The 144,179-nt window shown below is 41.8% G+C and overlaps 3 protein-coding genes and 1 pseudogene across 5 annotated transcripts; 2 read left to right on the top strand and 2 right to left on the bottom strand.

The window, feature by feature from the left end:
- Positions 1-10,980: 10,980 nt before the first annotated feature.
- Positions 10,981-63,636, bottom strand: ASIC5 (acid sensing ion channel subunit family member 5). Its single transcript, XM_068543642.1, is given in 16 exon segments — positions 10,981-10,997; positions 11,090-11,245; positions 11,248-11,280; positions 12,638-12,729; positions 18,588-18,756; positions 21,082-21,138; positions 23,433-23,580; positions 24,819-24,968; positions 26,786-26,905; positions 27,531-27,768; positions 46,217-46,415; positions 46,418-46,471; positions 46,474-46,508; positions 56,202-56,305; positions 61,238-61,353; positions 63,453-63,636. Coding segments are annotated over 16 exon segments (1,872 nt in total).
- A 12,665-nt stretch (positions 63,637-76,301) lies between these two features.
- On the top strand, positions 76,302-97,524 carry TDO2 (tryptophan 2,3-dioxygenase). The gene is made up of 12 exons (XM_068542374.1): positions 76,302-76,386; positions 76,610-76,715; positions 78,045-78,135; positions 80,083-80,153; positions 81,179-81,306; positions 82,801-82,987; positions 84,222-84,329; positions 92,383-92,494; positions 93,098-93,155; positions 94,532-94,611; positions 95,158-95,248; positions 96,992-97,524. Exons 1-12 carry the CDS (start codon positions 76,352-76,354, stop codon positions 97,143-97,145), a joined length of 1,221 nt encoding a protein of 406 aa, XP_068398475.1. The 5' UTR covers positions 76,302-76,351; the 3' UTR covers positions 97,146-97,524.
- Positions 97,525-99,771: 2,247 nt separating this feature from the next.
- Positions 99,772-122,004, bottom strand: CTSO (cathepsin O). Of its 3 annotated transcripts, none has more exons than XM_068542376.1 (8): positions 121,695-122,004; positions 115,127-115,235; positions 114,417-114,556; positions 111,378-111,545; positions 109,811-109,932; positions 104,121-104,284; positions 103,448-103,540; positions 99,774-101,528 (listed from the first exon to the last, which is right to left on the bottom strand). In XM_068542376.1, the coding sequence occupies exons 1-8, from the start codon at positions 121,794-121,796 to the stop codon at positions 101,494-101,496; spliced, it is 933 nt and encodes a 310-aa protein (XP_068398477.1). In that variant the 5' UTR covers positions 121,797-122,004; the 3' UTR covers positions 99,774-101,493. The 3 variants fall into 3 exon arrangements, with proteins under 3 accessions (XP_068398478.1, XP_068398477.1, XP_068398476.1); XM_068542375.1 differs by lacking the exon at positions 121,695-122,004 and adding an exon at positions 116,036-117,754; XM_068542377.1 differs by lacking the exons at positions 111,378-111,545; positions 121,695-122,004 and adding an exon at positions 116,036-117,761 and having other exon boundaries at positions 99,772-101,528.
- Positions 122,005-123,606: 1,602 nt separating this feature from the next.
- On the top strand, positions 123,607-124,306 carry LOC137764453 (tektin bundle-interacting protein 1-like; annotated as a pseudogene).
- Positions 124,307-144,179: the final 19,873 nt, after the last annotated feature.

A 144,179-nucleotide genomic window follows, 5' to 3' on the forward strand; every position in this document is an offset into this window, starting at 1 on the left:
AAATGAGGGAGATAGGACAACTCTTCCTTATGGAGTAATTCCAATAGAAATAATTACAAATGAATCAGCTACTTGGGGATAAAAGGGAAAACTCTGGAGAGTCTGAGTAATAGATCTAAAATGAAATCAAATTAATTAATAGGTACCTGGAGCTAACCTATTCCATACTTTTGGCTAGGAGTTTCGCTTCACTGTAAAAAGTAGTTGGAGTACTTAAAAATAACTCACTGTGTTACACTCTACTTAGCATAATAGAAAATTTCATTTTTCTCAAAATATGTTCAGGGAACAACACTATACATGTATTTATAGTATATCCCCCTTTCCTATTTATATATTTTGTTGTATTAAAGATTACATGACGCTGTGTCTAGCACACCGTATATTCATTCGGGAGTCTTCCCAATTTGTCTTCTTGCATTACCAGATGTCAAGTCCCTGTTTTCTGTCCTCCATATTCTATATGCTTTGACAGATACTCGTTTGCCTTCTCATTAAGCCTTTGTATAATACAATTTCATATATTCTTTCACAAAATTTGAATATGTATACACCATTTAAGTCTTTCAGAATTTTCCCGTATCATTAAAAAAATGTCATTAATTCAATTTACCAAAATTTTAATATTAAGTTTATTTCCATTTTTTAACCATTACAAATAATGCTGCAATGAACCTCATAAATTTTTGTGCTTTTTTCTTATTATTTTCAGAGGATACATTCAAGAAGAGCAATTTCTTGATAATAATTAATGCTTCTTAATGTATTTCTAAATTACCCTTCAGACAGACAGTGAGTGCTTTAGGACAGTGTTCATTTTCCTGTTAACACAACAGAGTACCGTTAGTATTTTTATATTCATTAAATCTTTCAAGCCCTGAATTCTATCTCATTATTTTCTTGTATTTCTGTAATTATTTAGTGAGTTTTAGTATATGCATTATTTCCTGGTCATTCTCATCTCTCTCTTCCTGTGGGTATGGCATATTTGTATTCTTTGACCTCTTTATGGGTGGGATGTTTGTTTTTATGGACGCTTTGGAACACACTATGTAATAGAGATGTTAGTATTCTGTTAACATGCACAGTATTTTCCCCCTAATTTTCATTTCCTTTTGTAATGTTAGTTTTGGTTGAGCATAATATCCTGGTGGATTTCTCTTCCTTGTCTTGTAGACATTATGACAACCTCTGACCGTGTAGAGAGTCGTATATCTGTGTAGCAGAAGTATTTTATGTGGAGTTTTTTGTCTCTGGCATGCCCAGATCACAGAGACTGAATTCTTTTACAGTTACCTGCATCATTCTTATAAGACCAGGCATCCCTCAGTGCAGCAAAACTGTGTATCCTTTCCTTCCCTAAATCATGTTTAAAAATGAGTGCTGTAGACATCTTTAAAAGAATCATGCATGAGATGAGACTCATGCAGTTCCCATGTCGTAGGGGTAGGTACCTCCTTTCCTTTCCTTCCTTCCTTCCATCCTTCCTTCCTTCCCTTCTTCCTTCCCCTCATTCTCTCTATCTCTCTGGCTCTCACTCTCACTCATTGTCTCTCTCTCTCTCTCTCTCTCTCTCTCCCCCTCTCTCCCTCCTGCTCAAAACAAAAATAATATAGGGCTGTTTACTGTAAGAAAGCTCCTTTTTGGCCTCAAGAGGATACGGGAATAGCTCCAAGGTGATTTTGATTTGCTCTTAATAGAGATAGAAATTTGCCAGCGCTTTAGAAAGATGTACTAATTTATTCAGAACATCCGAATGGTCACTGACAGAAGTCACATTTAATTGGTGATATACTGTGGTTTGTTAGCATATGAAAAATTGAATGTCATTTAAAGTTGATACTTGAGTCATCTGAGCTACTCCTTCCTCTTTCCACAGGTATTTACTTATTGCAGATGTTAAGAACGTGGAATAATGGATTTGCATAAAAGCTGCCAGATATTATTGTGTGGATAATAACTGACCATAATGTAGAAATTGTTGAGCAACTTTTGCAGTAATTCATCTTCTTTCTTATTTTCTCAAAACCCCTAAATTTGGAAAAATCTGTGTCAATTGATTCTAAATTGGATTTGTAGATCGAAATCCCTTTTCATGTGACTTGTATTCCTGCCAGTCCCCATTCTTTATTCTGATTTTGGATATAGGCATTCCAATGAGATCATTTTTATTCTTGCTAAGCCCTAGAAGAAAACTTTCTATCACCTTAAATCTAAAAGTAATTACTCACATGCCAACATTCATTTTGCCTTCAGATGAAGAGTGATGCTACAATAGGCTTTCAGAATTTTAGTAATGAGATGATTTAACAAAATAAGTAACAGAGTCCCTACATTAGATATATTTTTTTCCAAAGTCAACCATTCATTTCTTGCTGAATAAATGAATTTATTTGTTTTCTGAATGATTTAAAATAACTGTTCTTACCCACAAGGACCTACCGTGTAGCACAGGGAACTATACTCAATATCTTGTAATAACCTATAATGGAAGTGAATATTAAAAAAGAAAAAAAAATATATGTATAACTGAATCATTTTGCCATACACCTGAAACTAACAACATGGTAAATCAACTATATTTCAAAGAAAATTAAAAAAAACAAATAAATAAAAGAAAAAATATTCACCATAAAAATGCTCATTAAAAAGTAAAACTAAAATGTATTATGGAGCTTAAAATAAATAAATAAAAAAATAAAGTAACTGTTCCTCTTTCTAAACATTGTTTCTCGTTTTTTAATTCATGACAAGGAAAATTGCAATAAATCTCGGGCGATGACTACTCGCAAAGGAATAGTCAGAACAGAATACATTGACCGGCAATTTTCGGGGGTAAACTCTCAGTCAGAAGAGTTTTTCTTCCAGTAACTACCACACTCACCCGGATCACTTGCCTTACATCACGCCAAAACAACCCGACAATTTGGCCGATGCCTATACTGATGTTAGCCTAAGAGCCGTGCAATACCTGCTCCCTCGTGTTAAAGGGGACAGAGATTACGCAGGACCCTCTGCCCGTCCCACTGACCCTCTGGGCATCACCGTCTCCCTAGCAGGTTACCATCCTCTGAATCCAATCGGAGCTACACAGATCGTGGTCATGGTTCTGCCGCAGCAGCTCCTTACTCTCCGGTAATTTCTTGTTCTCTAGAGAATCTCAACTTCCATCCTGCCTCTTAATGTCCACTGAATATTTACAGCAAAAATAAGATGCATACACATCAGAATGGACAAAAAGGACACTTAAAAGGCTCACATTATAATCTGATGGGAAACACAGTCTGTGTGAATTAAGACAGCAAAGTCAGAGACTGACGTGGCAGTAGACAAAGTGGAAAAGCACGTTCCAGAAAATCCCAGCAATTTCGCTTCTAATAACATAACCAAAAGGAAATGTACAGTTCCATTGCAAGATCTTTGCTATAGTAAAATACTGAAATTATGTAAATATGAATTAGTTAGGGAAAAGTCAGTAAATAAATCATGGTATATTTATTGATGCAATTTTGTGCAACAAATAAACTAGATCTTCATGTGTTAACATGAATACACAGTAAACATGTAAAATAAAAAAGTAGGTTTTAGACTGACGTATATAGCACTGACTCAATCCATGTAAAATCTGAGCGAGATAGGGCAAACTATAATATTAGTTAAATATGAATGGTAGGCACGTGGCTGTTTATTTTATTACTCTCTTAAAATTTTCAATTTTTCATTATATTTAATAATCACAAAAGTGTCAATTGCATATATCTCATTTTCTATGTTAATTTCTATATAAAGTGTTCAATTATCTTATTTAACTACCGATTTATTATAACCTTTAAGTAATTTTAAAATGAGTGCTGATTAAATGGCATACTGTATTTAGACAAAAAGGAACTAAGTAGAGATTGAAGAATCTGGGAGAACGTAAACAGCGAAGTCAGAACCTTGAAGAGTGCGGAAGATTTCAGAACTTCCATGAAAAGGAAGGATATTGCTGAAAAACGGGAGCAGATGAGGAGAGTTACTGAGGAACAAATCATCCTGGTGACCTTGTGGGACAGAGAAAGAGCTGCCCTGGGTTAGTGTGACCAGAAAGAAGTCAAAAACGATGCTGCCTACGTAAGATGGACAGCCTGCAAGGGGCGATGGGAAATTGGAAACTGTACAGTCATTTGGGATGAGAGAAGGCCACGATAAGAGAAACATAATACCTAAGACATGTTCTCATGTAGTACATCGTTGAGAGGGGGTGTTGAATTCTGGGAGACTATTTATCGTCCAGTTTCAGGAATGAAAGCCTGCGTTAGGATAGTGGCCACGGAGCATGAGAGAAAATGAGAAAGGAGAGAACGTGTCCCAGGAGAAAGGACAGGATTTTGTGATTAGACGTGGAACACACACTCTGCAGGAGCCGAGCATTGTCAACAATCCGGAAACAGCAAAATTAAAACCACCAGCTCAATACACAGTACTTAGGAAGAGTTTAGTGGGCACAGAACAGCTGGAGAAGTGGGAGCTTTGCAGTGGCTTCAGTGGTTTTGTCTGCTCTGGGAATCCTCAAGCTTGGTTTCTGTTTTGTACTGGATTTTCTTTTTTTAACATCTTTATTGGAGTATAACTGCTTTACAATGGTGTGTTAGTTTCTGCTTTATGACAAAGTGAATCAGCTCTACATATACATATATCCCCATATCTACTCATATATATACTACCAAATGTAAAATAGATAGCTAGTGGGAAGCAGCCGCATAGCACAGGGAGATCAGCTCAGTGCTTTGTGACCACCTAGAGGGGTGGGATAGGGAGGGTGGGAGGGAGGCTCAGTATGTATTGAATTTTAACCGAGTTCATGCTCACAGCATTGAAGAGGTCTCGTGACGGCAGGAAGAGCTTGCAGTGTGCCCCAGACACTATGCACTCGGGATGTGCACTGTCGTGCAAGACGGCACTGGGCCCTCAGCCCTGCGGTTCCTCCAGCTTTTACTTGTCACCGGTCGTGAGGGGGTTCTCGGGGTGTGTGGCAGCTCTTGGGTCCCGCGCAGCTCAATGAACAACCCCAAATGCAGGCGCAGCTGCTTCCCATGACCCTCAGTCCTCGGCCAAATGCTCAGTTATCGTGGATCTGAGCCAAGTTTACTTCCATAAACTCCATGAGTTTCAAGGTAATTCCTCCTCGTGGCTGGAGTGGAGGCCACAGAAGCAAGTCTTCCTCCTCAGCCCTGTCTCCCCAGGCACCGCCTCTAATTCTCACTGCAGCAGTTTCTACAATATTTGACCCATAGAGACAGACCCACTAAAACACCGACGACAATCAGGACTTGCAGCTTCTGGTGAAGTGTGGGAATTTCCTCTCCGAAACATGCTAACGATGACAAGTCTCACCAGTTTTCTGAGAGTCCTTAACTGCTTGGATGACTCAATTCCCTCCTTACTCCATTATTTTTTGCACCTTTTAGTAGAGTTTGATAGAGGAATTCAACTCCATATGTTACTTTTCCAAACTTAGATTTACTTTTTCCTCTGGCCAATCAATCCCATGAGTTATGACATCAACGGGGAGTTTTAGGTTAACTCCTGAAAACATACCTTTATCCTGAGATTATGGTTTACTCAAGTTTCATTTACATTTAGGTTTATAAGTAAAACTGTGAATCTTTCATTATGACATATAGCTGCTGTGGAGAGTATAAAAATATGCTTTACATAACACATCTCAGTTGATATTACTTCTCAAACTTTCCCCCAAAGATCTCTTTCTATGTGAAATGCACTGCGGGTTAGCACAGGACTCCCCGGAGGCCAGTGGTCACTCAACTTCAGGTCCATCTGGGCTGGTGGAACATCCCGTACCCTAACCTTTAAGAAACAAATTTGCGGGCTTCCCTGGTGGCGCAGTGGTTGAGAGCCTGCCTGCCAATGCAGGGGACACGGGTTCGAGCCCTGGTCTGGGAAGATCCCACGTGCCGCGGAGCAACTGGGCCCGTGAGCCACAACTACTGAGCCTGCGCGTCTGGAGCCTGTGCTCCGCAACGAGAGAGGCCGCGATAGTGAGAGGCCCGCGCACCGCGATGAAGAGTGGCCCCCGCTCGCTACAACTGGAGAGAGCCCTCGCACAGAAACGAAGACCCAACACAGCCAAAAATATAAATAAATAAAACAAAAAACCACTGCTTAAAAAAAAAAAGAAACAAATTTGCAGCGACACAGGATTCCGGGGATTATTTTGAAGCACGCACATTCTAGCTCCCGACCCTTTCGCTGTCCTGTGGGGAAAGTTCTTTGTTAATTCGTGGCACTCTGGCCAGAAAAGAACGATGATTCATAAGTGTTCTTATTTTACCAGAAACAGATTGTCGCATTTTAGCCTGTATGTAGTGTTCCTACAAATGTATCCCTCTATTCTGAGTCTTCCTCTGCCCTCACCACTGCCCTTTAAACAAAAAGAATTAATACACTTTATTTTGTCGAGCAGTTTTAGGTTGACAGAAAAACTGAGTGGAAACTACAGAACTCCCATATACCCCTTACCCCACCACCCCCTAGATTCCCCTATTATTGATGTTTTGCGTTAATACGCACGCGTTACAATTGATGTTCCAATATTGATATATTATAATTAGCTAAAGTCCATAGTTTACATTAGGGCTCACTCTCTGTTTCATACACTCTACGGATTTTGACGAATGTCTAATAGCATGTGTCCACCACTACAGTATTATGCAGAAAAATTTCACTGCTCCCCAAATCTCCTGCGTATTACCTACTTATCCTTCCCTTCCCTGAGTCCTGTAAACCACTGATTTTTCTTCTTTCTGTTTCTGTAGTTTTGCCTTTTTCCAGAATCCCACATAGTTAGAATCATACAATATGCTGTCTTTTCAGACTGGCTTCTTTCCCTTAGCAGCAGGCATTTAAGGTCCTGCCATGTCTTCTTCATGGCTTGATAGCTCCTTTCTTTGTATGCCATTGCACTTTTAACACAATAGATTTTATTACAATCAAGATATTAGTAAATCCGCCCTGATGGAAGATATAAACCCTTTTCCGGAATGGTTGGCAAGTCTGATGCCCCATTAGTTTGCAAATACAATAGTGCATCGTGTCTACACGTTACCCTTCCGGGAAGCCTCCAACAATGCCAGGACCACTTGGTTCAATGCCCCAAATCCCGTTTCCCAGGTACCGACTCTCTCAGGACATTGAGACCAATACTACTTAAGCCTAAGTGTGGTAGCCACTGTCTACTTGTTATATTTTATGCACGTTCATGAATAGTGTCCCCCAGAGATCATGAGTTCAAATATTCAGCTTCTGGGTGTGCCTCTTTCTGAAGATACTTTGGGTTCATCAGTAACATATGGGCATACAGAAGTATGAATATGATAAGCATAACTTGAGAAACAAAACCCAGTGATGAGTTCAACCTGCTCTTCGTTCAGGCAGGTCATCAAGGGATGCTGATTGATACCTTTTCTGCAATGACGTCAAGGAGTTACTTGGGTTAACTTTATAGTTTGGCTTCAGGTCACTTTTCCATCTTAGAGGAAAAGCCAATCCAGGGGTCTTCTCAGCGTGAATCATGACCTGCAGCCACTCCTGAGAGAATTAAGGGGATTCATTGTCTCATGACGAAGCCCTCTCTCAGGAGAAGCACGACCGCATCCTCTCCCGATGGTATCTGCATTCACGTGCCCCTCCCCTCCTTCCCCAGCCTCTCCCTGTCCACCGTTCACCTGTCTCCACTCAGACCCGGCCTTTCGGATTCAGCCATCCTACCCACTAACAGACAAGTAGCAGAAATCACCTTCCTGGAATGGCCCCGATTTTCCATTCCCGAGAAGAAGCACCTTCCAGAGGCAAAGGCTCTGGGACCATCGTGGCCATGGGCAGAGGCCAGCTCTTCCGGTCAGTCCTAGGTGAGCCACGTAATGGGCGACCTCACTCAGCCCATCTGTTCCCCTAGGAACATTTACACTTTCAGACGAACTGACGTCGTGGCGTCCATCATTCGCACGGTGAGTTTCCCCTCCTTTGGGACACACAGGTGCAACCCTCGACCTGGGACAACTAGATCCAGGAAAACAAGAAGCGTGGTTTGGGGAAGAGAAAGTCATTGTGTGATTGCAGCGCCCTCCGGCCTTCATTCCCATCCCCATCCCCTTTCTTCGGAAAGGACCCTTTTCAAAGACGTTCCTGCTCTACCATTCCTCAAGAGTCAGGTCAGCTCTTCATGACTCTATCACAGTCTCTCCATCTTTTAGGAGAAGCGTTCTGAGTCCAGCTCGAAGGTGGTAGGAGACATGCTAAGACCAGACAACATTAAACTGCTCACCATTTTGGTACATTGACAGCAGTGACCTGTCACCTTGGTCCATGAAATGTAGTTGGTAGAATCAAACAAACACAATCTGTTGCTTCAAGCCCTTAAAGGGACTGGATTCAGCCAAAGGGTAATAAAGCCCAGAGTAGAAATCATGCCTATTCCAGTCAGAACCACTTTGAAGCCACTGGGGTTACTGGCAAGGGTTCTAACAACCTACCTGCCGACCCTTGTTCTTGAGCACCTTACCCAAAGCCTTTTAAGACAGTCCCTTTTCTCTCAGCATTCACAACTGTGCCTGACCACGTGGGAAAGCCATACGCCATCTTTGCACCCATCATTACGAGGCTTGGACACCTCTATGCTCACTTACATTCATCTACTGAGTAGCCAGCTCTGGGGCCAGAATCAGCGAGCCTCAGCCTTTACATTCCAGGTTCCTTTTGAGTCAGTGGCAGGGTCTTCCAGGTGGGCATCTGATAACCCACTTTGATTCTCCTTCAGAATTCCAACGCAGGTTTCTAAAATCGCCTTCCCCGTAGAGAGATATTCCTAATCGTTCAATTAATGGGGGCCCGTTTGTTTGGCCATACATTAGTCTGTAAATAGCCAAGCATTATTCTGGGGGTGGGAATCCGAAGCCTCAGTTTCTCGATGAGCCTTCTATTTTGCCTATTGTGTGGACTTACCCTTGCCCTTCTGCAACCAAAGTTTTACTATCTACGGGGGAAGGGTGGCTGGTTTCCAAACTGACTTACACCTTTCAGTTAGGGATTTTCCATCAGTGCCTCAGGCAGCTCGCTTTGCTAGAGCAGAGAGGGAATCATGACGTTTCGGCTATTTAGCAGTAGGAGCTGGCCACTGGGGGATTTTGTCACTGGCTTTAAATGGACAGCTACAACCTGCCCTTGGGGACAGTGTTCTTCTCCTCCACCCCCTCCAGAGCTGCCATCAAATGTGCTCCCATGAGTACCATTTCCACTGCACCAGCGATTGCTGCTGAGTTGCTCTGTCTTTGCTGATAAGTCCCTCTGACCGTGCAGTTATTGAGGGACTGAGAGTGATGTGATATCTCAGTTTCAGGATCTGTCTTCACCAGAGGCTGGTAACACAGAAACAATTGACTCCTGAAAGAATTCTAGGTAGTTGCTGCATCTGGTGATGGACGGTCCTATATTTCCAGTATTTTATGCCAAGATGCAGTATTAGGTTTCTGCCAGAGACTCAAGTCTGCCTACATCCATTTGATGATACTTCCAAAACGATGTCCGCTTTAGTTAAATGAGAATAGTCACCGTGGGTGGAAACTGGGCAATTCTGGAGGTTCTCAAATGAAAGTGGAGTCAAAGGTGAAACCGACTTATTTAAGCTATAAGCCAATAATGGCGCACCCTCTGTCTCGTATAATAAATGCATCACAAGATGTCTCTTTCCTTCTTGCTCCCCGATCCGCAGTTTCATTCTAGTGCGTCCACTGCAGCAGCCTTGCCCTTTCGGCTTTAGGATACCGCCTGCCACAGCTTCAGGTTCCTGTGTGGCCTCATCCCTCCTCAAAAGGAGGTCTGTATTAGGGGCCCAAGCCTTCATCGGCAGACACCATCCCTTGCTTCCGCGTTGTGTCACTCCAGGGCGACCCATCACTGGCTGCCATGTCGCAAACCTAGGCGTGCTCATCCCTACGGTATATCAAAGGCTTCGGGAGGACTAGTCCATTTTTCTGCAGGTGACAGAGTTGCAATTTTGACTTTCAAAGCACGGACTCTCTGTGTTCCTACCTTTGTCAATCCTGAAAGAAGTAACACTCATACATCTGAAATTCTGGGGCAACCAACTGAAGGTGAACATTCATCCGGAGGAGTCTTCTCCATCCCGTGGTGTTTACCCACCCATTATCTGCGCTTGATCTTTTACGCAAAGAAAAGAAGAAAGCCAAGATTCACAGGCAGGAGATGATACTTTTCAGCCACGTGGTCCCTCCCTCCCCTGGCCTGCCTGTTACCACGTGCTGCTTCGATGGCATATTTAGTAATAGAGTCACAAGAGAAGAAGGCTGAAAGTAGACTGATTGCCCGAGGGGTAATGAGAACACTGCAAGTCTTGCATTTCCTCCTTAGATTAAAGAAGTATGTGGAGGTATTGGAGAAAATGGTAAACACTGTGTTCTCCCAACATACTACAAATTTAACTTTACTTTCAAACAGATTTATTTTAGGTCTCCACCTGTATAGGAAATAGATAGAGATCCTGTCCCTCCAAAAGTTAGTTATAAAATTGAACTCTCCAGATAAAAGAAAATAAATCATGTTGAATTTTCCTGAAAATGAAAATTTTCAGAATTTTGTAAAGAACAAATTATATGTATTATTTCCTGAATAAACAAGTATCTTCTCTCCTCAAATATAGTTTATTAGGTCTAATTTATATAGTTAGCCCTAAAGTATGTCTTTTTTCCATTACTCAAACTTTCATTCATTAAAAAATATTTCCGAAATGCTTTCTACGTAACCTCTACTGTTCTAGGTGCAGGGAATTCCATGGTGGAAAAAAAAAAACCCCCAAAACAAGACAGTGCCTGTTTCTTTTCTTATAAATAAATTAATATATATACTTCAATACAGACACAGAGATGAAGATATGTATAAAGAGATAGATATCTACAATGGATTTTACTGAATCCCCAGAACTATAACATAAAGTTACAAAGCAGTGAGTTAGTCATGAGTAAATCTGAAGGTATCATGAAGAGAAAAGCAAAAGCTTTTGTCCTAAGTGGACATGAGCATTCCTGTATGCTGTTTTTATTCCCCAGATGAATCTGAGGTGCAGTAGCCCCCTGGCTCATTTCAGAGATCTTCAGCAAGAACAAAATGCATATCCAGTAGAAACTGGTGAATATATACTCAGTGATTTCTATAATTGTAATCACGCTGGCCCACAAAATAGGCTCAGCAGACCTCCAAGATCTGCTGGAATAAAACCAATAAAGAAAGTGAATAAATCATGTTTTTTCATGAAAAGCAAATTAAACATTACTAATTTTTAAATTATTTGAAGCTAATTAGTTAATAGTAACTGATATTATATGAATATGAGTTAATGGTATCATATTGTTTGGTATAAATAATGCAACAGCAATTAATATGTCTTAATATTATCTCAGAAGGAAGAGAGAAAAGGCAAACATAAAATCCATTTCCAAAAATATAACTTAAAGACTTTGGAGGTTATTAAATCTCAGCAAATTCATAAAACCTCCTAGACAAGTACAAATTCATTTCTAAGTGCTGAATGGAGAACAGAAATTGGGCATTAGGGCAGCATTACTGCATAATGATGTTTTCCAGAAACAAATTGCCAAGCCATTTGTGACCTCAAGTGTCCGAACGATTTCTTTTTGCAGTATTTCGTTACACGACAATATATTAACACAGTACTGCCTTCTTTTTAAGAAGTTTTCAACATCTGTGTGTCTTTATTATTTGTGCTTTTTTGTGGTAAAATGGATATAACATAAAAGTTGCCATGTGGACCAATTTTAAGTGCACAGTTCTGCGGCATGAAGCACGTACCCATTCACCATCGTCTCCAGGACCTTCTCATCTTCCCCAGCGGAAAGTCCGTCCCCATGAAACACTAGCCCGTCGCCCCTCCCCCAGCCCCCTGTACCCACCACCTTCGTTTGTCCTTATGGATTTCACTGCTGTAGCACTGCCTCCTTAAATAGACACGTTATTAATCTTTTGCTCCTCGCCTGGGCCGTGCCTAGGACGATGCTGTTTTGTGAGCGCGGAGGAACTTGTGTGTTTCCTCCCTGTTCAGGGGCTCAGCTGCCAGGGCCTGACTGCGCTCACTTCGCCTGACTCTGATGCCCTCTTCTGTCTCCCCCACGGCCTCCTCCTCGCATAGGCGGTGAGATCTAGGAGATCAGCAGTTACGTCTGCCGAGGACGGAAGGGGCGGGAGCGGTGCTCCGCGCTTATCAATAGATTCAGGCTGGTTCAGGCTCCTTGCAGCCGGGTCTGGGTGGAGTTCCGTGCAGAGGTCTGCGTCGCTTCGACCTGGACGTGGGGTTGGGGTACATCTGAGGGGAAGAAGGTGCTGAGTGTGTCTAGGACATGACGAGCCCCGGCCTTTACTTGTGAGCACCCCTGTGACTTTGCTGCAGGCGAGTCAAGGGACTGGAAAGGTGTCAGATTTACGCGGCAGGCGAACGACAAGCCCTAGGGATTCCCTTCCTCCACTGATAGGCTAAACCTTCAGTACGAAAGGAAAAAAACACTGACATAAGTTTTTCTAAACTGAGGAACAACGAAATAACACTTACCAAGTAACTCAGACACACTCACTGCTTTTTGCTGCTGGGTTACTTTATAGTTTAAGTCACTATGATTTATTTCAATGTTCACAAGATTGTCCCTGGGAATACCAACAGAGTTAATTGAGCTCAAGATTCTCAGGCCTACTTTTAATTCCTAGTTGACAAAGGTAATATGTATTTTTGGTTCAGATGTTGTTTAGTGTTGAGTTAGACACGTCACTGTATTCAGTACTAATCACAATAGCTTTGCTTGGAAGGCATTCACATCTTGTTGGTATTTAGGGAAAAGAATTTTTCCGCTGACCCAATACTTTTTCTATGCTTTATTCCTGAGAAACTGGAAAAAGACATCAAATGTAAACCTCTGCTGAGTATATTATTTACAAACATCGGAGTGTGTGTCTAATTTTACTTCAAGTCTTGGTCCTGTCCCGTGTGACTGACATGGTCCTGGAGAAAGCGCACGGTTTTCCCGAGTCTTGGCGCTCCGTCTGTGGCTGGGCTTTTAGACTGGCAAGAAGCAATTAAATAACGTATGGAAAGAACTGGCACAGAACCTGCATATACTGGGTGTTTAATAAATGGTAGTCATTTACCTGACATTCTTAATATATTAGGGCAGAGACTCTGCTTTCTTAATACATTCTGGAAGTCGTTATATGTGACCAGAGTAGCTAAACAATATTTTAAAATAACTTATGAACCCTCACCATCTCCAGCTCAGATTCCACCTTGAACTTCATTAGTACCTTGAATTACCTCTTGTTATTTCTACTTGGATGTTCAATAGGTATTTCAAATATTCCAAGCCAAACTCTTGATATTTCCCCATTTTAATGCAATAACACTGCACAGCCAATTCATCAGTAAATATTTGTTTTACCTTCAAATATGCCCAGATTCCAGCCTCTCACCCACTCACTGCTACCACCTGTGCCTAAGCTGTCATCATCTCTCACCGGGAGTTTTCCAGTCGCTTTCTGGTTGGTCCTTCTGCTTCCGACTTCAGCGTACTCCATCTCAATATATACTCACTCTTTACTCTTCACAAGAGCCAGCATAATACTTGTGCAACTTGCAGATCCATCACTCTCCTGCTCAAAACTCCCCAGAGACTTCCCAGAATATGCCAAGGAAAACCCTCTGTGGCCCTGAGAGATTTCTGTCCACCAGTGACCCACACCCGGGCCATCCTTGGCCATCACCTACTCTGCCTGTTGACACATCTGGTTTCAAGCTATTCTACCCACACACGAGGCGTGCTGTTGGCCTAGGACCTTTCTCTGCATGTGGTTTTCCCTCCTGAAATGTCCTTTCCCCATTAATATCGAGGCCAACTCTTACATTGCCTCTAGGTCAGCAGTTTTCAAAGTGTGGTTGCAGACCGCTAGGGGTCCCCGTTATCTTTTAGGGAGGTTCACAAAGTCAAACTTATTTTCATAAAGTACTAACACGTTATTTGACATTTTCACTATGATTGTATTTCAAGAAAGCTGCAGCAGCCACTTTTGATGTGGAACATCATTTTCACTTGAAGGAACGACTGACGAACTACGGTTCTTCAGACTATGAAATTTGGGGGCCATTTTCACAGTAATGAACAAAATGAGCTGTTGCATCCAAAATATAACGGAGAAGACTTGCAGTCAATAATAAATTTGTAAGCTTAACTTTTACGCTAAAGTGAGAATTTTGGAAAATTTATGTCTGCTATGATGAGCTTGACAACTCAATTTTTAAAGACATTTATGGCAGGATAAGTAATGGTATTAAACTGAAATGTGCATTATATAATACAGTGGATCAATATTTGGAAAATCTGCATAGCCCAGAGAATTTTTCTCATGTCCAAATCATGCATGAGCAAAAGATCCAAAGTGCAAGATCAATGAATATAAACACAATTGAGTATGAAAAATTCACTGATACGTTTTGACATTTCAGTGATCACAGCTTTCAGATGCCACCCTGCCCTTTTCTTGTCCCCAAAGAGTTAAGCTGATGAGAAGGCCATGGGCTTCCTGCTTCAGCACCTGGGAAAGTTCAAACACGCAGACTCTGACCCTCATCTGGGATCGCTCGTCCACGTCCTACCTCAAAACCACAAGGACAGGTAAAGCCAGCTGCCTTTCCTTGTTCTCTCAAACCAGGAGAGGTTCTGCCTGGGAGTCTTCACTACTCTTCCCAGAAAGTGTCATTACGTGAGCAATAAGTACATTTGTCATACCTCTTGATGCACGTGTGGCAGCATAAACCCAGCAGCCTCATGAAATGTTGAGTGGAGAGTTGACCCCCGTCCTGTGGGGCAACCACAAGACTTGTACTACAGTTAGCATGCGAGGAGCTACTCTTGTTGAGTTTTGATGTGTAATCAAGGAAAAATATCACCATTATCCACAAAGGCTATTAAATACGCCTCTCTTTTCGAACAGTGCTTGTGTTCGACGCAAGGTTTTCTTTGTGTTCTCCAACCAGACGACATAAACCAACAGACTAAATGCAAAAATGAGAGTCCAGCTCTCCTTTCTTAAGCCAGACACTAAAGAAACCTACAACATCCTAAAATAACACCACTCCTCTTCCTAAATTTTTTTTTTTTGTTTTGGAAAATAGTCACTGTTTATAAAAAAAAAACTTTTCTTTACGTCACCGTATAGCACGTTCATTATTGTTGTTTCAAATGAATCAAAAAGTAAAAAAATTCACACCTTGCTTTTCTAATATGGCAAATATTGTTACTTAAAACTACATGAAGAAAAAGCTCATTGGACCCCTCAGTGATTTATGAGAATGCAAAGGGACCTTGACACTGAAAAGTCTGAGACCCACTGGCTTCGGTCTGCCCCGTTGTCACCTTCACAGGAGGATCTTACTTGATGGCAGTCCTCCAGGCTGAGGACAACCCTCCCCCCGACCCTACCCGGCTCCTGCAGCCCCTTCCTCTGCCCCTTTCCTCTCCGGCACTCAGCACCACTGACATGCCCTCACGGATTTACTGTCCATCTTCACTCCATGAGGGGTGAGTGCAGCAAGGCAGGGTTTTGTCTTTTGTGTGCGGAGGTATCTCTAGTTTTTCTAGCACCCTGGAATCCTGACACACACTAGGTACTCATGACCTATTTGTGAAATGGACAAATAAGGGAACAAATCAAAACTGAAAGCAATGAATGAATAGGTAAGTACATATTAACCTGTTTTATAAGCTGAGGTGGAAACTAACCACCTGATGATTTTCAGACACAACAATAATTCCATTAAGAATATATCCTGTTGTGTAATAACCTAAATGGGAAAAGAATTTGAAAAAGAATAGATATATGTATATGTATAATTGAATCACTTTGCTGTACACATGGAACTAACACAGCGTTGTAAATCAACTATATAGTCCAATATAGAATAAAAAGTTAAAAATAAAAGAATAGATCCCATTAGCAATGTTTCCTGGAATCATGTGGTGTCTTTAATATATCTAAGAAGCATGGCTATAAATCACTCTCCTTACGGTTTACTGTTTAGAAATCAGTATTCCCAAATATAATTAAGTCAAAATATACCATTAATATGTTTAATTAATTTCCATTAGTTTAACCCTGGGTAACAGGAGAATGTACTGTGTTTAAGTAGCTAATCAGGGGGCTATTGTAATATTTGCAAATAATAAACCAGTTGCCAAAGTGAAGGAAATAATAAAGTTGTTTTGGAAGTCCAGAAATTTTAGTAATATTGTAATCTTTCTGTGCTCCATTGTGCTCCTAATTTGCATGTAAACTGGTAATACTGTGTAATTTCCCAAGCACAAAACTCATAGCCATTTCCCAGCATTATCCATTTGTGTTTTTGCGAGAAGATAAATTCATCCCCTACAAAAATATCCCGAGGTTTACTCAGCTCCTCTCCGGTGTGTGACTTGCCCAGGAATTTGGGTCTCATTGAATCTACACCTCATGGTGATGGCGAAATTTTTCAGGACTTAAGTCCAGGAATATTTGTTTATGTCAGGAGAGGCACAATTATGAAATAAAATCTGGATTTTAATGAGGCTAAGAAGATCAAAGAAAAAACAGAGTGTTTATTGCATTTACAAAACACTAAAACAATGCTTTCACGTGCTTGAGTCTGAGTGCTGGATTAAGGGGAATAAATTTGTTTTGCATAAAGCAAACCACTTTATACACATTTTACTTGAAAATGTGTTCAATTAAAACAAAAAATATTGTTTTGCTAATGAAATTGGCCTAAATTCAGCCACAATTCACTTCCCCATCGCCTGCTTCGGTCAGGCTAAGCTTCTTATCACCTTCGTAATAGAGTCCAGCAATTAGCACATGGGGCTCTGGACTGGTCAGAGTCTGGGGTTGGTTTGTGCCCCAAGAAAAAACATACAGGCTTCGTAATGAAATTAGGGGTGTTTTAAATCCTACTGATGCTAAGATTCTATACCTGCTTTCCTGACAAACTGTACGTGCGTTTTCTGATTTACTGCTCTGATTTCCGGTCCCTGTGCACAAACCAGTCTTTTAATTATATGTGTGATTCCTAACCCTGGCTCTGTCTCGGATTTGGGCGCCCCTGAGTCCAGCTGTACTTGTTCAGGCCCTTGCCTTAGCCTTCCTGGTACTGGCCTCTGCTGGTCACAAGCATGCAAGGTCCCTACGTGTCAGTTACGTGATAAGGTTGATTGCATAACTACTGACAATAATACAAGGTTTAGGAGAAAAAAACCAGCAATGTTTGGTAAGGTTGCCTTGTATAACAAGGGGTTTCTTTTCTGGTTCACCAATATGTCTCCAAAATGGTGCCTACATTCTCTGCAGGCCAAATAGGAAACCTGGAAGATCCCTTCCAGCCAAAATGTCACACAAAGTGCTCTTCTCGGGCACATTTAAGTATAATAGGAATAACACTATAAGTACATCAGTTTCCCATATTAAAATGAAATACAGAGACATCTATATTGGAGACAGAAGTGCTCACAGAGATATAGCTGCAAATTTTCCAGCTTTCCATCTTTTTATCTGCCAAGTGTTTGAAGTGATATCCTATCCACCCTGTCTTAAAGAAAAGACTTTTTCTTCCTGATTTGAAAGATGGCTTTATTGTCTAGGCATTTACACCGGGAGCATGTTTTTTTGTTTGTTTCATTAAAATAAACACCAGGTTAAAACTGGAATCAAAACATTCTTTCAAAGTTAGATACTTGGCTGTCCAGAAGTAAGTCAGCTTTTATTTAGTTAATTTACTTTATTATAATAGATATAAGTACAAACACCAAATGTACTATATTGTTATTTCAGGCCCTCAGCTTAAAAGTGTAAATAAGATACAAAGAGAAATGCTACATCTGCTCCCCGATTTTAAAAAAAGAGCTTTTTATGAAGTTTGATTTGTAATTTCTGATGGGTAGTGTGATGTAGCAGAAAGACACCTAATATAATCTTCAGTTCATCAAAATTGTAGAGATATGTCTCTGTGGATAATATACGGAGACCAGAGTCATAGGTTTGGGGCATAAATTCTTTGTGTGCCACTAAGGACTTTCACAGGACAGTAACTTGAAATGCCGTGACTTCAGTTCCCTCATCTGTAAAATGAGACTAATTTGTATTCCCCCTAATACAGTTATTAGAAGACTCAAACTATATAATATACAGGTAAGGAACTTCACGTTTTCACACACTAAGTGATATTAGTCAGCATTATTCCCCAGTTGGGCCAAAAATGTAAGGTCATAAGCAAATTACTCGGACAGACCTCATTTTACTTCTCACTAAATTAAATTAAGGGATCGAAAGACACCATCTTTTCTATGTTTCAAATTCTAAGCTTTCATTGACAATTCACTGCTGTAAGCTGTTGCTTCCTGTGATTGATCAGAATTTCATTTCCTGAGTCTTTGAAAGTAAAGAAAATATGTATGTTAATTACAAATAATTTACAAGACTAAAACGATTACCTGATATATTGATGGCTTTGATTCAACTTCCTGGAAAGATGTTTCAAAGCTTTTTGACTCGGAAAAGTAGAATAAGAAATGGCAGCAGGGTATTCTGTTTCTTCACGAGGAACAGGGCAGCTGGAATTATGTGTTCCCATTGTTCATAATCCCTTAACTTCAGTGTGGTCTGAAATGAAAATTAGGACAGGATATTCAGACAAGAGGATTACTTCACAGTGGGGAGGACAGAGCTTTTTAAAATTTTATCATTTCACTTTCAATGTTTAAAACAGTGGTTAACAAGTTCAATCACTGCCCCCTTAACAAGTGGTATTTATATTTCATTTACATTTTAGTATAAATACATCAGAGGAGACAATATAAAACAAAGGCGTTCCCCTTGAATTCATGGAGTCACTGGATCCAGATCTTTGTTAGAAATAAGAAATTCTTTCCAGAAAGTCTCTGGGCTTATTTTCATAAGATATCAGACATTTGGATAAAAGATGGCAAGTTTGTGTGACCTTGTGTCACCTTGAGAGGAACTTACAAACCTCATCCTGAAAGCCAGTGACTCAGGTGTAAACCAAACCTGTCCTGGGCTTTTCTCAGTAATACTGGTGTGAAATGTGCTGGAGGCGTCAGCGGCCCTCAGGTCTGGGGAGCAGTGACCTTCTCACTCAGCTGAGGTTCCCTGTCCTCTGTCCTCTCCTGGCCTTGGACAGCATCCGGGCCACCCATGCGGGTGTGTCCAGGCAGGGGAGTGGCGGTCGGCCGCAGCTTCCCTCTGGACAAGCACCCGGGCCCGTCTCACTGCTCTTCCCTTTCGGTAGATGTTCCTGTTCTTGTTTTCCTTGTGGGTTGGTTACTGAAACACTTTCCGGCGAACTCTTTGTTCACCAACACCGTCTGATTAATGACCAAATCTGGGCTTATTTTCTAGATTCTATTAGTGATACTCCTTTGGGGAATGACTTTTGCAGGCATCCTCTGGTTCTGGAAGATGACTGGGAACAACCCCCTCACTTTTCCAACACACACACACATACACGCACACACATGCAGGCACACACATGCACATGCACACACACGCGCACGCACACGCACACAACCCCCACACACAAACACGCACGCATGCACAGGCACGCACACGCACAATACACAAACACACATGCACGTGCAGATACGCACACACAGTGCAACACACACGCACACACGCACACACACATGCATACGCACAAACACGCACACACACAACACACATGCACACACATGCACAGACACACACATGCACAGGCACACATGCACACGCACACACATGCACACACACACGCACACACACGCACAAACCACGCACTCGCACAGACACACACGCATAAACACACACGCACAAACACACATGCATATGCACGCACACACACGCTTACACACACACAAACACAAACACAGACGCACACGCGCGTACACACACACACACGCACACACTCTTCTGACCCCATTATCCCATCAAACGCCCATCAAAATCCCTGCATGCATGATTTGTTTTCCCCAAATTCTCCCTTCCTCCCCCTTCAGGGATAGGAAGTTACAAGACATTTGACAGTATAACTTTAACTCCTCGGTCAGTAATACGACTTCTTCATTTTCAGCTTATAAGCCATTAAAAAATATCAGATCTTTTCTACCTATGCCCATTCCATGAAATATTTTACACCCATTAAAAAGAGACTGTTAAAGCTACTCCTGTTGACCTGGAGGTATTTCCACAGTGGGTTAGGTAAGCAAGTTTCATAGCAAGGTATATAATATGATTCCCTTTTAATAAAAGAACCAATGACTTAAAGTCATAAATATGAAGCTATATTTGCAGAGAAAGTGACGGTAGAATATACTGGAGTGTTAACGTTGGTTGAGGGTTAAGATAAAAGATATATAAGCAAAAATTGCTGTTTAAGAGGACGTTTTCCCCAGTGAAGGTGGCATGGGAGATTGTGATTTCATTTATGTAAAAATTATCTATGTGCATTTATATATAAGGTACATATAATGAAATGAATGAATGAAAGGATGGTCACCTAAATTTTGACAGTAATTTTCAAAGTCATGCTACTTCTATTGATTTCCACGTGATTCTTTTCTATTCTGTAATGTTTGAACTAGTCACAGCAAGGATGCTTTATTTATGTAATAAGAAAAATTAACAAAGCTATTTTAATTATAAAAATGTTTACAATTTAAAAAAATTTTAGAAATAAAAACCAGAACTCTCTTGCTGTCACTTTGTCACTTCATATGTTTGATTCAGATGAATCTTGAAATCAGAAGGGCTTTTCGTTTTGTTTTACTGCCTATGTAAGCTATTGTTATTAAATTTAAGAACGTTGAAAAACTACCTCTTATAGTCTCTCTTGTTTCATTTCTGAACTTTGTATAGTATGATTTAAAGTCTTGTATGATTCTGAGCAACTTTCATATAAACCCTAAAAATAAAGAAATAAATTAAGCCACTTACCGAGTATAGGAGACACACAGATGTAAAACTTTTGTAGGTCACACTCTACACCATTTCCTTAAAAATAATAAGTGTAAATATAGAGACTTTACATTTTATGTAAATACCTTTCTTCCATCCATCCATCCATCTGTCCATCCTTCCATCCATTTATTCTTTTTCAAAAAATAGAATGAAAACATAATACCCAATGAAAATGCACATTGAGAGGAAGAAAATAATGTTTTTGTTTACTTCCATGTTTCTTTCCCTTTGTCCGTATCATTCTAAAATCTTTTAAGCAGGAATATTAATTTTAAACTGTTCAGATCTTTGAAATTTACACTTGCTTTCACATTTATCACCTCATTTTTTTTCTACTGTAATCCTACGATGTGGAAATCATCATTTTAGAAATGAAGAAACCAAGGTTCGGAAAGTGACTCTTGCCCAAGCACGTGGGGTCCTAGGCTCATTCTCTTCACCTTCTATTCCGCTCTCTCTAGCCATTGATTTAAATATATGTGCGTTCACACACCTGGTGGGCTGCCTACCTAGCGGTGGGCTGGGGCAGGTAAGTACCACTATCCGTTAAGCATCTGCTGCGGACCTTGAGACAACATCAATATGTATCAGAGCCAGGTTTCATCCCAGGCTGATTTGCACCTTAATACAGCATTTGTCTCTTGCCATACCCATGTATCTCTGGGGTGAGGCTCAATGTTTAGTCAACGGCCCTGAAAACAACCAGAAGAGATTGTCACTTAGAATCTGTGGAGAAGTTCAACCGACTAGCAGGCAGTGTGCTCTGTGAAGAAGTGAAAAGCTTCTCTTACTTAAGGATTCTCTTACTTCTTGAATGATATTTCTTCCATTACGAAGAACAAGGAAATTTTGGAAATGACCCTTATCTGAAAGGCTGATTTTGAGGTTTGCCTCTACAGTTTGTTAATGGGGATACTTTAGCTAGTTCATTTAATGTGTGTAAATCTCAGTTTCCTCATCTGTAAGTAGACTTAGAGGGATAGCTAAGCATCAAACCAAATAAGATATCTTTCTGTAAGCACTTGATACACCCTAAAGTTTGTGCAAATGTCGTGCTTTGTGTTTTACATTTCATTTTGCTGAGTTTCTGATTCCTATTATTCAGTTTTTGTTGTGTCAGAAATGATACATTTTAAAATTAGAACATTATTTTTCATCTATCAATTCAGACTTTTCCCTGTAACTTTGGAAAGATAATTAGGAAGGAGAAATCAGAGCCAGAGCTAGCAGTTTTATAGAATGGCAGTTTTGAAGGAGCCAGAGACCAATAAAAAGTATTCTAGAAAGAAGGAAGTGATGAGTCTAGAAATTCCTAAGCAGCAGTTTGCCAAGTCAAGACTCTGGTGATAGGGGCAGAGGCAGCCTTAGTATATCCGAGTGTGTGTGTGTGTGTGTGTGTGTGTGTGTGTGTGTGTGTGTGGTGTCAGAGGGATCATCACGTGGGGAACTGGCAAACTTGCAGGACCAGACTGGTTTTGCCCCTTAATTCACTCTTCACTTCTTTATAAACACGCTGGAGAAGCGGGGGTGAAGGAAATCTGAATAAAACTATCCAGCTCTTACACAGTCTGTTCTGTGTCAGGCAGTTTTGAGACCACTTGCATACTCGCTTCATCCCTGTTAGGACCTGTAAGATCGCTCAGGTTGGGCCCCGTGCTCCTTATTTTACAGGAGCTGCAGAGGTTACGTGCAAGGCCGTGTAGATGAGAAACTGTGGAGCTGAGCTGAGGGGCCCGGGTTGGAGCCCAGGTCCTTCCACCCCGCTTGTCCCGGGCTTGCCTTGGACACCCATGGCCCTGAAAGCATTTCAACTGGATGCAAAGGGAGACCAGAGATTCTTTTCTGACAGCAGCAACGACGACTTCTCAACAGGGAAGCATTCAGCGTCTGTAACATTTATATAGAGGATCTCAGTTTTCTTCCAAATTGAGGAGCAGCTTTAGATGAACAGCTTTAGATGCTTGATGAACAGCTTTAGATCCTTGATGAACAGCTTTAGATGCTTGATGAACAGCTTTAGGTGCTTGAGAACACCCAATTTAAGATGTTGAAATAAGATTTGGGGACCGGCTCAGACAACACAGGGTTATTTTCGTTTCCAGAAATCTCCGCTATGAGCCCACGATTTACAATCTGTTGGTTGAGGTTTATTTGTCAGGTGGATGATTTTCCATCATAGAATTTTGTAAGAATGGAAAACAGCTTCAGGATATGTTTATCCTAATGTTTCAGAAATTCAGATTCAGAAATAAACATGTATGTTTATTTCCATGTTTCAGATTAAGTAAATGTAATTAAAGAGAGGGACAGGGCCATTCCCTATTTACCAGGAAGCAGAAAAGACAGACATCCACACTGCTTCTCTATGTGCCAAGCTTTGCGTTCCTGCAAACAGCCAGAGGTGCTGTAGGTCCTGAGATTCTGCAGCTTCATGTGAGCGTTGCATTCTCCCCAAGGGTATTCTTGCTGGGCTGTCTTAAGACAAAATAAACACCTGGGTCAGGAGATCTGTCTGAGTCAATTCACTCCTTTCCTCCCCAAGAAGAGAGGCTGATACACATTTTTCCTTTTCTCTCAGAGGTCTCTGAAATTTTTTTAGTTGACAACATTTGCTTATTTTGCCTACTCTGTTAACCTGAAAATCCCTGAAGGTAAGTCTAATGTTTGTCCTTTAATATCTATCCCCAATACTCTGTACCTGTAGTGAATCAATAAAATCAGACAGAGTGCTCTAAAAATTAACTCATACAAGGAAAAATAGTATCATTCCTGGAAATGATATTTTAGCATATTAATCAACCCACTCACAAAACAGTCACCAAAATCACGCACAAAAAAAGATCCTTTAAAGCAGACTCACACACATGAGAACAAACTTGTGGTTGCCAAGGGGGAGGGTGGGGGAGGGATGGAGTGGGAGTTTGCGATTAGCAGATACAAACGAATATACATAGGACGGATAAACGGCAAGGTCCTAGCGTATAGCACAGGGAACTATATCCAATCTCCTGGGATAAAGCATGATGGAAAGGAACATAAAAAAGAATGTATATGTATATATATATGTATAACTGAATCGCTTTGCTGTACAGCAGAAATTAACACAACATTCTAAATCAACTAAATTTCAATTTAAAAAAAAAAGATCCTTTATTGAGTACCTATTATGTGCCAGGCAACCCGGTAAGTGCTTTCTTTATGTTATTTCACTTAAACTTCTTTATAACTGTGAAAGGACACATTACCCCGGCCCCCAGTGTGCAGAGAGGAGATGGAAGTTCAGGAAGCTAAACTAGGAAATTACAGAGCAAGGGGCTGGCAAATGGAAACCTGCCAGACTCGTCGGATTCCAAGAGTACTGCTCTGCCCGCTGACCTCCTTCTCAGAATGTCCCGTTGAGAGAACGCACAGTTCAGCCACGTGGGCATTGCTCTTACTGTCTGTTTCCAGATCGACTGAAATTCAAAGTTAACTTGGGTTTGATGGGCTTCCCAGCATTCACTTACATTGTATATGTGAATTCGCTGTTTTTCCTAAATATGAGCCTCCCAGTAAAGGAAAAGTAAGTATCTGACCTGAAACTCAGGAATTTCTGGTGGTGTTTGAACCGCAGATGCAGGAGAAAGGAATTTCTGGCGAAAGGTGTTATTTACGTACTTATGGGTTCGCTACCCCCTGAGTTCCATCAGACTGTATTTTGCGATTGTATTTACCTGCACCTGGCGGAGGGTCACCGGAGCATGCATTCCCACAGGTGATGGCAAGCCTAACCCATCAAACTGCGGCACCTTCGTCCGTGAGTGGATAATAAAGATGATCCCAGCGTCGACAAAGCCAAGGGTTGAGTCATCAGTAAACTCCTCCTGAAACAAACATGTGCTTCTTCCCAAATTGCAGATTGATGGCAATTCTGTACAAGTTTAAGACTGGGTTTTATCATCTCATGACCGCATCTGAATTACTTAAAATCAAATGTTTCATAGCAGTACGCAATCTCTTTTGACATAAAAGCTGTGAAAATTAAACACCTAAGACCTACTCTTCATGGCTGAATCACACTTGAAGGCCTGGACAGTTTTCCCTGGATCACCTCTTGCCTGAGGTGATATCACGTCCGTATCATGACTGTCAACCACCTGAGTCCCCTGGCCCTCTCTTCACCCTGCTTGCCTTTAGTTGTTTCCTCCTTGGCTGTTCTCTTTGCTTATTTGCTTTAGAAAATCCTTTGGCCCTTTGCTTCTCTTTGCAATTAAAATATCTGGCCTGAATTAAAATTCAAATTCATTTTCCCCTGAAAGTGAAGACTTGCGCTACTTTGTTAGCACTAGTGCTTTTCTTCTAGAAATCTTATGTCAGATGAAGAAATTTAAGGCTAAACTTCTGGTGACTTTGTTATTAGTTGTAATTCAGGCTATAAGGAGAGGGAATAGGCCTTGATGAGGGGATAGGATGATTTTTCTTCTGAATGGGTCAAATACACATGCAATGGCGTTTAATACATATGCTCAGCCTTCCATCTGAAACTCAGGACCCTATTTCTCCTGGTCCTGTTATGACTCTAAGGAACACTTAACCAGCTGGTCTGGAGGAATATCTCAACTCCATTAACTTATGGAACTTTGCGTTGAATTTGCAGAGTCTAACTGCATTCTAAAAATATGTGGGCAATTCTAGCTTGTAAAAGTCATTATATAATATTCGAAGTGAACGTACGGCTAATATTTAAAGGACTTGAAAATTTTGATGAACTAGATGTGTGAGCACGGCTGCATGCGCTGCAGTGTGCAGCACTGTGTCTGAACATAAGCAAAAGCATCGTGAATGGGGCACAGGAGGTGGCTGAGAAGCGTGGATTAGGAGAAATTCTTTGCAGGTAACCAGTGGCTTCGTTCACTTGGTTTGGGCGGTGGGTGGTTTGATGGGATTCAGGGAGGCTAGTTTTATTTCTCATCTCTGCCATTAATTGTGTGACTTTGGATACCTGATTCAACAGCATTTCAGAATCTTCATTTACAAAACCATAATACTGGAGTAGAATACCTCTAAGTTTGTAACACCAGAAATGATTGTGCAAGACAGAAGGTGAGGGTCAGCCTTGGGTGAGAGCTCTACCAGCTACTCTCGAAGGTAATACCACTGCATTTCTTAGGTGTCTGGACACCTCCTAGGCCTAAGCACTTAGAACTTCTTAGATCAATTACAAATTTACAGAACTAGGCTTAGGCAAAGTCCATCTGTATGATATTTTTGCAGAGCAATTATTTTTTCATCACCTCTTCAGACTAGAGATTCTATGGTTTGTCAAAGGTCTGTGTAGGGCTTCTTTCTAAAACATATTGCCTATTTTCATGAAAATCTAAAAGTTGTTTTAAAAGTGCATTGGGTCGTTTTAAATTAACTGTATACCTTGCGATTTGGAAATCTCTAGTTTCCTTATTTGGTGGCATGAACGTTTCCAGAGTCGTAACAAGGATAGTAACTGATATAGCTAAAAATATCCAGGTTATGCCTCTAAATTGGGCCTTTTTAATCTCTAAGTCAGTAGTTTCATCCATGGAAGTCTTGGCTAAATTAATAAAAAACGAATTTGTGGGAACAATTTGACAAGGCACGGTGTTCTGAGACTCTGGTGCATTCTTGTTTGTCTTGAACCCTGGCAAAGTTTAAGGAAATTCAATACCCAATTGACATTGAAGAGCAAGCTTAAGCAAGCTTCTTCCAGAAACACCTTTTCCTTTGCTTGGATATTTTCACCATGATTCAAACAATTTCCATATTCAGTGAATACATGTGCAAAATCCTCCAGTATGAAAATAAACCAAAGAAAACACAATCAGTTGGGTATTTTGGTCACTTCTGAGGTTTAAATTGCTATAACTTTCTTTTCTTGATAACAGTGCCTAAGTGAGAATGCAGACATAGCAGGGAGAATAGGCAATCTGGTGATTTTTGTCTGTATTCAACAACAGTTTTCCTTTTTTGTAATATGCATTTGTCAATTTGTATATGATTATATAATTGAGACATTTTCATACACAGTTAACTCTTGAACAACAGGGGTTCAAACTGCATGGACCCATTTTTTTCAATAAATATGTGCTACAGTACTACAAGGTCTGTGGTTGGTTGAATCCTCGGCTGGGATTTGGAATCACGGATAGGGTTTTCCTTTTAAAAGGACTGTCCTGCAAGAAAGATCACCAAAGACTTCCGTTCTCTATCTTTTCTTATCTAACTATATGAAAAAGGAAGCATGTCTCATGTGTATTCACACCGCCTGATGTCATAAGGCTGAGCTAATGACATCTGATCTTTGAGCAAATTTAGATTGATTCCCCACAGGAGTAAACTTTACCTCAATGCAAAATGATACAATGAAGTAGCTTATTATATTGATAAAATTTGAAGAAATATTGAATCATTACCTCTGGGCCCCATGGCTTTCCAAAAAAGTCATATTCTAACAAAGTGCTACTGTTCAGATAAAAACCATTTGTCTTGACAAACTACGTAATGCTGAAGTTTTGCTCGCTTGCAAGAAAATCAATAGCCTCTTTAGAGCCAGTGGAATTGGTACTGATTTCCTGAGGATGAAGGACTTTGGATACGATATTCCGTAAGAAAAAAATAACGCCGAATGTGGCTGCAGCTTCTGTTTGGAACCTATTAGCAGGGATAAAGGCAATATTTAGAATAATAAACACTTATTATCTAGAAGACAATATCTGAACCCTAGCACCTTCTCCATCTTATCTCCTACATTTCCCCTCATTCATGCTACATTCAAGCAAAACTGGATTCCCAAGACGTCTTTGTCACCTCCTGCAATCTACCTTGTGTTTCTGCATATAGTTTCGTTTACCTAGACTACCTCCCAGACTTTGCTCTGGATACATCCAAACGATCTCCACACCTCAGCATCGAGAGAGAGGTGGGTGGGTAATTGTTAGCAACATAGTTTAGGATTCAGACTTCCTGGATTCACATCCAAGCTCCACTATTCTCTGTGCCGAGTCCGTGTGACGACCCTGCAACTCTCATTTCTAAACCTTTCCCTCTTGTCTGCATCTGGTTAGAACCTGCCGTTCACTGCAGGGCAGGAGCTTTGGTTGCTCACGTACACTGTGTGTGTGGATCTGCGACCCCAGCTTGTCTGCAGGGGACAGCAGCCAGCCTGCACTCCCCCAGCCCTGTCCGACCCCCGCCTACAGCTTCTTCAGATCCGGCGTCAAGCCAGGGTGCAACCTGGAGCAGGTGCCCACTTACCTTGCAGGTCACCGGTACCACCAGGATCGGAGGTGAAACACACATTCCCAGCTCGTGTTTGTTTCCCTCACTTCAAATCTGTCTTCCTTTCTAATTGTTGATTAGAAGCAGCAATTAGAAAGGAGAGGCAGCAGACCTGCAGAGTCTACTTGCCCTGTGACTTAGTGGGCTGAATCCCTAGAATAAACCCCTTATTCTCTGTCAGTCGTAGAGGTTCTGCTCCTCTGGTCGAGCCCTGATTGTCACAGCAACTTCATGGTATGACTTAGCACATTTTTTCATCTGACTGTGATTCCGTTTCCCCCCTTATACAACTGGTGTATGTTAATAAGTGATACAGGTTAATATATAGATATATTTTGATACAACCCACCTCAAGCTGTCATTTGTATGATTACGTTATTTGTCCTAAAACATTTAGAAGAGTGCCTGGAATTCAGTGAGTGTAAGGTATATATTTATTGAATGAATGTCTCATTATTGTCAAAGTGATTTTCTGTCAATCATAGCAGAAGTAATCTGTTTGCCCTAATAAGTACCTTGTAATTCTTTTATTTTATTAAGCAATTTTTGCTTTGCATTATGTATGGTTCTTATATATTCATACCCTAACTTCTTTCAAAATGTGATTGGTATTTTCATATTTTGGATATTATATTATACAATATTATATTATTATACATCTTGAAACTGAACAAACTTCCTCTCTTCAAATTGGTTGCCTGGCAGCATAGAATAAAATACGTACCCGCTCTTGGTGAGCGTACAGGACGTGCGGTGCAGGGTTTGTGTGTGATTTTGCTCTTGGTCTCCCTTTATGTCCCAGATTCTATATTTTGTTTTCACTTTCCTTTTGTCTTTAATGTAATTTTTCTCTCTCATGACAGCCACATTAAACCCTTTTTCGGTCAAGGTGGGGCATACACAAAACCAAAAGTAGGGGAAAAAAATCCCAAACCAATATCATATAATTTTAGAGATGAGAAACTGCTTTTTTGACCAGCTCTTAATAGAATACCTTAAGTAACCAGCTCTGAGCCTGCTAAGGCCTGTCTTAAAACCACCAGCCCAGGTCCCAGAACCCTATAAATATTCTCTTTGACTCCCCCTTTCTTTAGAGATCCTGTTCAGCCCCCCATCATCGTGGCTTTCTACCTAACTACAGTACATCTAACAACCTTGATTTTCTGGGGCAAAAGTGTTTTTTAGTGATCTTTTGGGGAGTTAAAAACCTACATTAGCAACAGATTCCGGGGGGAAGAACAGTGTTAGCTCTAAACTGGGGGATGGAGCTTTAGCCTACTTCAGGTTTCTAACTCTCTGACCGACAGGCACCAAGGATCTGCTCCAGAGCCCCGTGACTTTGGATCTTGCACAGGCTCAGCTAGTACTGACCCATACAACGTTCACTGGGTTCTTTTCAAAATGGTTATGCAGAGAAATGAAGAAACTCTCACAGGTGTAGGAGGTATGAATACAATAAATTAAAAGGTTAAAGAGGAGAGCCTTTTAGAACATTGCTGTAGAAGCTTTTTTATTATACTAATAATAGTTGAGATCATGGGGGTAATTTAGGTGTGTGAATTAAACTTAATAAAGTCTAACAATATTTGGAACAAAGGAATCGATAAATTTTGTGAGATATATTGTTCAGCATAAAATCAAAGGGTTTTGCTCCGAGTTTATTTTCACCTGTAATGCAAACCCCAAAACCCTTCCAAATATATTCTTTCAGAAACCTTGCTTAGTTATAATCTGTGTTACTCCTTCATTTAACGTATGCTGATAAAAGGCTAGTAAAAGAAAGCAAAGAAAATACATCGATTTGTTAAAACAATTTAACAGCTGATCACCAATTCCCAAGCCTGTCCTTCTTAGCTGTATTAATACCTCTAACTACACTTGCCCAGATTATGACCCAAACAAGTAAGTTTCATCTCAAGTCCACGTCGATGCCTGACTCAGCTCTGCACTGAGTCCCACCGAAACAGACCCAAGTGCACTGTAAATTGGAATCAATTTCCAGACCTCCACTCTAACTCATAGGTTAGGAAGAGGCTGCATTCACAGTGGCTCTTCTCCAATTTAGGAAAGAGTTCTTACCTGTCAGTCATCACAAATCTCAGCATTTAATGCGCCCTGGTGTGTAACAATCTCAGGGCCCCTGACAAAGGCAAACATCAGTGGAAGACCCCTCTAGGAATTAAGCACAGCTCCTTAAACTTTGTCTTGGCCTGATATGCACATGTTTCTGGTTAGGGCGAAGCATGGCATTAAACATAGGGTATCTGAGCCCTTACTGGGATCCTCTGAATTGACAAAAGCTGATGTAATATGGTGGAATTTGTTATTTTAAATGTAACTGGATTATTATTTGCTACTTGCAGATTATTGTGATAGTCAAAGTCCACAGATTAAAAATTTCTGTATTTATATCAATAAAGTAATTAAAACTTTATGAAATCATATGAAATATTTATTCCTATTACAGTCAATCCTTATCGTATCTTATCTCATAACATTTATTTTTGATCTTCTAAAACTAAGAAGTAAAGTTATTTCAAGCTATGGTTAAAATTTTAGATGCCAATTTAAAATATGCAAGTGAAATACATAGTTTTTTTAAAGTTCCTTTCTATGGCACATGAGCTAAAATATTTGAAGACAATAGGCTTTGAGAACCAGACAATAGACAACTTAAGTTCTTTTCCTGATCTGTCAATCATTTGCTAAACAATGTTGGTGAGATGCTGGTGAACTGATATTCAAAGTGTCTATTCGTAAAATTAGACTTTGGGCGTTGAAAAAGTCTCTAACCACCACTGTACTCATGAAGTCTAAGTTATCTGTCACCTATAAGTAATTCTCTCATAGTTAAGAATTTTCATCTTCTGCAATTTTAGTTTCTAGACTACTGAATCTCAGTTTTCGTCTGGGTATTAACTGTGTCTAACTGAAGGATACACTATCGGTTTTCTTAACATGCCACCATCTAACACCAGAGTCTAAATCATTGATTTGAGATTTGAGCTATGCAAAATAAATTAAATTTTATACAAGTTAAGATTTCATTAGAAACATGGAAGTGCTAAAATCCTAGAGTATTAAATATTTTCTTTGAGATCTTTCTTCATTTTGAATCCAGGTGTTGACAGCCATGCATTTCCCCGTCCGCAAGGCTTCATCTCAGAGTGCTGTCTAATGCCATGCGATTTTTTTCTTTCACTTTCACTGGTTATTTAGGTGTGTGCTGTTTAATATCCATATGTTTGTGAATATCTCAAATTTCTTCCTTCTAATTGCACTCTCCTGTATTGATAGTTGCTGAACATTCTCTGAATGATTTCAAATCTTCTAAAAGTACTGAAGCTTGTTCCACGGTCTTGCTACAACCTACCCGAGAGAGCATTCCACGTGCGCGCGAGAAGAGCGTGCATTCTGCAGTTGCTGGGTAGTGATCTATAGATGTCTCTTGCGTCTTGTCAGCTTAGATGGATTTTCAAGTCTTCAAAGTCTTCTATTTCCTTGTAGATTCTCTCCCTAGCTGTTCTACTAAGACTGCAGTACTGAAGTATCCAAATATATTCGGTGAATTATATCTTCCTGATAGATTGCCCCTTTATCATTACAAAATGACCCTCTTTATCTCTAGTAACACATTGTTTTAAATTTTGTCTGACAGTAAGATAGCCACTCCTTATGAGAGTTGCTCTTTGCATATGTCTTTTTCCATCTTTTCCTTTATTCTATCTGCATCTTTGAATATACAATATGTCTTGTTTCTTTAATACAGTCTGACAACTTCTGACTTTTGATTGTATTGCTTAATCCACTCAAATTTAACTTTCTTATTGATATATTAGATTTACATCTGCCACTCTGTTTGTTTTATATGTCTCATATCTTTTGTTCCTATAATCTGTCTCTACTGATTATTTTTTGCATTAAATTTTCATTTTTTTTACTTTAAAATTGAAATCCTTTTATTAATTTTAAAGTATGTTATTTATTTATTTATTATTAAATAATAATACCTATTCCCATATAGCTTATTTTCTCTTCCCACTTTTTTTGTTATTAATGTTGTACATGTTATATAGATATTTTTATATAATTTTGTATCTTTTAAAGAAGATGAAAGAAGAAAATAAATCAAGTAAATATCTATAGATCATGTCATATTAACCTTTTTATTTACCATTTCTGGTTGTCTTCATTTGTTCCTGCGGATTTAAGTTACCGTCTGGTGTCATTTCTTTACTCCAATACTGCCTTGCTTCCACCTTTTATGCTGTTATTGTAAAAAAATATGTTATAGCCTAAGTATTATACACTTGCATTTTAAATCAAGTAAGAGGGATGCCCTGCTAGCTCAGTTGGTAGAGCATGAGACTCAAATCAAGTAAGAGAAGAAATACACATTTATAATGTCTTTTAAAATTGCAAAAATACACTTACTGGTCTTTTTGGTTTTTCTTTTTCATATGGATTTGAATTACTCTCTGAGTTTACTTGTTGTCAGCCTGAAGAACTTCCTTTTAGTATTTCTTGTATGATGGGTCTGCTAGCAATGAATTCTCTCAGCTTTTGTTTCTCTCTGAAGGTCTTTATTTTACCTTCATTTTTAAAATATATTTTTGCTAGATATAAGATATTTGGTTGGCACATTTTTCTTTCAGTACTTTGAAAATCTCATCCCACAACTGCCTGGCCTCTATTGTTTATAATGAGAAGTTAGTTGTCAGCCTTATTGGATCCCCTTTTACGTAATGAGTTGGGTTTTTTTGGCTGCTTTCAAGATTTTTTTTTTTCTTGTTCTTTGGCTGCCATTGTTTCCATTATGATGTGTCTGGCTGTTAATCTCTTTGCATTTATCCTTCTTAAAGTTTGTTGAACTTTTTGGATATGTAGACTATTGCTTTTGTGCAAATTTGGGGAGTTTTGACACATATTTTAAAAGTATTTTTCTGCTCCATTCTCTCTTCTTCTGGTACTCCCGTTTTGCATATATTTTTATGCTTTTTTGGTATCCCCCATTTCTCTGAGGCTCTATTCATTTTCCTGTGTTAGTTTTTTTCTGTATGTTCCTCAGATCACATACTTTGTCAATTTATCTTCAAGTTCACTGATTATTTCTTCAGCCAGTTCAAATTTATTGCTGAGAACCTCATGGATCTAGTGAATTTTTCATATCAATTATTGTACTTTTCAACACCACAATGTCCATTTGGTCCTTTGTATAATTTCTGTGTCCTTATTGATATTCTTTGTTTGATGAGACATTGCCATTATAGCTTCCTTTATGTCTTTAATCACGGTTTCTTCAGTCCTTTAAATATATTTATAATAGCTGCTTTGATGCCTTCATCTGCTAAGTCTGATATCTAAGCTGGGCAGTTTCTGCTGACTTTCATTTTTCTGTGTATGGGTTCATAATTTCCTTTTACTTTGCTTTTTTTTTTTTGATGTTGAAAACTTAACATTTCAGATAATACACAGTAGCAAATCTTGCTACCAATCTTATTAGTTTACTAGGGCTACCATAACAAGTTATCACAAACTTGGCACCTTAAAAAAAAACAGAAGTTCATTCTCTCATTGTTCAGCAGGTCAGAATTCTGGAATCGATGTGTCAGTGGGGCTATGCTCCCTGTAAAGGCTCTGGGGAACCCTTCCTTGCTTTACCCAGGTTATAACAGCCTCACATATTTCTTGGCTCCTGGAAGCATGATGCCAGTTTCTGCTTTTTCCCTCAATATCTCTGTGTCTTTTTCTGTCCTTTTAACGACAGCAGTCGTTGGATCTGGGGATCACCCTAACGCAGTATAATCTCATCTTAGCCAATTACACCTGCAATGACCCTATTTTCATATGAATATATGAAAATATTTAATATTTTCTGAGGTTCTGGGTAGATATGAATTTTTGGGGAGGCACTACTTCACCACTGTAATAATCCTTCCTCCCCCAGGAATTGCTGTTGTTTGCCTTTTTTAAAAATTATTTTTTGCTTAGTGATGGATGGGCTATTCTGATGTCACTCCTAGAGGGCACAGCCTTAGGCAGTGGTAGAGTCATCTTTTGATGGCAGTTGCTTTAACTGGCTCATCTGATCATCTCTTCCCCTAATTTCCCTGTTAAGCCATCTGCCTCTACTGGTATCACATCCAGGAGCTAGGCTCCAGTAATTGCTGGCTCAATTTTTTTTTCGTAGACTTCATTTTTAAAAGAAGTTTCAGGTTCACAGCAATTTTTTAAAAAAATTTATTTATATTTATTTTTGGCTGTGTTGGGTCTTTGTTTCTGTGCGAGGGCTTCCTCTAGTTGCGGCGAGCGGGGGCCACTCTTCATCGCGGTGTGCGGGCCTCTCACTATCGCGGCCTCTCTCGTTGCGGAGCACAGGCTCCAGACGCGCAGGCTCAGTAGTTGTGGCTCACGGGCCCAGTTGCTCCGCGGCGTGTGGGATCTTCCCAGACCAGGGCTCGAACCCGTGTCCTCTGCATTGGCAGGCAGATTCTCAACCACTGCGCCACCAGGGAAGCCCAGGTTCACAGCAATTTGAGAAGAAGGTACAGAGAGCTCCCCATATACTGCTTGCTCCCAGCTACCACAGCCTCCCCCCATTATCAACATCCCCACCAGATGGCACGTTTGTCACAGTTGATGGACCTACATGGGCACATCATCATCATCCAAAGACAGAGTTTATACCAGGATTCACTCTTGGTGTCGTACATTCTGTGGGTTTGGCCAGTACACAATGTCATGTCTCCACCATTATCGCATCACACAGAGTATGAAAACTGCCCTAAAAGTCCTCCGTGCTTTGCCTACTCATCCCTCCCTCTCCTTTGATCCCTGGAAACCACTGATCTTTTTACTGTCTCCACAGCTTTGCCTTTTCCAGAGCGTCATATGGTTGGAATTATACACTAAGTATCCTTTTAGATTCAAATTTTTTTTTAAACTTAGGAATATGCATTTAAGTGTCCTCATCTTTTCATGGCTTAATAGCTCATATTTTTTTTAACCACTAAATAATGTTCCGTTGTCTGGATGTACCACAGTTTATTTATCCATTCACTTACTTAAGAACATCTTGGTTGCTTCCAAATTTTTGAATTACGAATAAAGCTGTTGTGAACATTCATGTTCAGGTTTATGTGTGGTCAGAATTTTCCCACTTTTTGGGCTAAATATCAAGGACCAAAATTGCTGGATCATATGGTAAGAGTATGTTTAGTTTTGTAAAAAAGCATGTCAAACTGCCTTCCAAAGTGGCTGTACCATTTTGCATTCCTCCCAGGGATGAATGAGTATTCCTTTTGCTCCACATCTCCACCAAGATTTGATGTTGTCAGTGTTCTGGATTTTGGCCATTCTAATAGGTGTGCCATTCTAATAGGTATCTCATTGTTGTATTAATTTGCATTTTCCTGATGATATGATGTAGAGCATCTTTTTATATGCTAATTGCCATCTGTATGTTTTCTTTGATGAGGTATCTGTTAAGGTTTTTCGCTCATATTTAAATCAAGTTTTTTTCTTATTTTTTTAAGTTTGAATGGTTCTTTGTATATTTTGGATAAGAGTCCTTCATCAGATATGTCTTTTGCAAAAATTTCTATCATTCTGTGGCTTGTGTTTTAGTTCTCTTATGCTGTATTGTTTTTAACAATATCCTGGGTCATAAATTTCTCCAGAGTCTAATCAAATTAAATTTGGGCCCTTTTACAGAAGAGTTTGACGCCAGTGTTTGAGAGTTCTTCTGACCCCAGGAGGACTCTTCTTGTGTGCCTCTTTCCTGGATTCTCATTGGAAAACCACTGGCCTGTGGTTTAGCTTGTTTTTATAGACCCACTAGCCTCCTCTTAACTGCTTTACCACCAGAATATATGGTGTTTTTGCGAGCACCCTTAGGCTTGAACTTCACCACACTCTGTTCAAAACAGAGCTCCTCTGGGGAGAGCTTCAGAATTCATTTTTCTTATGGCCTTCCTTTTCCACCCAGCAAAATATTTACAAGGAGGATTCTGGGCAGGGAAGAGGTATCCGGTTTTCTGACTTTGTCACTCTCAAGGTGGAGCCTCCATCCTTGGGCAGGCTGGATGAGGGTGATTATCTCAACCTACCAGGCCTTAGACAGAGCTTCGACCCTGTAAGTGGGGGTCACATAAAGAAGGGAGCCCTCAGCCTCTTAACTGTGGTCGTCTGGAATTTAGCCTTTGTGACTTGAGCCGGGTTGAATGATGAATGTTGACCACGTGTGTTTCCCAGGGCACAGTGTAGCCCTTGACTAGAAGCTGGGAGGAGAAAGGCCCTGTCTTCTTGGTCAAACCCAGCTGGAGCGGACCTCCTGTCATGCTGGGACAGAAAGGGGGAAGGAGGGAGTGTTTGTGGCTCAGGTTCTGTGGACTCTCCCTGTTCTGGTTGAGATTTAGTGGATTTTCTTGAATAAGTATGTCTTCATTTGTTATATTCCCTGAGGACAACTTCCAGATACTTTAAATGGCTGTTTTTATATATAAATATTTAGGTGCATTTTATTATATCCTAATTATTGTAGTAGATTCAATGATTTTCTCTTTTTTTTGCAAAATTTTAAAACATGCTATTTTATGTGATAGGAATACTTCCCATGAGATCTGCCCTTCTAACAAATGAAAGTGTGGGATGCAGGATGGTTGACTCTAGGTGCAAGTCTGTACAGCAAGTCTCTGGAGTTCATTTATCCTAACTACCTGAAACTTTATGCCTGTTGACTAGTAGCTCCCTATTTCTATACCCCGCCCCCTGCCAGACCCTGGCAACTACCATTGCAACCTTTGATTCTATGAGTTTGACTATTTCAGACACCTCACATAAGTGGAATCATGCAGTATTTGCATTTCTGTGACTTACTTAACTTAGCATAACATCCTGAAGGTTTAGCCACATTCTCTCCTATTGCAGAATTTCCTTCTTTTTCACAGATGAATAATATTCTGTTGTATGCATATACTACATTTTCTTTGTCCATTTGTCAGTCAATGTGCATTTAGTTTATTTCTAGATCTTAGGCAATGCATATGGGTGTGGTAATATCTCTTTGAGACCCTGATTTAAATTATTTTGTATAAAAATTTAAGACTGAGATTGCTAGATCATGTGGTATCTCTATTTTTAGTTTTCTGAGGAACCTCCATGTGGTTTTCCATAGCAGATGCACCATTTTGCATTCCCACCAACTGTGTACAAGGGTTCCAAATTCTTCACATCCTTACCAACATTTCTTGTCTTTTGTTTTTTGTAATGGCCATCCTGACAGGTCTGAGGTGATATCTAATTGTTGTATTGATTTGCATTTCTCTGATGCTTAGTGATATTGAGCATTTTTTCATATTCTGTTGGCCATTTGTATGCCTTCTTGGAAGCAATGTCTATTCAAGTTCTCAGTACATTTTAAATTGGGTTCTTAGGGTTTTTTGTTTTTGTTTTTTGCTGCTGAGTTGTAGGAGTTTGTTAAATTCTAAATGGTTAATTTTTTAAATACAGTTTACCGGTTATGGTTGTTTCTCTGGGGAAAAGATCTGTGAGGGTCCTCACACTGCTGTTCTCAAGATGATAAATACATTTTCTTTTAATAAAGGATATCGTCAACCAATCTTTGCTTTCGTTAGATCACATACCATTTAAAATAGTACAGAGCAAAAGTATTGAAAATGTTTGGGGGCATTTGATTTACTTCTACTTTTTGGGACCTTGATACATATATTGATATATATCTAAAAATCACAGGAACATGCTATAATACCTACTGTATATTGAGCACCTGTCCAAACAACACCCCAGGGATGAGACAAAATGGTGTATATATTACCTGATCTAATGACACAGCAAGCATGTGAGGTAGATGATATTACATCATTTTGTACGCACACATATTGAAGCTTAAAAAGGTGAAGTGACTTGTCCATGGTAAAAGAGCTGATCAGTGGTGGATCTGAAGGAAGCCACCTCCACCTCCCCCAGGTGAAAATCTTATGTGCAGCCGTTCTTGCTTGACCACAGACAGTGACAAGTCTTTTCATGGACGGCCTCGTGGGGAAGCTGCCCTCCCCATGGGAGACCTGGGGCACAGCCAGGGACATGCAGTTCTTTGCAGGGAGCTGTGGTCAAGGGCTCAACAACAGCAGAGCAGTAAACCAAGGGTGAGCACAGGTCACACGCCCATGGAGCTGGGCGCGTTTCTATTACAATAAACGTCTCACCCTAAACACGTTGAAGCATTTCACATCTCCATACTTTAGCACAGTGCTTCTCTGTATCTTCAAGTTATTCGTCATCTCCCCCTACAAACTGCCTGGACATCCTTTGACACTCACACTCCGTGACACCCAGAAGGGACTGTCACATGTCATCTGTGCTCTCAGAGCCCCTGCACACACGTTTAATGTAATCTATAGTCGCCTCACATACTGCATTGTGATTGCTAATGTTTCTCTCTCTTTTGTAAATTAACAATTTTTTTAAATGCAAGGATAAATACTTGTACATCTATTTAACCACAGGGCTTGTTGCTTAGCCCAACATATAATTGTGGAGGGAAAGAAGGAAGAAAAGAAGGAAAATGGAGAAGAAATCAATAAGCTTCTTAGCCCCTTACATTTCAGTATTTCAGTACAATTTAAGACCTTCAGTGGTTTTGTGTATACTAAATAGCAAACAATAAACTATTTCAGTCATCCAAGAAAGGTTATACTAGCAAAGTTATAGAGACTTGTTATTATTATTTTTTTCATCTTTATTGTAGTATAATTGCTTTACAATGTTGTGTTAGTTTCTGCTGTATAACAAAGTGAATCAGCTATACGTATACTTATATCACCATATCCCCTCCCTGCTGCTTCTCCCTCCCACCCTCCCTATCCCACCCCTCTAGGTGGTCACAAAGCACCGAGCTGATCTCCCTGTGCTATGCGGCTGCTTCCCACTAGCTATCTATTTTACATTTGGTAGTGTATATATGTCCATGACACTCTCTCACTTTGTCCCAGCTTACCATTCTCCCCACCCTGTGTCCTCAAGTACATTCTCTATGTCTGCATCTTTATTTCTGTCCTGCCACTAGGTTCATCAGTATGGTTTTTTTAGATTCCATATATATGCATTAGCATACAGTATTTGTTTTTCTCTTTCTGACTTACTTCACTCTGTATGACAGACTCTGGGTCCATCTACTTCACTACAAATAACTCAATTTCATTTCTTTTTATGGCTGAGTAATATTCCATTGTATATATGTGCCACATCTTCTTTATCCATTCATCTGTTGATGGACACTTAAGTTGCTTCTATGTCTTGGATATTGTAAATAGAGCTGCAATGAACATTGTGGTGCATGACTCTATTTGAATTATGGTTTTCTCAGGGTATATGCCCAGTAGTGGGATTGCTGGTTGTATGGTGGTTCTATTTTTAGTTTTTTAAGGAACCTCCATACTGTTCTCCATAGTGGCTGTATCAATTTACATTCCCACCAACAGTGCAAGAGTGTTCCCTTTTCCCCACACCCTCTCCAGCATTTATTGTTTCTAGATTTTTTGATGATGGCCATTCTGACTGGTGTGAGGTGATACCTCATTGTAATTTTGATTTGCATTTCTCTGATGATTAATGATGTTGAGAATCCTTTCATGTGTTTGTTGGCAATCTGTATATCTACTTTAGAGGAATGTCTATTTAGGTCTTCTGCTCGTTTTTGGATTGGGTTGGTTGTTTTTTTGATATTGAGCTTCATGAGTTGCTTGTATATTCTGGAGATTAATCTTTTGTCAGTTGCTTCATTTGCAAATATATTCTCCCATTCTGAGGGTTGCTTTTTGTCTTGTTTATGGTTTCTTTGGCTTTGCAAAAGTTTTAAGTTTCATGAGGTCCCATTTGTTTATTTTTCTTTTTATTTCCATTTCTCTAGGAGGTGGGTCAAAAAGGATCTTGCTGTAATTTATGTCATAGAGTGTTCTGCCTATGTTTTCCTCTAAGAGTTTTATAGTGTTTGGCCTTACATTTAGGTCTGTAATCCATTTTGAGTTTATTTTTGAGTATGTTTTTAGGGAGTGTTCTAATTTCATTCTTTTACATGTAGCTGTCCAGTTTTCCCAACACCACTTATTGAAGAGGCTGTCTTTTCTCCATTGTATCTTCTTGCCTCCTTTATCAAAAATAAGGTGACCATATGTGCGTGGGTTTATCTCTGGGCTTTCTATCTGGTTCCATTGATCTCTATTTCTGTTTTTGTGCCAGTACCATATTGTCTTGATTACTGTAGCTTTGTAGTATAGTCTGAAGTCAGGAAGCCTGATTCCTCCAGCTCCATTTTTCTTTCTCAAGATTGCTTTGGCTATTTGGGGTCTTTTGTGTTTCCATCCAAATTGTGAAATTTTTCATTCTAGTTCTGTGAAAAATGCCATTGGTAGTTTGACAGGGATTGCATTCAATCTGTAGATCACTTTGGGTAGTATAGTCATTTTCACAATGTTGGTTCTTCCAATCCAAGAACATGGTATATCTCTCCATCTGTTTGTATCATCTTTAATTTCTTTCATCAGTGTCTTATAGTTTCCTGGAGATAGGTCTTTTGTCTCCTTAGGTAGGTTTATTCCTAGGTATTTTATTCTTTTTGTTGCAATGGTAAATGGGAATGTTTCCTTAATTTCTCTTTCAGATTTTTCATCATTAGTGTATAGGAATGCAAGAGATTTCTGTGCATTAATTTTGTGTCCTGCTACTTTACCAAATTTATTGATTAGCTCTAGTAGTTTTCTGGTAGCATCTTCAGGATTCTCTATGTATAGTATCGTGTCATCTACAAACAGTGACAGTTTTACTTCTTTTCTGATTTGGATTCCTTCTACTTCTTTTTCTTCTCTGATTGTTGTGGCTAAAACTTCAAAAACTATGTTGAATAATAGTGGTGAGAGTGGGCAACCTTGTCTTCTTCCTGATCTTAGTGGAAATAGTTTCAGTTTTTCACCATTGAGAACGATATTGGCTGTGGCTTTGTCATATATGGCTTTTATTATGTTGAGGTACATTCCCTCTATGCCTACATTCTGGAGGGATTTTATCATAATTGGGTGTTGAATTTTTTTGAAAGCTTTTTCTGCATCTATTGAGATGATCATATGGTTTTTCTCCATCAATTTGTTAATATGGTTTATCACATTGATTGATTTGCATATATTGAAGAATCCTTGCATTCCTGGGATAAACCCAACTTGATCATGGTGTATGATTCTTTTAATGTGCTGTTGGATTCTGTTTGTTAGTATTTCGTTGAGGATTTTTGCATCTATGTTCATCAGGGATATTAGCCTGTAGTTTTCTTTCTTTGTGACAGCTTTCTCTGGTTTTGCTATCAGGGTGATGGTGGCCTTGTAGAATGAGTTTGGGAGTGTTCTTCCCTCTGATATATTTTGGAAGAGTTTGAGGAGGATAGGTGTTAGCTCTTCTCTAAATGTTTGATAGAATTTGCCTGTGAAGCCACCTCGTCCTGGGCTTTTGTTTGTTGGAAGATTTTTAATCACAGTTTCAATTTCATTGCTTGTGATTCATCTGTTTATATTTTCTATTTCTTCCTGGTTCAGTTTTGGAAGGTTGTGCTTTTCTAAGAATTTGTCCATTTCTTCCAGGTTGTCCATTTTAGTGGCATAGAGTTGCTTGTAGTAATCTCTCATGATCTTTTGTATTTCTTCAGTGTCATTTGTTACTTCTCCTTTTTCATTTCTAATTCTGTTCATTTGAGTCTTCTTTTTTTTTTTTAATGAGTCTGGCTAATGGTTTATCAACTTGTTTATCTTCTCAACGAATCAACTTTTAGTTTTATTGATCTTTGCTATTTTTCCTTCATTTCTTTTTCATTTATTTCTGATCTGATCTTTATGATTTCTTTCCTTCTGCTAACTTAGGGTTTTTTTTTGTTCTTCTTTGTCTGATTGCTTTAGGTGTAAGGTTAGGTTGTTTATTTGAGATGTTTCTTGTTTCTTGACGTAGGACTGTATTGCTATAAACTTCCATCTTGGAACTGCTTTTGCTGCATCCCACAGGTTTTGGGTTGTCGTGTTTTCATTGTCATTTGTTTCTAGGTATTTTTTTATTTCCTCTTTGATTTCTTCAGTGATCTCTTGGTTATTTAGTAGTGTATTGTTTGGCCTCCATGAGTTTGTATTTTTTACAGTTTTTTTCCCTGTAATTGATATATAGTCTCATAGCATTGTGGTTGGAAAAGATACTTGATATGATTTCAATTTTCTTAAATTTACCATGGCTTGATTTGTGGCCCAACATATGATCTATCCTGGAGAATGTTCCATGAGCACTTGAGAAGAAAGTGTATTCTGTTGTTTTTGGATGGAATGTCCTACAAGTATCAATTAAGTGCCTGTTGTTTAATGTATAATTTAAAGCTTGTGTTTCCTTAATTATTTTCATTTTGGATGATCTGTCCATTGGTGAAAGTGGGGTGTTAAAGTTTTCCCCTTTTATGGCTGTTAGCATTTGCCTTATGTATTGAGGTGCTCTTATGTTGGGTGCATAAATATTTACAATTGTTCTATCTTCTTCTTGGATTGATCCCTTGATCATTATGTAGTGTCCTTCTTTGTCTCTTGTAACTGTCTTTATTTTAAAGTCTATTTTGTCTGATATGAGAATTGCTACTCCAGCTTTCTTTTGATTTCCATTTGCATGGAATATCTTTTTCCATCCCCTCACTTTCAGTCTCTATGTGCCCCTAGGTCTGAAGTGGGTCTCTTGTAGACAGCATATATATGGGTCTTGTTTTTGTATCCATTCAGCCAGTCTGTATCTTTTGGTTGGAGCATTTAATCCATTTACATTTAAGGTAATTATCGATATGTATGTTCCTATTACCATTTTCTTAATTGTTTTGGGTTTGTTCTTGTAGGTGTTTTCCTTCTCTTGTGTTTCCTGCCTAGAGAAATTCCTTTAGCATTTGTTGTAAAGCTGGTTTGGTGGTGCTGAATTTTCTTAGCTTTTGCTTGTCTGTAAAGGTTTTAATTTCTCCATTGAATCTGAATGAGATCCTTGCTGGGTAGAGTAATTTTGGCTGTAGGTTTTTCCCTTTCATCACTTTAAATATGTCCTGCCACTCCTTTTGGCTTGCAGAGTTTCGGCTGAACGATTAACTTAACCTTATGGGGATTCCCTTGTATGTTATTTGTTGCTTTTCCTTAATGCTTTTAATATTTTTTCTTTGTACTTAATATTTGATAGTTTGATTAATATTTGTCTTGGCATGTTTCTCCTTGGATTTATCCTGTATGGGACTCTCTGTGCTTCCTGGACTTTATTAAGTATTTCCTTTCCCATATTAGGGAAGTTTTCAGCTGTAATCTCTTCAAATATTTTCTCAGTCCCTTTCTTTTTCTCTTCTTCTTCTGGGACCCCTATAATTCGAATATTGGTCCTATTAATGTTGTCCCAGAAGTCTCTGAGACGGTCCTGAATTTTTTTCATTCTTTTTTCTTTATTCTGCTCTGTGGTAGTTATTTCCACTATTTTATCTTCCAAGTCACATCTCCATTGTTCTGCTTCAGTTATTCTTCTATTGTTTCCTTGTAGAGAATTTTAAATTTCATTTATTGTGTTGTTCATCATTGTTTGTTTGCTCTTTAGTTCTCATAGGTCCTTGTTAAACGTTTCTTGTATTTTCTCCATTCTGTTTCCAAGATTTTGGATCATCTTTACTATCATTACTCTGAATTCTTTTTCACGTAGACTGCCTATTTCCTTTCATTTGTTTGGTGTGGTGCGTTTTTACCTTGCTCCTTCATCTGCTGTGTATTTCTCTGTCTTCTCATTTTGCTTAACTTACCGTGTTTGGGGTCTCCTTTTCACAGGCTGCAGGTTCGTAGTTCCTGTTGTTTTTGGTGTCTGCCCCCTGTGGGTGAGGTTGGTTCAGTGGGTTGTGTAGGCTTCCTGGTGGAGGGAACTAGTGCCTGAGTTCTGGTGGATGAGGCTGGATCTTGTCTTTCTGATGGACAGGTCCACGTCTGGTGGTGTGTTTTGGGGTGTCTGTGGCCTTATTATGATTTTAGGCAGCCTCTCTGCTAATGGATGGGGCTGTGTTCCTGTCTTGCTAGTCGTTTGGCATGGGGTGCCCAGCACTGTAGCTTGCTGGTCGTTGAGTGGAGTTGGGTCTTAGCATTGAGATGGAGATCTCTGGGAGAGCTCTTGCTGTTTGATACTTCGTGGGGCCTGGAGGTCTCTGGTGGTCCAATGTCCTGAACTTGGCTCCCCCACCTCAGAGGCTCAGGCCTGATACCCAGCTGAAGCACCAAGACCCTGTCAGCTACATGGCTCAGAAGAAAATGGAGGAAAAAAAGAGAGAAAGAATAAAATAAAATAAAGTTATTAAAATAAAAAATATATAAATATTATTTAAAATAATTTAAAAATTTAGAAAGTAAAAGAAAGGAAGAGAGCAAGCAAATCAATAAACAAATCTATCAGTGATAATAAACTCTAAACACTAAACTAAGATAAACATAAAACCAGAGACAAATTAGATGCAGACAGCAAACCCCAAGTCTACAGTTGCTCCCAAAGCCCACCACCTCGATTTTGGGATGATTCGTTGTCTATTCAGGTGTTCCACAGATGCAGGCACATCATGTTGACTGTGGAGCTTTAATCCGCTGCTCCTGAGGCTGCTGGGAGAGGTTTCCCTTTCTCTTCTTTGTTCGCACAGCTCCCGGGGTTCAGCTTTGGATGTGGACCCGCCTCTGCGTGTAGGTCGCCTGAGGGCGTCTGTTCCCCGCTCACACAGGACGGGGTTAAAGGAGCAGCTGCTTCGGGGGCTCCGGCTCACTCAGGCGGGGGGAGGGAGCGGTACGGAGGAGGCGGGGCGAGCCTGCGGCGTCAGAGGCGTCGTGACGTTGCAGCAGCGTGAGGCGTGCCGTGCGTTCTCCCGGGGAAGTTGTCCCCGGACCACGGGAGCCTGGCAGTGGCGGGCTGCACCGGCTCCCGGGAGGGGCGGTGTGGAGAGTGAGCTGTGCTTGCACACAGGCTTCTTGGTGGCGGCAGCAGCAGCCTTAGCGTCTCAGGCCCGTCTCTGGGGTCCGCGCTGAGGCCGCGGCTCGCGCCCGTCTCTGGAGCTCGTTTAGGCGGCGCTCTGAATCCCCTCTCCTCACGCACCAGGAAACAAAGAGGTAAGAAAAAGTCTCTTGCCTCTTCGGCAGCTGCAGACTTTTCCCAGACTCCCTCCCGGCTCGCCGTGGCGCACTAGCCCCTTCAGGCTGTGTTCACGCCGCCAACCCCAGTCCTCTCCCTGCGATCCGACCGCAGCCCGAGCCTCAGCTCCCAGCCCCGCCCGCCCCGGCGGGGGAGCAGACAAGCCTCTCGGGTTGGTGAGCGCTGCTCGGCGCCGAGCCTTCGTGCGGGAATCTCTCCGCTTTGCCCTCCGCACCCCTGTGGCTGCGCTCTCCTCCGTGGCTCCGAAGCTCCCCCCTCCGCCACCCCCAGTCTCCGCCCGCGAAGGGGCTCCTAGTGTGTGGACACCTTTCCTCCTTCACGGCTCCCTCCCACTGGTGCAGGTCCCGTCCCTATTCTTTTGTCTCTGTTGTTTCTGTTTTCTTTTGCCCTCCCCAGGTACGTGGGGAGTTTCTTGCCTTTTGGGAGGTCTGAGGTCTTCTGCCAGCGTTCAGTGGGTGTTCTGTAGGGGTTGTTCCTCATGTAGATGTGTTTCTGATGTATTTGTGGGGAGGAAGGTGATCTCCGTGTCTTACTCCTCCGCTGTCTCGAAGGTCCTTTTGAGATTTGTTATTATTAAAAAAGTAATTTTTACCTGTTTAAATTACAGAAGGTCACGGCTGGGAACTCTGTTTTCTCCACATATTGCACCTCTGTAGATGTCATGGGGGGTGGTCACCTGAAGTAGTTGGCCAGACGGCTATAGATGTGCCAGACCATGAGCCCCATGGAACCTGGGACCACCTTGCGAATTCTACTGTGGTTCCAGACAATGTCGTGGACCCCATGGAAGGAGTGGAGATGGCAAAGTCATGGTCAAACTCCTTGCAGTCAGTGCGAGGTGGTAGATTTTCTTTGAAAGGCAGAGCTTTATCTTTTCTAAGAGTCTTTAAGTTTAATCAAATAATTCAACAGACAAACAAAACAAGGAATTAGTTAGGGAACCTTAATGCTGTATGTGAAAAACACAACCCACTTAGGTTTAAACATGTTCCCCTTTTATGGGTACACATGAGGACTCAGAATCCATCTTGACCACAGGCAATGACAAGGCTGTTCATGGACGGCCCCATGGGGCACGGATTGTTTTAAGAGTCAGGAAGTGTGGACCACCGAGGTCTGATGAGAACGTGGGGCTGTTCCGAGGGGGCCTCTTGTTCATGCAACCCTATTCATGCCGCCCCATTAATGTTGCATTTTCAATAGCAACCCACCCTGAAAGGGTTGCGTACAATAGCTCATGATCTTTAAAAAATTGCCTCTGGTCCAGGCTTTGTTCTGGGAAACTGTGGTACTTTAGCCAATGTCTTAATCTTTCTAATACATTGCTTCTCTCCTGGCAAACGGGCGCGACAATCTCTGCCTCATGAGTCTGTTGTAGTAAATAAAAGAACACCTGGGGATGGCTCGGTACCTTACCTGGACCGTGGTAAGTGCTCACTTCGCATTAGCTCCTTTTGTTATTCTGCTAATTCAGTGGCGATGTGGTAACTGGCAAAGGCTCCTGTCTAAGATTCTCATTTAAGACATGAGTCCATAATAGTCTCACAAATGCTCATAATTAGGTGAATTAACCTTTATATCCTTTGCTTCAATTCAGGAAGCATTCTTTCTGTCAACGAATCAGCATTGATTTACTTCCAAAAGGTCTCATTAAATCATTAGTTAATATTTCATAGGTTTCTAATCAATCAGCTAAGTAAGCTTAAGTCATGGGATATATAATGATATATAAGAGACTCCTATGAACATTTTCTAAGGGACTCCATTTCATCTGCAAAGTGTTAGGACACAATTCCAAATTATGATTATTTTACAGAGACTGTAAACTAAGCAAGAAACTGTGTATTAGTCTGATTAGCTTGACTTTGGACCAACATTTTATAATAGCTCCACAAACCACAAACTGTTTTTTTTGAAAATATTGAATTAGGATATATGTGTGTATATATTATATGTACACACACACACACACACACACACACACATATGTATTTAAAGTAACTGCACAGTCCCATAGCAAAAGCAGAAATGTCTGAAAAGCTATTATTACTGTTCATGAGCAAAATAAATTTAACAATGCTCTTTTACATATTATTTAGCCATTAGCAACAAACACATGTGGAGGATTTCCTCTGACAGAAGGACAACTCAGTCTCAAGGAATCTGGCACCCTTCCCACCACAGGGGAAGAGTGACCTAGTAATCAGTAACTGGCCAATCAAAGTATTGTTGGTTGCAAGCATTACCTTGAAAAATATGTTTCAAGTTGATCTGTCAAAAATCAGCTCACTTAGGGACTTCCCTGGTGGTCGGTCCAGTGGTTAAGACTTCGCCTTCCAATGCAGGGTTGCAGGTTCGATCCCTGGTCGGGGAGCTAAGATCCCACATGCCTCACTGCCAAAAAAACCAAAACATAAAACAGAAGGAATATTGTAACAAATTCAATAAGGACTTTAAAAATGGTCCACATCAAAAAAAAAAAAAATCTTTAAGAAACAAACAAACAAAAAAACCACACAGGGCTTCCCTGGTGGCGCAGTGGTTGAGAATCTGCCTGCCAACGCAGGGGACACGGGTTCGAGCCCTGGTCTGGGAAGATCCCATATGCCACGGAGCAACTAGGCCCGTGAGCCACAATTACTGAGCCTGCGCGTCTGGAGCCTGTGCTCCGCAACAAGAGAGGCCACGATAATGAGAGGCCCGCGCACCGCGATGAAGAGTGGCCCCCACTTGCCAAAACTAGAGAAAGCCCTTGCACAGAAACGAAGACCCAACACAGCCATGAATAATAAATAAATAAATTTAAAAACAAACAAACAAAAAAAAACCACACAAAAATCAGCTCGTTTAATATAAATCTACCCTTTGACAACTGCTTTGGCTTTCCTGGAGTGTTCTCTATCTTTTGCTAGGGTTTCAAAAGAGTTCTCAAAAATATTGTTTTAGATGAATGGTGAAGAAACAAGGGGATGTATTACTGTGAGGAAGGTTAGAATTGGTTTAATAAAGAGCCTACCAGCCTACTGGAAACTTCTTACTTTCCCAATAATACTTCTTATGTAATTATTACAAGTGGCCCTTGCATTGAATACTGATCTTTACAGAAGCATTTTGAGGAACATCGAACAAGTCTTGCTGTATTTTGAAATAAAAATTGTAGGCACATGATAAATAGGAATCAGACCAAACCAAACCAAACAAAATAAAACAAAAAACAGGTTCTAGCATATAGGTATATTTTAAAACTACATATATTCGACTTCCTCATATAAATGACTTTTTCCTAAGTAACAGAAGCTGTATGACTTATATCCAAGGAATATTGGAAATCAAATTTCCCCAATGAAAAATATAACCCCCTTTTCCTTTGCTAATTTCTCACTTATAGAGATGAAAATTGTAACTGTTCTGAGGATTCTACACCTTTCTCAGCCTGGGCTTTTGGTTTCTCAATCTGCTCCATCCCCAATTTCAGTAAGCAGGAGTCCTTGAGGTCTAACCAATTTTCATCAATAACCACACTCATTTTGTGGCCTTTGTATAAAATACAGCAGTTGAGGCTGTGAAACGTGGGGCAGTTTCAATGTTTGTGTTGCTATGTTTTGCCCCATAAAGCACATAATCTGCAAACCAAAAATGCTGGCAGAACCAGCTATGGGCATTTATGGACTCAGGAGAAGCTATTGTAGAGTGAAACCAAAAAACATAATTAAGGCAACCATTTTCTCAGAATTAGAGGGACAACCTCTACAAATACTTGTGGTTTTAGAATCACCTCTAATGGACCAGGCTAATTGAATCTCAGGAGACTCACCGGAGATCGTCTCCTTAGTTTTCAATTCTACCTCTCTTTACATCACTTTGAATCAAAATGCAGCTGGAGTGAAATCTGTGGGGACAAAGATGTCTTTTCCTTGTTGAAGTTTCTTTCTAAATCACAGATGAAACTCTTTTAAACAGAAATAGTAATCAAATGAAAATGATAAAATAAAGCACCAGAGAATATTTCCTCGAGAAGAAATGATTGCTGAAAGCATTCAAATTCAATAAAGCACAAAGGCTAATTATTGGTTCATATGAACACTTTTGAGAAATTATTAGAACTTTTATATTAAATAATAAACTGGAGAATATGCATTATTGCGTATAAATGGCACCATCTCCTGACAGAACTGAGGAATTGCGTGTATCTCAGAGCCTTTTAGAAGCGCCATGGTAACATTTTACAAGTATATAACCTCTAACCATCAACATGGTTAGATATGAGTCACAAGTATTTTCTTGGAAACTCAGGACTCGAAGTTGAAACTAGTCTTATATGGAAACAAACTAAGAAATTTCAAGAGATGTAAATGAAAGTCCCAGGGAGACTTCCCCAAGCATCCAATTAAAGATTTCAGGAAGAGGGTCAGTCTTACGACGACTATGCGTTTCTCCCTCCGAGAGCTCTCCTTGGGGTTAATCACAGCTTCAGTTACAGTCTGTCAAAATCCAGGTGCTCCTGACTTACCTGATCACCCTTCCTTCCCTTGCCGGCCGCCCTTCCTTTCTTCTCCTGGGCGTCTTTCCGCAGCATCCTGGAGGTTACATGTCAGTGTCCTGTCAGTTACTCACTGGTTGGACTTCTAGGGGCAGAGTCTTTGGCTGATTTCAGTTTGGGAACAGACTGCCTGCGGGGGCCAATAATGCACCTGGGCAGGGGGACATGGGTGCCCTGGGGGGAGAGCGCTGGAAGGAAACTCAAGAGAGAGAAAGAGGGCCTACAAAGCCGTATTTTACCTGCACCGTGATTTAACCAAGGCTCAGGCATAACCAGAAATTTTCTTGACGTTCCTTTCAGTTTCACTTCCTCTTCTCCCTTGCTCACAACCTTTAGTTGCTTCCGCATAGGGCCTCAGCGCAAAGGGAAAAAAGAGAGTGAAACACAGAAAGGAAAGAAGGCCAGCAAGATCTCTCCCGTCGTGCCTACCCTTTACTTGATAAAGAATACAATTTTAAAGAGCCTCATTTTTATTTGCTCACGTGTTCCTCTCTTCTGTGACATTTAAAAATGATGATTTCCCACAACACTGTAAACCAACTATACTTTAATAGAATGGTTTTGAAAAGTAAAAATAAAAATAAGATAGATAATTTTGGTTGCTCTCGCTTGCAGGGCTCTGATACCGCCTCATGGATGCCTCGTCTACTTTAGGATGAACATTGTTGCCTTTTCTTCCTCTCCGCTCGTTTAAAAAGTATTTCACCATCACCTCCCTCTACTCTGGTGACGTGTAGTAAATTTGCACTCCATCTTTGACTGGCGAGGAAATGCCTCCCCCCACCCCAGCGTTTGCCTTCATCGCCCCCGTTCGAAATCAAAGCCCAGCATCCTTCTCCCTCAACGACCTCTGCTTGCTTCTTTGTTATTAACTCTCTAAGTAGCTCAATAAAAACACAGACCCTTCCGCTTTCCTTCCTTCTGCTTCCCCTGCTCACGCCCTTGGTTTGCAGAGCAGATGCCTTTGGGCAAAGATCGATCCTCAGCTTTCTCCCATCACCACCCCTCAACACGCTCACAAACAAAAGAATGGGGAATTCAATGACAAAGCCAAATCCAGGGGGAATCTAGAGGGTTCTGAATTAGTGCTATCTACCACCCTTGCGCAAGTAACATCAGCAGCAGAAAACCACTCATTACCACGGAAGACCGCAAAGGATGAAATAACGAGAGTGGATAGGGGAGAAAGAAACCATTTTCTCTGACCTTGCATTTGAATCCAGAGCATAAACAACATCCAGAGTTTTATGCAGTGTCTAGAGAAGTATGCTCTGGCCCACCACCGGTTATACAGACACACTTTTATGGTGTTTTTCAAAAAATCTTATGTGTTTTTAATAAAATTTTTGATCTGATTGAATAGGCATACATCTAAAGGTATAAAAAAGTTATCTTTAGCTACTACTTTTAAATTTAGCTTTGAATTAAAACTTGTATTTTACTATCTCTTTGGGGCAATGCATAACCGTTAATTGTGATGCAATTTCTTTTTTAGATTTAGACAGATTTGATACGACTACAGGGTCTGCAAAGGAAGACAGTGTAAAGAATACCTTTTCTTTTATTGGAAGTAGATATTTTTCGCAATAATATTGGAAGGGAAAAACAAAGCAAACTCACAGCTTAGCATGTTCTTAAGAAATACTTTAATGCTGCCTTGCTTTGGGTTTGTATTAAGACAAAAACCAGAACTGCTATTTTCTTTATGCCCTGTATGTAAGCATTGTGGGTTAGTGTTTTTGTATTCATTACAATATTTTTTATAAAATACTAAACGGAAGAAATTAGCTACTCTATCGTACCTATTCAAAGCAAATAAATTCACAGACCTAAAACAATAGCATTTCGTGCAGAAAGGGACCTTATGTTGCCACCAAGGCCAACCCTCTATGTCACACTCCCACCCTCACTCATTCAACAGCGGAGAAAGCTCAGACCTGAAGAGGAAGAATGTAAATTCCACGAGGGCCGGGCTCTTTGGCTGTTTCGTTGTATTTTCTGTGGATCTACCCATCTGGTAGGTAGGAAGCAGTCGAGAAATATGTTGAATGAATAAAAAGTTTGCCCTAGCCTTGCACTGCTTTCATTACACACATGCCATCATGATATAAGAAAACGACTGTAATTTTTCCAACCTTTTATTTGGAAAAATGCAAACTTATAGCAAAGTTGCAAAAACTGCGCAGTGAATACCTATGTACTCTTTACTGTAATTCATTAATTTTAAACATTTTCCCACATTTGCTTTATCTTCCTCGTTAAGTGAAACTTCCTCTTCTTGCTTAAGAAAAGGGACATCCTCCTGTGTAAATAAGATATAAAAATCACATTCAGGAAACTTAACTTTGATACAGCACTCTTATTTAGTATACATCCCATACTGAACATTTCTAAATTCTTCCCCAATCAAACTTTGTAATGTTTTATTTCCCAATTTAACATCCCATCAAGGATTATGGATTTTATTTCCTTGTCATTTCTGTTTATTCACTTTTCATCCGGAACAGTTCCCTACCCATTAATTTATTTTTTGCTTTTTGCATTTTTTTTCTGTCTTCTCATCACATTGCTAATTTTGAAGAATCCACGTCAGATGTTTTGCCGAATGCTTCTCAGTTTGGGGTTGCACAGTTTCTTCTTCGTCATCAGGCTCAGGTCTAGTATTTAGGGTCATTGGAACCACACGGGGATGAGTGTCCTTCACAAAGCATCACATCAAGGAGCACATGACCTCAGACTCTCCTCCTATTGGTGACAATAAGCTCGATCTCTCGGTTAAGGTGTGTCAGTCAGATTTCTCCTTTGTAAACATACCTTTTCCCTTTGTAATTAATAAGTAATCTGTGGGAGATTAGCCTATCTCGTTCCCAACCTTTCACTCAGTGATTTTAGTATAAATCAGTGAGTCTCATCTTAATTAATTATTGCTATGGTGTTTACAAAATGATGATATTCTCTTTCTATCTTTCTTTCTATATTTTGTTGGCATTCTTCTCTAAAGTAGAGCTTTAACTTCTGATCTCCCCTATTTTAAAAAAAAATTAAAGAATTGCTTTATCATTCTGTACATTAAAACCTATTTCCATAGTTGCTATTTTAAAAAAACTGTTTAAAATGGCACCTTTTCTGGAAGAACTAATGGAAATAAATTTCGTGTATTTACTACTGTCTCATTTTCAATAATTATTAAAATTAGTAACTCAAAAATATATTTTAGAAGAAAAACATTGTTAATTTGAGAATACAAACTTGTGATGTTTTGTACTCAGATCAATCAATTTAAAGCACCAAAATACTTAGCTGTAGAAAGGAGATAGCGTTCACGATATTTTGGCTCTCAATTACTTGGGTGGTTATAAAAAGAGTGGTAAGGCAACATATAGACATGCTAACTTTTGGGTGTTCCTTGTAAATAACTCAGTTTCCTCTGTTATATTTATTTTATTCTTTTCTAGCAGATATACTAGAAACAGAACTTCTTGGGTCAACACAAAATCGAGTCGCAGACTCTGTTTCTTTATTCTGTTTTTTGATATTTAATAAGATGTTGAACTTGTTATCCAAACATAATTCTTCTGATTTGCATTTTTGTGCACTGATTAAATGAAATGCCCATCCTTCGATTTTTAAATATAGGAAGCAACTGTTTTGTAATGCACATAGGAGTAATACACACAGGAAAATGTTACAGATCTGTAACACCATCATTAACAATCATATATTAAATGTACCTCGGATATATCCTAATTATTTCTATGTTCAAAAAGCCCATCCCCGGCTGGTGTGTTCAACCTTCTGGAAATGAAAGGCTGCGGGGACTGCTGGTGAGTTTCTCACTTCAGCTCTGCCATACCTGCCATTGGTCCAGTCTGTGGGAGGTTTGTTTGTCACTCAGCTGCTGCCACGCCACCAGGGAAACAGCCTCTGTATAAGCACCTCTGGGGCTTTCTTCCAGCGTTGCAACTGTTCCGGAAATTGGTCAAGGTAGGGAGGGACTCTACTAACGCTTAACCTGCAGGCCCAGGAGGTTGCAAAATCATGTGTCACCGGGGTCAAGGCTACCCGAATAGCGTCAAATTATCCAAACATTGTACTGGCAATTGTATGTTCCTGTCTCTTTTCTCAACTCTGACCTCTTATCTCTTTGCACAGTAGAACATTTGGGAGAAATTTACCTACCATCCAACGACTTAGAACAAAAATATTGATTTCCCATAATTTTCATACCTTTGGGAACTATTCTAAAGAAGGGTTATAAGTTGTGTGCTTAGTGCATCTTCCAAAAAGAAAGCAAAACAGAAGAACTCAAAGATGGCAATTTTTTTAAAAAAATAAATTTATTTATTTATTTACTTTTGGCTGCGTTGGGTCTTCGTTGCGGTGCCTGGGCTTCTCATTGCGGTGGCCTCTCCCCGTTGCGGAGCACGGGCTCTAGGTGCGCGGGCTTCAGCAGTTGCGGCACACGGGCCCAGCTGCTCCACGGCATGTGGGGTCTTCCCAGACCAGGGCTTGAACCCGTGTCCCCTGCATTGGCGGGCGGACTCTCAACCACTGCGCCACCAGGGAAGTCCTAAAGATGGCAAATTTTAGGAACTGAACATTCATGAGGTGTAGATCATCGGGCATGATATAATAGAAACGATTTAATTTTTTCTCATGTGAATTTCACGCACTACAGTGGGGTTAAAAAAAAATTCACGTCCACCCGGAACCTCAATGTGACCTTATTTGGAGATAGAGTCTTTGTATGGATAGATGTGATCTGTTAAGGCTCTCAAGGTGAAATCATCCGGGTTCTGGATGCAGGGACACACAGGGCAGAGGCTGTGTGAGGACAGAGGCAGCGATTGGAATGATGCTGCCATCGGCCAAGGGTCTCCGGGGGCCCTCAGAAGCTGGACGAGGCAGGGAGAATTCCTTCCTGGAGCCTTGGTGGGAGCCTGGCCCGGGCAGCGCCTTGACTTAGAATGTTGGGAGAACTGTGAGAGAATAAGTTTCGGTTTTTTTAAGCCACCACATCTGTGGTAAATTGTTTTAGCAGTCCTAGAAAACCCGTGCACACATTGAAGAGAAATCAGCTGGATTTTAACTGAGGATTTGTAAAAAAGTTGTGAGGTTCCTTGGCAACTAAGCCTGACGATAAAGCCTGGTTTTCAAAAGTGAGCAGTGAGTTTATACACGAGATGAAACTCTTCTGCAGCTCTGTAGCAAAACAAACGTGACAATCCAGGTGAATGCCAGGAAAGATGTGGAAGATGGAGAGAAATACCTCATGACATCTATATCACAGCAAAAGGCCAAAATCTCTGTAATGCTTTCAGTCCGTCAAGAACAATGAGACGTAGTTTTACACTGTGCTTGGGTTTTGCATTAAATTCCCAGGGATAGTTGTCTTCATTCAACAAAGACAGGACACCTGATGTGGCCCAGGCGCTGCTCCCAGCTCTGCAGGATGCATCCATGAGCAAAACAGACATGACTAACCTTGTGGACCTGCTGGTTTAGCAGCAAGTGACAGTAAACCTAATCAGTGAGTAGGTTACCTAATGCGTTGGAGAAGGAAATGTGCTAGGGGTATAAAAGAAGTAAAACCTGGCAGGAGAAATCAAGGGTCCTCAGAATGAGGAGGCAGTGTGCATGAAGGTGACAAATGGGGAAGTCAGTGTGTAACAGGGAAGAACAACTCTGAGTCCATACTGTATCCGCTCCTTCTGCTTTAACCTTCATGTTCTAGGGGTAGGGGAGAGAGGAGAAGATGAAAATAATGTGAAGAGCCCACCTGAGGTTCATGCTTATGATTCTAAAGTGAACCCAGGAGCATGGCACTAGGACAAGACACATTTGTAATTTCAAATTTTCCTGTAGACATAAAAAAGGAGAAACAGGTGAAATTAATTTTAATCATGGTTCTTTTGTAACAAAATAATTAAAAAGTATTATTTGGACTTGTAATCAACATAAGAATTATTAAGGAGACATTTCCCCATTCTTCTTTTAGCCCTTGGTCTTCAAAATCTGGTGTATATTTTACACTCACATCTCTATTTGGACCAAGCACATTCCAAGTGTCCGTAGCCACGTGTGTTTAATGGCTACAGCGTTGGCGGTGCAGATGCAGGTGGTGACGGCGGAAGTGACTGGCTGAGAAAAAGTGAAGTTCAAGATCCTCAGAGGAGGACAGGGAACTGAAAGTCCAGGCTGCTCATAGGACCGTCTAGACGTGTATTGAAAGTTCCAAGAATAAACAAAGGAGAACCTCTGAAGAGAAAGCCAATGAGCAGGTAGGTAGAATCACCTGGACACATGAGAGGACAGTGCAGGATTCTGCCCATCATAGCAACAGTGAGGAGTGATGCAGTTTTTAGAGAGAAAGAAAGAAAGAAAAATAGTCTGAAAACAAGAATAAGAAGTGAGTAGACAGCCATAAAAAAGAATGAACTTCTGCCATTTGCAGCAACGTAGATGGACCTAGAGATTGTCATACTAAGCGAAGTAAGTCAGACAGAGAAAGACAAATATCATATGACATCACTTAAATGTAGAATCTAAAAAAAATGATACAAGTGAACTTATTTACAAAACCGAAACAGATTCACAGACATAGAAAACAAACCTGTGGTTACCAAAGGGGAAAGGTTGAGGGGGATACACTGGGAGATTGGGATGGACGTATGCACACTTTTATATTTAAAATAGATAACCAACATGGACCTGCTGTAGAGCACAGGGAACTCTATTTAATACTCTGTAATGACCTATATGGGAAAAGAACCTAAAAAAGAGTGGATATATGTATATGTATAACGGAATCACTTTGCTGTACACCTGACACTAACACAACATTGTAAATCAACTATATTCCAATATAAAATAAAAATTAAATTAAAAAAAAGGGGGTAGAGCTTCTATCTCTCCCCATGGTACGAGGCCTGGGGGGTTGTGGAGAGAAGAAGCAGCCATGTTGGAGAGGGCTTCTTTGGGGATGAATATCTTTAGGGGATGTTTTTCTCAGGAAAGTGAAATCAACCTGTTAATCAACAGACACTGGTTTGCTTACAGCTCTTAGGTGAGAGGGTCTTTGCTGGGGTTGAAAACTTGTGTAACACACACATATTTACATTTTTCAACATAAGAGAGATTTGACTAAGTTTATAATATTTAAAATAATTGTTTTTCTAGACATGGGAAAATTCGGGGAGTATTTGACTCTAGTTAATGATTAGTCATTTCTGGGAGGTGGAACCTGGTGACTTTCATTTTTGACTTGGTGCTCTTTTTGTATCAATATTGTCTTACAATGTGTACATTTTTGTCTGAATAAAGAAAAATTCAAATACCTATTCTTTCCTGGAGGTCCTTTAATTTGATATAACCTCTCTCCTGAAGAAAATACGGGATTTTCAGAAGAATTGTTAAGTGACTGAGATTGTTGTGTGTGTGTAATACCAAGTTAGATAACAGATACAAAGGACAACCAAAGTGACCAGTAATGAAGGAAAGGCCAGAATATATCACCTCAAATATGCTTCTTTGACATAAAAGTTATATGGAGGTGAAGGCAATTAAGAAGCAGTAAATGCAGGAAAAGTTCCCCACTTTCTGCCTAAAGGCAGGAAATAAATCCTCCTTTTACTCTTATCAGCCCAGAGAAGTCACCGGAGAAATCTGCAAACAAAACCTACTCCTCTCGCCCTTATATCTCAAGTTATTTCTTCACTATTTACTACCTCAAACCCCTTTGTCCTGTCAATTCTTCACAAACTTATTGTTTCTTGGTCTACAAAATAGAAAAGCTTCCTGCTCTGGTCCTTTCAGGGCTTCGTTCCCTTATGAAGGCTCCCGTGTACATGCACAAGTTCAACAACATTCGTAAACTTTCCTCCTGTTGATATGGCAGTTTGACTTTCAGACACAGCCAGGGACCCTCAAAGGGTCGAGGAGCACTCTTTGCTCCCCTTCTGTAACAATTCTGAGCATTCACTGTACACAAGCTAAAACCAGCCTTCACCGGGACAAATGTGTTTCTCAGACGACATACCAAAGCAGGTGGCTAAAGACAGCTGGGGGGACTTCCCTGGTGGTGCAGTGGATGGGACTCCACGCTCCCAATGTAGGGGTTTGATCCCTGGTCAGGGAACTAGATCCCATATGCATGCTGCAACTCAGAGTTTGCATGCCACAACTAAAGAGCTGGGGAGCTGCAACTAAGGAGCCCACCTGCTGCAACGAAGACCCGGTGCAACCAAATAAATAAATAAATATTAAAAAAAAATAAAGACAGCTGGAGTCTGTGGGTGCAAGTGTGTTTGCAGAGTCGCTGTTGATGTGCTGAACTGATCTGTCAGTTGAGGAGATAGCCATGGTTCTTTCCCTTCTCTGACATGAGGTCTGTCTTTGGCTGGTGCCAGCAGCTATGGTTTGCAGGCCCATGGCTCTTTTACAATGGCCTTTTTAGCTTGAGGTGACTGAAAACTTTTGCTTAAAATAAGCCACGACTCGCTCAAGTCCGAATGATAATTTGAGTTTAAAAAAAGTTTAAAGTTGCCATTATTTTTCTTTTTTATCAAGATAAATAATGTATTTTTTTCTTTTCCATGACGGTTGATTACAGGATATTGAATATAGTTCCCTGTGCTCTACAGTAGGAACTTGTTATTTATCCATCCTATATACAATAGTCTGTATCTGTTAATCCCAAACTCCCAATCCATCCCTCCCTCAGCCCCTCCCCCCTGGCAACCACAAGTCTGTTCTCTATGTCTCTGAGTCTCTTTCTGTTACGTAGATAAGTTCATTTGTGTCATATTTTAGATTCCACATATAAGCGGTATCCTATGGTATTTGTCTTTCTCTTTCTGACTGACTTCGCTTAGTATGATCATCTCTAGCTGCATCCATGTTGCTGCAAATGGCATTATTTCATCCTTTTTTATGGCTGAGTAATATTCCATTGTATACATGTACGACATCTTTATCCATTCCTCTGTCGCTGGACATTTAGGTTGTTTCCATGTCTTGGCTATTGTGAACAGTGCTGATATGAACATAGGATGTGCATGTATCTTTTTTGAATTATAGCTTTGTCCAGGTATATGCCCAGGAGTGGATCATATGCAAAGTTGCCATTATTTTTCTGTTTATTTTTTATAGAATTTCTTTCTCTTACATTTTGTGGTTCCCCTACTTGCAGTTATTATAGTTCATCAAGTGGGTTATACTTTGTCAATCAATTTGAGCAAATATCAAGACAATAATCTCTTTTAGGAGACAAAGTTAGTTTATTAAGAGAAGGCAGCTTAGCAGAGTAGAAAACGCATAGTGTTTGCAATGGCCTGACTCTGCCATTGACTGGCTGTGTAGCCAGGAAAGGTCACTCAGATTCTCCTTAGGATCAAGTACAATGGCTTCTCATAAAGTTGTCCATGAATTAAATGAGGTAATGTGTCTGCTCCATGGTGAGCTCAATACTTGTTAGCAATGACTGTTATAGATTAGCCCACATTGTCAAGTAGAAATGACTTGTACAAGTTTTTTTTTTGTTAGAAGAATCACAACAATTATAATTACAAGCAGATGTTTCCAATGTTTAGATAGAAAGATATTACAGCTATTTCAATCTTCAAAGTCATGTGCAGCCTATAGTCTTTTTTTTTTTAACATCTTTATTGGAGTATAATTGCTTTATGTTGTTGTGTTAGTTTCTGCTGTATAGCAAAGTGAGTCAGCTATATGTATACATATACCCCCATATCTCCTCCCTCTTGCATCTCCCTCTCACCCTCCTTATCCCACCCATCAGGTGGTCATAAAGCACTGAACTGACCTCCCTGTGCTATGCGGCTGCTTCCCATTAGCTATCTATTTTACATTTGGTAGTGTATATATGTCCATGCCACTCTCTCACTTCATCCCAGCTTACCCTTCCCCCTCACCGTGTCCTCAAGTCCATTCTCTATGTCTATGTCTTTATTCCTGTCCTGCCCCTAGGTTCATCAGAACTATTATTTTTAGATTCCATATATATGTGTTAGCATACGGTATTTGTTTTTCTCTTTCTGACTTACTTCACTCTGTATGACAGACTCTAGGTCCATCCACCTCACTACAAATAACGCAATTTCATTTTTTTATGGCTGAGTAATATTCCATTGTATATATGTGCCACATCTTCTTTATCCATTCATCTGTTGATGGACACTTATGTTGCTTCCATGTCCTGGCTATTGGAAATAGAGCTGCAATGAACATTTTGGTACATGACTCTTTTTGAATTACGGTTTTCTCAGGGTATACGCCCAGTAGTGGGATTGCTGGATCATATGGGAGTTCTATTTTTAGTTTTTTAAGGAACCTCCATACTGTTCTCCATAGTGGCTGTATCAATTTACATTCCCACCAACAGGGAAACTGCAATAGTTTTGCATTACAGTAAGTCCCCTACATATGAACAATTTCCATTCTGAGAGCATGTTCTAAGTCCAGTTTGTTCGTAAATCCAACAAAGTTAGCCTAGGTACCCAACAACATGATCGGCTATATACCACTGCTTTTACGCTTGCTTCCAGACACCCTGGGCTTGAAATGAAGATCCTATATTACTGTGCTCTATACAGTCCTGTACAGTAAAGTACACGAAAGCACAGCCCCCTGTGGAGGGTGCACACACATAACAACGTACGCCAGACACGTGAAATAACTTACGTGACTGGACGTGCGAACGCACGTTTGCGCCTTTGAAAGTTCACAGCTCGAAGGTTCGTATGTAGGGGACTTGCAGTATTTACTTTCAGAATGTCAGCTGATGGCAGCACGCATGCTCGTGGCAAGAATGTTCCACTGCAACAGGTGGGGCTCGTGAGGAGTCTTCCCGCCCCCCCAGCCTTGAGGTGCTTTCTGTGCAGGCAGACGAAGGCTCTGGTTCCATGCCACCTGTGATGCGGGCATGTGTGCACTTGTGTTTACATTCATGTCATCACCCACATCCCGTACTTCTGTCCTGGGCAGATGAGACAAGAATACGGGTGAGCTGGATAGGGGTCTGCCTGTTCACATCCGCCACAGCCTCGACGTCACCGCTCTGCTCTGCTGGGAAGGGTTTTCACAGTCGTAGGGACAGACAGCAGTGCTGGCAGGATGGAGGCATCGCTCGGCCCCGTCACTGTCAGCAAACAGCACTCGGGAAGGCCTGCCTTGAAACAAGCGTAAGCAGTCACGCCGGGGCCAAGCACGCACTTTCAGCAGACAGTAAGTTACACCTGTGACTTTAAATTTGCCGCATATACAATTTTATTGGTAAGTTTTTTTTTTTAAAGGAATTTCTTTATTTTTATTTATTTATTTATTTATTTTTGGCTGTGTTGGGTCTTCGTTTCTGTGCGAGGGCTTCCTCTAGTTGCGGCGAGCGGGGGCCACTCTTCATCGCGGTGCGCGGGCCTCTCACTGTCGCGGCCTCTCTCGTTGCGGAGCAGAGGCTCCAGACGCGCAGGCTCAGTAGTTGTGGCTCACGGGCCCAGTTGCTCCGCGGCGTGTGGGATCTTCCCAGACCAGGGCTCGAACCCGTGTCCCCTGCATTGGCAGGCAGATTCTCAACCACTGTGCCACCAGGGAAGCCCCTTATTGGTAAGTTTTTATACATTTGCTTTGGAGTTTAAATCCTTTACAGGAGTCAAGCTTCTGATATCATGTCTACCCAGATCTGGGCCTGGCTGATTCCCTCCTACCATTTGGGCTCGCTGGTGGCACCTCTCGGAGGGCCCGTTCCTTGTCAATCAAGCTTCCCAAGCCCTGCTACTCCCTGTCTCATGACCCTGTTTTATTTTATTCATTGTGATCTAAAATCATCGTCTTTTTTTCTTAGTTCATCTTAATTTTTATTGTCATTTTTCTCTTACTAAGAGCATTACCTTTATGGAAGAATGGATATTTTCTGTGCTGCTTGTCATTTGAACCCTTGAGCCTAGAACACTGCTTATACCTTAGCCATCGTGCTCAATATTCTGACTGAATGAATGTTTTTAGGGCAAATTTAAATAACCTTATAATAACATAGTTTAACACTTAAGATTATTTATATTTTGGTACAGTGTTTTAAAAGATTCTCCATTGTTGGACAGATGATGAACTAAGCGATTTTAACTTCTAAAACCCAGGCTGTATTTTAAATACCTAGGAGCTTATGAAATACAAATGCTATGTAGAAAATACTAAGCACTTTGTTTTTTACACCAGAGATATGAGTCTTTGGGTGTCCTATTGATATTTTATCCTATTAAGTTTGGATGCATCTCTTTTAATTTGGCTGTTTAAACAGATCCAAGCTTTGAAGCAAACTTGGAACTAGTGAGACTTATCCTTTCACAAATGCCTTACTTCCTGGAGAACTAATAAACCTGACTTACAGGTCAGATTCTGGTTATTGCAATTCTGTCACTTAAGCAAATAAAAGTTAAAATCAAAGTCAAATCAGCAAATCATTATCATAAAAATTGATTTCTTTGTTGTATAAGATGATTAAAGATATTCCTAGGTTTACAGAAATGCAAAACGTGGGACTTGACCCTTGATAAAGAGGAGAACGAGTAAAGGGCTGTAAAAAGAAAAAAAGCGTTTAACCTGTTGTGGCTCCTTTACTCTCACACGGAGCAGTTTACTTCTGGTCACCAGATGTGTGGAGGCTTTTCCCCCCATCAAGCAATTCTCTTTTCTTTTCCTTCGGAATTACTGATAACTGTTGTTACGCCAACGCAGACTTAGAAATCCCACTTGGACATGGGGCGAGAGTGGGGAGATGGTGGGCAGCAGATTAGCCAGTGGGGGGCATGGGGAGCCAGGGCCCGGGCTCATTGCCCCCAGATGAGGGCTGCTGGGGGTACAGCCCTCACAGGCGGGGTCTCTGCCCCAGAGCACAGGTGCTCTCGGTGCAGAGGCCACCAAGAGCTCCCCACAAAAGTCACGAGAGGGGGCAAGGACAAAACGCATCCAAAAGGAGGAAGGAGGAAGGCGGGACACCAGCAGGTGTCTGTCCTACGATTTCACTGGCTTCTAATGGTTTCTACCTGGAGATGGCGTCAGATCCCCCAGGTTAGGGGTCAGCCCCACAGGACCGCCTCTGACTGCCACTCAGATGCCAACTGCAGCAGTAGTTCCTCGGGTCACCCACAGCCTCCGTCCGATTTGGCTACAAACTGGAGGCTCCCCTGACCCCCTCCTCAGGTCCGATTACTTGCTAGGACGGCTTTCAGCGCTCAGAGAAACACTTCCTCGTGTTTACCAGTTTATTAAAGGGTACAGATGAACAGCCAGATGAAGAGGGCTGCAGGGCACGGTGTGCGGAGGGTTGCAGAGCCCTGCTGCCCGCTGAGTGCCGCCCTCCCACACCTTCCCCTGTGCACCCAGCGGGCCCTGCTGGAGGCCAGGCTCTTGGGATTGCGTGGAGGGTTAATCACACAGGCGTGATGGATCTGTAACCCCATTTTCCGCCCTTCTCCCTTCACAAGAGAAAGGGGCTGGGCCTGAAAATCCCGAGCTTCTGATGGTGGCTTAGCGTTTCCAGTGACTCGCCCTCGTCCAGGACCCCACCCAGAGGCACCTGCTTAGAACAAAAGACACTCCTATCCTCCAGCAAATGACAAGGGTTTCAGGAGCTGTGTCAGGAGTTGGGGTCAAAGGCCAAATATTAGAACAACAGATGCTCCCAGCACTCTTATCACTTGAGAAATTACGATGTTTCAAGAACTCTGTGCCAGGAACTGTAATCTCCCAGTGAGTTACTGAAGTCTACCAGCTGGGAATTACAAGGCAGCACGTCGGAATGAGAGTCTGGTTTACATTCGGCTCTGTTATCTCCCAACATTTGCAGCCTCGGTTCTCAGAGGACCAAAAAATGCATGAATCTGTGAAACAACCCTAATTCAGTGTCTGGCACGTAATAGGCATTACAAAAGTTACATACTTATTTTCTCTTTCACTTTTTTGAATTTTCTCCATCCATTTGTGCAAATCATTTCACACATATTGGCCAGTTATTTGGGAGTGATCAATTTAATCTTGGACTCATGAGAATTCAAAATGCACAGAAGATAGTGAACTGCACCGGAACGACTTTTATTGACAGGTACTCAGCACGTTGTTGACTTCCCCACCTGCCTGTGTGCAAATATTTGCTATAAATATACAATCCACAGTGCCTGAGATTCATAATTTTAAAGCAAAGCTCACTGACTTTCTTCAAAGGTTATCCATGTTTATTCCAATGTTTCTAAGTGCTATCGATAGGCTCCTTCTCTGTTAAGTAGCTGAGCGTTTAGATTGGTCCTTGACTCTGCTGAACAAGGGGTGATGGGAAGAGGAGATTCACCTTGGCAGAACATTCGCTGCCTCCTTGTTTACCTGGGTGGATGCTGCATGCCGAAGATGCAAGGGAGAGAACACATCGAGCTCACCTGGAGGAAACACAGCCCAGTGAGCAAATCAGGCAGAAAACCCCAGGTTAGCAATCAAACATAGTAAGTCTAAGAATTTAAGTACAGAGTCTTGTTGAACACTGGGGAGGGGAATACAGTGCTCTGCTGGGGTTATCACGGAAAGCGTGGAAACAAAGCGGAGGAAGTGCCATGTTAAAGAACCAGGAAGAGTTCAGTGGAAGAGTCACGGCGAGCGCGCTAAGGATGAAGGACTTAGGAAACTGCAGAACTTAGTCACTGGGCTTCAGATTTATTAAGAGATGTTTGGGTTGGAAGCGATGGGAAATAATATCTGAAAATTGCACAATCAGGGTGAAATCTTGGGTTCTCTGCTAATAAGTTATTACGCAGATTTTGCTGAATATTTAAAGATATGTTTAGCCTGGCAGCATCAGAATTGGCTTCCCTCTTCCTTTTCAAAGAATTGACTTGTCTATCTGAGCATTTCACAAATTTTCCTGACTCAAAACCCCCTTTAATAATATTTTTCAAAGTAAAGGAGCTGTTACAGTGGAGGATTACTGGACTGAATGTCAATATTATGACATAGTATGAGTGTGTTTCATGTTTGGTAATTGCAATCATTGTTGCTTTTGTTGCGGTCATCCACGTACAATGCTTGGTGTCAGTCTATTTATCTCTTGTAAAAATAAAATACAGTGTGTGTGAGAGAAAAAAAAAAAAAATTTTTATGTTTAGTACTAAGTATTACTTGAATAATAATAACATGAACCATATGAAGTTGCTGATATTCAGCTATTCTGACTTACAAAAGCAATAATTTCATTTGATTCAAACAATATATTATGGCTACATACCTAAACTTTTTCATTATTTTATCCATTTTATACAATTGATTATAAAATGTGTTCTTAGTACTCTTAAAAATTATATGATACATGAAGATTATATCATAAAATTTGTTTTTGTACAACTCATACTGTATAGACAATTTTGAATGATTTCTCATTGTATAAATAGTATAGTTATCTAAAAAATTATATTAATTTAATGAAAAGCATAATCTGGGGACATATTTTAATTGGCAAAATATCACGTTTGACCTAGGGAAAGAATGAATATTAAAATGTTGGTGGGAGTTTCATGACAAATCACACCAGCAATAGTGGACAAAAGCCATTTCTACCCAGTGGGCTAGAGCAGCCTTGCACAAACGCATGTCCCACGAGTGTTTCTTTTTTTTCCTTTTCCCTTGGAAACGAGTGTAGAAGGAAAATCATCATTGTGTCTGTACTGCTAAGAGAGCTCCTACGTGGAGCCCGGAGGCCACTGGGGAAATGTGACTTCAGGGCGTCTCAGCCCGGATGGAATCTGACCTTTGACCACTTATCGCTTATCGCCCTAGTGAAGGCGTCCAGAACATCTGCCAGAAACTCGAGACACTTTCCAGACCCTCACCCTAAAATAACTCGCCACAACCCATGTGCTTTTTGGACCCCTACCCGAAAACGACGCACGATTCCTCAGGGACAAGTATTTCCTGACCCACATCAAGAGTCCATCACCGTTCTCGCCAGGTAACTTTAACAACCTCGTGGCTTTTTGTCTTTACAAGCCCCTGACTCTTTCTCTTCCTTAGGACACTCTTGGTTTTACCCGAATCTGTGTCTTCCAAACGACAGTTCTTCAGACCACAAATAAATTCTTTTCTTAACTGCAGCCTCTGCATTGTTTGGGGGTCGACCTTTCACGGCATCCGATGAATAGGCTACACCCCCAGCTCTGGTGCAACCTCGGATGCGAGTGAAGCCCCTGCGGGAGTGCACGGCGCTCCAGCATCTCCTCCGCAGCCCTGGACTTGCTGGTGAGTGCTCTACTCAAGGCTCTCACCTTGGGAGAGGTTCTGATTTATTTGTCTGTCCTCTGTTGTTGACTTCTGTTTTCAAGATGTCGTTTTCTATTTGGTCCGGGGAGTAATTACTGTCGAATATGGAAAGTTCACTCTCTAAGGGTCAGTCTGCAGAGCAATCCCTCTGGATCTCCTGCTGGGTTTTCATATGAGAACTGTGGACCCCAGCCCTGCAAGTATTTGTTTTGCTGACTGTGATTACCTGGGACGATTAACAATTAAATTGACCTACTTGGGGCTCCCTTGAAATCCCTGAATTGGTTTACCTAATTTATCTATTCATTTATCTAATTTATTTGTTAGTCTATGTGTCCAGTCAGTTAGAAAAAAGGATGTAAGACAAAATAGGGAAGTACATTTCAACTGGTATTTTGAGGGCTCCAAACACACTAATGAATCCACTAATGCTTCCCTCAGAGAAACTAACTCACGATTACTTCAAAGGATTTCCAAATTGGAAAAACATCCTCTGAGGCTTCTGAAGGTCTCCCTCCTCCCCCCACCCCACCCCTGCCTCTTCCTGTTCCTCTGAATGTCCGCTGCAGTGTTCTCCCTGCTGCCCATCTCTCTCTGAACTTATTTCTTATAACACTAAGATTGATCCCCCACAGAAGGCAGCAATGCATGCAATGGCCTGGTGACATTGTCTATGATTATTATAATCATTGCGAAAAAACTGTTTTTTCAAAATTCTGACCTTAAAGGGAACAAAAGTCTTCCTAGGAGCAGCTTGCATTTCCCTCCCTGTGGCTTTGAAATGTAAATGTTCTACCAGTTCTTCAAGAACCCTTTTTTAGATCATCACCAATCCTAAGACTGAAGATTTATTTAAAAGACTGAGGAAAGGGGTCTTTTTAAACACAAACTACTAACAGGACTCTCTTGTCCAAACAGCCTTCTTAAAATTGCTTGTCAAGGACAAACACAAATCTTAAAAGTCTTCCCCACAAATTATAAAAGCCATCTAAGCAAGTTGATTTACTTTATTCCAACTGTAATTTATAAACTAGTGACTTTTGTGTTATAATTGATTTATGGCTAAAGTTTGCTTGTTTTTGGTGGTGCCACTTGGCCTGTGGGATCTTAGTTCCCTGACCAGGGATTGAACCCGGACCCCGGTAGTGAAAGCACTGAGTCCTAACCACTGGACCACCAGGGAATTCCCTGGCTAAAGTTTTGAAAAGAAAGCTATGAGATCTCTGTCTGCATCTAACACTTTGTATGTCTAGATATGTACACTTTAGATATGGTAATTTTTTCTACCTCTAGATGGTATAACCAAAATTAATTTGTAAAGAGTTCTATTTAATTGACTTAAAGAAAATTAAGTACTTATATAAATTCTCAGAAATATAATAGAAACTAGCCCAAATGAATTTCAGGTTCATGTGGTCTGGGAAATATTTGGTATTAAATTAACATTTGGTGTAAAACTTGTTTAAGTTTGCTGGTTTAATTAATACAGACATGTTGTTAGAGCTATCAGCATTAAGTATAATACTTTTATTGTACCTAGGTTTGCTAAAAGTCAAGTAATTTCACGTTATCTTTACAAAATTTGTCAGCAAGAAAAATAATTTGGAGTGATATTTTCAAAAGTAAGTAAATATAAATGGGAAAAGAGTTTTTAGATGAACTCTTTTAGAATAATTATGTTTTATGATATGTCTACATAACAATAGTTTCCCCAAAACATTTTGGTAATTTAAAACTTCAGAGTTTTGCTAAGTTTAGTTAAATGCTAGAATGTCTAGATCATTTCCAAATAAGATAAAATACTGAAACCTTTATTGCTAAACAAGTCTAAGTTTACCTACTTTTGACCTCTTTTTCAGATAGACTAAAACTTTTGGGTCTATAAGTAAATGTGTATATCTTGTGCCTTATTAAAAGATTGTGCTATAAAGTAGCATATCCTTTTTAAAATTATAAAATGTGTTTATAAGTATGCCAAGCCATGCAACATTAATACAATTCACAACTGTTTAGTTCTTTATTTTTACTAAAAAAAATTTAGGGTTTCAAAGTATTAAGAATTCTACTTAATATATGTAATTAAAACTCCTAAAATTATAAGGAAAGCATCTTTGAATGAAAGGAAACTTTTTTAAAAAGGTATAAAGAATGGAAAAGCATTTGTTAAGGGAAAAAAAGTGATTTTGTCCTAAAGCTGGTTATTTGTAAATGGGAAAGAAAACAAGGGGCAAATAAAATGGAATTAGAAGGTTGTAAAAGGTTTTTAAAAAGGAATCTATATATTTTTTCTACATTTATTTATTTATTTTTGGCTACGTTGGGTCTTCGTTGCTGCGTGCAGGCTTTCTCTAGTTGCGGTGAGCGGGGGCTACTCTTCATTGCGGTGCACAGGCTTCTTATTTCGGTGGCTTCTCTTGTTGTGGAGCATGGGCTCTAGGTGCACGGGCTTCAGTAGTTGTGGCATGTGGGCTCAGTAGTTCTGGCTGTCGGGCTCTAGAGTGCAGGCTCAGTAGTTGTGGCGCACAGGCTTAGTTGCTCCGTGGCATGTGGGATCTTCCTGGACCAGGGCTCGAACCCGTGTCCCCTGCATTGGCAGGTGGATTCTTAACCACCGTGCTACCAGGGAAACCCAAAAAAGGAACCTTTAGAAAGGAATTTTATGAGTGGCCAATCTGGATAAAATCGGAATAACTTTAATTTAGTAAATGAGTTTTAATAACAAAAGTAAGCTGGTGCAAAGTTAAAATTTGGTTTTTCTCTCTGTTAAAAGACAAAGTTTTCTTAGATTATTGGTCTGGTCTTAATGATAAATTGTAAACAAAGGTTTTCTTTACTTTTAATGCAATCTGTCTGGAAAAACAAAGATTTTTACAACTATATAACCATCTATATTTGCCTGTGAAATCTTCAATTGTTATCTTGGTTAAATGGATAACTAAGCATTGTTTCACAGTGACCCCTGATCCAATTTGACCAAGTGTTTTAAAATTTTTTGATATTTTTGACAAACTTCCCCAAATCAAATGCTGTTCTTTTTACTTAGAACTAACTTTGAGATATGTTTCAGAGGGCCCCTGAAATAGCTCAAAGATTTGTTCTCTCTCCTTATAAAAAAGGGTCGTTAATTAAGTTTATTTGATATGTTAAAGTACATGGGCAAGAAAGACTAAGACTTCTTTATAGGCATATAAGTGTTTCAGAAACTGTGAAGTTTCTAGAAATCTGATATTTCTGGTGAACGTTATCAGTCAATTCTATTTATTGTCTTAAAATGTTGTATACCACAAAGGAAATAACCTAATTTCCTTTGTCAATTGCACTGTAATCAGCTCTTTAACCATGTCATTTTAAGTTTTTTTGTCATTTCTAGACAGTTATTGTTTTACATTGATGCTTTTACAAACATGTTTCATATTCAGAGAGATACAAGTAGAGGACTCTGACACACTCTAGAGTACAGTTTTCTAATGAACTTTCAGATCATACCATTGAACTGGGAAAGAATTTATGAAACTCTAATGAAGAAACTGATGGCTTCATATAACTGCTAACAAAAGATAAAGACCAAGAATGTATTCCATGGGACTGAATGAACTGATGGGGATGATTACAATATTTTTGACTTTTTTCTTTTTTAAACCTTGCTGGTTCATTTATGTTTTGCTCTTCCAGGTTTAAAGAAGCCTCCTCTCTCAAGCTGTCTATGACTTGCAGTAATTTGATAAAGTATACCTTTGTAAACAAAGATGAAACATTTATCTTATTCTCCCTACCCGATCACTCTAGAATTCGGAAACTCTTAGTATTTTTATTTTTATTTCAACATAGTTATTTGCATAAGTTCAATAAGAATCTGTTCTCCTTATTACAGGACACTATTGGAAGTGTTATATTGCCAAGGCTTTGACTGGAGTGTCATAGTTGAGAGAAACAGACTCAGATGTGACCAGACAGCTTTAAGGAACTAAGATTGACTTTATAGAGCCAATAAGATTCTTGGAAATATGCACTTGGTACCTTGGTTACATGGTTCCCAGCAGCGTAACCAGCTTAGTAAGGAAGGTAACTTCCTGGAAGGTGCAGAAAACTCAAGACATTTTGCGGACCTCAAGAAGAGAAGAATTCACCCAAATCTGTAGGTACTGCGGGCAAAGTCTGATAGCCATCCTTTGCTTGTCTTTCCTTGCCTTGAGAGGTCTTTAAAAGTTCAATCTGGGATTCCCTGGTGGTGCAGTGGTTAGGACTTGGTGTTTTCACTGCTGTGGCCTGGGTTCCATCCCTGGTCAGGGAACTAAGATCCTGCAAGCCATGAGGCATGGTCAAAAAAAAAAAAAAAATTCAATCTGAGATTCCTTATGAAAAGTTCCAGCAAATCCTGTTTTAAAAAGCCTGTATAGTCAATCGTTATTGTTGTTACATGTATATAAATAATCAGATCAAGTTTTTTGAAACCAGACATTTTGCAAACAAGTTAGTCTTAATTAGACTATCTTTGGTAGAAATGAGGGTGTTTTGAGAGATAAAAATTATGTTTCAGTAATATACCTTTGTGGATATTAGGTTCCAGTACTCAGTTGTCTGTGAGGTTTTGCTATTTATCTGTAAACTGGACTAGATCCTGAATTCTTCTGGTTTCCTCCAATATCTGGCTATAATTCTCCAAACTAACATTTTCAGTTCTTCTCCCATTTTTTAAAAACTTGGAATCATTGAGAACTAAAACTGCTCTTTTTCCAAAGTCATGGGAACTAAAACTGGACAACTTGATATAAACCTCAGAGAAATCACCATAACATCATGTCTGTATAGACAATCTTTGTACCTTTTGTATCTGAGCCACTCAGAAAGTTTACCTAAACACCCAATGACAGCATCAGAGACATTGCAAAACATGCTTTGTACCTGACATCTAGAAATCAGCTGGCTCCACTCTGGACTCGGTGCCTTCTTGCGATTCGGATTACAACTAGTGATTCTAATTATGCTTCTGATTTGTTCTCTCTTTGCTGTTTTCAACAGTTTATGCTTTGTATCTTTTGCTGTTGTGCTATGATACCTTCCACAGGAATAATGGTAGCTTGAGGTCTTGAGATGATTAACCACTCCTATAAGACCCCTCCCGATGAAGATACATGCCTATTTTGAAGGTTCACTTCCTGGATGGCTTCGTGCTGCTCTTATGGGGCCATAAACTCTCAAAGGGCATACCTCTCACCCAGCCACCTCTTTACCCCTCAGTGGGACATGCTTTCTGAGAACGAGCCTTCCCGGAAGCAAGGGAGTTGATACTGATGCCAAATAACCAAATGGTTGACCATCAGTGCTTTCTAATGGAAGATCTCACTCAAAAGAAGGAAAATAAAAATGGAGTTGGTATTGTTAAGAGAGCTCTCCAAAATGGAGGCAGGAGGCCAGTAAGGAAGTGTGACCTGTGCACATTAGCCTGGATGGAATCTGACCTTTTGACCACTTATTGTCCAAAGAAGGCATCCAGAACATCTGCCAGAAACTCAAGATACTTATCAGACTGTTACCCTAAAATAACCCATGACAGCCTGTCTTCTTATCAGATCCCTACCCTAAAACAACTCATGCTCCTTAAAGACAAACATTTCCTGGCTCAAGCTGGAGTCCGTCACAGTTCTCACCAGGCAACTTTAACAACCTTCTGGCTTTTTGTCTTTATAAGGCCCTGAGTCTTTCTCTTCCCCAGAACACTTTTTTGGTTTTACCCGAATCTATGTCTCCCAAATTGTGATTCTTAAGGCCCCAAAAATCTCTTTTCTTAATTACTGCCTTCTGCATTGTTTTTTCGATGACTCTAGTCATCCTAAATCCACACAGAGGAAAGAAATAGTCCCTTAATTGAGCCATAATTCGCAACATGAGTACCCCTTCCCTTGAAATTCGTGTCCTAAGAGTTTCTTTTCTGTTTCTTATGGGTCTGCCATAATAGTTACAACTGAGCAAATATTACTTGTTGATGGCTGTTCCAGAGTTTTACCAAAAGACTTTGCAAAGCTCCTACTTGTATAACTAAGTTTAAATTCCAGGTAAAGTTTTTTTTTTTTTTTTTAATTTTTAAATTTTTAATTTTTTGGCCACACTGCACGGCATGTAGGATCTTAGCTCCCCGACCGGGGATTAAACCCACACCCCCTGCACTGGAAGTGCAGAGTCTTAACCACTAGACCACCAGGGAAGCCCCCAGGTAAGGGGTTTTAATTCTCTTGAGACACCCATCTATGGGAATAAAACAAAACATCAGCAACCACAAAGCAACAAAGAAAGGCTACTTCATACAACAAATGGCAATTCACCAAAGCAAATAAATGAATGAAAATGGATTGCTGAATGGCTGCTATGTTTACAGAACTTTCTTTGCTTGGAAAGGAAAAAGATTTTGAAGAACAAAGGTAACTATTTCCTTCCTAAATGATGAATAAGAGATCTGCATATTGCTTTGGTTTTCTCCAAAGCAGAGCCTGAGGCAAGGGCTTGAGCATAGGGGATTTCTTTGGGAACTGGTGTCAGGAGGAGGTGAGGTGATGAGACGGGCAGGGAGGGAGGAAAAGCCAAAATCAGGGTTCCTTATGGAGGTCAAGGCTGCAGACAAGTGGGGATCCCGTTCGGATGGTTCCAGAAGGGTGTGGGGTGTTTTCAGAATCATCTTCTGAAAAACAGGATGCTGGGGCATTTATCCATGAGAACTCCCCTCCCGGCTTTGTGCTTCCATGTCTGCCACCATCTTTAACTGTTGAGTAAGAAAAATGGGAACAGTTGGGTTGGGGCGTAGGGTGGGGATTGCGGCAGTTCTTAGATTTGAGGGTTATGTGAAAGAAGGAAATGGACCACTCCTCAGCAGATTACAGGTGGCCTTTTGCTTGAAACCAATGCTGTGTGGCTGAAGGAATAAAGTAAATTCCCCTCACTTTCTAAATTACGCCCAACACCAGCTCTTGCTAATTCTTCCCTTTGATCCATCTCATGGGCTCACTCTCTACCCCCTAATCTTAGACCAAGAAAAGGACCAGAGACATGGGTTTTTATTTTGACAGTCAAGTTATTTTTGATATTCCTTTGATATTCTTTTAGGACATATCTGAGAAAAAAGAGGTTATTTTGTCTCCCACATTTTCAGTATTTTTACTTCTACAGATTGGATGGTTTGGAGGGTTTCCTTCGGCCCAGGACTGGGCGTGATTCCTGCCTTCTAAGCATGGACATCAGGCAGCTTTGCCTCTAGCATTTTCTCTCCGTAACCCATGGGTACACAGAGTTATGTGCTTGAGGACCTGTGAAGAGTTTAGAAGAGATTACCACAAAGCATTGCCTGTAGCCATATGGTCTCCTCTTTTCACCTGCTCTAATGTCTGAGGTTCTCTCCGTGAGATTTCTTTGAGTTAAAGTATATTTCTAGAAGGTCTGTATAAAATATCCAGTACATAGCTATATTGGGAGCAGTAAGTACTATATTGGTTATAGAAGTTTTAAATCTGATCACGAAGAAAACATTTTCAGTATGGGGTAAGCATCAGGTTGACAAACTGGTTTTCAAGTGGCAACATTCAAGTGTTGGCAAGATGCTGACCAGAATATAACCAGTCCTAAATCTCATAATACTTTCTATTGCAAAAATGAATGAGGACTTCCCTGGTGGCACAGTGGTTAAGAATCTGCCTGCCAATGCAGGGGACACGGGTTCGAGTCCTGGTCCAGGAAGATCCCACATGCCGCAGAGCAACTAAGCCCGTGTGCCACAACTACTGAGCCCGCGTGCCACAACTACTGAAGCCCGTGAGCCTAGAGCCCGTGCTCTGAAACAAAGAGAAGCCACCTCAATGAGAAGCCTGTGCACCACAAGGAAGAGTAGCCCCCGCTCGCCGCAACCAGAGAAAGCCCACACGCACAGCAACGAAGACCCAACGCAGCCCCAAAAAAAAGAAAGAAAAAAATAAGAATACATGTGTTTGAGGGACCGTCATTGTAACTAATGTCCTGGCTGAAGTAAACAAGCTTTTCTTAGGTTAACTTAGGATATCTCTGATGCACTGAATTCAAATCTTTGAATAATCAGTTCTCGTGTTGCTCAGCTAAGCCACTGAATTGACACTGCTTAGAAGACCTAAGTGGAATGTTATTTAAAAAAAAAAAAAGACAGAACATTTTTTTGCTTCTAAAATATCTAATTTTTCTAATTTATAGTGAAAACAACATCATTTCCTTATTTCTTTCACTAGTATGGGGACCAGTAAGTGAAGATCACTTCTCAGCCGAAAGGCTTAAAGAGAGTAGAATAAATTATTTAGCTGTATTCTTTGTAGACACACACTTAGTTGAATAACCACGTGGAGAAAGAGGAGCTATTAAATATTTTCTGCTTCCAGACACTCTGGGCCAGCACACCAGGAACTATTGCTACCTCTTCTGCTGACAAACCTCTGTCCAGGGAATAAGCAAGGGCCTGAGGTATCTGTAAAAACCCCAGTGGAGTACAGGGATCTAGGATGTGGTTTAGGTGATTTCCCAGCTCTTATAACATTTTCATGCTGCTTATACTTCTGTAAAACTGCATTGATGTTACAATTTATTATAGTCATAAAATCCGAATTTTCAGGTGGATCAAGATCTTCGAAATTACCATCAATTTTAAACACCTTCATTTCTTTGGATGAAGAAGTTGATGTGTACAGACATTAAGTTAATTTTCCCATATCGCAAATTAGTCAGCCAAGACTAGAAATGAAGCTTCTGACTTCTGATGACATAAATCGATCACTTCAGACAGTGAGAGAAATAGGAAAACTGTCTCTCTGTGCGGTTCTTTGTGCCTCTCAGCGGTGGGTGGGGAGGGGCATGGAGCTTCTGCCCTGGCTCCAGGGGCCTCAAGGCAACGGTTTAGAAGTTAGTCCAATAAATAATGTTTTCTAGAAAGAATACTTTCTCACAGACATTGTTTGGAACCCTGGGCACATTATTATCGTTTAAAAATTTTCTGCACTGCATTATAACAGGTGATTTAGCAACATTAGAGTTTGGATGCTGCAGTGCTAACTTTGTGCTCTCAAAGCAATGTCACTGTCACCATTTTATTAAACATGTACATCCACCTAACCAAGCTCATTACATATTGTATCCTGGAAAAAAAAAGAAAAAAGAAATAAAAATAAAAACTGTCTGCAGACAAAGTGGGATGACTGCCACTGCCTGGTAATCAGGGTGCGACAGGTGACCAGTAAATTAATAATGTGCATTTAAGTTCAAATTCAATACAGCAGCCTAACTGCTGCTAATCATTAGATGAGATTCAGGCCAGCAGAACTATGAAGAGGGGATGGAAACGGGGTTTAAGCATGAATCCTGCGTCTGTTACATAACGAATTTCTTTCCCCAGAGCCATTCAAGGTCCATTTGCGGCTGAGGAGTTGTAAGAACATCCAGATCTGAGACTGAGAGGATAAATATTTGTTCTTCTCATACAGTGTACAAGGTCATCCTCTTACACACTGTAACACCATGCAAATGTGCTCTTGGAACAGAATAGTTAAATCTCTGGGTTGTTCCCTTTGCCTCTTACCGAGCTATTTGCTGCTTGCTACTGTGGATATGAAAGCAGAAGTTGACAAGTCCAATATTGTTAGGCAGAACACTCACACTTCTAGCAAACAAACTGTCCCAAACACAAATCCACTCTAACGTTTACCAAAGTTCAGCTTCTGTTCCAGCTGAAACAAGAGCCTTGGTAAGAGATACAGAGGGGCTGATTGGCTGGGCAGGGTGGGCAGGGTCCATAAAAGGCAGCTGTGGAACATCTGGGGGGCAAAGACATCACCCGGCCAGAGGCAAAGCTCAGGGCTCCTCTGACAGCACGTCTTCACCATGAGTGGGTGCCCATTTTTAGGAAGCAGCTTTGGGTGAGTATTTACCTCTATCCTAAGTATGGGTAAGCTCTTAGGAATGTCAAGTATGAACGCTAATTTCGGAATTTCAAAAGCAAGGGTGAACGCTGTCACCCTTCTTCCCTTGTTTAATAATCTGCTTTGAAAACTTAGCAGTAAGAGAATTCTCGTCACCCCTATTATTACTTACTGTTCTTTCTCAAGCTCTGTTTTTTTCTTCTCACTTTTTCATCTGCAGATATGCTTTTAAAAATCTCTCTGTACAAGGCAGTGAAGAAGACAAATCACAAATGGGTGTGAATAGAGCCAGTAAAGGGGGACTTATCTATGGGAACTACCTGCAAGTAAGTGGCAGAGTCCTTACAAGGAGTAGCTTTCATTGCTAGGTGCTAGGTGACATTTTCATGTTTGGGTTTTTGTTTGTTTGTTTGTTTTCTCAGTCGCCAAATAATTTTCTGGACCTAAAGATATCTCTTTTCATACACATGTATGCTTTTTCAAGTTTTGTTAGAACAATTCAGGAGACTCGTATGTGAAGATTCACCTGCCTGACAGAAGTACAATAAAAGCAGAGAATGCAGAATCCAGCCGAGGAGCACATGGGATAAGATAAAGCGCAGATAACTGGCAATCATTGCACAACTTGTATACCTGAGACCTGGTTACCAAATCCCAGCCTAGATAATTGCAAATGTCGCCAGAAAATTTCCTCTTTTAAATTCTTTATCGTAAACTAGAAATGTTGAAGGCGTATGTTTAGATGAAAGAAAGATGTTACAAAGAGGTATTTGGAGATGATTTTTATCTCTTTTTTTTTTTTTTGGCCATGCCACACAACATGTGGGATCTTAGTTCCCCGACCAGGGATTGAACCCATGCCCCCGAGGTGGAAGCGTGGACTCTTAACCGCTGGACTGCCAAGGAAGTCCCTGGAGATTATTTTTAAGACGTGAAGTGATTAGAGCCCTTGATGCCCTTGTTGGTGGGTTTCTAAGGATGAGCTGACAGGCAATGTTAAGATCTTCTTAGAATCGACTCTTTAGGAGAATAGAAGAGTAGCAGACACACAGTAGGCTAAGCAAGCTATGAAGCTTTTATGGCACTTTCTCCAAGAGACGGAAGGGACATGATTTCTCAGTGAGGGTAACAGCATTTGTTGTGATAGATTCCTACCAAATATACTTTCTTCTGAAAAGAATAAAACTCATAAATTCAACTCACTCTTTATGAAGAGACAGTAATTGTTTAAAAGAAAGTAGATTGGCTCCTGAGCATTTGGGATTTGGGGGACTTTTTTCAGTATTGCATTCTATTTATTAAAGTTGGTAAAAATCTAGTTTTGCAATTTCAAAATCAGTCTTTCTTTTTGTAATCTTTTTTCCAGCTTTATCAAGTTATAATTGACATATAACATTGCATAAGTTTAAGGTGCACGCACGTTGATTTGATACACTTATATATGGCCAAGTGATTACCACCAGAGCATTAACTAACACCTGCATCATGTCACATCACAGCCATTTCTTTTTTTTGCGGTGAGAACACTTAATATCTAGTATGTAATGCATTGCCATTAACCATAATCACTAAGCTATACGTTAGATCCACATAACTTATTCATCTTGTAACTGGAAGTTTCTACAAAATCAGTTTTTCTATTTTTTTGCTTAAAGTTGGAAAAAGTTTTGAATGCGCAGGAACTTCAAAGTGAAATAAAAGGAAATAAAATCCATGATGAGCATCTTTTCATCATAACTCATCAAGGTAAGTTGCACACAAGGTTGGATGGTAACTATTCATAGTAATTTTCCATCAGTGACGAGGAAAGATACCACACTTTGACCTGTAACTCGGCGGAGGACTAAGGGATCACCTTTGTTAGGATGCTTGAGAATACTTTGCTGTCAGATAAATTATCATAGGACCTCCTTCTGCAATTTATAGCAGTCTTCTTTCTGCTACCTCGGTGCTTGCTGGATCAGTTAGGACTCTGTCCTAAACCCAAAGGGGCTTTCTATCTCTTGGAATTCACAAAGAATTTGCAAGCTAAGATGTCACTATTTTTCAACTTGGAACGTTAGAAGACATTTTCAAGAAACAAATCCCTCACATTTACTGTAACTTTACATACCCTACAGAGAGCTGGTACTAAACAGGAATGTGAATTTTGTCTAAAATGTGTGTTCCTACTCTCCATACTTCTGACTTCTGGGTAGTGGTTTTTAACATAGAGTCCTTGACTTTGGAAGTTTAGGAAGTCCCTGAACTCTTTGAAATTTTGTGCAAAATTTCACAAACGTGTCTTTCAGAGGTCTGTGACCCCCAAACCTTTAGATTTCCTCTAAGATTGTTGGTGTCATAATACTGCCCTCTGGCTGACCAGGACCCAGTGACTCATGTAGCTCAGTGCTGCATTTCTAGATGTTTCCTTGTCCTATCAATTCTTTGTGCCTTTTCCTCAAATGATTGTTTTCTTCACGGACTGGCTAATATGATCGTCTCCTTTGAGTTAAAAAAAATTAAAAATGGAAAATAATGGGGCTAATGTGTTACTTCTCCTGTTTTTTATGTTGACATTTTTATCAGTGGCTCGAAGTCAAAATCAGCAGGGGAGGAATCAACGCAGGGCAGCACACGTTGGGAATCAGAAATTTGTTTCGAATCCCATCTCTACCATTAAAGATGGCGTAACCTCGGTCAGGTTTCTTGACCAGTATTTCTCGCCATTTCCCCACCTATACAATGGAAAGAATGATTGTTTCTTCTCATGCATAGAGTTGTTGTGAGGACGACATGAGTAACGTGCACTACACGCTGAGCTCAAGGTAGAGCACGCAGTCAGCACACAACCAATGGTAGCACCTATCGTCTGTTGGGGAGACTTTCCTTCCATCAGAACACGTGGTCAGTGGGTCATGGGACCAGCTACACAAAGTTAAACCTGAAAACGTGACTCACAGACTGATCCAAAAATATCTGGTTTGCTCTTTTTGTCCAAATATGGAAAATAGATTTCTGAAAGTCTCCTTAAATGTAATTTAAAGGTATAATTTGATCCCCTTCATTAGAACAGAAGCACAGCCTGTGCCCAAACAGAAGGCACTAGTGATCACTAAGATGATTGGTTTCCATGCTCCTCTAATGACTACACTGGCTGCTTAATTCATCTATTTATATAATAATCACCCAGCATTTATCTCCTGCCAAACACTGTGCTAGGAACTGAGGGAAACAGATGAGTGTGACAGAGTTTCAGCCTGTTCACAGCTTGTCCTCCTCATAGAGTTCAGTCCCTAGAAACAAATACGTTGTCATACGCATTAGGTTAATGAGTATAAGGGTCTCACTCTATAGAAGTTTAGTATCACTTCCACTTCTCCACACACCTCCAGCTTCCACATGGGAAGTTAGATTTAGATTACGTGCTATATCGTCAAAGACATTAACAATATTTTGTTGAGAGAAGTCAATTGGAAAATAACATAAAGCATATGGATAACACGCCTGGCATCTTCAAGCACTCAATAAAAGGAGGCTGTTATGATTTTATCACTAATATTTGTTTGTAGCATAAAATGGGGCTATATTGGCCTTTATTGATTTTTAAGTTACATTTTGATTTCTCTTTCAGTGTGTTAACCGTGTCTTTCATATAATTATGGTCAAAAGGCTCCCATCACTTTGCAACTGACAATGATTTTCCCCTCGCAGCTTATGAACTCTGGTTTAAGCAGATCCTCTGGGAATTGGATTCTGTTCGCGAGATCTTTCAGCATGGCCACGTGAGTTGCTATGTCACAATATTGTTTTCATACTTTTCTTGGAGAATGTAGAAAGTATTATTAATGGGAAAAGTTTAACACCAAATGGTGGAATTATAACTTAACGGGGGAAAAAAGTTTGTAGCGGAGAAGAGTTTAGTCACATCTTCCCAGCGTCCTTATCACCTTGCTTCAAGGTTCCTTTCAAATTTTAGCTCCAAGCCCCTTGCTTAGAACTCCATGTTTTCCCCATAAAAAAAAGTTATGATGAACGACGGTGGGTTGCCAGGGCAGCTAATGCAGATTCTTTCATCAGGAGGTAGCAGAATTGTATTTCTAATGAACGTTTGCATGGGAAGACAGGAGCAATGGTGAGGAAAGGGAGACGGGAGAAGGAGGAGGGGAAAGAGGGAGGAGATGATGAGGAGGACCGGGGGGTGGGTGAGGACAGAGAGGGGCGCCCCGCGACGCTCCCGCAGCCTCCCTCCCAGCCTGCGTCCTGCCCACACCTTCCTCCGCCCTTGGAGGACACAGGACCCGGCCTTGGGTCCCCCAGATCGGAGCCCCTGTGCCAAGGGGGCTGGGAGGAGAGAACATCCATCCTCGGACAGTGCCCTGCTCGTGCCTGTGAATGCAGACCCCGTCCATCTCAGCGGCAACTCCCGCCTCAGGGCGGAGCCCAGGGACCCAGGGGTCTGCTTAACCTGCACGCACGAGTCCCCACGTTCCCTGGACTTTATTCCTTAAAGCAAAACTAACAGAGACATTTGCTAAGGAATCGGTGGGAGTTGTGGTCTAGAATTTACTTAAAACTTGCTTCCGTATAGTTTTCTATTTTTAAAGAAAAAAATGATTTTCAGGTTGCAGGCGTTCCTTGTACACAATTCAGAGTTGCTATTAGTTCAACGTCGACCTAAGGCACATTTTAGTGAGAAGGTTCCTCTTTAGAGTAGAGGTGGCCTTAACAGGAACACATGGTTGTTTATACCCTGTTTAGCGTCTTCCAGAATTGAGGACTGATTACTGCTTCATTTCCTAACCCCCAGGTCAGGGATGAGAGGAACATGCTAAAGGTGGTAACCCGAATGCACCGCGTGGTGGTCATCCTCAAGCTCTTGGTCCAGCAGTTTTCCGTCCTGGAGACCATGACAGCCTTGGACTTCAACGACTTCAGGTGTGCACGCGGCTTTGGCAACACGCAGGGCTTACCCTCCCATTGTGACGGGCTGGACAGAACGTGTGTGTTGTGTTGTGTGACGTTAGGAGCCTGCCCTGCTGACACTTTGTCACTGGGAGCACTTGGGAATCATCACCACACGCATTTAAGCAGCTATTGAAAATATTTCATCCCTTCCTTTTACAGATGAACATAGCGCGGTCCATGAATTTCAATTCATCGTGTGTGCCCAATTTTTATCCCAAAAGGATTTTAGACAACTTACCAAAATGGCTAAAAAGGCTGATATAATACACATAACTAAATTTAAATGATTAAAAACTAAAAATAAAAGAGAAAAAGGAGTGATATATAAAGAAACATGTCAGCATAAGTTATGGATTAAACTATAAATTTTATTTTTTTATATTTTTAAATTTTTATTTTATATTGGCATATAGTTGAGTAACAACTATACTCAGGTGTATTAGTTTCAGGTGTACAGCTAAATGATTCAGTTATACATATACATGTATCTATTCTTTTTCAAGTTCTTGTCCCATTTAGGTTATTACAGAATATTGAACAGTTGAACTATAAATTTTAGAGGTACATTTCCAGGAAGACATCTATCTATCTATGAAATCTTTTTTTCATAACCAAAATTTGAGAAGAAATCTTCCTAAGAGCATCAGGTGCATTTACTGATGGAACAGACAGTGTCTTCTACATATTTGACGATCAAATGAAAACTGGTAGAATTCCTTTGTAGTATATTTAACACCTTGAAGTCTTAGTACCAGTTAGATGAAGGAAATTTGTAAGGATGTGAGAGCTATGTGGGGTGGGAGTACTCACACTTCGTGATGCCCTATTTTGTGCTAGGCAACATCCCATTCATTTTACTTGTAGGGTCTCACAACTGCTCATAATAATACTAGGTAGTGAGATTAATGAATTGAACTTTAAAGAGAAATGGAATAATATATATTTTTTTGGCCGCATGGCTTGCGGGATTTCCCCCACCGGAGACTGACCCCGGGCCACGGCAGTAAAAGCGCCGAGCCCTAACCACTGGACTGCCGGGAATTCCCTTGAATAATACCTATAAAGAACCTTTTAGCACTATTGAATGAAAAATATTGCTCAGTGTTCACCTGTCTTTATCTTAGGAAAAGCTTAGTATACACACATGCATGTACGTGTCTGCATGTGTATGTATAAGTTTACATGTAAACACACACATAGATAAACACACACATACATACACATATGACCTTTCACAAACTATACAAACGTCAACTGACAGTGACAATGATGGCCAGGAGCTCGTCGTCCTGATTTCGGTGAAGTCCAAGTCCTGGTCCAACGCTAGGCAGTTGCGTGTCTGTGTTTGGTGATGTCTGGGAGAGTCACACTGACCACCTTTCCCAACAGAAGAGACCCTTGCGGCGATTGACCTTGACAACCATCTCCTCCCTCCTCTTCGCCCTCCCCCACCTGTTCTCACAGAGAGTACTTATCCCCGGCATCAGGCTTCCAGAGTCTGCAGTTCCGACTGTTAGAAAACAAGATAGGGGTTCTTCAGAGCTTGAGGGTCCCTTACAACAGAAGACACTACCGTGATAACTTCAGGGGAGAAGACAACAAGCTACTGCTGAAGTCCGAGCAGGAAAGGACCCTCCTGCAGCTGGTGGAGGTGTGTGTGCAAAGGCCACTGGGAACGCCTAACTCAGCACAGCTGGTTACTTGAGCTTCTGCGACACCCGGATTTTAAAATTCATATCAAAGTTGGGTCGCATTCATTGTAAATAAGAGAAGAATGAATTTATAGAAATACTTCAGCTGGTAAATTTCACTAATTAAAATATTAAAAGCTCTCTTGAGAACTTCAGAGATATTTATATAATCAATGATATGTTAATATTTAATAACCTCCTTATCTTATTATAACAATCCTTTTAAATATTCCTGCTAAGCAACTTTGATTAGCTGATTTTTAAATTGGGTATGGTTATTTATTGAATGAGCTTTATGTCTTTAAAATATTCCATAATTGAAAAGTTCCACAAGTTGTGTTTCTTAATTAAACTAAGTCACTAAGATTCTATCCTTCCGAATTTTTCCCCTTCATATCTTAATTCTGTGAGAGTCTGTAAATGGTCTTGAGGAATTATTAATTTGTTTTTGCATAAGTAAATTATTAAATAAGGATTGTATAGTCTTGATTTCCTTGACAAAGTCTTTCCCTTTGCAAATTAAATTTTTATTTTAGTGAATTATACTCTGCTCACTAATCCCCTGGGCATTGTAAGTGTAGATTTAGGTTAATAAATTATAGATAATGCTATTTAATGGCTTATAAAGATAGAGAGAGAAAGAATCAGAAAGCTAATTTCAAAACCAAAAATAGGCTAAGTGAGAACCCACAGAGATGCATGGATTCGGTTTTATTTCTAGATTAAAAATCCTGTGGCATCTTAAAATAACTGAGCAGTCAGTTGATTTCAAAGTTGCTAAGTATACAATGTCCCTGCATTTAGAAGAAATCATATCTTATACATGTCATGATTCCTTCAGCTCCTAAGACATAAACTATTTTGAGAATAAACCAGAAGCCCTCATTAAAAGAATGCATATATATGTTCATAGATTTATAGAAAAAAATCGGGATTTCTGTAATAATATATTACTCAATAAAGAGTAAATATCTTTAATGTGATTTCCTTTAAGATTAGGAGAATAAAATATTGCTATTTTATAAATGAAGAAATTGAAGGGAAAGAGAAATATTTACACACACAAAAAAACTTAAGATGTATGTTTCTCAAAACCATGAAAATTTTCTGTTTCAAGTTCATAAATGTTTGTTTCAAAGCATTTTACATATTTTAAATTTTACAATGTATTTACTTGAAAAATATTTATTTCAGGCATGGCTGGAAAGGACCCCAGGTTTAGAGCCACATGGATTTAACTTCTGGAGAAAGTTTGAAAACAACATTGTCAAAGGCCTGGAAGAAGAATTCACAAGAATTCAGGTATCTGTGAAGCCATAAGTAAACATAGGTTTGCTACAGGAGGAAGTACTGGGAATTTCATTTTAACCATTTTCTCTTAATCTTTCATTTTCCTTATGTTCTTTTACAAATGCATCTGCTTGGAATAAATTACATGATTGATTTAATTTTACTGATGTGCAATAAAAATTAAATGAAGAAGTTGATTGTAGGCAAGACTTTGAATAGATGAGACTAATAGACTTTTCTCGTTTTTACTGAAAATATCATGTTATGACCAGTTCTAGACAGAAGTGGGCTCACACAGGACCAGTGATCCAATACACTAAGCCATATAACTTTCCTTCACTCTGATGTGTCTGCTGAGTTCTTCCTATTGGCTCTCAGACAAAGTCAAGTTTCTCTCAGTTAAAAAAAAATATTGTAGATTCCTCAATTTCCCTCACATTATGGGCCCCATATCCTTTCTTCATGACCAAATTTCTTGAAAGAGTTGTTTCAATTCTACACCTTGAGAGGCTGTGTCACGAGGTGTTTAAAGCAGGGACCTGATGTCACAGTCATGGGTCAAGCCCCCCCATCCCTGCTTGGTGACTGTGTGCCATTGAACCCCTCCTGCTACCTAACCTCTCTTTGCTTCACTCCCTTCATTGGCAAAATAGAAAATACAAGTATCTACCTTATAAGATTACTGTGAACATTACATGAGATTCATATTTGCAGAGTATTTAGAACAGCAGTCAGCATGGTTATTTCTTTTTCTCCATCTAATTCTCGCCCCAGTTCAGTCTGCCTTCCTGCCCGTCATTCACAAATGGCCACCAGTACCTAAATCCAATGGCCATTTTTATCTCCATTTTACTTCACTTCCTACTGGCTTTACTACTAATGACTGCTTACACTTTCTTGAACATTTTCCCCCATGGTTTTGGTATCAACATTCTGTCTTCAGCTAGTTTTCTGACCCTTGTTTCTCTGTCTCCTTTTCACAAGGCATGGGCTCAGATCCCTTGCATTCCCTCTCTGTCATCTTCCACCAGTGAACTCGTTTATACCCACTGCTTCAGCATCTGTTAAGACACCAGTTAATTCTCAACTGTTTATCTCTAGCTTAGTTAGCTACTTGAATTTCTTTTTTTCTTTCTTTTTTAAAAAATATTTATTTGGCTGCTTCAGGTCTTAGTTGGGGCAGGATCTTTTGTTGCGGGGCGTGGGCTCTTCCTTGAGGTGCACGGGCTTCTCTCTAGTTGTGGCTCATGGGCTCCAAAGTGCATGGGCTCAGTAGTTGTGGTGCACAGGCTTAGTTGCCCCGCGGCATGTGGGATCTTATTTCCCTGACCAGGGATCAAACCCACATCCCCTGCATTGGAAGGCGGATTCTATTTTGTTTTATTTTTTATTTTTTTTACTTTTTATTTTGTTAACATATTTATTAGAGTATAATTGCTTTACATTGTTGTGTTAGTTTCTGCTGTATAACAAAGTGAATCAGCTATACGTATACATATGTCCCCATATCCCCTCCCTCTTGTGTCTCCCTCCCACCCTCCCTATCCCACCCCTCTAGGTGGTCACAAAGCACCGATCTGGTCTCCCTGTGCTATGCAGCTGCTTCCCACTAGCTATCTATTTTACATTTGGTAGTGTATATATGTCCATGCCACTCTCTCATTTCGTCCCAGCTTACCCTTCCCCCTCCCCATGTCCTCAAGTCCATTCTCTACATCTACCTCTTTATCCCTGTCCTGCCCCTAGGTTCCTCAGAACCATTATGTTCGTAGATTCCATGTATATGGGTTAGCATACTGTATTTGTTTTTCTCTTTCTGACTTACTTCACTCTGTATGACAGGCTCTAGGTCCATCCACCTCACTACAAATAACTCAATTTCGTTTCTTTTTATGGCTGAGTAATATTCCGTTGTACATATGTGCCACATCTTCTTTATCCATTCATCTATTGATGGACACTTAGGTTGCTTCCATATCCTGGCTATTGTAAATAGAGCTGCAATGAACATTGTGGTACATGACTCTTTTTGACTTATGGTTTTCTCAGGGTATATGCCCAGTAGAGGGATTGCTGGGACATATGGTAATTCTATTTTTAGTTTTTTAATGAACCGCCATACTGTTCTCCATAGTGGCTGTATCAATTTACATTCCCACCAACAGTGCAAGAGGGTTCCCTTTTCTCCACACCCTCTCCAGCATTTATTGTTTGTAGATTGTCGATGATGGCCATTTGACTGGTGTGAGGTTGATACCCCACTGTGGTTTTGATTTGCATTTCTCTAATGATTAGTGATGTTGAGCCTCCTTTCATGTGTTTGTTGGCAATCTGTATATCTTCTTTGGAGAAATGTATATTTAGGTCTTCTGCTCATCTTTGGATTGGGTTTTTTGTTTTTTTGATATTGAGCTTCATGAGCTACTTGTATATTTTGGAGATTAATCCTTTGCCAGTTGCTTCATTTGCAAATATATTTTCCCATTCTGAGGGTTGTCTTTTGGTCTTGTTTATGGTTTCCTTTGCTGTGCAAAAGCTTTTAAGTTTCATTAGGTCTCATTTGTATATTTGTGTTTTTATTTCCATTTCTCTAGGAGCTGGGTCAAAAAGAATCTTGCTGTGATTTATGTCATAGAGTGTTCTGCCTATGTTTTCCTCTAAGAGTTTGATAGTGTCTGGCCTTACACTTAGGTCTTTAATCCATTTTCAGTTTATTTTTGTGCATGGTGTCAGGGAGTGTTCTAATTTCATACTTTTACATGTATCTGTCCAATTTTCCCAGCACCACTTATTGAAGAGGCTGTCTTTTCTCCACTGTATATAGCTTGCCTCCTTTATCAAAGATAAAGTGACCATATGTGCGTGGGTTTATTTCTGGGCTTTCTATCCCAATCCATTAATCTATATTTTTGTTTTTGTGCCAGTACCATACTGTCTTGATGACTGTAGCTTTGTAATATAGTCTGAAGTCCAGGAACCTGATTCCTCCAGCTCCATTTTTCTTTCTCAAGATTGCTTTGGCTATTTGGGGTCTTGTGTGTTTCCGTTGCAATTGTGAAATTTTTTGTTCTAGTTCTGTGAAAAAAGCCATTGGTAGTTTGATAGGGATTGCATTGAATCTGTAGATTGCTTTTGGTAGTTTAGTCATTTTCACAATGTTGAGTCTTCCATTCCAAGAACATGGTATATCTCTCCATCTGTTTGTATCATCTTTAATTTCTTTCATCAGTGTCTTATAGTTTTCTGCATACAGTTCTTTTGTCTCCTTAGGTAGGTTTATTACTAGGTATTTTATTCTTTTTGTTGCAATGGTAAATGGGAGTGTTTCCTTAATTTCTCTTTCAGATTTTTCATCATTAGTGTATAGGAATACCAGAGATTTCTGTGCATTAATTTTGTATCCTGCTACTTTGCCAAATACATTGATTAGCTCTAGTAGTTTTCTGGTAGCATCTTTAGGATTCTTTATGTATAGTATCATGTCACTGCAGACAGTGACAGTTTTACTTCTTCTTTTCCAGTTTGGATTCCTTTTATTTCTTTTTCTTCTCTGATTGCTGTGGCTAAAACTTCCAAAACTATGTTGAATAATAGCAGTGAGAGTGGGCAACCTTGTCTTGGTCCTGATCTTAGTGGAAATGGTTTCAGTTTTTCACCATTGAGAACAGTGTTGGCTGTGGGTTTGTCATATATGGCCTTTATTATGTTGAGGTAAGTCCCCTGTATGCCTACTTTCTGGAGGGACTTTATCATAAATTGGTGCTGAATTGTTTTTAAAGCTTTTTCTGCATCTATTGAGATGATCATATGGTTTTTCTCCTTCAATTTGTTAATATGTATCACATGGATTGATTTGCATATATTGAAGAATCCTTGCATTCCTGGGATAAACTCTACTCGATCATGGTGTATGATCCTTTTATGTGCTGTTGGATTCTGTTTGCTAGTATTTTGTTGAGGATTTTTGTATCTGTGTTCATCAGTGATTTTGGCCTGTAGTTTTCTTTTTTGGGGACATCTTTTTCTTGTTTTGCTGTCAGGGTGATGGTGGCCTTGTAGAATGAGTGTGGGAGTGTTCCGCCCTTTGCTATATTTTGGAAGAGTTTGAGAAGGATAGGTGTTAGCTCTTCTCTAAATGTTTGATAGAATTCGCCTGTGAAGCCATCTGGTCCTGGGCTTTTGTTTGTTGGAAGATTTATAATCACAGTTTCAATTTCAGTGCTTGTGATTGGTCTGTTTATATTTCCTATTTCTTCCTGGTTCAGTTTCAGAAGGTTGTGCTTTTCTAAGAATTTGTCCATTTCTTCCAGAAATTGTCCATTTTATTGGCATATAGTTGCTTGTAGTATTTTCTGATGATGCTTTGTATTTCTTCAGTGTCAGTTTTTACTTCTCCTTTTTCATTTCTAATTCTATTGATTTGAGTCTTCTCCCTTTTTTTCTTGATGAGTCTGGCTAATGGCTTATCAATTTTGTTTATCTTCTCAAAGAACCAGCTTTTAGTTCTATTGATCTTAGCTATTGTTTCCTTCATTTCTTTTTCATTTATTTCTGATCTGATGTTTATGATTTCTTTCCTTCTGCTAACTTTGGGGTTTTTTTGTTTTTCTTTCTCTAATTGCTTTAGGATAATGTTAGGTTGTTTATTTGAGATGTTTCTTGTTTCTTGAGGTAGGATTGTATTGCTGTAAACTTCCCTCTTAGAACTGCTTTTGCTGCATCCCATAGGTTTTGGGTCATCGTATTTTCATTGTCATTTGTTTCTAGGCATTTTTTTATTTCCTCTTTGATTTCTTCAGTGATCTCTTGGTTATTTAGTAGTGTATTGTTTAGCCTCCATGTGTTTGTATTTTTTACAGTTTTTTTCCTGTAATTGATATCTAGTCTCATAGTGTTGTGGTTGGAAAAGATACTTGATACGATTTCAATTTTCTTAAATTTACCAAGGCTTGATTTGTGACCCCAGATATGATCTATTCTGGAGAATGTTCCATGAGCACTTGAGAAGAAAGTGTATTCTGTTGTTTTTGGATGGAATGTCCTATAAATATCAATTAAGTCCAGGTTGTTTAATGTGTCATTTAAAACTTTTGTTTCCTTATTTATTTTCATTTTAGATGATCTGTCCATTGGTGAAAGTGGGGTGTTTAAGTCCCCTACTATGATTGTGTCACTGTCGATCTCTCCTTTTACGGCTGTTAGCATTTGCCTTATGTATTGAGGTGCTCCTATGTTGGGTGCATAAATATTTACAATTGTTCTATCTTCTTCTTGGATTGATCCCTTGATCATTATATAGTGTCCTTCTTTGTCTCTTGTAATAGTCTTTATTTTAAAGTCTATTTTGTCTGATATGAGAATGGCTACTCCAGCTTTCTTTTGATTTCCATTTGCATGGAATATCTTTTTTCCATACCTTCACTTCCAGTCTGTATGTGTCCCTAGGTCTGAAGTGGGTTTCTTGTAGACAGCATATATATGGGTCTTGTTTTTGTATCCATTCAGCCAGTCTATGTCTTTTGGTTGGAGCATTTAATCATTTACATTTAAGGTAATTATCAATATGTATGTTCCTATTACCATTTTCTTAATTGTTTTGGGTTTGTTATTGTAGGTGTTTTCCTTCTCTTGTGTTTCCTGCCTAGAGAAATTCCTTTAGCATTTGTTGTAAAGCTGGTTTGGTGGTGCTGAATTCTCTTAGCTTTTGTTTGTCTGTAAAGGTTTTAATTTCTCCATCAAATCTGAATGAGGGATCCTTGCTAAGTAGAGTAATCTTGGTTGTAGGTTTTTCCCTTTCATCACTTTAAAGATGTCCTGCCACACCCTTCTGGCTTGCAGAGTTTCTGTTGAAAGATCAGCTGTTAACCTTATGGGGATTCCCTTGTATGTTATTTGTTGCTTTTCCCTTGCTGCTTTTAATATTTTTTCTTTGTATTTAATTTTTGATAGTTTGATTAATATGTGTCTTGGCGTGTTTCTCCTTCGATTTATCCTGCATGGGACTCTCTGTGCTTCCTGGACTTGACTATTTCCTTTCCCATATTAGGGAAGTTTTTTGCTATAATCTCTTCAGATATTTTCTCAGTCCCTTTCTTTTTCTCTTCTTCTCCTGGGACCCCTATAATTTGAATGTTGGTGCGTTTAATGTTGTCCCAGAGGTCTCTGAGACTGTCCTCAGTTCTTTTCATTCTTTTTTCTTTATTCTGCTCTGCGGTAGTTATTTCCACCATTTTATCTTCCAGGTCACTTACCCATTCTTCTGCCTCAGTTATTCTGCTATTGATCCCTTCTAGAGAATTTTTCATTTCATTTATTGTATTGTTCATCGTTATTTGTTTGCTCTTTAGTTCTCCTAGGTCCTTGTTAAATGTTTCTTGTATTTTCTCCATTCTGTTTCCAAGATTTTGGATCATCTTTACTATCATTACTCTGAATTCTTTTTCAGGTAGACTGCTTATTTCCTCTTCATTGTTTGGTCTGGTGGGTTTTTACCTTGCTCCTTCATCTGCTGTGTGTTTCTCTGTCTTCTCATTTTGCTTAACTTACTGTGTTTGGGGTCTCCTCTTCGCAGGCTGCAGGTTCGTAGTTCCCGTTGTTTTTGGTGTCTGCCCCCAGTGGCTAAGGTTGGTTCAGTGGGTTGTGTTGGTTTCCCAGTGGAGGGGACTGGTGCCTGTGTTCTGGTGGATGAGGCTGGATCTTTTCTTTTTGGTGGGCAGGGCTGCGTCCAGTGGTGTGTTTTGAGGTGTCTGTGAACTTATTATGATTTTAGGCAAGGCTGGGCATGTTATAATTTAACCTTGTAGAAACATTGTTTTTCCATCTTTGTTTCTCCATGCCTCCTTTTTTATTCTCTGTGGCTTCCTTAGGCTTCCAAAAATTAATCAAGCATCCACTGCATAGAGGTCTGATTTTCTCCTGTTGTAATTCACTTTCTTGCAGATTGGCTTGTTAGGTCACTCTTCTGATGCTCAGCAAGGCTGCTGACCGGTCCAGTCAGCAGCTCATTTCCCCTGTTGTGTTAGTTTTTGGAATGGCCGGTCTCGGGGAAGGGATGTGTTAATTTCTTCTTTCTTGTAGCCATCCACAGGTGGAACAGGGTGGAAGGCGGATTCTTAACCACTGGATCACCAGGGAAGTCCTGCCCCTTGAATTTCAGATTCGATCCTTCTACCCCAGATAACTCTTTCCCTATCTTCAGGTCTTGGTTCAAGGACAACTTCTGTGGGATGGTCTTACCCAACCTCTCTGCTACTATAAGTTATTATGGACAACACTGTCCCTTTACACCACTGCCTATGGTTGTAATTTAACTTAAGTTTTCAGTGTTTCAGTCCCACCAGATAGGGATCAAGGGACTGAATTTTGCTCATGATTTTTATCTCTATCACATTAGCCTGACATTTACTGAATAAACCAATAATCAACTGGCTATAGTGTGCACACACATTCTTTCCGCAAGTTGTGGTTGTTCTGATAAATTGAAGACAATTGGGGAAAAGGATTTTTGCTCCAGCCCAAGTAATTGAGTTGTAAGTAGCACATGTGTTGTAAGCAGGAAAATAAGAATTTCCTTAAAGAAATCAATAGATATCAAATGAAAAAAAATATAACAGTGGAAAATATCTAAGGAATTGTATTTCCAGAATACTGCACTGAAGATAGAATTTCAGTAGAATTAGTAGTATCTCTGATTAGGAATTCTTAATTTCTCCTAAGTGGAATTACCTTACTGCCTGTATTAAATAATTGCTGTCTAAAATTAGACCATTATTGACCACTTGTAGTTACCTCCAACTTTGTCCATCTGAGTCCATTTCTCTTGATAATTATGAAGAGATTATTTGGGTTTAACAAATCATTTAAACTTAAACAAAAGTATAGAACCAGTGGTATGAGGAAGGTCCTGTCTCATAAGCAGGAATTTCCAAGCTGCAGTATTAGATGATATAGTACATATCCTAAGTACACCCTTTCTGCACCCAGCTAGTTAGTTCTCACAAGCAATGTTTTCTAAAATAAAGATCTCTTCTCTCTTGGGAATATTAATGCAGTATTTTCCCCAAAGGCCAAGGAAGAGTCAGAGGAAAAGGAGGAACGAAAGGCTGAATTTCAGAAGCAGAAAGAGGTGTTACTATCCTTATTTGATGAGAAACGCCATGAGCATCTCCTTAGTAAAGGTAGGCATTTCTATTCCGAGGATCCTTCCCCTGAAACGTAAGACCGTGAGATCAAAAAGTCAAACCTTACTTGGGGGGGAAGAAACGCACACTGATATTTCCACTCATAGGAACAAGGAATTTTTCATTTGTCGTGGAAGTTAAGTATTTTCTATACCAGGTTTTTCTTTTTTTTTAAGTGACTTAAAATATATTTAATAAACCTTATTTTATAATTCTAAAATTTATTTGAAGTATTTCCAATAAGGTATTCATAAATGATACAGGAACTGAGTATTCAGGAAAAGAAAAAAGGTCAAGTCCTTTTGCATGTGGCTGTTTATTGCTTGATTTCTAACCCTGCCTATTTAAAGGTTTTGAGAATTTAAAGTATGTGTACATATATATGTAGATATATATTTAAATTTGTCTTTTAAAATCTAATATTAAAATAATGTTTTAAGTGATAGTTTTCCAAATTCAAGCTAAGGGATAAAATATTTAAACGAACATTCACATTCTTTTCTAAAAACATGTGACACAATTATTTAAGGTGATGATTGCCAAATGAACATGAGTGCCTTAAATTACCTATTAAATTAAAACTTGCTATGTGTCTTGCAGGAGAGAGACGGCTATCATACAAAGCACTTCAGGGGGCCTTGATGATATACTTTTACAGGTAAAAGCAAATCAAAAGAGGAGAATTAAGGCATACAGCATGATTGTTTTATTTATTTATTTTTGGGATTTTTTTTTTTGGCTGTGCCGCACGGCTCGTGGGATCTTAGTTCCCCTACCAGGGGTGGAAGCCGTGCCCCTGGTAGTGAAAGCACTGAGTCCTAACCGCTGGACCGCCAGGGAATTCCCAAAAGAGGTGAATTAGAAGTAAAAATGGAGGAGTAGATATAGATAATAAATCCAGTATAAAGCTTATACATTGCAATCATAGTTTTAAAAAATCATTTAGATTTGGGGGAGGGGAAGCTTAGAAAATAATCGTGAAGTTTCATGAGGTTTTTCTTTATTTCAAATAGTAAGAGTCCAATTTTATTCCTGTGGTGGGTAAAAAAAAAAAAAAATACACACCAATTAATCAATATCCTTTTCATTAAATTCTGCAAAGTGTTATGTGACATTAAGTGTCCTAAGGACCCAAAGTTTAATCTGTCTCGGAAACTCAGCCATGAAATGGGTTCTGTCACTTAATGATGTCGTTATTCCTGTTTTGTAAAATGAAAAAGAATGAAGTGAAAACACCTTATAAACTGTTGTTCTGCTTGTTCAGCAATTTTCAGTCCAACAGTCTTCACCATCCGGTGTCTGGGGCATCCATGTCCTGTCCTCATAGCCACGTGGGTGAACGGCCCGTCTTTGTGTTTCATAGATTAAATGTGTCAGAGCAATAGATGGCACACTAGTAAAAAGCTAAAAAAAAAAAAAAAACCTGTGTTTACTGCTTGTCTTACTTACTTGGATTTATTTTTTAATCCTCTCCCATCTATTTTTCAGAATGGCAGCATAAAAAACCCTTCTGTTTTCCTCAGCTGTTAGTAAGCATATGCTGTTCAGGCTTATGTATCCTCGGCAGAAAATGCACTGAGAGGGTTGGGGGCTTAGATGAAAAAGGAAACACATATATCAGAGGGAACTGTTACAAGCGCTCTTTGTTTTCACGTTTTAACATCTTTGCCTGGAAGAAGTTTCTGACTGTTATCGGCTAGAAAATCCAAGATGGTGTCCGTGTCTGCCTTTTATGAGAAGGGGCGTGAGGCTGGTTACTTCCCGTCTATCGAGGAATGTTCTAGACTCTTACACGCGTGCTGCGACACGAGTGGTGTTAACCCCTTTTAGGAGATGAGGAAACTAAGCCTAGGAGAGAAATCAGAGCTGTCACAGCTCCTAAGAGGCAAAGGGGATGCTTGTTTCGGGCCCAATAGATGGTAGAATGTGTGCTCTTCCTGACACACTGGACTTGCCTGAACACTTTTTATTATTATTATTATTACTATTAGTATTACTATTATCATTATTATTATTATTATTTTTCTTCGCCAGGGAAGAGCCCAGGTTCCAGGTCCCTTTCCAGCTGCTGACCTCCCTCATGGACGTGGACTCGCTCATGACCAAGTGGAGATGTAAGTCCCCCCGGCCCCCCCAGAGCCGCTCCCGCCCCGGCACCCTCCCCTCCTCCAGGGCTGTGTACCGGGGGCTGGGCTCCGCTCTCAGGGCCGACCCGCCCGGGGCGCACGGCAGGCACGGTGCCCAGCGCTCACGGTTCCTGGGTGGGCCCAGGATGACGCTGTGTTTGATAATCAGAAGAAACAAGTAAGCTTTGGGTCGAAGCAAATGTCGCCTGTAATAGCAATGTGCTCATCTTGGCGTCAGTGCGACTTGAAAATATAATTTCAGTAGCTGGGGTTCATGGAGGAAGGGCCCCACGAGGACACGAGTAGCGAGGGCTCACGTAAGTCGCAGGGCCTCCGTCCACGGCGTCCGAGGGCTGAACGCAAGGATGGACGGACGCCCCGCGCAGCCTGGACCAGGCGGGGCGCCGGGCAACCGCCCCGCACCCTCATCCGCTCACACCTGAACCTCCCACGGGCTGAGGGGTGAGGGGAGGCGAGGATCGTTACCGACCCCTGCCCTGGGCGCACGGGGAGCTAACGCGTGTGTCTGTCTAGACAACCACGTGTGCGTGGTGCACCGGCTGCTGGGCAGCAAGGCGGGCACCGGCGGGTCCTCGGGGTACCAGTACCTGCGCTCCACGGTGAGGTAAGCCGGGCGTCCCTCCTCATCTCGGGCACCCACCAGCGCCTTTTTCTCCACGGAGATGCGCCTTATCTAGGAAAAGTCACTTACGCTCGCTCCTGTCTGGACTGCCCGCAGCCCACGTATCCTTAGATTAAGGGACTCCTGTGGGAGCCTTCGGAGGTCACTGCAAACATCCTTAGTCCTGGAAATTCAGCATTGCATCCTGGGATGCGAGGGCGCGGGGTACCAATGTCTGCATGACCTGGGAGGGCAGGAACCAGGTAACCCAAGAAGCGTTTTCAACTTATTCTGGCTCAGGTCTGGGCTAGACTAAAATGGGTATCATTGATTCCGCCAAAGTCCTCCTGGCCAGATGAATGACACAGCTGAAAATAGGTCCTTGTTTGCTGATATGACTCTAGTTTATAGGATAAAAACTACTCCCGTGTGCTCCAGAGTGCCTTTTTCATACTGTTTACAAGGAAAGAAAGCAACATTTACTGAGCACTTCAACCATGCTAGAGAGATTTCTAGGGCATTCATGTTCTTACTTTATTTAGTATTCACAGTATTATAGACAGATGGATATATAGATAGACACATCTGAAAACTGGGAAACTTACAGAGCCCCGTGGGAAAGGAGAATCGAGAATAAATTAGATGTTCACATTTAGTCTCCAAAATTCTTTTTTTAAAATTTTATTGAAGTATAGTTTATTTACAATGTTGTGTTAATTTCTGCTGTACAGCAAAGTGACTCCAAAATTCTTTATAATTCACTATTTTCATCCCTACTCTTACTACCTGATTGACTAAGTTATAAAACACACAGTTTCTATTTTCATCATTTCTGGAGATTTTCACTTTCCCTGAGAATAAACGCTAGACTGAATGATTCACAAAAGTTATTGCTTTGAATTTTCACAGTCATTACACGTTTTCTCTTTTGCTGAGAATAAATTTTGTAAGCAGCATGAAACTGTAAACGATTGTGCAACACGAGCACAGCCATCGGGGTGGTGGGAACAGTGAACACAAACAACATTTCTGGTGTGTCATTTTCTCATTAAATCTTCACAAAGGCCTGGTTAGAGGAAGGGAGTGTAGTTTTTATTTTACGGAGTTAGAAACCAACACACGGAGCCTTAGACAACTTGCCCAAGGTCACATGAGTTGCAAATGACAGAGCAAAATTTGAACCCAAATTTGACTTCAAAGACAACTGTTCTTCTGCTATAAAACTGCAAGTTAAAATAGTTGACTAACAAACACATGGCAATTTTAAATGTGAAAATCACTCTTATAGACATTTATTATAAATCTAAGATGGCATTTCAATTTATTCATGCACTCACGTCACTTACCTGGCAGCAACTTAACGGGTGGGAAATATTTTCTGATGAACAACTAGGAATTCTGTGTGCTTTCAATTTATAATTTTGCATCCTGTCCTTTAAAAGTCAGAAACAAGAACACACCCTTATCTTTATGAAGGTAGCATGACAATAATAAAGCTCTAGGTTTTAATCTGGACCAGCCTGGTCCGGATCACTGAAACACGTAATATGGTTTTATGGGCATGAACCTTGGATATGGAATAAAAATGAAGCAATCTTAATACTAATACTCTTCGATACACACAACATGGAACATATAATATAATACTGAATACTAATTATTTATGGCAAAATATCATTATTTGAGAAATTTAAAAATCTTTCATGTCAGTAAGTCTAAAACATCTGTATGTATGTGTTTCTCCAGTGACAGGTACAAGGTGTTTGTAGACTTATTTAATCTCTCAACATATCTGGTTCCCCGACACTGGATACCGAAGATGAACCCAATTATCCATAAGTTCCTTTACACAGCTGAATATTGTGACAGCTCTTACTTCAGCAGTGATGAATCAGATTAAAATCATCTGCAAAAATTTATGAAGAACATTGATTTCTCAGTCTGTGGTCTTTTTTTATTGTCTATGAATTTTCATGACTATGCAGAGTCCTAATGTGATATATGTTTATACATATATATAGCATATATAGCACTGTAGCTCAATCAGAGCTCAATCCTAAAAATAATTTTATTACCTCATGTTTGTGATGATATCAGACTCAACAGTAAGATAAGAAATTCAGTTACATTGTAGCATTGTACCTAGGGTGTTTTCTTATTAGAGACAATGTCACTGTGTTTACCTTAATGTAACCATTTAATGTAATGATTTTCTCAGTTTCATACCTTATAAGCTTGTAAACTTCAGCTATTTCAAATATTTTATGCAATAAAATGTGTCATTCTGTACAAAGATGTGTTCAATCAAAACGTTTTGTAAATAGTAAATAAAATTTAGTCTTTTGACATACACTGTTTTGGAAACATTGTATTTGTTAGGACTCTTGGTGACCAAAGACAGAAATCTATCGGAAACTTACCTGCAGGGGGTTTATCGGGAAGTTTCTCCAGTAGCTCCCAGAAGTGAGAGAGGCTTGGGGAGCTTGGAGGCACAGGGATGGGTCCAGCTCCTGGAGAACGCCATTCCCCAAACCTTGGAGGACCTCTGTCTCTCCTCTTCTTCTCTGTGGGCGCTGGCCTCGCTCTGCCCCGTGGGCACTGGCTCCATCCTCAGGCGGTGTCCCTCTTCCTGCACCTCTGGACTCTCCCCAGCCCCAAGGCACGTGTCTGGCAGCCAGAGCCCAGCCTAGCGCACCGCAGAATTGAGGTAGCGGGCAGTGTTCTTTCCAGAGGAAAGGAGAGGTGAACAGATGAAGCAATGACCTGGTTCATTTGGCATAAAATGGGTTAGACCAAGAGTTTAGATCACACAGGAGTTCCATTCTTCTTTTTCTAGCTCAGTCTGTCAACACCAGTGAAATGCCTGTTATGAGGGGAGTACAAAATATTATCAAAGAAATCTGGAATGCGCAGCCAACTTGACCTAGGGTGCTTATCTACGGCAAGCAGTAGGTTCTTGATGGAAGTGAACTATTCTTTGGTCTCAATTACAATTTTCTTGTAAGGATCATATTGTCTAGTTTGTCTCTACATTATTTACATATACCTGCTTTTGTCTCCATGGCGTGTGTGTGTGTGTGTGTGCAGGTACAGGTACATGGTACCAGATGGTGGTTAAGCTGAAAAATCCAGAGACAAGTAACGTGGCCAATGACCCTCCCTTTGAAATAAGTCAGCAAGTTTGAGATCAAATGCATCTATTAATTATCTACTTTGGTCCAAACAACCAGTTTAATCCCCATTTTCCTCTCTATGTATCGGGGATAAAATACTTATAATCTTTGCTTTTTCTCATGAAGTAATGAAGAAATATGTTAATGGATGTTCCGTCCATCAAGATGCCTTGGAATCCTGGAATAAGTGCTATTTGTCAAGGCTTATTCGTTTAATAGACTAAATGATCTGATTTAGTTATTCTTATCTCTGTTTCTTGGTATGACTAGGTTATATAGTTGTAGTTTTTTTCAAATGATGTATCACTAATTCTTACGTAAATGTCAAAACCACTCATGATGCCAGTTAGTACTCTTGCCCCATTTAAACTTGCTTCTAGTGCCTACAACCCGCTTTCAATAATTCTTAAATGAATCATGAAATCGCTGTAAGGCTAATTTAGTATTTACTCTGAGATCCCAGTGAAATCACATCCAGGAACATCTTGGTAATTTTCATTATGACTCCTAATTATGTGCAGATTTCATTGCTCTCCGCCCGGCCTCACTGGCGAACGTCCAGCAGCTGGCCAGGGCGGGAGCCCAGCACACGCCCACGTGGAACAGCAGTGGGTGAGGCTGAGAAGGCAGGAAGTGGCCTCTTTGGGAAAAGCTCCTTTAGAAAAGTTGATATGTTATCTTTTAGGCACTGGGAGCCCCTGAATGGGCTAAAACAGAGGGATAACATGAAAAGGGTGTCTTTTAGAAATGTAAACCCCGGTGACACAGAGTAGATGGATTATCAATCTGTCCATCACAAACACCTGGGGGGCTGACGAAACAGTTTCCAAGTCCTCAGGTGGTTCCTGGTCTGGGGGCCGTACTCGAGAAGCCCCAGACTGAGGGACACGGGGTCTGGTGGGTCGACTCCTGAGCAGTGGGGGTCAGAGATGCTAAAGAACATGCGTCGAGTGAAGGATGGAGAAAGGAAATGGAGAGCAGGTGGGTGATTAGGTGATGGGTCCTCAGGCGTAGCTGACCTCATGGAACATCTAAGATTTCCCTCAATTTTATTGACTGGGTTATTACATAATGCCGATGCTGTTATCCAAAATAGACACTCTAGGAGATGCGGGAGTTTGTTGTTGTTTTTTAGGTGTTTCGTTGCTGTTGTTTTGTTTTTTTTGAGGAGGGGAAGGAGATGGTTTGCAGACATGGAAGTTAAGATGTCTACGGAGAAAACCAAAAATTAAATATATGGATTTGGAGCTGAGAAAGCTCTTGTGTGAATGTAAACCACATGAACACTGTGTTCACAAAATGTAAGCCATACACATGGACAGAGTCTTCTTAACCCAAAGTCAGATACAGGTTGTTTTATTATAAATGTTATCAAAATCCAGAAGAGCCGAGAGGTATTCATCATTTTGTAATGCAAAAGAATATTTATCTTTGTAAAAGAGTATCAGAAAAGCATTCATATTTTACAGGAATTAGTACATTAACACAAACTAGAACAATCAAGACACAGTTCCTTTTTGGCATAGTTAGATATTTAGAATATTAATCAAATAGAATATCAGTTTGTCATTTCTAAACCTGAGTCAACAAATACTCTTTTGAAATTGCTTCTGGTTGGTGTAAGGAAAAGAAATAGCGTCTTGTTTTTGATTTTCTTCTAATAAGGAGAGTGATAAAGGCCAACCGTGAGAGGAAAAATGGGATGTCTCAGTTCTTTTCAGTGGTTATTGCCACCTCTACAATATTGCTTTTAAGATAGTCTACACTAGACAGCGACCGTGAATTTGAGAGAGGAGATACTTACATACGTAGTACTTGATACAATTTTGTTATTTAACTCACACAATACGACTGTACTTATATTCAATCAGAAGAGCAGCTTTCATGCTCTGAGGTTCTTACACGGCCAAGCATAATGACTGCAAAAGAGGAGACGGACCTCGAGGACCAGGGACCAGGTGGAAAGCCAAAGGGATGCACAAAAAAGTAGTTAGGATGGGAGTCCAGGAAAAATAAGCAGAACACTGGGACAACAGAGGCTGGGAAACACATTTTGGCTGATACCCCAGATTAATGAGGTTGAACTTTGAAAGAGGTGGTGCGTCCAACTGATGGGCGGACAGACAGGTGAGGTCCTGATGCTGATAAAAGCTTAGAGACAATTGGAACCAAATAAATGGCCCTAAAATTGAAATGGAAAGTAAACAATGAGACTACTTTCGCCAGGGAAGCCGCGCCACCAGGAGGATTTAGAAGTTTCACGGCCAAGAGTAAGAGAAAGAGTGAGAAAATGTGAGAAGACACACTGTGCCTCAATCCGGCAAGAACAAGAGGAGGAGATAAAATGTACTGGAACCCTACGGACCGTGAAACCCCCAAATAATTTGTCTTCCAGGCAAGGCTACTTGAGATTTTCCTATCACTTGGTTGCCATATTGGTCATTTAGTTTCGATCAGGCTAACTGTCTGCCTTAAAAGGTAACTTTGTCTTTCTGCTTCTTTCTGCACGATCTGCGCAGGTCACGGGCGAGCAGCATGTGCTGGGGAAGAGCAACTGGCCTTTCAAAATTCTTATGAAACTCCATCCTGGAGGGCTGGGAATACAACTGGGGGGGCACACCTAGGTCTAGGTTGGCTATTCTTGTATGCAGGGCAGCTTGGGCTGGTGATTTTATCCCATAAAGGAAAAGGACTTCTTATCACCATTTTAATCCTATTGGAAAGACATCATTAAAAATAAACAGATGGCAAACAGAAACAATAATCAAACAAACCAGATAATAGCCTTTTCAGAGTGAAGAGACCTAAAATACCTCCTAACCTGACCTTCCTCCCAGTAGGAAACTGTTCCACAGACTTCCTCCCAGGCCACGGTGCTGGTTTTCTTCCTTCTGACTTTGTCCATCTCTCTCTAAGAAGAGAACATTCTACAACTTATCAATAGTTTCAACAGGACCAGGCCCTAGAACCTGTCTTTTGCAGGTAGTTCCCAAAGCCTAAAGGTGAAAATGCCAAGATGAAGTATCTCATCATGAGCCTTCAGTTTTGTATCTGTCTCTTGATCTGGTGAACATATCACACGAATACAGCAGAAACGGATTCTGCAATACCTAAGAAAAAGGAAACGATCAGTACTACTCTATTTCCTCCTTATACGCCTTTTAGATAGCAAATTAAAACAATTTGCATCTGGGTTGGGAAAGAGTTAATATCTACTAAGAAACTCACTCACTGGTGATAAGTTACCTGTCCATATAGACACGGCAACCTCAAACGCAGATATTAGGAGAGACACCTAATATTTTTATTTCAAGAAACTATTAAAAATCCCAAAACGACTTACGAACTGAACAGGTGAATGTATGTGAAATCTGTATCGCACTCATACATATTGCTTAGAGGCAATACGATAATTTATGGGATTATTTTAAAGACAATTTGAAAATCTAAACTCTAAGATCTGAACTTCAACAACAGTTCAATAAATCACCAGCGTGCTCTGCGTTCTTAGCACAAAAGGACACAGATCACGATGTCATGGCAGAAGTGATTAAACATCCTATTTGAAGACTGGATTTCTCTGCGATTAGCCGCGGCTTTGAAACCTCTTGGGGCCGCGGAATGCTACCCGCCTTCCGCAGCTGGTCACAAGAGTAACGTGATCATCTCAGGGATTTAACTTTCAGGAAATACTCCCTTTCAGAAAGGATCTGGATTCCTGTATAATGACCAACCAGGCCGGGCCTTGGAGACTTAAACTGGGAAACGGGTACAGGGGAAAGATGATCCCGACTCACCCTTTGCAGCTGGGGGCTGGGAAGAGGTGGGGATGCAGGGTCCTAACCAAGGTGATGCTGAACTAGCATCCGGATCTCGTCCTCGCAGCACCCCTGCCAGGGCTGTGAAAGCAGCCGCCCCTCAGCCCAGATGCAGGCCCCTCGCTCCGCAGCTGGGGACAAACTGTGGGGGCAGCAGGGCTTCCAGGAGTGGCAGCGGCCCTTTATCTGCAGAGCCCCGGTGAAGATGAAAGCAGAGGCCTGGCCGGGGTGCTCGTGCTCTGGCTGAAGAGCTTCTGTGAGGCTGACTCTTGTTAATAAATAATTTATGAAAAATTCTTTACTGGGGTGACTGAACAGGCCATTTATTAAACAACACAGGTGCTGCTCTGTGGAACGACTGAGCTGCCGTCGCTAGACGGAATCAAAACATAAGCCCTCAGATTTTTCCGTAACTCTCTTTTATCATAAATATCACAACCTGGGGTGTTCTACAATGTTTAAAAAGTTGTATACACAGCATCGTTTGGGTCCAACTTGATTCAGAAAATATGCTGATTTTCTAGATCAAAAGTTTTAGAACAGAATTTGAATATGGATTTTAGAATATGTTTAACATACTCAAATAGCTATTTTAATTTGGTTTGTTGTTAATTAATAAAAAATGTTGTTATTCAACAAAAGAGCATGTTTGGCATTCTCTTAAGCCTCTCAATTCCGGTGAGTAGAATTTTTTGCTGGAATTCTGTAGGTGACGAGGGGCATATTAAATCAGAAACAGCCCTGATATTCAGATTTTCACCCATTTTGATACAAAGAAAAAGTGATTCTTGATGATCCTAGAGAAGGTATTATAATACATAAAACAATGGAAAGTAATACAATTATAAAACGTAAATTTGGAATTGGAGACATTTTTGGGAAAGCTCAGCCTCCTAAGTGGAGTTTTTTCTGGTTTGGGAAGTAGTTAACTTGGGTAAATTATCGCCATGTCTTACAAGGTTTTGCTCATTACACTGGTTTTTACTACAGTCCCTCTTCCTTGTAAAAGCATGAATGTGTACAATAGTGTCTTTTTAAAAAAAACACTGTTGTATTTTTATCAGTTAGTTAAAGGGTGACAATTCTTACTGTAAAAGTGATCTGAGTACCCTGGACACACACTCTGGACCAGACGGGCTGTAATTTTAATCTATTCACAGTCTCTCCCTTGACGTTTAGCCTGGAGTTTTGAATATCAACTCACGACTCACCACAAATGTTTCCTCCCATTTTTACATGGACACAGCCGTCTATGCCCCAGGAAGTTCCCCAGGAGTTCCTCACGATCCAGTACGGGGTACTTCCTAAAAAACATAAAACAAACCCTGGAGAACATATTTCTGGTGAAAGAATGTTTACTTAAAGTTCAGTTCTTGAAGAGTACAGTGGCTCTAAGAAAAAGGTAAAAAATGTAATGAATTGCCAACAAACCAGCCAAGTCAACTTGAGCAGTACTAGTGTCACACGCCAATCAATGGAAAATGTGTTTGAATTCATTTCACTTAATGCAGTTACTGCAGAAAATGAAAACACACATACTTTTCCAGGGAATTAGAAAAAGGAAAAAAAAGAAAAAAAAAAGGCTTGTTAGATAAGTATGATGAAATAATAAGCACTTCTCTTTCCCAGCAGTTACCCTAAACATTCCAGATGGAGAATGCCCATTATTTAGATCAGGAATTTAGTGTCACTTCAACAAGGCATCTACCAGATTGACAGTGGGACCCGCAGGGCGTGTATACCTGGAAGTTTAGTGAAAAGTTGTAAAGCTCATGAGGACTTAGACGTAATAGGACCAAATTTCAGCGTTTTAAAGGATGGCAATCACTTGTCAAGCTGGAGTTCAAGCTGCAAAGCAATTGGTCACATCTCACCAGCACTCACCTGTTTTATCAAAGCCGGTTACCAGAACGGCGTGATTTGCTTCTCCACTAGAGCAATGATGCTGTATGATGCCTCCCAGATAATCTTGCCAGCTCACGGCGTCTACTACCACTATCAGAGGGCCCAAGGTAAGCAGTGCTTTCGCCATTTCGTCTTCGTGGTCACTACCAAAAGAGGAAACGTTTGGTTAAGAAGTTTAGTTTTTCAGGTAAAAATATTTTATAAAAGTGATCTATTTAATCTGTACATGGGTAGGAGTAGTTTTGGTTGCAATTATCAAGCCCTAATCGATGGAGGCTAAAAGAAGTCTGGAATACCGGCAGTCCAGGAGGGCTGTGGGACACCAGGATACCAGGAACTCTCCCGAGGTCAGTTCATGGTCCAAGAAGGCTGCTGGAGCCCCAGCCATTTAACACGTATTTCAGACAGCAGGAAGTAGAAAGGGGAAGTGCTTCATTCCTGTTGAGATCCCAGAAGTGATCACACATTCTGCACATATCCACATGGGTCTCATAGGCTAGAACTCAGTCCTATGGCCAAGTCTAGCTTCAGGGAAGATGGGAAATGAAGTTTTGTAGCTGGCTGTCAAAGTACCCCGCTAAAATATAGGGATGCTCTTAATAAGGAACGTGGAAAGCCTGGGTGTGTGGCAATAACTCGTCGTCTCTGCCACACCAGGTAAGAATCAAGAGACCAGCCAACTTAGGTCAGTGATCGTCAAATAAAGAAACTACAGGGAAGGGTTATGCAAAAGTGGTGAATGTAGTTATAGGGCAGGATAGATGCTAAGATGCCAGGAGAACTAGGACCGGACTGGGAAGACAGCAGGAGATGCAGTTACTGCCTTCCTACAAGGCCTTGTATTGATAAAGTCTCATGTTACACAGCATTCAGCCTTCATGGGTCTTAAAAGTACGTGATTAAACCATTAATTTGCATTTTTAAAGGTCAGCTTTGTGGGTGCAGGACACTGAAACCAGGTTACTGATATTTCAGGCCATTAAGACAGCTTTTGGTAGTTTATTGCTGCAGCAAAGCATGGCGGATTAGTGCCCTGAAAGAGTAAATAAGCCCTCATCATGTCAGCTGGAGGCTAGTTTCTATCAAGGGGATATTCTGTCCACAGACGAGGGAAAAACATGAGTGCGTAACAGTGGGATTTACTGCAACAGAAAGGACACATTCATTCTAAACATTCACTCATGTTACCTGTCAAGGTGAAGATTTGTTTTTGGAGATCTGTAAGCAGGCATTTCTAATTTTTGCTACTGTAATAATAGTTGGTGTTCATTGAGATGACCTAAGACAAGCACAATTACGAAATCTGGGAAAGCACCGTGGTAGGGTATGGGCTTTGAGTTTCCACAGAGCTGAGTTCAAATTCCAGCTGTATGCCACGTCACTGCACCCACCTTCAGAATCAACCTAAGGATACAATTATAGGTACAGACTTTGTGGCCTGCCTAACCCATAAATCATACTGGAGGTTTACAATAAACATTGTCTCTCTCCCTCACTTGTCTAATAAATTAGTTTTGTTCAGCACAGGTTTTAGTGTATAATGTATATTTTATTTTATTCAATTTTGGGGGATGTTTTGTAATCTGACCATGACAAATATGATAATCTCTGTATTAACCAGAACACAACTGTCTCCACCTTTTATTTTTTCCATTTTATTTATTTATTTTTTTGGCCGCACCGGGCGGCCCACGGGATCTTCCTGGACCAGGGATCGAACCCGTGCCCCCCGCAGTGGAAGCAGAGTCCTAACCGCTGGACCGCCAGGGAAGTCCCTCCACCTTTTAAAGGTTACAAAAGCTATACAGTAAATACAGGACATCAGCGACACCTTACAGGGACGGTGTGAGGAAAGGAGGAGGATGGGGAGGAGAGAAGCTGGTCAGAACGCGGAGGGCAATGGTACCGTGGGGTGATGGAAATGGTTTAGTTATAATCTCTGCTCGAGGCAGGACTAGGGAGGTTTCACAGCTGTTGGAAAGTAGGAAATAGGAGTGCACGCCACGGTCTAGACCGGCAGGGAAAGGCTCTCTTTCGCCCCAGAACTGCGGTCACTTGTCTTTCAGAGCAGTGTGGGCTGGAAACAAGTTAAAATATGCTCCGAACAGTATCTTTATTTCCATTTTTAGCCCAATATGGAACTACTATCATATTATCAAATCTTGTTCCATGAGCTTACTACTAATTTTACAGATCAGTGAGATGCAAATCTTGCAGTCTTTAAAGAATTCTCCTAATCTTTACTGTCATCCAGATTTGGTGATTAAGGCGAGTCTTGCCCATTACAGACCCTGGGTAAGTGCGTAGGCTTACACCTCAACCTCCCTAGAATTCAGTGTGGTACACTGCCTCCTAGTGTTTCAGTCTCTTGTTATATATAGTAGGTTCTTTCCCTTTTTGTTTGTTTGTTTGTTTGTTTCACCCATAAATATTTTATTTAAGAAAATTTTTATTTTATATTGGAGTGCAGTTGATACAACGTTGTGTTAGCTTCAGGTGTACAGCAAAGTGATTCAGTTATACATATACAAGTATCCACTCTGTTTCAGATTCTTTTCCCTTTTCGGTTATTACAGAGTACTGAGTAGAGTTCCCTGTGCTCTACAGTAGGTCCTTGCTGGTTACCCATTTTATATACAGTCGTGTGTGCATGTTAAGCCCGAACTCCTAATTTATACCCCTGCCACCTGTCCCCTGGTAACCGTAAATTTGTTTTCTACGTCTGGGAGTCTTTCTGCTTTGTAAATACGTTCCTTTGTACCATTTATTAGAACCCACATATAAGTGACATCATATGATATTTGTCCCTTTTGTTTATTTAAATAGTCACGCTCATATCCTAGTTTGACTCCCGAAATGTTTCTCCTGAGGTCTGATGAGCAAAAATGCAGAATGCAGCCTGAGTACGAATGATCATTTTGCTTTTATGACTCAGTCCGGTTTTTTCTTTTAGATCTTTTTAGAGTCACCACAAGAGTTTTTGAAGTTTTTGGCTGGTAGCTGTGCCCTGGGCTGATGTTGTCTGAGACTACTCAGAAACTAAGAGAGCATGACCGTAACAATAGAGGTCGGGGAAAAAGCACGAGCTTCAGAGTTGGCCTGACATGAGCCCTAAGTGGGCCCCGCGGCTCAGGTCCTCCTGTGGAAGCGGTAACATTCCAGTGAAGGGGCCTGCCCAGCGCCGGGTCACAGCAGACGCCTGGGGACCTTCCCACACCCTCCGGCCCTCACCCTGCGGTGTGGCCAGGCAGCCAGGGTCCCACTAGGAGACCCTGCAGCTCCTGCCTGAGGCCCTTCTCCCCTCAAGAGCCTGGAAAGCAAGCCCATGCCCCACTGCTACCTCCGCTGCGCCCTCATCTACTGAATCCTGGGAGGTGATGTGCACCAACTGGGGCGGGACGTCATCCCTGACACGCACATCCTGCCCTGCATCCCAGAGGCCCCCAGTAGGACTGAGGGCCGAGTTACCCTCGGGACTAATTTGCGTCCCGAGGACGCACGGCTCTTCCGCTCTGTCTCACGCCCTAGTCCCCTCCCGGCGCTTCCTGGGGTAACTTCCTACAAATCTGATGTTCTCTGCTCTGTCGTAGACTTTCCCGGCTCTATTCACGGCAACTCCATCCTTTCAGTCTTTCAGGGCAACAATCCCGGAGTCCCCTGCGATGCTCTCCCGTATGACCTCAGAAACGTCCCTCAATATACCCTGTGGGGCTTTAGTCTCCACCAGGCCTAAGGCCATTCCTACAACACTGCTGAGGTTATCACTGACGACCTGTCACCTCATCACTTGCCAGTCTTGTTCTTCTCTCCGTGACAGTCACTCTGGCTTCCTTATTGCTCTTTAACTACGCCAGACCCATTTCTGCCTCAGGGCCTTTGCATGTACAGTTGCTTCTGCTGGGAGCGCTGTTTCCCCAGGTATCTGCAGGGTTACGTCTTCATTCACATGTCACCTCCTCAGGGACCCTCTCCCTGGGCTCCCGTCCTGAGACTGTACACCCCTCCCCATGTTTCCTCTTCACCTCACTGCTGCTTTGTTCTCTTTAAAGCTATTTCAGCTAACAGACCAGGCATACTTTTATTTCTTTCATTTATTTCTTGTCTCTGTCACTAAACTATAGGCCTGAGGACAGGATTTTTGTCTGTTTTGTTCACTGCCAAATCCCCAGAACCTAAAACAGGGTTCAGTAAATATTTGAATAAATGAATAAATCAAAGGAAGTTCTTCTTGCAGAGCCTAACGCGGTGAGCTTGCCGCTGTGTTCTCAGAGTTAACTGTTCGCTGTAACGTGAGGGACTTTACAAGGCCCTCTGCCTTCTAATCCAACGGCTGGAGGAATCCTGCTCAGGCCCCGAGCAGTCACCTTTGCATTCTCTGCCTCTCCCTCTCTCTCTGACGTAGACTAATGCCTATTATTCTTTTGTTTCTTCCTAACTTTTTCAATCTGCTACTCATGACGAGGGATGCCCTGAGTCCTTTCTAATGACACTTTGGAGATGCAGTTCCTTCGTGTGCAGACGCTTCCCTTAGACTCTCCAGGGGCTGACAGCTTAGAGACGCACTTGCTTGTTTAGAAAGTGCGTGAACTTCTCCCTCAAGGGAGCTGGGGACCGTTTATCGTGGATTCGGTGCGTCCTTCCCTCGGGGCCTGAGGCCGCCTGGTGAGAGCCCCTCCCGCAGACGCAGACGGGAGCCGGGGACGGTCGGCCGTCCTCGGACGCAAGGAGGCTGGCGTAGTCAGGTTCCATTTCGCTCAAGGATCCAGATCCGCCCGTGATTTCTTTCAGATCCCATGAGGAGACTCCATCTGGACCCAGCGATCCTTTTATATTTACGAAGTAGCAGGGCAGTGTGTCACCTTAGCTGAACTGATTTTAGTCTTTCTGCTTTCTCTGTTTCGAAACGCTGTGACAAGCTCCCTTCACAGTTTTAAAAGATGAAGCCAGGCGCTGCATGACTCTCCTTCTCACCCCTGAGCACCTATTTTGCACTAAATCAAATGGTCATAATGGTCCTCTAGCCGGCTCTGGGTTTTCCATGTGTTTTGAAAGCATTTTTAAATGATTCTTTTCTCCTGAATCTGTCCAAAGTCTCTGTACCCTTCCAGGCCCACCACAAGTCCTCCTCCCCGGCCTCCCCGTCGCGCCTACAGGATGTGCTGCGTCACCTACTCTTCATATGCTCTGCCTGCTTGCCTCTGATATGGACACTTCAGTTCGTGTTTTTCGGACAGCTGATCGCTTGAGAAATGCAAGGAACCTAGAGTGCGTTCAGAAATGCTTCTTGGTAAGTAGACTGCTTGACATTGGCTGGAGTCTACGCCAAGCACTCTTTCACTGATTCATGAGTAAGACTGAAATACGCTAAGGGTAAGTGAGACACTTAAACTTGGTAAGAGGTGGTGAGTGTCAATTATACCTTAAACTGGATTTAAATGTGTTAATTTAAGTGTGTTGTTTCTATTTGTAACGACGTGGGAGAAAGTAGATCATATTTAAGAAACAACGTACATAGACCTCCACATGGATTACCAGTTTTCAGTAAGAAGTCCATTTTAAAACAATTAAGAGTAGGCAGTGATGCTGTCAATCAATTTATTAATTCCAAATAATCAGTAGACAATAAATTAAGAGATACAGAGGAAACCGCAACAGAAGGAGACACTTACCGGAAGTCATAGGCAGAATAACCTTTGATTGAAAATCCAAAATGGGAGTCAGAAAAGTAACGGCACAGACCATTCTGGGCTTTAAACGGGTATTCTGAATCTCTCACCAGCTTCACTTGCATCTAAAAGAAAATGCGCACCCAAAATTATTTCTGTCACACGGTTGTGTTAGAAATCAAATAGAACTCATTACCATGTGTCAAAATAAGATTAGCCTTGGCCACACCTTCATTGTGTGGGTATTCTTTGAGTTATGAAAATCTTACATTAACGCTTTAGGTGTTTTATAAGGGCATCCCGGGTAATTAAACTCAATGTCCTTCTTTGTCTTTGGCTCCTGCATTTCCTGCATTCCGTTTCCTGGGACCTCCGGTGATCTGATGATAAGGCCTGGCCCTCCTCCTCCCGAGGGTACAGGCGTGTAAACCACTCAACTTCCACGGCTCTGGCTCTGGGTTGCCAAGCCTTTGAGGCTCAGGCAGGGCAGTGGTCCTGGGGTGTGCTCACAAGCGTACTTCCATCCACTTCTCTCGCTGCCATTCAGCTGGCAAATGCCACACACCGTACAGCTGTCGGGACGGAACCCTCCCCTTCGGAGAGCAGGGCTTATGCGAGTGCGGGCACACGCTCTACCTACTGCCGCCCATGACATGTACAGAGCGCACCAGCGTCCGGTGTGCGGTGACTCAAAACACAGCAGATGAGCAAGAGGGGGGCCCTGGAGCTTGGGGAGCGCCGTCGTGACGACCTTTCACAACACCTCATGGCTGGCTTCACGCCACTGCTGCTGGACCTAGGACAGCGTCAGAGGGTGTGTATGTGCTGGGGAAGCGTCTGGAGGGGGAGAGGCAGGGCGCAGCCCCGTGCCGGCTACTGACGTGCAACGTGGCCCCAGCCCTGCGCCTACAGAGAGCACCCGATCGGCTGACCGCTAATCCCCTGTAAACCCGAACACTCAGAAGTTCTACGGAAATGAATATGCTCTCAGCTTTGTGAGTCATGTGACACACATCTGCAAAACAAAGCATCTGTTAAGTAATGTGAGGAAATAAACATAAATATTTTTCTGAACACCGACTGCAGGTAAGATTTTTCACACTTTGGTTTCTCTATTGATGGCTGACCTGCCCAGGAGCCATTTTTTTTTTTTTTTTTTTTTTGGCTTAAAAATCTGAAATTGATTTTCACACGGTTCTGGACACTGGAAGTCCAAGGTCAAGGCGCTGGCAGGGTCAGCGTCTGGGGAGAGCTCTCTCCTTGCGGTGCAGACGGCCACCTTCTCACCGTGTCCTCACAGGGCAGACAGAGCTCTCGTTCTCTTCCTCCTCTTCCGATGAGGTCACAGTCCGATCGGGTTAGGGTCCAACCTTATGACCTCATTTAACCTCCAGAGCCTCCTAAAGACTCTATTTCCGGATACGGTCACATTGGGAAATCTTCTGATTAATTCAAGCTCTGGTTAGCTACATTTCCAACCCTGAAAACATTACTTAGTAAATGAGAGTAGATTGTCTGAATTCTGAACGCACATTGAACAAGCAGCTTAAAAGGCTGTGGACCTAGTCACCTTGCTGAGCCAGTTCAAAGCGTTGAGCGGGGACCCTCCGTTGCAGCCGTAGTTGCTGTATGAACAGTCGAGGACCTGCTGGACACTCAGCGCCTCCAAAGGCTGCCCTTCTATGGCGCACGCAGACTCCACTGCTCCCACCACGGTGAAGGCCCAGCATCCGCCACACTGCCAGGAACAGGAACAGGATGGTACTGACTATCGAATAACGCGCAAATCAAGCCTGCCGACATCGCTAATATCTCAGATGATCAAATCAAGTGAGCACAGTCTGGAGGCCCACAGAATATAGACGCCGATCCCGTCGACCTTCTAATTGAAATAAAGAGACGAAACCCCAAATTCTCTTGTAAGCATCAAAATCTAGTTATTCATGAAAGGTAAATTGGTAGTATCTCTATTGCAGGTTAGACGATGCAAAATAAAAGTGAAATTTAGAGACTGGGAAAACACTTGAACTGATGGTCTTTTTAAAAAACGAGTCTGCCCAGGCAGAGAGAGCAGACTTGTGGTTGCCAAGGGGGAGGGGATGGGGGAGGGAAGGAGTGGGAGTTTGGGGTCAGCAGATGCAAAGTAGTGTGTATAAGGATGGATAGGCAACAAGGTCCTCCTGTACAGCACAGGGAACTACATTCAACATCCTGTGATAAACCATCATGGAAAAGCATATGAAAAAGAATGTATATATATATATATGTATAAGTAAGTTACTTTGCTGTACAGCAGAAATTAACACAACATTGTAAATCAACTACACTTCAGTAAAATACATTAAAAAAAAAATAAAAACGAGCCAGTTCACTGAACGGGTGGCTTGCCTCTAAGGTGTGTACCAACGCCCACCCCGGTCTTCCACCCCTCTGCTCGGCCATCCACCTCCCCCCGGGGAAGGCAGGGATGAGGTGAGCGGGGCTGAGGATGCACGTGCCTACGTTGGTCCCTTTCACAGACGGACTCAGGAACTGGGTGAATGACTTCGCAGCCCATCACAGTTATGAACACACAGGAAACGTCCCAATGATGGAGCCCCAAACTGCTCGTTCCTCACTGAGATACTGGCTGACAAGTCTTCCTGAGTCTGGGTCTCTTAACTTCCTCTCACTGGACAAACTAGAGCAAAAGAATTAAAGGGCTGGTCCTACACGAAAGGGAGGAGGTGGAGGGAAAGGATCAAGAATTTCATACAAGAAGGAAGAACTGCAGGAAAGGCAGAGAGTGGGATTTGAAACTGGGCGGAACTGTCTTAATCCCGGGAACAGGTACTGCAGGCAAAGAGAGGACGCACAGCTGGTGGTCTTCGCGGAGGGAAGCTCTGAGCCATCCAATGGCCTCAAAGTGGTCTTATTTACACCCTAGCTTCAGTGCCTGGGGCAGGGTACGGCATTCACTAAGGGACATTCCAGCAGGGTGCCCACCCCTTGAGAACTGTAAATGCAGGTCACCTTAGGTTACCCACCTACCGCTGCCCCAGGGGGACAGTCCCTGCTCCAAAACATCTTTCCTTTAGTAAGAAGATTCCTAATTAAAAGTTCCCCTTTAATACAACATAAGCACACCCTGGATGGACTGGATTTCAGACTACACCACCCTTCATTACGAATCCCAAAAGAAAGCCAATGATTTGGTGGTAAAATTTAACCCACAACAATGAATACAGAATCTGAGAAAGCAAAAAGGATCATCCTGACTAGATGGTGACCGGGGAACTGCTGGGTCCAAAGTGCTGGTCTCATGAGAGGAGACTGAGTGACCCATTGAGGTTTCTACTGCAGACAAACTGGGGCCGCATCCCCGGGGTTAGGGACCCACTTTCCCAGGTCAGCGGACATCCCCGTGCCCAGCGCGGGTGCGGGGCAAGCGCATCTGCCCTCCAGCGCCTGCCAGAGAGATGGCTCGCCTCGTGAATGAGCACGCCTACCCACATCTGGGGTCCCGCTTTCCCTCTGATTCCACGTGATCTTCACAGGCACACTCACGACTTCTGCAAGGTAAATGGCTGCATTTTTTAAATTTGTTTTTTATTGAGTACAGTTGATTTACAGTGATGTGTTAATTTCTGCTGTGCAGCAAATGACTCAGTTATACATATGTATATTCTTTTTCATTTTCTTTTCCGCGATGGCTTATCACAGGATATTGAAAAGAGTTCCCTGTGCTGTACAGTAGGACCTCGTTGTTTATCCATCCTATATATGTACAAGTCTGCATCTGCTGACCCCAAACTCCCAATCCTTCCCTCCCTCACTGCCCCTCCCCCTTGGCAACCACAGGTCTGTTCTCTATGTCTGAGTCTGTTTCTGTTTCGTAGATAAGCTCATTTGTGTCATATTTTAGATTCCACATATAAGAGATATCGCAGGGTGGTAAATGGCTGCATTTACTGCAGGACTTACACACTTCTTTATCATTTAACACATGTAAAACCACACTGCCACTTTTACTACTTCCCTGTCTTTTTTTAGTGTGTCACGAAGTCTTTAGCGCTGAGTCCTAACCTCATTTCTTCTCTAATCCCTCTCATTTTCCCTGCCTGATTTTGCAGAGTTGGTGATTTCTAGGAACGTCTGTGTCACATTCCAGCAGAACTGACTGCATTTTTAAGGATCACGGGTACAAAGTGTGTGATCCTGTAGGGGTGGGGATGGAGGTAGGGCTTCTGAGGGAGTTCAGGGATGAACCCAAGAGGCCAGGGCGCACGGGGGGCAGTGCCTGATGTCACGTCGTTTCCCTTTTGAACGGCTCAAGCGTCAGTGGTCAAGTTCACCTCCTCCAGCCTTCCACCCGCTCTTCTGCAGAGGCCTGGGGACCGTGACAAGGGGGCTAGGCAGCCAGGGAGGGGCGCCCACAGAGCTCACCTCCAGAGTGAGAGCCCGGCCTGACATCCGTCTCCCCCACCAGGGGTTCTCCTGGCCTTGCCATTTTTTGATGATTGGGGTGTGCTTTCACCTACAGCAGTGATGGCTCCTTTACAAGTCTGATCGAACTTGACCTCAAGAGTGACTCAGACGCTGATTAAAAAGGAAAAGAAAACAAACGTACTGTCTGCTGGTTCCTCACTGGGGTGACGACGTGCTTGTCCCTCCAGTCAAATCTTAACGGCAAAGACAGGTTGGAGATGGATGTGTGCGTGCCTGCCAGAAACCGCGGAAAACTGGAAGGTCTGCTTCGTAAATAAATAGCTGAGGATACACATGAAAAGAAAAGGCAACCAACATTACATTACAGGGATTCCTTTTGGAGGGACGTTTCAACAGAAACAGTGGAGTTTCTGATAAAGTCTGCCTTTTGTGCTTTTCCATACATGAAATGGATTAGCCGAAAGCTACAAAGATGAGAATCCCTCCAATAGGGTCGGGGCTGTCACATAAAATGACGTGTTTGGTAGAAGCAGGTCAAAAAAAAAATGAGTATAATTGACATCGTTTGTTTTATCACAACCCATGGAACCATGGGTGTCTTGAATAGAAACAGCACAGAAAACTGCAGGAGAGATGAGGTATTAGCCCTCAGAGCCACGTGGAAATGTCTATATTTACGGTATTTAGTTCTTAAGCAATAATTAGAAGAGAGTGACCATGGATTTATTTTTCTAACTGTCAGCACCAGGTACATGCTTGACACTTATTAAGCATTTAATAAATATTAAGTGTTACTCAATTTACTATCTTCACAACTGAACAATGCTCAAAAGTTAAGGAAACAAGTTCAAGTCAGGAGACTAATCAACTAATAGCCCCATCGCACCATACCTTTAAACTCTTCAGGGAACAAATAAGAAAACTGATTTATTCCATAGACGGCAGTGGAGTTTTCACCAGGAAATAAAGAATTCAACTGTCGATGTCTATTAAGACTTTCCTAAAAGGAAACAAAACCCACACTCATTTATATCACCCATGTTAACTTTCCAGAGCAATCTGCATATAACTTACTTGGAGATAGCTTTCAGATGCAAAAGTTAAAGCTTGATTTATTTCCTGCAGATCACGATGGAAGGTCATCTAAGATAATCAGATTAGATTTATAAATGTTTTGTATTAAAAATATTATCTGATTTCAGGAGTAATTTTTGAAGCTGGGAAAGAATGTTCCAGGAATTATAAATGGATAACCGTTTATAATTCCTCTTTACTAAGCACGTTGGAAGCACTAAATATATGTTTATTTAACATAGTGGAAAAAATAAAATAAATTGCAAATAAACACTAGACACTAGTGGGAATTGTCGTCAAAGAGTATTCATGTGATAGAACAACTATGAATCTGGGAAGACTGTCTTCTTGATCTTCGTATTTCCCAGCACAACTAATGAAGCATGAAAAAAGGAGTAAGTAACTAATGAATCAATAAATCTGATTCTCCTTGAGCTTTATAGAGGTCTCTGTTTCATTTTGGGTAAAAAGGCTTTGGGAAAGAGATGCAATCCTGGAAATGTCCCAGGAAGATCGTCTGGTTTGTCTTTCCAAAGGGAAAATTGGACCATTGTTTACAGATTCCTCAGCTTTGAGTTTTGTGATAATAATCTTAGGCTTGTCTTTTGTATGAACATGCCTCAATTTCCTACTTCTAACCAACTGTGTGGGATAAATAAAACTTCAGGAGACCACCATTTGGTAAGTTTCCAGCTCTAGCTATTCTGTACTTGCTTGTGCACTTACGTGTTCATTGCGTGTCTGTCCCATAAACCTATAAGCAAAATGAGGGCCAGGCTGGTCTGTCTTATTCGCCACTGTGTTCCCCTCACTGAGCACACACCTGGCACACAACAGATGCTTAATTAATATTTGTTGTTGAATATATGCATAATTACATTTTATAGACGTCATGCCCTTGATAGTGCTAAGCTGCTTTTTTTTTTACATATGTATATCTATTCTTTTTCAGATTCTTTTCCATTATAGGTTATTAAAAGATATTGAACATAGTCCTCTGTGCTATACAGTAGGTCCTTGCTGGTTATCTATTTTATACACAGTAGTGTGTATATGTTTATCCCAAACTCCTAATTTATCCCTTCCCCCCCTTCCTCCTTTGGTAACCATAAGTATGTTTTCTATGTCTGTGGGTCTATTTCTGTTTTGTAAGTAAGTTCATTTGCATCATTTTTTTTAGATTCCACATACAAGCGATATCACACGGTATTTGTCTTTCTCTCTCTGACTTATTTCACCTAGTATGATAATCTCTAGGCCCATCCATGTTGCTGCAAATGGCATAAGCTGTTTGTTTTCAAGCAAATTATTCCTGGGACTTACCATAATCTTATTTTTTCCTTATTGAGCATACCTGGAAGGATTGTTAATCAATGAAATGATCAACAGTTATTGAGTTTTAGACATTTAAAGATAATCTTGATGAAGCAAGGCTTTGAATATAATTTGGAAAGGAGATGTAAAACTCTATAAACAGAACTGAAATGCAAAGCAAGTGTGAGTAGAGGCCGTGTGACAAATCTAAGCCCGCGACTGCAAACTGCTGAGGGGTTCAGAGCCTGCCTTCGTCCTGCAAGCCTCTACTGGCCACTGTTGCGAGCTGGAGGGATGAGGGAAGGCCTGAGAAGGTAGGACCTTTATGGATGTACGGGAAAGGCCGCGGCAGCCAGGAGGATGGGCCTCACAGACCATCCACAGGGAGCTTACCCCCTGCGTCTGAATTGCCAGGACTGCGGGGAGGGAGGCCCTGGTGCTCACAGGCCGCACCCAGGCCATGGCCAAGCACTCGGCCGCCTACTGGGGAAGGGCCTCCACTGAAGACTGGTTTGGGGTTCGTGTGTCCCCATGGCCTCCTACTCTCCCCTGGCCTGCGGGGCGTCTAGGGCACCCCTGCCCTCACCCCTTCTCTCAGCTCAGAGCTGCTGCAGACACTCTCCCTGACCCTCCCCGACTTCCTCTCTCAGTCCTGAATCCTGGGATAGAGAAAAGAAAGAAAGAGAAGACACACAAATCACCAATATCAGGAATGAAACAAGGGCCACTACAGACGCTTCAGGCACTAGAAGAATCATATTCTGACCACTTGAGGCCAATAAGTTTGACAACCTACGTGAAACGGACAAACTCTCTGGAAGACACACATTACCAAATCTGGATACAAGAGAAACAGAAAACTTGAACAGCTTTTTATCAAGTAAAGGCATTAAATTCCTAACTGAAAATCACTCCACAAGGAAAACTCCAGGCCGAGATGGCTTCATTGGTAAATTCTATACAATTAAAAAAGAAATACCGATACCAATACCAATTGTACGCACATTCTTTGAGAAAACAAAGGCGAAGGGAACTCTCTGCAACTGATTTTATAAGGCCAGTATAACCCTGATCCCAAAACCAGATAAAAACATCTCAAAGAAAGAGAAATACACACCAATAGCCCTCATGACTGTAGATGTAAAATCCTTAAGAAAATATTAGCAAAACAAATTCAACAATTTATAAGAAAGACAATACATCATGACCAAGTGAGGGCCATTAAAAAAGACTATGTTGGTTTAACATCTGAAAATCAATCAACATAATACACCCTATTAACGGAATAAAAGAGGAAGGAAAACTATATGGTATTTTCAATAGACACAGAAAAGGCACTTAACATAATTCATAATCCTTTCATGATAAAAATTCTCAGCAGTGAATGAAAAGAAACTTCTTCAACCTGATGGAAAGAATCGATGAAATGCCTATTTCAATCAGAGGCCAACTTCGAACAGAATCCATTTGTGTCTTATTCCCTACTGAATTAGTCAGAAAACCTAGACTATCTTGTTATACATAGTAGATGTTAAAGTACTGGATAAATGGATGGACAGATGAACAAATGACTGAATCAATTCTGACCCAAGATTTCAAGTTTCTGGTATATTTTCATTTTGGCAGTGTATGCACGAAGCTAGAGCCGTTAGAAATTGCCACCTGAACCACAGTGTCTTACATCACTTTCACCTCTTAATGTTTCTGTTAGATAGAAATTGCGGTTTAAAGCATTCTGGATAAAGTTTATATGGAGGAAATAATCCAGATCTTCAGGGGCTGTTTACGGCAAACATCTGTGGTCCATTCATTAGGATCATTCATTGTAAAATGACCTTCTATTTATACGTAAACAAACATGCCTCAAAGTACACATAATTTTATTTTTTAAAAACAGAGCATGTAGTCATCGAGACAAGAATTTTTAAGGTGGAGCTTCTGAAATTTTAGGCAAAATCATACGTGCATTGGCATACAAATACTATTCCGAGGTGAGAACATACAACTTTTATTGGTTCCATTATTGGGTCTGTGGTCTCCCACCGGGGTCAGACCAGCTGCTCTGTGGTCAGACAGGGAGCCTCGGTAAATGTCAGTCCACACCTGGGCTGCAGCACAAAGAACAGGCTGAACCCAGCGGCAGGGGCTTCCTGACCACCAGAAGCTTCTAAGGAGCGAAAGGGCAGAGGGGCAGCTGCTGTCCCCCCCTTCCCCAGTCACGTATCCTGTGAGGCGTCCCATAATCATCCCAGGAGGAGCCTGGTCTTCACCCAACAACAACGAAGTGTCGGTGTGTGTACAAGTATCACAGGTGCCACCTGACTTCCGCTCAAGGAATATTCCCGGGGAACTTAGGAAAACCCGTAAGGCAGGGATGACAAAACCTTTCACCATGAACCCATGACGGTGAAAAACATTACTAATCAATCAGATCCTTTCTCTAACTGTGTCAGCAGTTCCCTGAATACCTTTCCACTGTGTTTTGGGCAGCCACTAGTCAGTCATCAATGCACTGGCAAACAAGAGGACACCTCTTTGCTCTCCCGAAATAAGATACCAAGATCCAAAGACTACAGCTCCTGGTCCTCAGTATTTGTCCACTTTTCACCCTAAAACCTCTCCATTCTCCCTAGCACAACACAGAGCACTTTATAATTTTATTTTAATTTTTAAACTTTTTTTTCGTTTTAAGTTGATTATGGAGCCAGGGAATTTTCTAGAATCTGTACATAATTTACCCCGATGCGTAAACAGAGAATCTCAACTTAACCAATTCCTAATTTGACATAATTTTAAAGAGATAAAGCTTTGCAGAGTTATGCTGAGCGTCAGTTACAACACATTTTCATCCATCTTGCCAGGCCAGAGGGGTGCTTCCCAATGCTTGTGGGTACCCAGCAAGCAAGGCCCTTTCTATCTGCTCACGTTCAGCTCTGCCCCGGGTCCGAACAGCTGTCTAGGTTCAAACACAGTTTCCAGCAAGTGTGGACAGAAGCCCTCGTTGCTCTCCCTTCCGGGCCCCCATCTCAAGAACTAAACTCCCAGTGGGAGCAATTGCTTTGAACATCTTTCAGGCTTTCTCAGCTCAAAGTTCTTAAACTTACTGAGAATCTCCCTCACTCTGCCCTTGTCTGCTTACAGCTGTCTATCTCCTGGCATGCACCCTTGCAGAACCCGAGAGGAACGTATTTTCTAGACATCATCTCCTGGGTATGGCCTCTAGTACGAGTAACTATACAATATGAGTGAATACATATATATTTATAAATTATATAAATAGCATAGGTTTAAAATACATATTCATTACTCTGGCCTCCTTGTGACTTCAATCCTCAATTCTTTTATTTTTGAGAAGTACAGCAGTGCTTTTATTTCTTCAGTCAATGAATACATTAGCGGTATGGGTGGGATTGATTGTTTTCCCCCTAAGGTGTTAGTTCACCACCATATGCCACCAAGCTCAGGGCAGGAATGGAATACAGGACAAAAACTTTGTTCTTAAGCGATTATATCAGTGCCTCTGGTTTTGAAAGCTAGAGAAATAAATTGGCGATAAAAATACACATCTTGGTTTGGGCAAAAAACAAGAATGGACAGAATCAGGCAAGGATGGCACTTCCTAAACACTGGAGGTCCAGGGCAACGAGCAGGAGAAGTAGAAGAGAGCGGCGCTACAGAACCCCACGAGGAAGCTCAGGAAAATACCAGGAAAAATAATAAATGCGATTCCACTACGCAGCAGGATTACTGATTTCATACTTGCTTTTGATTAAGAAAGAAGGAATTTTCTTTGATAACAACTTAAAAAATGATAATGACCTCTCATGATTTAAAACATATTACACAGTATCGGATACATATTGAATAGAACACAGTGAGGCCAACTCTAAATCATTACCTCTTGCAGCTTGCTTGGTTTCAGGAAAAACCTTATTTATACTGAGCTAACTGGTGTGTTCCTGAGTTTTAATGCTGGCGTGCATCTGAGATTACCAAACCTTTTCAAAATAATCTGAAAAGGAAATGAAATGCTTCCCCCTTCTCTAAATCGGCCTCCACCAAGTCAGGGGAATTTGCAGGGGGTGCGCTAGTCCAAGGGGCCCGGGTTCAGGAGAATCATAAACGGGCAGGATTCCCTGAGCTCGCTGAAGGCTGGCTCCGTGCGGATAAAATCCCGATTTCGGAAGGAGGTGGCCAGCGCCCCCTCGGAAGATGGGCAGGTTTCTCCGCCTACTTCCGCTTCCCATCCCTGAAATGCACAGTTTGGGGAGGCGGCGAGGACGCCCGGGGGCTCCAAAGGCGGGTGCGCCTTCCAATCAGGACCACCTTGGACGTAGCCAGTGGTCACCCGCAGCTGCACGTCTTTCCTGGAGGACCCCTCTGTGGGTCAGCACGGCCTGGTGGAGAGCGACACCCGGACACCAGGGACAGAGGGAGAGGCTCGCGGGCGGCAGGCCCGCTCTGGAACGCAGGCGCGTCACCGGACTGCGCGCAGGCGACCCCGGGGGTGGCGCTCCGGTGGCCCCTCTGTCTCGGGACAGGAAGCCCGGGGGACCCCGGGGGTGAGCTCAGGTCTCCCTCCCCCTCCCGGCACAGGAAGCACGGGGACCCCGGGGGTGCGCTCAGGTCCTCCCCCCCCCCATCCCGGGACAGGAAGCCCAGGGGACACGGGGGTGAGCTCAGGCCCCCCTCCCCCATCCCGGGACAGGAAGCCAAGGGGACCCCGGGGGTGAGCTCAGGTCCCCCTCCCCCTCCCGGGACAGGAAGCCCAGGGGACCCGGGGGTGCGCTCAGGTCCCCCTCCCCCTCCCAGGACAGGAAGCCCAGGGGACCCGGGGGTGCGCTCAGGTCCCCCTCCCCCTCCCGGGACAGGAAGCCCAGGAGACCCCGGGGGTGCGCTCAGGTCCCCCTCCCCGGGGGTGAGCTCAGGCCCCCCTCCCCCATCCCGGGACAGGAAGCCCAGGGGACCCGGGGGTGCGCTCAGGTCCCCCTCCCCCGCCCCGGGGTGTGCTCAGGTCCCCCTCCCCCTCCCGGGACAGGCCGGCGGGAAGGGCCCCCGGGGAGCGCGGTACCCGGAAGGCGGCGGGCGGGTTGCGGCCGCTCGGCGGGGCCGGGGCGGCGCCGGGGCAGCAGCCGCAGCAGCAGCAGAGCAGCCAGAGGCGCCGCAGCTCCATCGCGCGCTCCCTCTTCCGGTCGCGGGCTCCCGCCGCCGGCGGGTCCGGGGCTTGGGGGCCGCGGGCGGGGCGCGGGGCTGAGAGGGTGACGCCCCTTCTTCCCCGCCGCCCGGAAATGGGCGTCCGGCGGCCGCGAACCGCGGCTTCGCGCTGTGCTGGGCGGGGCACCCGCGCGGGAGCCCGTGCTCCGGGGTCGCCTCCCGCCTCCGGAAGAGAGCCTGAGGGTCGGCCTCGCGCGGGGGTGACAGTACCGCTGTCGCGTGACCGCACTTGCTGCGTCAGGCGCCTTCTGCCGCCTCCTTTTGTCTCGGATGGAAAGATGCAGGCAGCCGCGGAGTTTAACTTCACCTTCATCCTGTTTCTTCTGTGATGGGCTCTGACATTGGGAACCTGATTCCGAAATAATGTCTGCGAATCTGCACGGAGCCATTCATTCAGCAGATGTTTATTAAATACATATCAAAACGTACAGTTGTGAAAATAATGCACGTTTCGGTTTATTACATTATGGCCGTTTCAAACTTTGGAAGCCAGTTTCTTCATTTGAACAGAAAGAGAAACGCAGCGTTTAATTCTTAGGTTTGTGGTTCAAATTTTGTGTGTGTGTGTGTGTGTGTGTTATTTTAGACTGTTTTAATTCCTTTGTACAAGCCAGGTGCATTTTGTAGTTTCGGCTCATTTTGTAGTTCAGAAGAGTGGGGCTCCCCAGATGGTCCCCAAACTCCCCGCCCTGCAAGCGGCAAACCCAGCCTGCGGCCACTTCCTGAAACCTGTGTCCGGGAACCAACAGGGCTGAGGCCAGCTCTTAGGAGACACGTGGGTTTCTGGTTTTCCGTGAGGAGTGAGAACTGCAAGTAGGCCCAGGGGAGAACGTTTTATCAGCATCCCTGCTCAGACCATCTTGGGGCCACGGCCTCATTCCCTGGGGCGTCTCCCCGGAGGGAGCTCGCTAGGTCAAAGCACGTGCCCATGTCTGTCTCTTGGGCAGTGGAGCTGCGAGAGTGTTCCGGAAGGATAGCTTTAGTTTTAATGGTACCTCGTTGAGGTTTGATTTTTGCCCTCGTTAGCATATTTCCACTTCCCTCTTTGCTCTGCCAGCATCTGTTCCTTACACCATCCCTGATGCCCCAGGACCTTTGCACAAGCGGGTCCCGCCTCACATCACTGCCACCTCCTCCTCGGGGAAGCCCTCCTGATGCTCTCAGCCTGGGACGGGCTCTGGCAACAGAGGCTCCCGGAACAGGCACTCCTGTGAAGCTGCATAGTTTCTCCTTTAAATGTGAGCTTGTCTTCACTCCCAGCTGGCCCTGATGACTGGGCAGGTGGTGATGGCGCAAGAGCTCCCCGAAGGTCTCCCTGGGGGCCTGGGCTCCCCACACACTTTCCCTGTGTCCCCAGCCCACGGATCCCGGGCCAGACCAATGACGGTGAAACCTGCGCCACTCATTCAGCCACAGCTGAGACCACGTCCTCCTGGTGCACCTCCAGGCCAGGGGGGCTTCCTGGAGGAAAGGGCCTGCAGGTCTGGGAGGCTGGGCAAAGGACTTAGTAGAGGCAAGAAAAGATGAAATGTTTAGGAGGTCCTGGGGGTTGGGGAGGATGTGGCAGAGAGGAGGGGCTACAGGGGGTCAGCCTCCCACCCTCTGCCAGCCTGGGTGGGAGGGTGTCCGGTACTGAAGGACAGACGAGGCCCCCCGCACCTCGGGCCAGGCTTCTGCATTCTGCAGCGCTGGCGAAGGGGATGAAGAGGCCCGGGGAGGGCAGGGGGGCCGAAAGCGCAACCTCTCTCCTCCCACCCCCGCCCTCGGCGATGACTACCTGTCCCAGGAAGGGGCCCCGTCGGAAGTACACGCCCATGGGACGCGACGCGGCCGGCCCGCAGTGGTACACGGGCCTGACCAGCTCGGACCCCTGAGAAGCCTGCAACACGCTCCCTCGGGGGCTCTGGACAGCCCGCACCTCGAGGCTTATGCCCGCAGGCGCGGATGCCACAGCCCCCGGGAGCGCAGCATGCCCTCGGGTGAGTGCCCGGCCCCGCCCTCCCCGGCACCAGGCTCGCCTCGAGGGGAGGGTGAGGCCCAGAGGTGCAGAGATGACCCCCGACCCCTGCCTACATCAGCGTCTCCGGGAGACGGCCTGCTACGACGGCATCATCCCCGCGCAGTACAAGGCCCCGCGCGTGGTAGGGAGGGTGCTGTGGGAAGACAGACCCATGGGGCGAGGAGTACGGTGAGCCTGGGCCAGGGGCACGCGACCCAGGGGCTGGGGTTGGGGGGGAACCGCCCGGGGCCAGGAGGTGGGGCCGGCCGGTGACCCGGGTCCTGGCCCCGCAGTGATCCACAGGCACCAGTTCGGAGCGGAGCCGCTGTGGCGCGCGTCTGACTACGTGCCATGCCTGCCAGAGCCCCGCGCCCGCGCTGCACCGCCCACAACTACCGGCAGTGGGCACGGAACCCTGCTGCGCCTCCACCGGCCGGCAGCCCCCGCCCGTCCACGCGGCCAGTCACTGATGAAGGTCGCGCTGCCCGGTGTGGCTCTTCGGGACCCGGCGCCTCTCCCCCAAGGCGTCTGTCCGCCTCTGGGGCCGGGGCCTGGGGCCGTCAGGCAGCCAGGTGAAGGGAGCTCTGAACCAGGACCCTGGTGACCAAGCTCCAGGGCAGAGTCAGACAGACGACCTCTCCTGCCCTCGGCTCCGCCTACCCCGGGCGGGCCCCAGGCCAAGGCACAGCCCTGGCCCCGGGCGGCCTGGGCACAGGGAGCCGCACTCGGGCGCCTGCCCGGCGTGCTGAGCCTCGCCATCGCCACGGCCAGGGTCTGGGCCGAGCCCCTAACGCCGAGGCTGGGCTCCTGGCAGGCTCAGCAACGGCTCTGTCCTCCAGGGCTGGCGGCACCCGGGAGACCCTAGGCCGGCCGGGGCTGAGCTCGGGGCAGGCCCTGCGCCCAAGAGCCTCACATCCGGCCCTGTGGTCAAGTTTAAATAAAGTATATCATCGCACAGAGGCACTTTATTATAAGTACGTGCCTGGCCCGTTGCAAGCGCTCAGTATTAGCTACTGTACGTGCCTGGCCCGTTTCAGGCCCTCAGCATTAGCTATTGTACGTGCCTGGCCCGTTGCAAGCCCTCAGTATTAGCTATTATGTGTTTTATTGTGAAGTAGCTTTTCCCCCCCTCTGGTTATTGTTACACTGCTTTCCACCTGTGCAGCTTAGTTCCTAGTCACCCAGTTCTGCACGCTTCCTTCTCCTTGTGTTTAATTTTCTTCAGGTCATTTCACGTCATATTAACCGAATCCTAGAGAATGGACCACAGAAGGAGCAGAAGTAGTGTTCACATCCGTTCACACCCCGTTCCAGCAGCATCTCAGGCTAAGGATTTTCTGGCTAAGGGGGGGGGGGGACCACTTTAAGGATGAAAGCAGCTCTTTTGCCCCTTTCCTATTTACACATTTCTGTCCCCCTCTAACCTTAAAAGAATAATTATAGGAATGAGACCACTAGGCAGTTTAACCTAACTTCTGACTTATGCGCTCCTGAATGCACACCATGCCTTGCCTAACCTGCTGATTCTTTTCCTAGATAAAAAGAAGGAAGAAGGAAGAATTCAGCAAGTAAAGAATGGCTATCTCTCTACCCCCAAGGCCCCTTAACAATCCTGCAGGCAGATTAGGTGGAGGAGATAACATCTGAAGAAGGAGTCAGCCAGTCTGCACGCTCTCCTGCCTCCATGGTTCACTGAGATTCTTCCCCCCATTTTCCCCTTTAAACACCGTCCTGGCTGAGCAGAATCTTCAGAGTTGGTGTTAGGACACGAGTCCACCTTCTCCCCAGATTGCCGCCCTTTCTGATGGAAGCAACTTTCCTTTCTATTCACACTTGCCTCTCAAATTATTGGCTTTTGAGCGGTGAGCAACTGAACCCGAGTTGGGTAACAAGGAGACCAGGCCACTTCCAATGTCCACTGTCTTTTAGAAGAACACAGATTTGTTTCTCCAATTTAAAGTGCAGAGTGAGTGCAAATTCCTGTGCAGTAGGTCTGGAGTGGGTCCTGATGATGCTTTTCTAACCATCTCCCAGGGCAGTTGCTGCTGGTAGCAGGGGCCACGCTCAGAATGGCAAGCAGCACACCAACCCCGCTGCGGTTTCTCCGCTCCCCTCGCTCGGCAGGGAAAAGAAAGAGGGCTGAGGTGTCTCCCTCAGAGAAAATTCATATTCCTTTCTGGTCATTTCATCTCTGCTCATTTCCTTGCACAGTGTGTAGCAGTGAGTAATATTGTCCTCTCTGGCCTCAGGGCAGCTACGTGATCTGCAGCTCCCCGTGTAAGCTGAGACTGGAGGCCCCCTATTCACACGTTATTAAGAATTTCAGGATGGCAACAAGCGCTGAGTCTCTCTGAGCACAGGGTCCTGCGTGGTTCCCCGTGCCACACGCCCACACAGGCGGCTTACTAGGCCTTTCTACTATAATCTTTTCTAAACAAGGCTTCCAGGAGTCTTCGGAGTTGATGTCAAGGTCAGCCCTCTTAGACTTTTTAGAACCACCATCTGATTTACGTCTTTCGTTTTTGCCTAGGTACGGTGAGTCATACTATTCCTTGATGGAAAATTGATAATAAAGATAATGTACACCTGTGCTGGGTATTAGGAATAAAGACATGAAAGTTTTTTCTATGCATGTATGATGAGACGATTGCTCTCGGAATGTAGGGGGTAAAGGTTTAATTTAAACAGCGAGCTCATAGATCAATGCTCATATCAACAATGGCTGTTCTTCTGCAACCAGCCCTCTCCTGTAAGTCACTCAAGCTAATATATATATATATATATATATATATATATATTTTTTTTTTTTAGCAGAGGTTTGCATTCAGATCATAGCTACTGTTTATTGACAACCTACTGAGTCAGAACATTTAAATACAGGTAGCCACCTTACCCCAGGAAAATTGGTTCAGTAAAAAACCCATTTAAACTAAATTTATTTCCTAAGCTCACATCAACAATTGTGTATTGAGCACCTATTTATGTGCCAGACATTCTGGTTAATGAGGATCTGTCAGTAGGTAAGTGACTGAAGAGACAAAAATCCCCACCCTTGAGGAGCTGGCCTCCAGGGAGGAAGGATACACACAAAAATTAGTAAAAGTGTTACAAGGCAATAAAACAGGATACAGAGGGTCAGGAGTGAGGGGTGGGGCTGCAGTTTTCAGTAAAGTGCTTGGGAGGAACCTCTCTGGGGAAGAGACATCTGAGCAGACTTGGAGGAGGTGAAGTGAGATGCTCAAGTGTCTGGGGGAGAGAAACTAAGATGGAAAGAATAGTTAGTGCCGAGGCCTTGAGGTGGGAGTGCGCCTGGCACGGTCCAGAAGCATCAAAGACGTCCGCGTGGTGGAGAGGAGAGAAAGCGGGGAGAGCAGAAGCGGCCCTCAGACTGTGTACTTCTCTGCCGGTTGAAGGGGAATCAAAATTACTTATTAAGTAGTTTTCAGAAAGGGATTTGAAAAAGTTTTTATCTTGAAAATTGAAGGTTGCACGTTCCTGCTAATTTTTAGAATAAACACCATCAATTTCATCTATGTGGGAGGTGTAATTCTTCTCATTACATTGGCAGAATAGCACCCTGGGCTTCCATTGCTTCAGTGTTGGTTGTCTGTTGTTACATAACAATAACCTCCAAACTTAGTAGCTAAAAGTACTAACCTTTATGACCTCACACAGTGTCTGTGGGGCAGGCATCCAGGAGCGAACTAGCCGGGTGATTCTGGCTCAGGCTCTCTCATGGGGTCGCAGATGTCAATGAAAGCTGTTGCCGCGGTATCAGTAAACAAAGGATGTTGCAGCCCTGGAGCCAGCACGTTTCAGCCGCCTGGATGGTGAGCCCTGAGGAAACTCAGGATGGAAACGGGATGCCCGCCACCCAGCCCTCAGCTATCGCAGGCAGCCTGCAGTGATGCACCGGAAGGAGACTCGCCCCAGAGAGCTGAGGTGCACATCAAAGGAACAATTCCAGTGAGCCCGGAGCTTGCATCTTCCCACACACCAGAAAGCTCTAACTTCCTTAACTTGAGGTGTCTGGTTTTCTTGACTTAACAGTAATCTCTTGATGTTCCGACTAGCTGGTCTTTGTAGCAAAAACTCCTCTGTATCCTGGCTCCCCCCTTGCCTCTTTGAAACAGTCCCTCCGAGCCACCTGAGAGGCTGCGTCCCAGGCATAAGTCCTCAGAATGTCTGCCAAGTAACACATAATTCTCAACGTTTCTTTTGTGCCTTCTTTTCAGCTGACACAGGCAAGCTGTGGAAAGCAGCTGTGGTCATCTGGAGGTCTCACGGGGTTGGGGGATTCGATTTCAAGCTCACATGGCTGTTGGCAGGGGTCCTCAGATGTCCTCAGGCTTCAGGATGAAGGCCTCCGGTCCCTACCACCTGGGCCCCCCCAAGGGCTCCATGGGGCCTGCAAGCTGTCTTCCTCAAGAGTGAGCCATTCCGGGGGGGGGTGGGGGAGGACAGGCCAGGAGGGACCGGGATGAGGCCGCAGTGTCTCCCGTGACCTAACCTTGAAGTTGCACGGCATCCTTCTGCCCTGAGTTACACAGAACAAGCCTGGTGTAGGGTGGGTGGCGGGGACGACACAGGCTGTGAACACCGGGAGCTGGACCCATTGCTGCGTCTGGGAAACCAGATCCCACAGCCTCCTCTCGACATTAGCAGCACACGTGGTCATTTGTGTATGCGTGAGAACATTGCAGCTTTTCCACTGTTTTCACAAATGCTTCTCAGCCTCTGTGGTATTCAGATCATTATTTGTTATTGTTTCTATCTTGTCATAAACCTTCTGGGTTTTCTTCAGTTTATAATCATTTTACTTCATTTTAAAATGACTTTGCTATGCAGCATTATTCACAGTAGCCAAGACACAGAAGCAACCTAAATGTCCATCGACAGATGAATGGATAAAGAAGATGTGGTACATATATACAATGGAATATTACTCAGCCATAAAAAGGAATGAAATAATGCCATTTGCAGCAACATGGATGGACCTAGAGATTATCATACTAAGTGAAGTAAGTCAGACAGAGAAAGACAAATACCATACGATATCACTTATATGTGGAACCTAAAATACGACGCAAATGAATTTATCTACAAAAGAGAAACAGGCTCACAAACATTGAAAACAGACTTGTGGTTGCCAAGGGGGAGGGGGTGAGGGAGGGATGGATTGGGAGTTTGGGCTTAACAGATACAAACTATTGTATATAGGATGGATAAATAACAAGTTCCTACTGTAGAGCACAGGGAACTATATTCAATATCCTGTAATAAACCATCATGGAAAAGAAAAAATATATTATTTATCTTGATAAAAAAGAAATATTAAAAAGAATGTGTATACGTGTATAACTGAGTCATTTTCTGTACAGTAGAAATGAACCCCACATTGTAAATCAGCTAAACTCCAATTAAAAAAATAAAGAAAAATAAAATGACTTTGCTATGGAGTTATTTTGTTTGTTTTTATTTTTACTTTAATGAACACCCATGCTTAAGATTTTCTAAGCATTGTTCTAATAAGTACTTTGCAAATATTACCTTTATTCAATCCTCATAACAAATCCTTGTAGGAGATGGGGTGGTAATTTTTCCATTGTGCACATGGGAAGCTGAGACCCAGAAAAGCAGAGGTACTTGCTCAGTGTTGTGTATCTGATAACTGGCCCGTCTGAGTCGGGGGAGCCTGGCTCTAGTCTCTGCTCTGCGACCTCTTCACTGCTTCTTCCTCATCTTTATGTGCTTTATGAAATTCTGCATCTTCTTAAGAGATGCGTTATTAATTCATTATCAAGGAACACTATAACTGCAAGAGATATTGTAAACTTTAATCAGCTAAAGATAGTCAAATAATCGGAAACGTAAGCCAAGGAAACTGCTCATGTTAAACTAGGGATAATATTTGCATGGATCTAAATTTTATAAGAGATTAGTACTTCAGTGATGTTTTGCATGATATGAGGAGTTTTGTATCCCTATACAACCTCATGACTGCAGGATCTCAGGTAATGACTGTACTGATGAGAAGGAACCTTACCCATGACCTCTGATCCTTACAACACCTCCGCAAGGTAGGAATTCTCACCTTCACTCCACAAATGAGGGAACTGACTTGTATGGTGACTAAGGAAATTATTTAAGATCCTAAGTAGTCAGTGGTTGCGATTAGATGTAAATTGAGCTGTCAGATTTCAGAGTCCAGACTGCCCTCAGTTACTCCAAGGAACCTCTGTGGTTGTTTCTTCTTATTTTTATTTAGTGTTGGCTTTTCCTTATTAATAATAGCTTCTTTAGTCCACTATGAGCTTTTTGTGTTCTGGTATGATTACTGGAAAGCGTGACACTCAGTAATGCACTTGAGTCATTGAAGACCTGTTTTTTTTTCTTTTTAATTTTTCTCTCTATATTATGGGAGGGATCTTATTCCTCCAGGCAATGAATTAGCTAGTGTCTGGGCTGAAATATTTTATTTTCTTTGGTCTTGGATTTCACACTGAAATTTTCATTAATGCCACAAAATTCCCCCTCCCCACAAGCATTCCCTTTTGTTATTGTTGTTGCTAATTGGGTTCATAAAGGCACTGAAGTTGTCTTGACTTTTTGCATTGTTTACATTTCATAGGAACTACATAAATCCTGAGTGAGAAAATAAGTTACATAAATTTCTAGGTATGAGAATTTCAAATTTCCTTTAAGGCCAAAGAGAAGAAATGCTGTCTGAACAGCCACTGCTGATGGGCAGGATTTGTTAAGCTTTAGACGTAGCTCATTGCGTTTTCTCAGCCAGAGGGGAAAGCTGCCGCAGGAGCTGCTAAGAATGCGGTAAAACAAAAGGCAAGGAGGTAACTCCGCCCACCAGCTTCTAACAAGAGGGAAAATGTCATTAATGAAAAGCCCTGATGTATACCTCCTTTCTCCAAGCAATTAATGGAACAAAATGCCCCAAGAAATGCCTGAAACCAGGAGTGGTTTCCATAGAAACCTCAATGCATTTCTATTCTGCTGACATTTGAATGAATGAGAGCAGAGGAAAGCACTAGCTCTGCTGTGTGGCAGGCGCTGTGGTGACAGCTAACGGGTTTACCTTAGAACCATTATTAACTGCTCATAGCAAAATAGTAGCGGTTCTCTCCTCATAGACTTAGATTCTTCCATGGTCTTAAGTCTTTCAGAAATATCTCGGACTTGTAGGTATAGACAATACACTTCACAAGACAATAATATTTTGCAGGAGCCTAAAACTCCCTTTCTCTCTGACGTAATCATTTAAAATAGCGGAACTGTGTCCTTTGCATGATCTAAGAAAATAATTCTAGTATCCTTTATTCTCAGGACGTCATTAGTACTAATGTACATCCTGTTTTAATAGCTCTCCATTTCCTGGAGTTAGATGGAGCCTGAAACGATTACATGCCTTTTAACTTCTATTGTCTATGCAAAAATCACATTATCCCAAAGAGGAGATGTAAGAAAAAAGCAAGACTCACAGGGAGGGACACACACACACACACACACACACACATATAAAACAGTCTTCAGGTGGATTTTGCATAAATGAGGGTGACTCATCCTGACTATAATCTAGCCTTACACTCAACAATCACAAAAAAATTCTATAACCCAGGAAGCATACAAAAAAGAAAGCTACTTGCAGCTGAACTACAGGGGCAGTTAGCTGCAGAGAGATTCAGTTTCATTGTTTTGAAGGATTACGTGGTTTAAATGATTTTTATTGATCACTCTTTTTTACAAATTAATAAACTTTATTTTTAGAGCAATTTTAGGTTTGGAGCAAGATTGAACCACAAGAGCAGTGAATTTCCATATACTTCGTGTCCCTACACGTGTACAACCTCTCCCACCATCAACATCCCCACCAGATGGTACATCTGTCACCATCGACGGCCTACATTAGCTCATCACTCTTCTCCACTGGGGTTCACTCTTGGTATTGAATATTCTATGGGCTTTGACGAACGTATAATGATATATATCCACTATTATAGAATCATACAGAGTAGTTTTACTGCCCTAAACATCCTCTGTGCTCCTATTCATCCCTCCCGACAGCTGACCCCTGGCAATCACCAATCATTTTACGTTCTCCATAGTTTTGCCTTTTCCAGAATGTCATATAGGTGGGACCATACAGTATGTAGCCTTTTCAAATTGGCTTAAATTTCTCTTCGTAATATGCATTTATGTTTCCTCCATACCCTTTCATGGCCTAATAACTCATTTCTTTTTAGTGCTAAATAATATTCCATTGTTTGGGTATACCACAGTTTATCTATTCAGCTACTGAAGGACTTCTTGGTTGCTTCCAAGTTTTGGCAATTGTCTCTAAAGCTTCTATAAACATCCATGTGCAGGTTTTTTGTGAACATAAGTTTTCAATTTCATTTGAACAAATACTAGAAAGGGCCATTGCTGTATCCTATGGTAAGAGTACATTTAGTTTCATAAGAAATTGTCAAACTGTCTTTCAAAGTGTCTGTACCATTTTGCATTCCCACCATTAGTGTATAAGAGTTCCTGTTGCTCTACTTCCTTGACAGAATTTACTGATGCCAGTGTTTTGTATTTCGGCCATTTTTATATGTTACTTGCTATCTATATATCTTCTCTGGTGAGGTGTCTGTTAAGATCTTTGGCCCATTTTCTATCTGGGTTGTTTATATTCTTATTGTTGAGTTTTAAGAGTTCTTCGTATATTCTGAATAGCAATTCTTTATCAGATGTGTCTTTTTCAACTATTTTCTTCCAGTCTGTGTCTTGTCTTCTTATTCTCTTGACATTGTCTTTTGTAGACAAAACTTTACATGTTAATGAAGTCCAGCTTATGATTTATTTCGTTCATAGGTTGTGAATTGGTATTGTGTTTAAAAAGTCAACACAGTACCCAAGGTCATCTAGGTTTTCTCCTATGTTACATTTTAGGATTTTTATAGTTTGTTTTTCACATTCAGGTTTCTATCTATTTTGTGAAAGGTGTAAGGTCTGTGTCTAGATTCATTATTTTATGTGGCTGTCCAGCTGTTCCAGCACCATTGGTTGCAGAGATGGTCTTTGCTCCATTGTATTGCCTTTGCTTATTCGTCAGAGATCAGTTGACTATATTTATATGGATCTATTTCTGAGGTTTCTATTTTGTTCCATTAAGCTATCTGTCTATTCTTTCACTGATACCACAATGTCTTGATTACTGTAACTTTATATTAAGCCTTGAAGTTGGGTAGTGTCGGTCCTCTGACTTTTCTCATTTAATAATCAAGGTGGCTCTTCTGAGTCTTTTGCTACTCCATATAAACTTTAGAATCACTTTGGCAATATACACAAAATAACTTGCTGGAACTTTGATTGGGATTCTGTTGAATTTGCAGATCAAATTGGGAAGAACTGACATCGTGACAATATTAGGTCTTTCCATCCATGAACATGGAATATCTTCCCATTTATTTAGTTCTTTTTTGATATCTTTCATCAGAGTTTTGTAGTTTTCCTCATACAAATTTTGTACATATTTCATTGAATTTGTTCCTAAGTATTTTATTTTGGGGGGTGCTAATGTAAATGATATTATGTTTTCAATTTCATGTTCCACTTGTTCATTGTTGCTATATAGAAAAGAGACTGACTTTACTATATTAACCTTATACCTTGCAACCTTGCTATGATCACTTACTAGTTCCAGGAGATTTGTTGATTCTTTCAGATTTTCTACATTGATGAATCTGTCATCTGTGAACAAAGGCAGTTTATGTCTTCCCTCTCAATCTGCATAGCTTTCCTTTTCTTTTCTTGTCTTATTGCATTAGCTAGGACTTTAGTTATGATGTTGAAAAGCAGTGCTGAGAAGGAGTCTACTTACCTTGTTCCTGATGGTCACCATTTTTAATACCATATTTGTGCACTACAGTCCTTAAGGTCATTCTTGAGCTAAGAACCCAGGTAATGCCACAGTGCATGTGACATATATAGTGCATAAAACACAGCCATGAGTTTGGATAGACGTGGGTTCTTATACTCGTTTGTTTATTGCCTGTGTGACCTTAAGAAATTATCTTTCTTGGGCCTCAACTAGCATTATATATAAATTGGAAATAATTTTTAGTTCTGGTGTTGTTATGAGGATTAGAGATAATGAATCATGAGTGCTTGAGCCATAGAAATTGATTCATAATAGTAGCTATAATTGTTTGACTATAAAATTTCCCTTTGGGACAAGATTTAGAACAAACATTTGGAGACTTTACTCTCTTTATTGTTAAGTCTTTATGCAAAAATCATTTCATATTTGAAGACAGTAGCCCTTCCTTGTCTTTTCTGCATCTTAAAGACCTTTACTGATCTTGACACTGGACTAAGAGTCATATAGTATAAGAGCTAGCTATCATTATTATCAGGGAAATAAGGTAATTTCCTAATGACTCTAACTTGTTTAGGTTTTATAAATACAGCCATAATTTCTTCTTAGATATTCCTACTGACCCAGCAAATTTGGACAATTTTTGTTTAAGTTTATGTTTCTTCATTTAGAGATATTAACGGAAAAGGGGTTTTTGTAGTTTGAAACAGAAAATAGAAGTAATGTGAATGGCACAGCCAGAAGCATGATTTATGCATGGAATTTGGGGAGAGAAAATGTCATGTGAAATTCAGTCACTGGCTTTCTTTGCCTGTGTGATGCATTAAAAGGATCTGATGGCACATGTTCTGTCATTGAGTTGTTATGGGCAAAAATAAGATTGTTAACCTCAAGTCTCAGGCAGGTGGTTGAGAAATAACTGAATAAGTTAAATAAAGCCTAAGCAAGCACAAATCTTCCTACCATGGACTATAGCATTATGAAACAAAGTGGACCAAAGATGAAGATGATCTGAACCCAAGACTTTTTAGAATCACTAGGATCAAACCCTAGAGTCTAACCTCTTTAATTTGCAGATGAGACATTTCCTAATGAGATGAAGAGCTCCTAAAATTTACACAGCCAGCCCCCGGAGAGCCAGAGATTAACGAGGTATTCTGACTGCTACTGCTTCTCTGCGGAGACACGCCATCTCATTTTTAAACTAAAAATGGTTTTTTTTTTCTTTTTCGCCACTTGAAACAAGTTACTGCTGCCTTATGTAGTCATCCAACAGAGCTAGAAACCTGAAATAAATCCCCTTTCATTCCAAAATTCTTAACAGATCTTTTTGCACTTACCAGGGATAGGGTTTGAACTGTTGAGAAAATCAGTACACATTGGTTGATGTAAGATATTTAATCTCTTTATTGATTCACATCCCAACAGGTTGGTAGTGAATATTAGTTACTAAACAAAGCCCTATTGTACTATTAACAATAGGATAGATAATTCAGAAAGAATGAATGTTCTTTGAGTTCTTATTTTCATATAAGGCATTGCATTTGTATAGTTTTCATATATATTCTTTCACCACATTTTCAAGAATTCTTTGTCCATTTCCTTCTGTCTCCTGAAATAATGGAATGTTAGAAAATGCACTTTTGTAAATATAAAATGATTGAACAAGAACACGGTGGTGAAAGAGTTTGGGCTATGAGTCAGACAGATTAGATTTATACTGGCCTTCCCATTTATTTATTGACATCCTGGCACGTTCCCCAAGTGTGTTTTAGTGTCCACGTCTAAAAAACAATATATCAAAACAACCTATCTTTGAAAAACTAAGTGAGATGAGATATGTAAAATTTTTATTTTGCCTAGCACTTAGCTAATTAATGTTAACTCATGTTAGAATCTGTGTTATTATTCCTACAGGAAAATTTTGCATCACTGTGAGTAGGTAAAACCTTGACACTTTTAGTGGATAGGTGATCCAAATTGATTTTGTTACTATTTATAAATTTTAACTTCAAGTATAGGATTTCACTTGACATAAGTTAAAACAAAAAACGTTATTTCCTGGTTTCTGCAAATGTGTACCGTTTCAGGTCTGACCACATGAGGGCAGCATGGTACTTTTTAAGACAGGAATGTAGCCTGGCTGGAGCAGGGAGAAGAATCTAGTAATAAAGCTATAGAAATCATAGGCACAGAATTAAAATGAGAAGGTTCCATAATGATTCTCTAATCCAAACTTCCAGTTTACAGTGCAAGGAACTGAGGTCCAAAGAGGCCAACTAGCGAGTCCCCCATCACACAACTGGTGTCTATGGATGGCAGAGCAGAGAAGAGCCACAGCAGTAAGGAAGCAAGAGTAATCGCGTTATCAGAGCCCCCAAGTTCTCTAAGGGCTTTTTACTACGCGCTAATATTGTGTGTGGCAGAACTGTAAAGGAATTGAGTATTTCTGACAATGAATTAGCCTCCGAAATGTTCCTTTCTGGAGAAATAGACAAATCAAAAGCTAGCGTCTCATTTCCGGAAGACATAAGTGCGTCCTGGAAGGCAGAAGTCTGAACTGTGCGACTTCTCAAGGTTGTCGTTAACGTTTTGCTCACAACCTTGCGTGTGTGCACTGCCTTGAAAGTGCAGCACTGACTGCAGGAAGCAGGAGGGAGCAAGGGACGAGTGCACGCCCGTCCTGCCTAGGGACCCCCCTTTCTGTAACCCCCTCCCCAGCCACGTATGAACACATACGCGTACACGGCCGGGAACACGCAGAGACATACACCCCAGTGGCAGCGGCACAGTGGGAATCCGTGCTGGGGGAGAGTTGCTCTGACTTTGCACCGATAGTCTTCACCACACACACACCCCTTTTCCAAGCTCCGTGAATAAGCATCAGATGACCCGGCTCAGCAGAATATGTTTGTTGTAAACCCCAGTGTCCCCATTTCCCTCATCTCCCCTACGTCTTTTACATCTTTGCTTTCTTCCCTTCTCCACTGCCATGGTTACCACTCGTTTGCATTACTCAATCAGCCTTGAAAATTGGACACTGCAATGCTTAATTTTATGTGTCAGCTTGACTGGGCCACAGGGGTCCCAGACATTGGGTGAAACATAATCTGGGTGTTTCCATGAGGGAATTTTTGGATGAGATTAAATCAGTAGACTTGGTGAAGCAGATTGCCCTCTGCGATGTGGGTAGGCCCTGGGCAAACAGGTGAAGGCTGAACAAAAAGACTAGAAGAAAATGGCTAATCTGGAGAATTCCTCCTGCCTGACTTCCTTCAAACTGGGGACACTGGCTTTCTTCCAGCCGCAGACTCAAACGAAACCTTCAGGCCCTTCCTGGACCTGAAGGCGGCTGGACTTCAGACCAGAATGTCACCCTCAGCTCTCCTGGGTCTCAGGTCTTCAGACTCCATCCTGTAAAGGGTGCTGCAGGTGACTCACCCTGCAGGTCTTGGGACTTACCAGCCTCTGTAATCATGTGAGTCAATTCCTTATAATCAATCAAGCAAGCAATCAATAGGTATCTCCTATTCTGTTTTTTTTTTTCTGGAGAACCCTGCCTGCTGCAGACACTTTGGTTCTCTTCTATATGTTTTCAACTGAAACCAGAGTTTTGGTTTATGCTGGCACTAACCTTGAGTCCTCAGTGATCATGCTAATTTTTGGCATTTAGTGGGTATTTAACAAGTATGTGTTGACTGAATGAATATGTAAATTCTGTTAGTTATCTTTTGAAAGAATTTTTGTTTCTATCAGAGCCCTAGCATTTTTCCTTCCACCTATGTGTGGGCATACTGCAGTTACTAACTTAGTACAAAGAAAGTACTTACTTTTTTGTTGCTAGGATACTACTTTGTGCAGCCATGAAGTTATGCATATTATAGTTTTAGGCTGAAGGATGAAAGAGACCCCAAGTATGATTAACATAAAGAAGCTTAATATAACAGTGTTAGTTGTCAGTCAGTGTTAGATCATTAGATTTTTAATTTAATTTATTAAAGCCTACAATAGCACCTTGACAGTACAGACGCCTACATTTTATAGGTAAGAAAAGTGAGATCTCTAAGACTGGTTCATTTGGCCAAGTTTGTGTAGTTAATAAATGAGAGAGTGATTACTGGATATAAAGTCCCCTTATACCCAGTATTTGCTATTTCTTCATTGGCAGACTGCTTCTCTGTTGGCCTGTATCCAGCAACCCCTGGAAATCACCCCCTGGAAACCACCATCATCTACTTTGAAATCCCCTTGGTGACCTGCCCACCGTGATGAGCCCACGGGGTACCACACTCCCCCTTGCTCCCTGGGCATCAGAATCCTGCCCTGTCCTTACTGTGCCTCTTGGTCACCACAGGTATATTCACACACGAGGATCTTGTCCTGTTTTCCTCTGAGCCTGGAGCTCTCTCCTCCCAGCTCTCCACGTTGCTGGGGATCCACACTGCTTAGCCCTTTCTTCCTTTAGATTCAGCTCAGATGTCTCCCCCGACCTCCATAATTGAAGCAGTACACGTGCCGGTGGCCATTTTCTTCCCCATTTCTCTGCTGCTTTTCTTCCTAAGACATTAAACTATCCAAAAATATATTTTATTCTTCATTTGTTTTTCTCTTCCTTATCTGTACCCCTGGCAGACAGTATCTGCAAACTACAGACAAATCTCCATGATGCTAGAAGCCTATACTGCTGACCCCTATGTTAGAGTGTTCAGTGCTTGATACGTACTAGACCATCCTTGAATGTTCTCTGAAATGACTGACTCTGAGTCCATGAAATAAACAATCTGAAAATGCAGTTCATGAGGAGAAAACTTCCTTATCAGATGCTCATCTGAACGTATGGTTCAAGGCTAAATAATAAAGTAAAACGTCAAATGTTAAGTGCTAAGTCAGAAATTGCATTATTTAAATGTATTTGTTAAACCTGTAGGGAATTTCTAAACTTTCAAATTGGAGGGGTTCCATGTGTGGGAAACTGTGGTTAGTTCTAAATAAAATATATATGTGTCTTTAATTATCGAAGATAATGTTATGACCTTGTCTCAAATATTTAGTATCACCCGAGTAGGATTATATGAAGGCTTTTAAGTTCACACTGCCATCGTTTGAATGGGGTTACCAAAAATTCAGGTACAGGATATGTGTCGTGTGAAAAGTAACTATACATCTTAATGACAGAGGCAGGGATAAAAGCAGAAACTATCCTATTCTACCATGTTTCATGACTTCTCTGGTATTTAGGAAGCCCAACAGCTTACATTTAATCTTTATTTTAAATAAAAATGAAATGCATAAAATTGAACCACAATTTTCTTTATGTTATTAATAGTCTAAATTCATAGTACATGTTGATTGATTTGTAACTTTTAAATAATTTTGAGAATAAACATTCTCATTAAGACGTTGGATGATTCACAGGTAGAATGCACAGAACCAGGAGTCAAGGTTGTCAGGTTCTAAGTGCCAAGTGCTGATGGGGAGAGGTGGCAGTGGGAAAACCAGACCCAGGTTGAGTGAGTATAAATGAAGGATTTGATGAGTGGATATCTGAAGCAGAGGCCAGAGCTCAACCCGGAAGAAATGCCATTTGGGAAATTGTTGCCGAAACACTAACCCGGATGAAGGTGGACGGGGTGTGCTGTGTCCCTGAGTCAGGAGAACGTCCATCAGGGCCTGACACAGATGCCCGTACAATTGAGGGGCCGCTTTGGGGCTGGCATGACCTTGAGGTGTCCTTATCAGGCAGTTACATTGCTCCATCCTGACTTCTTTCCCAGTTGTGATTTTTCTTAGGGTGGTGTTTGCAAGTGATCACCAGACACTAGGTTTTATTATCCATCTTTTTACTTACATTAGTGGGGTGGATTATATTACGGGTCCATAGTTCTTCATCTCTCCCCTGTTGTGCCATCGATCTCCTGGGGATGGAATGGATTTTCTCAACACGTTGGCTTTGAGCTTCGCCATGAGACACCTGCTTTGGCTAATGAAATGTGGGGCAGAAATCACCATGGGCTTTTCTAAACTGGTGCCTTCTGGGCAGGTTTCAGCCGATGCTCTGGGAACACCTGCCCTTTGTTGCTAGAGGACTGTATCTCAGGAAGCTATTTCTTCTTTCTTTCTTTCATCCTGAAGAGAAGACCCAGACCAATCTGAAGCCTGTGATCCCGTCAAACTCTCAAGGTGAGGCAAGCCCAGCTGAGATCAGCCAAATAGCAGATCACCCACCAACGTGTGAGTGTGGAAAAAATGACTGTTTTCGTAAGGCACAGAAATCTGGGTGAGGTTTGCTGTGCAGCATGGTTACAGCAGAAGCCTGTCTAATTCACTCACTGATAAAATATAGCTCGTAAAATAGTGAGTACTGAAGAGAGGACAAAAGGATTAATTGAAAAATGCTTATCGAAATTGAAAAATTATATGCAGTGTAATTGACAAAATGACCTCACCACTAGTTATTTATATTTTAAATAGCCTGCTAGATCTCTTTAGGATGACGCCCATAATATATGTACAACAGTGTCTAAAACAACCCAGGTCATCCGGACTTTGACCTGCAGTGTCTCTGTTTTCACGGCAGGAAGCAACCCTGGGGCAAGACTCTATTTTAGGAAGGACAGACCCTATCTGTACAGTGTGATTTTCCTAGCTGGATTTTCCCACTGAGCATTTCCAAGGGACATCATGTTACCAGCTGAACTGGACCACGTCTCATGTGCAAAGTAATGTACGGAACTGGGAATCCCTCTTGAGTGGAAAGCTAATGGTGACCCCTCTGTCTTATGACACAAAGGCCCTGTATTATTGTGGACACTACTCTATTCTCTTAAACTGTGTCTGGGGCAAACAACGAAAGAATTGCAGCAATATTCTCATCTCTAAAGGCATGTGTGCTGCAAACAAAAGCTACGTCTGATGCATTTGTTTAGGTTTTTAAATTACGAGCGTATTTATTCGTGTGTAGAGATGCTCTTTTTTAGATTTTTCTATTTAATTTTAAATGCTGTGAAGGTAGACCTGGTTGTTTTCTTTAAAGTTATTCACAGGGCACTCTAGAAAAATTTGTGAAAAGTGAGTACTCAGTAGTTGCTGCTAATTGCCTGTGTTCTCCACTTCACTTTGCTACAGAAGACCTGGCCAAAGACTGTCTGAATGAATCCCACCTTTGTTCCAGCTAATAATCCCGCTTGGGGGAGAAGTGAACATTGCTATTTAAAACAAGTAGCAAATATGCATCACACGTGGAAGGAAAGCTCTAGTTACTACATGAATAAAAAGCTGTGATCCAAATGAAAGGCTGAATTATTTTATAGTTCTGAAAGTTCAGAAAATCCAGAGTTTCTGAGGCATTTTAGCTTCATATATCATTCGCACATGGGTAACTGATGATATTACTTTTTCAAAAGTACCAAAACTGACCAAACCTAGAAAATTTTAGTAATATTAAACTATTCAAATCAACATAGGCATATTTTCAAAGATAGCTTGGAACATAAAAGCTTTTAAAATCTACTCCAGTTTCAACTTTGAAATGTTGGTTCTGAGGCTCTTCAAAGTTACAGGGTAATATCAATGAAAGAGGCTGGGAGGATAATGGCTCTAGTTTCTTTTTACAAAATAATTTTTATGATATGTAATAGAATTTCTTGGAAGGAAAGAATGACCTTCAGCTCAAGGGTGTCATTTCTTAGATGCTAAGTGTAACTATAGTTTTTCAACTATCAAATTGATGTTTAGCTATCAAATTCAACTATCAAATGGACCATGCATTTGAAAAATCTAAAAGGTGTTAATATATCATTTCCAAAGAGGAACAAACTTCTGTAAATTATGAAGGGATGTTTATTTTCTGTGGTAACTGGGATTATGTTTAAACACCACTTTTATTTTCTGTATCACAGAATTCTATACTATGTTCCTCTCCCAAGGCAATGGGAGCACAGTTGCCAGATTTACAGTTATTGAAACCTTTATTTTCATTATATCTCTGTCTTTAATGAGTGTAATACAATCATATTACAATATTGTAGTAAGATTTTCTTTTATATTAAATTGAAGCAACAAATAATGTAATGAAATGCCTACTAGAAATCGCCTAGTAAATAATGATGGCGTCTTTCTCTGTCAGCTACATTGGAGGTCATGACCCTCCTCAGCAATCTCAGTGAACTAAATATTTGGTAGTTGAATCTCTTGGTTCATCGGTGATTAGAACTTTCCAAGGGAAACTTACAGTTACAGAGAATGGGCGGGAAAAGCACACAAGAGGTTTTAAATCTTCCCACAGAGGAAGGAGGAGCCAGGATCCTCACTGAGAGGATGGATGGAGTGGTCCGACACAAGGTTCTCACCGGTACCTCTCGCGCTGCTTGGCGCCCGTAAGTGTTGGGTGCTGAGCAGAGGGCCAGTGGGCAGCATGGCGGCTGCCAAGGTCGTGGGAGATGAACCTGCCTCCGTGGCTGTCAGGCCCGGGGGGCCTGGGAGAGGATGTGGGGCGTCCAGCTCTGTGCAAGGCTGAGTCTGCTGTTAGTCAGCTACTGACTCAGACACAGATGCTGCTTAGATCACCCGGGGATGGACCCGGGCTACGTGCACCCAAGAAATATCAGGCTGGCCACTGAACAAGATCTTTGCCGAGATGCAGAGGACCCCGGAGACCCTGCACAGACCTGAGAGCCCATTCCCTGCACTTCCTCAGGGTCCCGAGCACCTGGGCACTCACACAAACGCTGTTCTGGGGGGAACATGAAGGAGAGCTGCAGAGCCGAGCTAACAGGCTGAATGGCCTCCACCCCCTCTTGCGTGGAGGCTTGCGAGAAAGACGAGACCTGCTACGCGGCGGGAGGTTTGTGACAACACCCAGGGGCAAGAGCAAACTGTGCACGGACCAAATGTGTGTGTTTGCTGCCGTTTGCTCCATGTCGTTGTTTCTCAGACGTTTCTTTGCCGTGTTTTATATTTGTAATGATCCTGTCATCCACCATTCACTAACATTTTCCCCCTCACCCTAAAACTGGAAGCCTGGATCCTTAGCCGAAAACTGACAAGAGCAAATCCTCCACGGTTTAAAGAGAAGGCCCTGCAGATGCAGCGGGACACCTGCAGAGCCAGCGCCATGAGCGTGAGAGAACCTGTCCCTTGGAGACTGTGGGAAGTGATGGCTGAGGAGAGGAGGGCGCAGTGGCAGTGGGGGGTCCCGAGTCCCTCCAGCCCCGGTCCTCGGGCTCGGTGACCGCAGTGGGGCTGGTGGGAAGGGTGCGGGGATAAAGGCTGGTCTGCAGAAATGGAAACCAGCGCAGCCTGGGGTCTGCTGCCGCTGGATGCTGCGTTGGGCAGCCCTCCTGCTCCCTGTCTGATGCCCACCTGGTCAGTGGCAAAGGTGATCGGGGGGAGGAAAGGGGCGCCCACTGGGCTGGCAGGGCCAGGACGCGTGTTTCTCACGGGTCAGGTGGAGACCTCCAGGGGGTGGAGCTGGGCTCTTTCTTTTCCTTTTTTAAATTTAACTTTTATTTTATAGTGAAATATAGTTGATTTACAATGTTGTGTTAGTTTCAGGTGTACAGCAACGTGACTCATTTATACATATACATATAACCACTCTTTTTCAGATTCTTTTCCCATATAGGTTATCACAGAGTATTGAGTAGGGTTCCCTGTGCTCTACAGCAGGTCCTTGTTGGTTATCTATATACTAGTGTATATGTGTTAATCCCCAAATCCTAATTTAACCCTTCCCCACCTTTCCCCTTTGGTGACCACAAATTCATTCTCTAAGTCTGTGAGTCTGTTTCTGTTTTGTAAATAAGTTCATTTGTATCATTTTTTTAGATTGCACATATAAGTGATATCATATGATATTTGTCTTTCTCTTTCTGAGTTACTTCACTTAGTGTGATCATCTCTAGGTCCATCCATGTAAGTGCAAATGATGTTATTTCATTCTTTTTTACGGCTCATATTCCATTGTACATATGTACCACATCTTCTTTATCCATTCCTCTGTTGATGCACACTTAGGTTGCTTCCATGACCTGGCTATTGTAAATAGAGCTGCAACGAGCATCGGGGTGCGTGTGTCTTTTCAAATTATAGTTTTCTCCGGATATATGCCCAGGAGTGGGATTGCTGGGTCGTATGGCAGCTCTGTCTTTCTGGCAAGCTCACTGTGTAGGGGACGGTAGTGGCCGTGGGCTTGCTAGACCATTAGGGGCCGGAGCTGGACGGTCCTGGACTCTGGACACTGAACCTGACCCAAGTGTCTCATTTCAGGGAACGGTGCACTAGGCAGGGGCTTCCGAGGGCCTCGCACGTGTGCTCAAAGAGGGGCCAGCTCTGGGCCGTCTGCCTGACCGAGGGAGCGGCCGCCAGCCCGCACCAGTTGGATGAGCGACCATGACCCAGTGCGGGGGTCCCGGTTCAACAAAGCGGCGTCTGCCCTGTTCCCCCCAGTTCTCTCTCCGGCCACAGTG

The sequence above is a fragment of the Eschrichtius robustus genome, chromosome 4 (assembly GCF_028021215.1).
Source record: "Eschrichtius robustus isolate mEscRob2 chromosome 4, mEscRob2.pri, whole genome shotgun sequence".
Taxonomy (NCBI): Eukaryota; Metazoa; Chordata; class Mammalia; order Artiodactyla; family Eschrichtiidae; genus Eschrichtius; species Eschrichtius robustus.

Coding starts and splice junctions, on each gene's coding strand:
- TDO2 (XM_068542374.1), top strand. CDS start 76,352: ATGAGTGGGTGCCCATTTTTAGGAAGCAGCTTTGG. Junction 84,330..92,382: donor AAGAATTCACAAGAATTCAG/GTATCTGTGAAG, acceptor TTTTCCCCAAAG/GCCAAGGAAGAGTCAGAGGA. Junction 95,249..96,991: donor TACCTGCGCTCCACGGTGAG/GTAAGCCGGGCG, acceptor GTGTTTCTCCAG/TGACAGGTACAAGGTGTTTG.
- CTSO (XM_068542375.1), bottom strand. CDS start 116,203: ATGACGTCTATAAAATGTAATTATGCATATATTCAACAACAAATATTA. Junction 109,933..111,377: donor CTTTGAACTGGCTCAGCAAG/GTGACTAGGTCC, acceptor ATTTTCTTTTAG/ATGCAAGTGAAGCTGGTGAG. Junction 104,285..109,810: donor TATTCTGCCTATGACTTCCG/GTAAGTGTCTCC, acceptor CTCTTTTGGTAG/TGACCACGAAGACGAAATGG.